The sequence below is a fragment of the Dipodomys merriami genome, unplaced genomic scaffold (assembly GCF_024711535.1).
Source record: "Dipodomys merriami isolate MVZ:Mamm:240054 unplaced genomic scaffold, mDipMer1.0.p SCAF_28, whole genome shotgun sequence".
Classification (NCBI taxonomy): Eukaryota; Metazoa; Chordata; class Mammalia; order Rodentia; family Heteromyidae; genus Dipodomys; species Dipodomys merriami.
Genome location: NW_027204270.1, coordinates 6,023,508 through 6,153,409, shown reverse-complemented (window position 1 = coordinate 6,153,409; position 129,902 = coordinate 6,023,508). Strand labels below are relative to the sequence as shown.

Below are 129,902 nucleotides of genomic sequence, written 5' to 3'. Positions count from 1 at the left end.
GCCCAGCTAGGTCCCAATGTTAACACGGCTGGTGGATGTGCCCTGTGCGCAGGTGTGTAACACTTTGCATAGCCAGCTTCACAAAGGTGAGTTAGCCCTGGCTGCCCTCAGCGGCCACCTCAATCCATCCTGACTCTGGCTCTCCACCTTTTTCACCGATGCCAGCCTTGCAGCTCTTGACAGCTCATCTGCAATGTGAGCTGGTTTTTCTAGAAATTCCTCTTTTTAAATCTATATTTATACTGTTTGCTCCCACAGTATAAATCTTTGGTACACATAGAGCTGGGGGCTGGGGAGACATGGTAGAGTGAGAACTCTAGAGGCCAACTAGCAGGTTAAAACCTAGATCAGCCGGGATTTGGGATGGATGACCTAACTTGGAGGAGGAGGAGGAGGAGGAGGAGGAGGAGGAGGAGGAGGAGGAGGAGGAGGAGGAGGAGGAGGAGGAGGAGGAGGAGGAGGAGGAGGAGAGCATCTGTTCCATATGGCGGTTATTGTAGAAGAAATAGGTAATAATATGATAAGCTTAGCAGAGTGACCTATACATAGTGGGTGGTCAGGACATATGGTCATCATTAAGTCACCGTGGTGAGTGTCCACCCCGCACCCACTCTGCTCGTAAGTCACTCAGAGCAAGGGCTTATCTGCAACACTTGGGGCAGAGCCTAGCTCAAGGTCCAACTAGTCACCTATTCCACGCTTTTCGATGAGGATGAAAGAGCTAAGATCATCCCTTGGTAGGAACCAAGGCCAAGCTGCCTCCTGCTCCCAACCCCCATGGCGCCCTGCCTCCTAAGAGGCTTTAGCTTTCTGTGGGAGAAGGGTGTTAATTGGAGCAATGATCCTCAGCCTTCCCCAAGCTTGAAGAGTGAAGAGGAGACCCCCAGATGGACTTGGTCATGGCTGGACAGGCAAACAGCTTGGAAATGGGAGACTTCCAGGGACTGTAATGCTCGCCTTGTGCTTCAAGTCCAAAACAGAATCACAGTCAAGCAAGGAAAAGAATAGAATGAAAGTCTTGATCATAATCAGGTGGCTAAACTAAATCATCACAACCAGAGGCTCCTTGCCACAGCAGCAGGCTCTGCTTCAAAGCAAGCTGCAGGAAGCCAGCCCTGAGTACCCAGCAGCCCCTCCCCCACCACTGCACACAGTCCACAGTGTGAGGAGGTGGAGGCTTGTTGAAGCTAGGCGCTCACCCCAAGAGTGGCTGCCTGGGGAAAAGGCCCACATTTAACCCAAGGAGACTGGTGGACCTGAGTTTGAATCCAGACTGCCCGTGCCTAGCTGTGGGTTGTGCGCAAGTCACTGAAGGTCTCTGAGCTTCTCTGTGCTTCCTCATCTGGAAAGTGAGAAAGGCAAGCCGGGCGCCGGTGGCTCATGCCTGTAATCCTAGCTACTTGGGAGGCTGAGAGGTGAGGATCACAGTTCAAAGCCAGCCCAAGCAGGAAAGTCCCTGAAACTCTTATCTCCAATAAACCACCAGAAGTGGTGCTGTGGGTGAAATGGTAGAGCGCTAGACTTGAGCTGAAGAGCTGAGGGACAGCGCCCAGGCCTAGAATTCAAGCCCCACAACCAACAAAGAAAAAAAGAAAGTGGGAAAGAATGGTGCCCACTTCATCGGTGCGCTGTCTGCATTCACCAGCTGTGGTGGGCCAGGATGGAAACATGGGGTGCAGGAGCAGCCTCCTGGGGTTCAGACAATAAGGGATGTGTTATGTGGTAGAGAATTTCAGAAACACAGGATGACTGGGTTCAAGTGGGCTGGGTAGGGAAACAGCTGGGGTGGGAAATAAAGACACATGGTTACCATGCCCTGGAGCGGGGAGGGATGCCCCTGGCCTGGGGATCTCTGTGCATTTCTCAGATGGGGGTGGAGGGGAGAGCTGGGTCTTTCCACTCTGGACGCTGGCCTGCCCAGTCCCACAGGAGACATGATTGGGAGCTGTTATAACGTGACAGGGCAGCATCTGCTGCGCCGGCCCAGAGGTCTGCGGGATCCTGGAGGCAGCTCTGGGGTGTACCTTGGCTGAGGAGTTAGGAAGCTGAGAGAAGAGACAATGGAGCCATAAAAATAGCCCTTTGTTTACCACGGGCCACACATCCTTGTGTGTCCTTGCTGTGAACGGAGCCAGGGCCGCGAGATGCAAGGTGGATGTAGGTGGAAGGAGCGCAGGTCCACCCAACCCTGCAGGTCCCTAAGCACGCTCCCAGGCTGCCTCGCCCGCTAAAACCTTGAGGACGCTGCTCCTCAGGGTTTCTGTCCAGAAGCTTCTACAGCTTCACTAGAGCCTGCAGCTCATACAGCTGTCTCCAGAGGTGAGCCTTGAACCCTCTGGCTGGTACCCAGGGCCCTTGTCCTGACTCTCAGGAAGTTAACTAGCTCAGCCTGAGCCAGCTGAGGGGAGGCCCAGCCCTGCCTTTGTGTTGCTGAGGTCACTGGAGGGAGGAGACTGCTTTGGAAAATTCCTCGTCATTCCAAGGAGGCCTGGCTGAATCTGGCAGAGCCAGACTCGCCTGCAGGAAAGGGAGCTGCTCCTTTGGCGGCCCTGCACCTGCCCTGGGGGCTGTCCTGGTCTTGTCACGTGACTCACTGGGGTGGGTTGGGGTGACAAGGATGCTTGTGGGTCCCCCTGAATGACTGGTTCCTGGCTCCTGCTGGTGGACCCCAGGAAGCTGCTTCAGCAGTGGAAAAACATGGTGGCTGATTTGTTGGGACAGGCCTGGGAGCTGGAGCCCAGCATTTGTTAGAGAGAGAGCCAGCCTGTTGGATTCCTGCTGATGCTGTGGCTGCTGTTAGAGGCCAGCTGCTAGGCTCCATCTTTTCCCCTCTCCAGGCTGTGTGGCCTATTCAAGACCCCAAACTTTTGTTTCAGGAGAGAGTCAGGGCACAAGGGTGTGTCCTAGTTTCCTGGGTGGACAGGGGAGGAGAAGGGGTTTGCCCTGCCCCTCCTCTCCTGAGATGCTAATGTTATGTGTGGGACAGAGAGGCTTAGGAGATTAAGCTGTGGAAGGTCATCCTGCTGACCAGGAGGCTGAGCTTGTGTGGAGTGGGCGGGGCAGTGGGAATACATTGGACCAATCCAGAGCCAGGAGCTGGCTCTGCAGGATACCCTGCCACACTTTGGGTAATTCCATTGGTGCCTCTCAATCAGAGGGTGCGGGAAGCCTTGTGGGAGTCATCCCTGCTTCTTCCCACCTTCCCCTTTGCATACATCTAGCAGGAGTATATTTTCCCACCTCCTCTTTAATTAAGAGTGGCCCTAACTTGGATTGGCCAATGAAATGTGAGCAGTAGTGATAGGTAGATAATTCCAGGTGGAAACTTTCTACACAAACTACTCTGGAATGTTCCCGAGATGTTTTGCCCTCCCCAGGCTTCTTCAGGTTCCATGAATAAGGAAGGAACCATGTTGTTTCAGGCCCAAAGACTTTGGGCTTGCTGGGCGCTGATGGCTCACGCCTGTAATCCTAGCTACTCAGGAGGCTGAGAGCTGAGGATTGTGGTTCAAAGGCAGCGTGGGCAGAAAAGTCCGTGAGACTCTTATCTCCAGTGAACCACTAGAAAACCGGAAGTGGTGCTGTGACTCAAGCGGTAGAGCACTTGCTTTGGGCTGAAGAGCTGAGGGATAGTGCCCAGGCCCAGAGTTCAAGCACTATGGCTGACCAAAAAAAAAAAAAAAAAAGCCTTTGGGCTTGTTCATTTCTTTCTTTTTTTCTTTTCTTTCTTTCTTTCTTTTCTTTTCTTTCTTTTTTTTTTTTTTTGTCAGTCTTGGAGCTTGAACTCTGGGCATGGGTGCTGCCCCTCAGCTCTTCAGCTCAAGGCAAGCTCTCTACCACTTGAGCCACAGCACCACTTCCAGTTTTCTAGTGCTTGGTTGGAGATAAATATCTCACGGATGTTCCTGCCCGAGCTGGCTTTGAACCTCGGTCCTCAGATCTCAGCCTTCTGAGTAGCTAGGATTACAGACGTGAGCCACTGGGGCCTGGCAATGGGTTTGTTCATTTCTGACCATTCCAGTTTCATCAGAAGGCTCTCAAGCTATTTAAGTTGCATGACAGGCAGTCTGGCGGTGTCAGAGTAATCCGCTCTGCTCCTAATCCAAGGGTTCCCTGAAAGGCTGAGTGAGAACCACTTTGGGGTGTGTGTGTGTGTGTGTGTGTGTGTGTGTGTGTGTGTGTGTGTGTGTGTGTGTGTGTGTGTGTGTGTGTGTGTGTGTGTGTGTGTGTGTGTGTGTGTGTGTGTGTGTGTGTGTGTGTGTGTGTGTGTGTATGCGCACACACACTCTTGTTCTGGGGCTTGAACTAAAGGCCTGGGCCCTGTCCCTGAGCTTGTTTGCTCAAGGCTAGCGCTCTACCACTTAAGCCACAGCTCTACTTTGGGCTTTTTTTTTTTTTTGCCGGTCATGGGGCCTGAACTCTGGGCCTGGGCGCTGTCCCTCAGCTCTTCAGCTCAAGGCTAGCGCTCTACCACTGGAGCCACAGCACCACTTCCGGCTTTTTCTGTTTATGTGGTGCTGAGGAATCGAACCCAGGGCCTCATGCTTGCAAGGCATGCACTCTACCACTGAGCTACCTTCCCAGCCCCTACTTTGGGCTTTTTGCTGGTTAATTGGACCTAAGAGTCTCATGGACTCGCCTTCCCTGGGCTGGCTTTGAACCTCGATCCTCAGATCTCAGGCTCATGAGTAGCTAGGATTACAGGCGTGAGCCACCAGCACCCAGCTCCACCTAGTTTTTCTCAGGTATATGAGGACACAAGTATGTTTCCAGGCTCCCACCCTGGTCCCCACGGGGCAGTGGCTGCCCACACCACTTAGGACTCTACGTCCCCTTCTTACCGAGCGCAGCCCAGGGACCGAGTGCTCCGCGCCTGCCCCCCATTCTTCCCTGCTTGTTCTCCCACCAGCCACTGGCCCCTGTCATCGGTCAGGCACACCCACGCGCTTCCACCTCAGGGATTCCGCAGGCTGTTCCTTCTGCCAGGAATGCTCTTCCCACACAGCTGAATGCCTCCGTCCATCCAGTGTCAGCTCCCATGTCAAACTCCACCCCCACCCCCCCCACCCCCAAGGGTCTTCACTGACCACCCTGTTCTGCTTTCTCTTCTCTGACAATCTAACCCATTGTTTGTTCTTTTTACATTTTTTTTCTTTTGCCAGTCCTGGGGTTTGAACTCGGCCTGAGCGCTGTCCCTGAGCTTCTTTTGCTCCAGGCGAGCTCTCTACCACTTGAGCCACAGCACCACTCTGGCTTTTCTGTATATGTGATCCTGAGGATGGACCCCAGGGCTTCATGTGTGCTAGGCAAGCACTCTACCGCTAAGCCACGTTCCCCACCTTTTTTTTTTTTTTTGGTCGGTCATGGGGCTTGAAATCTGGGCCTGGGCGCTGTCCCTCAGCTCTTCAGCTCAAGGCGAGCGCTCTACCACTTGAGCTACAGTGCCACTTCCGGTTTTTTCTGGTGGTTTATTGGAGATAGGAGTCTCACGGTCTTTCCTGCCCGGGCTGGCTTTGAACCGAGATCCTCAGATCTCAGCCTCCTGAGTAGCTAGGATTACAGGCGTGAGCCACCAGCGCCCGGCTCTGTTTTTTTTTTTTTTTTTTTTTTAAACTTTTTTACAATTATTTTTTTTGGCTGATCCTGGGACTTGAACTCAGGGCCTGGGTGCTGCCCCTAAGCTTGTTTGCTCAAGGCTAGCTCTCTACCACTTGAGCCATAACTCGATTTCTGACTTTTTGGAAGTGTATTGGAGATAAGAGTCTCATGGACCTTCCTGCCTGGCCTGGCTTCAAGCCACCATCCCTGATCTCAGCCTCCTGAGGAGCTGCAAATACAGGCATGGGCCACCAGCACCTGGATTGTTTTTAATTGGGAAATTTCTTTGCTTGTTTCTCTCTTTCTCCTCCCACTGGAAGGTAAGTTGTCTGGGAATAGGAACCCTGTCTACCTCCATTGATGGGTCCCCTGTACCTGGAATACTGTAGCTCTCCATAAAGCAGGGGGGGCGGAGATTGAGAGAGAGAGAGGGAAGGAGAGAGAGTTGGAGAGAGGAAAAAGAGAAAGAAGGAAAGAAAGAAAGAAAGAAAGAAAAAGAAAGAAAGAAAGAAAGAGAGAGAAAGGAAGGAAAGGAAGGAAGGAAGGAAGGAAGGAAGGAAGGAAGGAAGGAAGGAAGGAAGGAAGGAAGGAAGGCAGGCATTATTTGAAGTCTGAAATTGGAAATTGAGGTTTTGGCAGGATTGACTCCTTTTGAAGACATGAGGAAAGGATGTGTTCCAGGCCTGCCTTCTTTACCATCTCCAAACCTCTTCTATATTCCTGTTGTCTCTTTGTGTTTGTCCTAATCTCATAGTTCTCTCTCTCTCTCTCTCTCTCTCTCTCTCTCTCTCTCTCTCTCTCTCTCTCTCTCTCTCTCTCATATACTAAGCTAGTTGGGGTTTTTTGGTCGGTCATAGGACTTGAACTCTGGGCCTGGGCACTGTCCCTCAGCTCTTCAGCTCAAGGCAAGCGCTCTACCACTTGAGCCACAGCACCACTTCCAATTTTCTGGTGGTTTATTGGAGATAAGAATCTTATGGGCCAGGCACCGGTGGCTCATGCCTGTAATACTAGCTTCTCAGGAGGCTGAGATATGAGGATTGAGGTTCAAAGCCAGCCTGGGCAGGAAAGTCCATGAAACTCTTATCTCCAATAAACCACCAGAAAACTGGAAGTGGTGCTATGGCTCAAGTGGTAGAGTGCTAGCCTTGAGCTGAAGAGCTGAGGGACAGCGCTCAAGCCCAGAGTTCAAGCCCCAGGACCAACAACAACAACAAAAAAAGAATCATGGATTTTTTCTGCCCAGGCTGGCTTTGAACTGTGATCCTCAGATCTCAGCCTCCTGAATAGCTAAGATTACAGGTGTGAGCCACCAGTGCCCAGCTGGATAGTTGTGTGTGTGTGTGTGTGTGTGTGTGTGTGTGTGTATGTGTACTAGGGCTTGAACTCAGGGCCTCACACTCTCCCTGGACTTCTTTTTTTTTTCTTGGTCAGCCATGGGGCTTGAACTCAGGGCCTGGGCACTATCTCTCATCTCAGCTCTTCAGCTCAAGGCTAGCACTCTACCACTTGAACCACAGCACCCCTTCCGGCTTTTTCTGTTTATGTGGTGCTGAGGAATCGAACCCAGGGCCTCAGGCATGCAAGGCAAGCGCTCTACCACTGAGCCACCTTCCCAGCCCTCTCCCTTGACTTTTACCATTCAAGGCTGGTGCTCAACAACTTGAGCCATACTTCCACTTCTGGTTTTTTGGTTTTTTTTTTTCTAGTTAATTGGAGATAAGAGTCCCATGGACTTTTCTGCCTGGGCTGGCTTTGAAGCTTGCTCTTGATCTCAGCCTCCTGAGTAGCTAGGATTATAGGTGTGAACCACTGAGATTTGAACTCAGGTCCTCACACATGCCAGGCAAGCACTCTACCTCTTGAGCCATGTCCCTAATCCCTAATCTCTTCTTGTAAGGACACTGGTTCCTGTGACATTATTTTAATTTGATTACTTTCCTAAAGCCCCCGTTTCCACATAAGGTCACATTCTGAGATACTGGAGGTTAGGACTTCAATATACACATTTTGGGGGAACATAATTCACCCCCTAACAGTGGTCATTCTCTCCAATGGACAACCACCCCCCCTTCCATCTCACCAGTCCACTTCTTGGCCAAAAGCATGTGGTTTATGGCCTGCCGGAAAAGAAAAGCGAACCCCTAATTGTGTTAATTGCCACAATACCAGATCTGCAATTAATATGCCTGGGGAACAGAGAGTGAATGCACTAATAGCACATAATTGGACTTCAACTCCACCCTCAGCAGAGCTGTGCTGCTGAGCTCTGCTGTTTATGCTCCTTTTCAAATTAGCAAAGATGAGCAAATTAATATCCATTTCCCCTTCACCCTGCTCAGAGGGGCGTTGTGGGGCTGCCTCGGGCCTGGAGATGGCCTGTGGGCACCTTGGTTTTGTTCTGTGCAGAGCTAAGAACTCAGGCCTGGCCTTTGGGGGCATGGGCAAGAGGAAGCCTTTCAGCTTGATGCAGGGGTGAGGTTGCCAGAACTTTCTAAAAGTCCTGACACTGACACAACCTAACTGGGGCAGACACCTTGACAGACCCCTGACATGGGGAGACAGATTTGGGCAACTGAGGCAGAGGGAATTTTGTTCTCTGCAGCTTGTGGGGGACAGCTCATACATGTGGAGGCCATTGGGGCTCTAGGACAGATTTAGGTTGCATTGGGAACTTGCTGCCATGTCTCCATTCCAGGAGTATGGACAAAGTCCAAGGACAGATGGCTGACTGCTACAGTCCTGGGGCGGCAGGGAATGAACCTCAAGCTCCTGTCACTTAAAAAAAAAAAAAACTTTGTTTCTGGTGTGTGTGTGTGTTAGTGGAGATAAGAGTCTCACGGACTTTCCTGCCAGGGGTTGGCATTGAACCGTGATCCTCAGATCTCGGCCTCCTGAGATTTAGGATGACAGGTGTGAGTCACTGGTGACCAGCTTCTGTTTCATTTTTGAAACAGTCTCCCAATATAGCCAATACTGGTCTTCAACTAGAAATGCTTCTGCCTTGAGCTTCTGCGTCCTGGGATTACACACGTGTACCACCACTCCCAGCTTACTTGCTTGCTGCCTTCTTTTTTTTTTTTTTTTTTTTTTTGCCAGTCCTGGGGCTTGAACCCTGGGCCTGGGCACTGTCCCTGAGCTTCTTTTGCTTAAGGCTAACACTCTACCACTTGAGCGGCAGAACTACTTCCAGCTTTTTCTGAGTGGTTTATTGGACATAAGAGTCACATAATTTCCTGCCTGAGCTGGTTTTGAACTGTGATCCTTCTATCTCAGCCTCCTGAGTAGCTAGGAGTATAGACATGAGTCACCAGTGCCCAGCTTGACACCCAGCTTTTTTTAAATTATCAGTCCTGGGTCTTGAACTCAGGGCCTAGGCACTGTCCCTGAGCTCAAGGCTCAGGGCTCAAGGCTAGTGCTCTACCACTTGAGCCACAGCACCACTTCCGGCTTTTTCTGTGTATGTGGTGCTGAGGAATGAAACCCAGGGCTTCATGCATGCTAGGCAAGCACTCTACCACTCAGCCACATCCCCAACCCCTTGACGTCCGGCTTTCTATCCCTACTTCCTCTGCCCCTCTCAGCGTGGCTGGCTGCTTTGTATCTCCATGGCCACTGGGACAGGCTGTGTGGAGACCCGTGCTGCCCATGCTTCCTCCTCTCTGGGGAAGGCGCCCTGCTCGGGGCTGGAGGCTGGCATGAGCTTCAAGCCTGACACCCAACATCCCCCACATAGTGCTGAGACAGGCCGAGGCTTCCCACCCCCACCCTGTGCGGGGCTCCCAGCCTCCGCTTCCCATCTGCCTCTGCTCCGGCTCTCAGCCTCGCTCCAGCAGCCCACCCGGGGATGACTGGGCTGGCTGGGCCTCTGGCCTGCAGCTCAGGCTGCCTTCATTTGCCCATCCGTCATCATCGTGCCTCGCTGAGCCTGTTCCGCTCAGCCAGGAGTAGGATTCCAAAGCAGCACCTGCTTCCTCTTCCTTCCTGACCCTTAGCTTGTCCTTGTGCCCCCTGGCCCGGGGAGAGGGGGGAGGCCCTCCCCCCTTGCTGCACGGCTCCTCTGTCTTTCCCCAGCTTTTTTGGGCCTCCTCCCAGCGTCTGCTAAGCCAGCCTCAGAGAGGCTCATTGAGAATTCTGAGCCCCGCGGCTGACTGGCCAGGCTGTGGTCCTCAGACAGGAAGCCTTCTCATTTGCATCTCTTCAATCAGTGCTCTGGCTCACCAGAGCGCAGCCCTGCAAGAGAGCCCGAAATGCTGACAGCTCTTCCACCTGCTGCCCCAGAGGACCCAGGTGGAGGCCGAGGTGGAGTGAGTACAAGGGAGCAGGAGCAGAGACCCCTCCCCAGGCTAGTGCTCCCTTCTGCTGGTCCTCCTCACGGGCACTGTCTGGGCTACTCTGGGCCCAGGCTCTAGAACCTGAAGAGGGCAGGTCATCGGATCTGAGACTCTAGGAGAGAGGCACACTACTTGGCCTTCATAATACACTTGAGAAAGGATTCAGTTCAAAAGGACTTTCTGGTTGTGCACTACTGGGGTTTGAATTCAAGGCTTTGTGCTTGCACCTGAGCCATTTTTGCTTCTTTTTAGTTTCAAAATAAGAGCTTTTGATTTTGCCTGGGCTGGTTTTCGACCTTGATCTTCCTACCTCCACCTTCTGAGGAGCTAAGGTTATAGATATGCAACCCCACTCCTTGCATATTTGTGAGACTGGTCCCACTATTTGTTTGGGTTGGCCTGGAACCTTAATCTTCTTCCTATTCCATCTCCGGAGAAGTTGGGATGTCACAGGGACTCTTTTTTTTTTTTGTCGGTCCTGGGGCTTGAACTCTGGGCTTGGGCAAAGTCCCTCAGCTCTTCAGCACAAGGCAAGCGCTCTACTGCTTGAGCCACAGTGGATCCTATGCCCCGATAAGGATCCCCAAAGACCACCAAGGAGCCAATTCTGATGTAAGCACACAAGAGTCCTTTATTACAAGCTCGAGCCTGGACTCATAACCATCACCGACGCAGCGGGTCAGAATTGATCCTTCCTTCAGCAGGGTTTTTATAGGGTTTCGGGGGCATTCTATACACCATAGCATCACTTAGCAAATCGTATCACACCGCGGGAAATTCATAAAATAATTCTAAAAGATGATTAGTTTAACCAGTGGCTGGAACTGACCAGGGACTGGGGGCTGGCTGGTTCATGGGGCTGATGCTCTTATGATTGGCTAAAGCAGATGATCTGAGTTGCGGCCAAGTGGTCTTTATCTTGCAGGAACATTTGAAACTTAGCTGTAGTTAGTGGAATTCACCGTAAAGGGGGTTGTTCCTGGAATTTCGGCTCCAGGGAAGTTGCTGACACAGTTCCTGGAGTTTGTTATAGTGCCTTAACAGGATGGAAGCTAAGCCTAAAATGGCTACATTATATTTTGTTTGGGCTTCACACCACTTCCAGTTTTTGAGTGGTTTATTGGAGATAAGAGTCTCACGGACTTTCCTGCCTGGGCTGGCTTTGAACTGTGATCCTCAGATCTCAGCCTGCTGAGTAGCTAGGATGACAGGTGGTGAGCCACTGATGCCGGGTGTCACGAGGACTCTTAAAAAAAAAAAAAAAGCCAGCAGAGTAGCCAGGCACTGGTGGTTCGTGCCTGTAATCCTAGCTACTTAGGAGGCTGAGATCTGAGGATCGATGTTTGAAGCCAGCCTGGGCACGAAAGTCTGTGAGACTCTTATCTCTTATCTCCAATTTAGTACTCAGAAAGAGCTGGAAGAGGCACTGTGGCTTAACTGGTAGAGCAGTGGACTTGAGCAAAAGAAGCTCAGGGACAGTGCCCAGGCCCTAAGTTCAAGCCCCAGGACTGACACCAACAACAAACCAGGTAGAGGAAGAAGAAGGGTCAGGCAGCTATACCCGTCCATACTGGAAACTGGTGACCAAAACCATTTGTGGAGCACTTTCAATGGTCAGACAACAGTACCAAGAGCTTTTGGTGCATTATCTTAACACATACACCACCCTACAAACACACATCATTATAACCTCCAAATTGTACATGAGGAAATGGAAAGCAAAGGAAGCTAGGAAGTAGCAGAGTTGCGGGGTTCAATGAGTAGAGCCCCAAAAAACTTAGATAGTTCTCCATGAAAATAAGGGCTACACTAGGACCTGGTGGCTCACACCTGTAATCCTAGTTTTCCAGGAGTCTGAGATCTGAGGATTGTAGTCTGAAGCTAGCCCAGACAGGAAACTCCATGAGACATTTTTTTGGTAGTGGACCTTGAACTCAAGACCTGGGCATTGTTCTTGAGCATTTCTACTCAAGGCTAGCACTCTACCACTGAGCCACAATACCATATCCAGTTTTCTGGTGGTTAACTGGAGACAAGAGTCTCATGGACTTTTCTGCCCAGGCTGGCTTTGAACTATGACCCTCAGATCTCAGCCTCCTGGGTAGGATCACAGGTGTGGGCCACCAGCACCCTGCTGTAGGTGCTACCCTTATCTCTAAACACCAAAAATCCAGAAGTGAAGTTGTAGCTCAGGTTGAGAGAGTACCAGCCTTAAGCAGAAAAAGCTAAGCAAGAGCTTGAAGATACATTACTGAGTTCAAGCCACAGTACTGGCATACAAAGAAAGAGGGGCTATGTTTGCACAGATATGTAAGGGTGTGATCCTGCCTGGGATGGTCACCCATCCCAGGGGAGGGACACCCCTTGGCCTCCCACATCATGGCTCAGTCCTGGGCAACCATCACAATAGGAGCCTTCAGAGCTGGAGCCGGGAGGGAACAGACAGGCCAGGCCGACCTTTTGCCTTGGTGCCATCTGCCTTCCCATGGCTTTCCCATCAGTGTAGTAATGTGTGTGTGTGTGTGTGTGTGTGTGTGTGTGTGTGTGTGTGTGTGTGTGTGTGTGTTGGGGCTGGGGTGGGGGTGGGGGGTGAGGAGGGCACCTAGTAGCTTCAGTTCCATGGCCATAGAGATCTAAATTTGATTTGAACTTAGCTGTGTGATTTTGGGCAAAACACTTAACCTTTCTGAGCCCTGGTATCCTTGTCTGTAAAAGAAGGATAATAATTATATTCATTGCGTGGGATTGCAGTCAGCATGAAATCAGACAATGCAAGTAGCGTGCTTTGTGCAGAGCTGGCTCACAGCAAACAATGTGGGAGCTGAGCTTGTTATTTCTTGATCTCTGGGGGGGTGATTAATCCTGCTACCCAGATGAGGAAGGAGGGAAAGGAAATATCCTCAAGCAACAACAGGAGCCAGAAGCTTGGGAGAGCCAGAGTCTGGCTCATAATTTTTCCTTCCCTTTCCTTCCCTTTCCTCCCCTCCCCTCCCCTCCCCTCCCCTCCCCTCCCCTCCCCTCCCCTCCCCTCCCCTCCCCTCCCCTCCCCTCCCCTCCTCTCCCCTCCCTCTCCCCTCCCCTCCCTTCCCCTTCCTTTCTCCTATCCTTTCTTATTTATTTAAATTTAATTCATTTATTTTCTGTTTATGTGGTACTGAGGAATCGAACCCATGGCCTCATGAATGCTCGGTAAGCACTCTACCACTAAGCCACATTCCCAGCCCTCTCCTATCCTTTGCTTTCCCTTCCCTTCCTTTTTTTCCTTTCTATTTTCTTCTTCCTTTCCTTTCCTTTCTCCCTTCCTTCCTGCTCAGAATGGATAGCTCTTGATTTTTATTTTCTTTCTGTCAGTTGTGGGGCCTGTGGTACTAAGGAATGGAACCCAGGGTCTCATCATGCATGCAAGGCAACAGCTCTACCATTGAGCTACCTTCCCAGCTCCCAGTTCTTGATTTTTATTGGAGCTTTTGGCCCTGTGAGCTTCAAGACCAACAAAATCATATTGGATAAAAAAGGCAGAGAAGGGGCTGGGAAGGTAGCTCAGTGGTAGAGCGCTTGCCTTGCATGCCTGAGGCCCTGGGTTCGATTCCTCAGCACCACATAAGCAAAAAGAAAAAAGCCGGAAGTGGCGCTGTGGCTCAAGTGGTAGAGCGCTAGCCTTGAGCTGAAGAGCTGAGGGACAGCGCCCAGGCCCAGAGTTCAGGCCCACGACCAGACACCCCCCCCCCAAAAAAAAAAAAGGCAGAGAAGCCTCTGTGAGGTTGGGGTTGAATCCAGGGCCTTGAATACGCCAGGCAAATGCTCCACTCTGAGCTAACCCTCAGCTCTGCTGGATGGGCTTTAGGAGTCACCCTCTAAACCCCTGCCTCCATTACTTTAATGGAGATAGGGAAACACTTCTACCCAGGAGACCGCTGGAATCCCCAAGTGTGAGTAGATGCTGCACGAAAAGGACTGTACTGAACAAGCGTGAACTCCGCTGCTCTGTGAATGCAGTTGGGCATTTTGTTCTGTTTTGTTTTTGTTTGGGTACTGGATTGAACTCAGGGCTTTGTGCTTATTAGGCAAGTATTCTACCACATGAACCAGGCCTCCACCCCGTCTGCTTTTTTTGTTGGTCGTGGGGCCTGAACTCTGGGCGTGGGCGCTGTCCCTCAGCTCTTCAGCTGAAGGCAAGCCCTCTACTACTTGAGCCACAGCACCACTTCTGTTTTTCTGGTGGTTTATGGAGATAAGAGTCTCAGGGACTTTCCTACCCGGGCTGGCTTTGAACTGTGATCCTCAGATCTCAGCTTTCTGAGTAGCTAGAATTACAGGGGTGAGTCACCAGTGCCTGGCTTGTTGTTTTTGAACTATGGTCTCCCTCACCTTTGCCCACACTAACCTCTAACTCTCAAACTTTTGATCCTCCTGAGTTGCTGGGATTATAGGTGTGAGCACGAATGTGATTATTAGAGCCATCATCTCCTTGACTTGTCAAGGCATACCATGTGTATTATCGTCCTCACGAGAGCACTAGCTGTGAACTGGAAATCTTCCACAAGTCCTACAGCTAAACCCTACATATTGATCTTCCCGGAATCTCAGGGAAGCATTATTGTCATGCCCCTGCCTATTTTATAGATGAAGTCACTAAAGCTCAGAAAACTTACATTGTCTGATCTTTTTCTGTGAATTAGAGGAACCCAAGCTTGCCTCAATCAAAATCATTCATGAACCGGGCACTATACCAGGTGCTATGCAGGAGGCTGAGATCTGAGGACTGAAGTTCAAAGCCAGCCCTGGTGGGAAAGTCCACGAGACTCTTATCCACAATTAACCACCAACAAGCTGGAAATGAAGCTGTAGTTTAAGTGATAGAAAGTCTTTACACAAAAGCTATGGACAGGGCTGGGAAGGTGGCTCAGTGGTAGAGTGCTTGCCTTGCATGCATGAGGCCCTGGGTTCGATTCCTCAGAACCACATAAGCAGAAAAAGCTGGAAATGGAGCCATGGCTCAAGTGGTAGAGCACTAGCCTTGGGCTGAAGAGCTGAGGGACAGCGTGTAGGCCCAGAGGTCAAGCCCCATGACTGACTAAAAAAGAACAAAAAGTTATCTTTTGTATTGAAAAATTTTAAATCAACACATACCAATAATTTGTGATAATCCCATTATATGTACAGTGCACTTTAAACTAAACAAACTTACCCCCTTCATTATACATTATACATCTCCACCCTCTGCCTCCCACTTTATTTATTCTTGGAGATAGAGTCTTACTCTGTTGCTCAAGTTGGCCTTGAACTCTTGGGCTCAAGTGATCTTCCCACTTCAGCTTCCTGAGTAGCTGTGACTACAGGTTGGGCTACCGTACTATTTCATCTTCCAATCTCCCCCAGTGCCAGGAAGTCTGACAAAACTCCCGCTAAAACCCAGTGCCCTTTGTGTGGAGTTCAGAGAGCAGCTTCGCTTTCTCTTCTATATTGAGCAGGTACTCCCATTTCTGTCCTGATTTTTCCTTCCTCCCTACCTGTCCCTGGAGCCTCCAATCCTTCTCCCTGTGGGAGCCTGTGCAGCCTGCATTTGGTTTCTGCGTCCTCAGGGGGTGAGGACACACCTGCCCACGTGTCTGCTGTCCAGGACACGCAGTGTATAATTACTGCTGCAGAATCAATAGCCATTCCCCCCTCCACCACACACAGGGTGGTTCTTCTGCCTCCCCCAGCTGTCCATCTAAGAGGGGACAGAAAGAGGCCTTGCGCCAGCACTGGTTTGTGGTGGGAGGGAGGCAGCCGTGTAAGTAGAAACCTTTGTCCCTCTTTGAGGGCACAGAAGCGAGCTGCCTGCTCTCTGTGGGAAGGTGAGGTTTTCCTTGCTTGGTAATTTTGGCTAGCCAATGACAGCTGATGCTTCATGTGTGGGAAGTCTCTTCCCTCCTTCACAAATGCAGAGTCATAGAAAATGCTAGAAAGCCCGCAGCTCTCAACTTGATAGCCTAGAGACCGGTGGGGATCACAGGCTGCCCCTTCTGTATCAAGGCTTCTTGCCATCATTTGAATGTTTCCAAGCTCCCAGTCCCTGACACAATGAATAATGAACACAACAAATGTCTTCTCTTTTTTGGCACCAGTACTGGGGCCTGAACTCAGGGTCTGGGCACTGTCCCTTAGCATTTTCTCTTAAGGCTGGTGCTCTCCCACTTACACCACTTTTGGCTTTTGGTGGTTAATTGGAGATAAGACTCTCACAGACTTTTCTAGCCAAGGCTGGCTTTGAACTTTGATCCTCAGATCTCAGCTTCCTCAGTAGCTAGGATTACAGGAGTTAGCCACTATGCCTGGCTGATAACAGCAAGTGTCTAACGCTTGCTTCGGACTGCAGGCACCATGCTCTCTGCTTTGAGCTGTTGGATCATCTATGCCTCACAATACCCAGTGAGGAGTGTGCTAAGCGGTCCCCATTTTACATATGGAGATACTGAGATTATAGAGCTTAAGAACCTTACCCAAGGTCACAGAACTAAAATAAAAAGAATGGCCCAAATGCGCCCCCCCCAATCACTTTCTGTCAAAGCAAATTTTAGAAACAACCCTTCCACAAGGTAGAAATATTTTTCAGTATGAAGCACATTCTGTTGTGTCCCCACAATGGAGAACTACATAGCTATAAAAAAGAGTATTTAGCCAGGTGCCGGTGGCTCATGCCTGTAATCCTATCTACTAAGGAAGCTGAGATTGAGGATCACGGTTCAAAGCCAGCCCGGGCAGGAACATCCGTGAGACTCATCTCCAATAAACCACTAGAAAACCAGAAGTGGCACTGTGGCTTATGTGGTAGAATGCTCGCCTTGAGCTGAAGAGTGCCCAGACCCGGAGTTCAAGCCCCATGACTGACAAAAAATAAATAATAATAAAAAAAAAGTATTTGCTGAGCACCCTGTGACTCATGTCTGTATTCCTAGCTACTCAGGAGGCTGGGATCTGAGGAGTCAAGTTCAAAGCCAGCCTGGTCAGACAAGTCCATTAAGACTCTTTTTTTTTTTGGGTCCGGTCGTGGGGCCTGAACTCTGGGCCTGGGCACTGTCTCTCAGCTCTTCAGCTCAAGGCTAGCGCTCTACCACTTTGAGCCACAGCGCCACTTCCAGCTTTTTTTTCTTTTTGCTTATGTGGTGCTGAGGAATCGAACCCAGAGCCTCATGCATGCAAGGCAAGCGCTCTACCACTGAGCCACCTTCCCAGCCCACCATAAGACTCTTATCTCCAGTTAAGCTGCAGGACACCTGAAGTGGAAGTGTGGCTCAAGTGGTAGAGTTCAAACCTCACTACCAGCATGCGCGTGTGCACGCGTGCACACACACACACACACACACATACAGAAAGAGAGGGGGGAGGGAGGAATAATTAAGTCTATATACCATGATGGACCCATCTCTAAGATTCCATCCCCTCCTGTGTTAGGGAATGCAGCCAAGGCATCCTGCCTACTATGCAAGCCATCTACCACTGAGATATACCTTCAGGCCTAGTGCATATGTGTATATACGTATATACATATATATATATATATATTTAAGTGAAAAATCAAGATGTAGAACAGAAGGTGTGATATTCTTCCTTTTATCTCAGAAAGGGGAAAGAAATATCAAAAATTAAAAAAAAACCCTGTCTTTGAAAGTTAAGCCAACAAACCTACAGAAGGAAGAGGAGATAGGGAACAGGCAGGAGGATTGGATCTGGCTTTCTCTACACACCTTGCTTTCTAGATATAACTTTGGAACCCTATAAATATTTAATATAACTACAAAATTGAATTGCTCTGAAGTTTACAAAAAGGAAGTGGATAGAAATGGGTTTGAACCTGGGGCTGGGAATGTGGCTTAGTGGTAGAGTGCTTGCCTAGCATGCATGAATCCCTGGGTTTGATTCCTCAGTACCACATAAACAGAAAAAGCCAGAAGTGGCGCTGTGGCTCAAGTGGTAGAGCACTAGGCTTGAGCAAAAGAAGCTCAGGGACAGTGCTCAGACAATAAGTTCAAGCCCCAGGACTGGCAAAAAACAAAAACAAAAACAAAACAAAAAAACCCAAAAGGGCTGGGAAGTTGGCTCAGTGGTAGAGCGCTTGCCTTGCATGCATGAGGCCCTGGGTTCGATTCCTCAGCACCACATAAGCAGAAAAGAAAAAAGCTGAAAGTGGTGCTGTGGCTCAAGTGGTAAAGCGCTAGCCTTGAGCTGAAGAGCTGAGGGACAGCACCCAGGCCCAGAGTTCAGGCCCATGACCGGACCAAACAAACAAACAAACAAACAAACAAACAAAAAACCACCCAAAAAACAAACAAGCAAGCAAGCAAGAAAAAAGAAATTGGTTTGAACTCAAGTCTACTCAGCTAGAAATCTTGCTTCTAAGTACACCATCATTTTACCTGCCGCTGTCCCTTGTAGCTGGGCACGTCGCTCAGTGATAGAGCAATCTCCTAGCCTAGACAGGCCTTGGGTCTGTTCGTCAGCATTGTCAACCAAGAAAAGAAAAAGAGGGAAAGAGGGAAGGATGAAAGAAGGAAGGAAGGGAAGGAAAGACAGAAGGGAAGAGAGGAAATGGAAGGAGGGAGGAGAGGGAAAGAAGGGAGGGAAGGAGGATATGAGGGAGATAGTTAAACCTCTTCTAATGGCAATGAATTGAAATGGCCAGGCTGCCAGAAAACAGAGTCTGAGCAGGACCTGGCCCTTTCTGGGGTTTCTGGGGTCTGTGGTTGGTGGTGGTGGTTCAGGGGTGGAGACCTCAAGACTTCTAGAAGCAGTACTCAGTTGCTTTCATGGGATTTCTCCTAACCCTCCGTGGCAGCCCTGAGGTGGCTTTGTTCCCAACACAGCAGAAGGAGAGCGCCTATAATACTTACCTGCTTATGACTCCATTCCACAAACTTGCCCAGTGCAGTGTGCAACCCAGCAATGCCACGCCCACCTGGGAAGGGCTCTGCCTTGCTGACCAAGAACCTTCCTGCCTGCCAGCTCATTTCCTCCTTCTCAGCGGGACTCTGGACCTGGAGATGAACATCTCCAGAGGGGAGCCCAAGCCCAAGCTCAAGCTCCTGAGACCCCGTCAGAGCCAGAGGCCCCATCTCTCTGCATGGGGGGGGGGGGCTGATGGCTGGCTTCCAGTTAAGGAACCCAGTTTTGGTATCCATGGGGATAATTTCACAAATGGGCTAAGACATCATTTTGGGTTCAGAGAGAGAGAAAGGAAATTGAGTCCCAGGAGTCCTCATTTCTAGCATGTGCGCTGGAGCAAATTTGTTACTTTGCTCTTCAGTACGATGGGAACAATAGGAGAACTGTTGTATAGAGCTCTGCATGAGGGACTGAAGCCAATGTCCTTTGCAGGTAAAGACCTTGGTTCTGAGACTCCTTCTCAGCAAGAGTACTTTAGTAGGGGGCAGCATCATGGAAAAAAAAAAATCTTTATGTCCTCTCCACTTCTGCTTCTCATTCAGAAGTTCAAGCCTTCCTTGGCCAGCTTACAAAACACTTCTGATATCCTTGTCATGTTCCCCACTAAGGATGGGCCAGAGTGATGCCTCTTTCTTATGGCCTGGGATCCTGGACGCTGCAGCTGTTTGGTAGCTTGCTTTGCTTAGATCAGGGCCCTCTCTTTGCTAATCGTAAATCCAGATCCATCTCCATCTCAGGGCCCTTCTGAAGACTAACCATCACAAGCTTTGAAAAGTGCCAATATGGCTGAGGCTATTTATTGTCAGGCAGACCGGAAGTCAAGATTCCTGGCTTTTCTGGCTTCCAAATAAAACTCAATCTGAGCCTTGCAGCTGGACCAACTCTCACGTGGGCAGAATCTCAGCATGTGCAGGGTGCCCTGAGCTCACCAGCCGTCTGTCTGCCCCACCTGCTGTTGGACCTTTTTCATCTCTCGCTTTGTTTCTCTAAGGGACGGTGAGGGTGAGGAGATAAAGAGGTCAAGATTCTAAACACTGAAGAGCTCTTGTTTGTGTTTTTAATAGAACTGAATACATTACGTTTTCTTTCTCATCTCTGGACTCCAAACATGGTTCTGAGATTAGACCTTTCTGCTATTTTGTTCTGAAGATCTCAAAGATCCCCAGAAAATCTGTGGGGTACTTTCTTTCTTTCTTTTTTTAGATCCTCTGAGATGTGAGCTATGATGATAGCCAGGCTCTGGTGGGCTGTAATCCTATCTACTCAGGAGGCTGAGATCTGAGGATCTGTTAAAGCCCATAAGCCTCTGTCTCCAGTTACCCACCAAAAAGCAAGAAGTGGAGCTGTGGCTCAAGTGGTAGAACACTGGCCTTGAGTAAAAAGGCTCAGGGACGGCATGCAGGCCCTGAGTTCAAGCCCCAGGACCCCCCCCCTCCCCACTCCCACATGCCACAGGGGAGATTTCTTTGGTAAATTCAGAGGGCAGCACCCCTGTCCCCCCTCTCCCTGTCCCCCAGAGGGCTGGAACTCTGCCATACACACGTGCGTGTCACACCGCCCTGCACTAGCCAAGCCCGCTCGGCTGACCTCATCTCCTTCCACACCTTTCTCCAGCGCGAGCTCCTCACCATCACCCCCACTGGACACCGAGGTGCTGGAAGGGGACACCACTGGCTCCAAGGGAGCGGTGTCACTTTGGAGGTCACCGGGATCCGCACTCCACATGGGTGGTGGGGGAGGGCAAATCCTGCAGGTTCCAGGAGGGAGGCGCGGCCCCCAGGTACCGCCTGCTCGGGAGCGCGCGTGAGACCCTGGGGCGGTGTCCAGAGGGTGCAATCCCCCGGGGCCCCCGCGTTCGCTAAGGGAGCCGTCCCGGAACCCATCCTCGGACGCACCCCTGCAGGAGCGCGCGCGCGGGCTCAGCCTGCAGGCTCGGGAGCGCGCGCCCGCGGCCCCGCTCCCCCCCCGCGCGCCCCCGGCCCCTCCTGCCCCTGCGCCCGCGCGCGCTCCCGGCCCCGCCGCGTTCTCGCGCGCGCCGCGCGTCGCTCCCCTGCCCGCCCCTCCCATCACCACCCCGCCCCCGGCCGGGTACCCTGGTCGGACCCGAGAGAGAGCGCCGCCGCCATCTTAGTTGCTGCCGCTGCCTCCAGCGAAGCGGTTCTCTGAGGAGGGAGGGCGCCCGCGGCCGAGCGCGCGGCCCGGCGTCACGTCACGGCGGCCGCGGCGGCGGCGGCGGCTCCTCCTCAGACTCCGGCTCCGACTCCGGCTCCGGTGCCCGCTGCGCCGCCCAGCAGCCGGCCCCGGGCTGTGAGGACTCCGCTCGGCGTCCCGCGCGTCTCCCTGCCGCTCCCGCCGCGGGCCGGCCGCGGCGCCGGGAGCCCGAGCGATGCTGCGCCGCCCCGCGCCCGCGCTGGCCCCGGCCGCCGGGCTGCTGCTGGCCGGGCTGCTGTGCGGCGGCGGCGTCTGGGCCGCGCGAGGTAAGCCGGGGCCGCGTTCGCGCGCGGGGTTGAGGGTCCGAGGGCCGCGGTCAGGTCGGGGCCCTGGGTTCGAATCCCGGGTAGGAAGTCAGGTCGGGGAGTCGGGTTCGAGTCCCGAGCACGAGAGTTGGGGCACACGCAGGGCTTCCCCACGGGGTCCGATTGCAGGGGCCGGGGCCGGGGCTCGGGTCCCCGCGCGCCCCGCCGGCGCCCCGCTCCGGAGGACGTGGGCACGCGCTGCAGATGCCCCCGGGGAAGCCGGGCTCGCCGGCGGGCGGGGCCCCGCGCCCGGGCCGCCCCCTCTGCAGCCCCAGGTCGCTGCGCCGATGCGGGCCGGGCAGGGACGGGGACGTGGGACCGGCGGAGGGCCGCCAGCCCACCTTCCGAGCCGCACCCGCAGGCCGGGCACGCACCCCGGCGGGACGCGGGGTGCGCGGGTGCGGGGCCCGGAGGAGCCCAGCCCGGGGGCGCACGCACCGGCTTTGGCGTGTGCTTATGTAAGCGCCCACTCCCGCGCGGCCCTTCCGCGGCAGGCCGGTTCTCGGTTCCCGCGGAGCCGCGCGGGGGGCGCCGCGACGTCGCCTCGTCCTGCCGCCTCCCCCGAGCCCTTTCCCCGGAACCTCGTTCCCAAACCAGCCGAGGCTCAAACTTCTCGCTCTTCTCCCATTTCTTTTTTTCCTTTAAAACCCCAGTGGGAAATGGTGTGGAGGGTTGAGACCGCGTCTCTCCCCGGCCGGGGAACCTTCATCCCTGCCCTGCAGTTTTTCTGACGGTAATTTAGGTAGATCGCGCGAGGCGCCGATGATCTGAACAGAAACAAGAAAGCCCTTCGGGTCGGAGGACTGAGATTATTTTATAGTTAGGTGGCAAATAATATGTTTTAGCAAACTGATGTTTTTAAACCTTCCTCCACTTAACCTTTTAAACGTTACCTGCTTTCTGATGATGACTGATCTTACCAATGAAGAGCTTACGCATTGCAGATAGAGGCTTCTGAATGGATCTTGAAATCGTAAACATTTTCTTGGTCTTGGACCAAAGTAATCTAGGTGTAGTCTATAGGGTACTTGAATCTATTCCTGTGTGTGTACGTATGTATATATACGCATATATGTGTATATATGCAAATTTTTGGAGAGGAGGATTGAAATGGACGAATTGCAACTTAGCAAGCTTTAAAAATATTCTGGTCGCTTCCTGGGCATGACTTACGGAAAGAAAGAAGTATGGGGTTCACAGATTAAAGGGCAGGAGAGGCCAATGCATCTTTTGTTCCAATGTGCCTTTCGTCACATCAAGGATGATAAACTTTGAATACTTCCTTTATTTCATCTCTCACGTTCTGTCCACCCTTGTCAAATCCAGATCTTAGCCATTGTCTGGTTACCCTCGATTGGATTTTTAAAAGTTACATCAAGCCAAGTTTGAAATATTCTTTTCAGATGGAGAATAGAGGTCTTAAAGTCCAATATTCAAGGTGGGGAGGAGAGGGAAAGGTCAAATTTTTAATTCTCTTGGGCAAACCCCACACACTGTAAAAAGTCGGTGCTTGGATTTGGTTATTTGGGAGCAGCTCAAGTATATTTGGTTTAGTTAATGATAACATTTCTTGTTAAAATACATGTTTTAAAAATGTCCAGGTACCTGTATTTGGTATTCATTATTTAATTACCTTGGCTATTATAACAGTGGCATAGATTTAAACTCATAAATATTATGGTGGACTGACAAAAATCAAACGGGTTGAATGCTTAAGTCATTTGTAATCAATCTAGTTTTTTTTTTTTTTGCTGAGGTTTCCTTAGTGCAGTATTGGATTCTTAGTCTTCAAAATAAAAACATGTTAGCTGAACGCCGGTGGCTCATACCTGTAATCCTAGCTACTCAGGAGGTTGAGATCTGAGGATCCAGGTTCAAAGCCAGCCCCAGCAGGAAAGTCGGTGAGACTCTTATCTCCAATACACCACTAGAAAACCGGAAGTAGCGCTGTGGCTAGAGCTGTAGAGTGTTCGCCTTGAGCTGAGGAGTGCAGGGACAGCGCCCAAGCCCAGAGTTCAAGCCCCACGACATACCATAAATAAATACAAACAAAAAATTAAAAAAAACATGTTAAGCATCAGATATTTTTGTGCATTTGTTCTTTCAAGTTGAGGTTAGAAAATGTGTCATGGATATTACATGAAATGCTAATAAAATGATCTCATTATGAAATGCTATAGATGAATTTTTTTTTTTTTTTTGGTCGGTCATGGGGCTTGAACTCTGGGCCTGGGAGCTGTCCCTGTACTCTTCAGCTCAAGGCTAGAACTCTACCACTTAAGCCACATCCCACTTCTGTTTTTTTTGTTTTTTTTTTTGTTTTTTTTTTTTTCCTGGTGGTTAATTGGAGATAAGAGTCTCAAGGGCTTTCCTGCCTAGGCTGGCTTTGAACTGCAGTCCTCAGATCTCAGCCTCCTAAGTAGCTAGGATTATTGGTGTGAGCCACTGGGCCCGGCTTTATAGATGAATTTTATATGTCAATATGTAATTCATAGAGGTACTTTCTATGGGCTCATTGGAGAAGATGACTCCTCGAAGCCTCATTGGAATCTCCGATTCCTCTCCCTTTTAGGGCTGAGGATGGAACTCAGGACCTGAAACTTAGAATCTAATCTAGGCAGGAACCCTATCACCCTACTACACCTGTAGTCCATTATCTGAGCTTTTTATTGAGCAAGACAGAATGACATCTTAATACTACAGCTGCCTCCAATCATGATTAGTGCAATAAAGATCATATATAAACTTCTGGCAAGAATGGTAAATTTCCTCATATAAATTGCATTTGATTAGTTGTTTTGTAGAAAATCCAGAGTTTCACTTTTTTTTTTTTTTTTTTTTGGTCGGTCGTGGGGCTTGAACTCTGGGCCTGGGCGCTGTCCCTCAGCTCTTCAGCTCAAGGCGAGCGCTCTACCATTGAGCTACAGCGCCACTTCTGCTTTTCTGGTGGTTTATTGGAGATAGGAGTCTCACGGTCTTTCCTGCCCGGGCTGGCTTTGAACCGCGATCCTCAGATCTCAGCCTCCTGAGTAGCTAGGATTACAGGCGTGAGCCACCAGCGCCCGGCTCAGAGTTTCACTTTTAATTATAGCTCTAGGTCTCAAAAAAAAAGTAATGAAAGTATTAGGAGAAACAATCTTGGCATTCCCTATGTGACCATGTCTGCAGGATGCCTGCCTATTTTCTAATCATGGAAATCCAGAAATATGGCAGGAAATAGACATGAAGTAGAGGAAATAGAAAGCTATATGCATATTACAGAAAGATAAATGCAATTAATGTAGTGCATTTCAACGTTGACTAAATAATTTACTGTTCTTCCAGTTTTCACAGACTTGTCAGTATCTAAAATGGGAGTATTGTGCTTTTTTGGCTTAAAATTTGAACAGTGCCAGTATAGACAATGTGATATGAACATGAAGCCTTCCTCACTGTCCTGTTTGAACCATCTTCTTCCCCCGAACCTCTTTGCTTTCCCCTACTTCCTCACAGCACGTTACCTTCTAACAGTAGAACATATGTGTGGAGATGCAAATAGTAGAAACAAAATGTGTGTTGTGTGATTGAGTGAATGGATGGATAACTGTATTTCTTTTTAGATTGCATAGTATTTTTCCATCCTAATTTTTATATGACATATAAATGGAATAAGCTGAAAAAAAGCTTTACAGATGTACATTGTACATTAGCAACCTTGAAATCTGCAATACATATTTTGTCAAGCTTAAAAATGCTGACAGAATGGGCTGGGAAGGTGGCTCAGTGGTAGAGCACTTGCCTTGCATGCTCGAGGCCCTGGGTTCGATTCCTCAGCACCACACAAGCAAAAAGAAAAAAGCCGGAAGTGGCGCTGTGGCTCAAGTGGTAGAGCGCTAGCCTTGAACTGAAGAGCTGAGGGACAGCGCCCAGGCCCAGAGTTCAGTCCCACAACCGGACCCCCCCAAAAAAAAATGCTGACAGAAAATACTTTTGTCCTATAGTAGTTGTATCATTGTTGAAGAAATAACAAGATACTATTAATTCAGAGTGTATTCCAGTCCAGAAGCTGATTAACTTGACTAACTAGAGCTGGAAATTCATCCTTTGGCTGCATACTTTTAGAACAAGCTTAAAGGCAAGAAGTTTATAGGAATTCCTTTTTCAGAGGAAGGTTTCGAAATTTCTGTCATGTCTGTGTTCATATTACTTGGTTTTTCAGCAAAAAAGAGCATCTATTTTGATTTTAAGCTTTGAAGACTAGAACTAAAAACAGGATTTATTTATTTATTTTTTGGTTGGTCATGAGGCTTGAACTCTGGGCTTGAGTGCTACCCCTCAGCTCTTCAGCACAAGGTGAGCGCTCTACCACTTGAGCCACAGCACCACTTATGATTTTCTGGTGCTTTATTGGAGATAAGAGTCTCACAGACTTTCTTGCTCAGGCTGGTTTTGAACCATGAACTCACCCTCCTGAGAAGCTAGGATCACAAGCATGAGCCACCAGCACCTGGCTCAAGAATAGGAATTTTTATGAATGATAGCATTTTCACATTGAAATTAGAAAGTCTTGTGATTTCTTAACATTAGTTTTAATAGGACTTGGTTAAGCTTATTTTTAAAGAAGGCTGGAGGTCTAAAATGAAGAATTTGAGGTAGGTTAAAATTTTAGAATTAAAAAAAAAGAGATTGGACTGTTTTAATTGTTGCTTTCTAAAAAAGAAAAATGCCATTTTGGGCGGGTAGAGTTTTCCAGGCTCTAAATGAAGAGCCTGCTTCTAGAATTCTGGCTGAGGCTTCAACCATTTGAACCTACTTTTTTTTGGCAGGAACAGAGTCACTTCAAGAACTGTTGTGCTGTTGCATCTTGATAAAGGAACTCCCTTCCTCTGCTGAGATTTGAACTCAGGACTTCATGCTTGACTGGTGCTCTGTGGCTTGAGCCACACACCTCCAGCCCTAAATGAAACAAACCTTGAAATGTTGATTTGCGATAAAATGAGCATCAGGAATATGGTCTTGATGAGTGGAAATGATTTATGCAAAGTCATGTTCTTGCATTGTTTTTAAAAAAGAGAAAACTCCAGACGTTTCATTGATACCAGCAGAGGCTATAAAAAGGCCACAGATCTCAGCTCCTCACTCTATCCTTTCCTGTCAGTGTCAGTATCATGCTGCACTGAGTTGTCCCCAGTCTGGTAGATTGCTTTGTGTGTGAGTGCATGTATGTCTATTCTTTGTTTTGTTTTGTTTTGTTTTTTGTGGATCGTGGGGCTTGAACTCTGGGCTTGGGCGCTGTCCCTCAGCTCTTCAGCTCAAGGCAAGCGCTCTTCCACTTGAGCCACAGCGCCACTTCCATGTATGTCTATTCTTTTGCGCGTGCGTGAATGCGTGCGTGCGTGCGTGCGTGCATGCGTGTCTATTGGCGACATTAAAAAAAATTGAAGCCATGTCCGTGTACTAGGCAGGCATTCATTCTACCACTTGAGACATACTCCTCTATCACTCCCCTAGGCATATTTTTGCTACTTTTCTCATTTAGCTTTGGGGAGATATTAACATTTTTTCACAAGTTCTATTGCTAAGTATTTTTTTATTTTTAAAGGTTATTGGAAAAGATTGTTACTTCAAATTAGCTGAATTTAGTAGGGGAATGGCTCAATTGGTAGAGTGAAAGACCCTGAGTTCTGTTCCCGGTACCACAAAACAAACAACAATCTATTAAACACATCTAATGGTGCTGGGCACCTGTGGCCCACATCTGTAATCCTAGCTACTCAGGAGGCTGAGATATGAGAATTGTGGTTCAAAGGAAAGGCCATGAGACTCTTATCTCCAATTAACCACCTGAAAGCAGGAAGTGCCACTGTGGCTCAAGTGGTAGAGCACTCGCCTAGAGCTGAAGAGCCCAGGGACAGCTCCCAGGCCCAGAGTTCAAGCTCCAAGACTAACAAAAAAACAAAAACAAAAACCACATTTAAAGGTTATCTTTCTTTCATTCTAGAACCCCAGCAGGAAGTTCATGGTAGCATATACCATAAGAAGAATCCCTGTTTCCTTTTTACCTTTTATTCAGACATGAGTATTATAATTGTTTCAGCTCCCTGTTTGGGACCAGTTTGGTTCTCATGTTACAAGAACTGCTGTTGAATCTTACTTTTCAGGTCTACCTGATCTTTACTTTTTTTTTTTAGTAGATGCTGGATATTGAACCCAGGGCCTCATGAATGCTAGCAAGCACTCAACTCTTATCTCATGTTTTAGAATAAAGAAGGTTATCTTTTCTTATACTCACTTTTTACAAAAACAGCTTTATAGAGATATAATTCACATACTATAGAATTTGCCTTCCCCTTCCTCCCTCCCTCCCTCCTTCCTTCCCTCTTTCTTTCTCTCTCTCTCTTCTTTCTTTCTTTCTTTTTCTTTCTTTCCTTTTCCCTCCCTCCCTCCCTCTCTCCCTCCCTCCCTTCCTTTTTCTCTTTCTCTCTTTGTTTTCTTTCTCTCTTTCTCTCTCTTTCTCCCTCTTTCTCTCTTCTCTCTGTCTTTCTTTCTCTCTCCTTTCTTTCTTTCCCTCCCTTCCTCCCTCTTTCTTTCTTTCTTCCTCTTTCTTTCTTTCTTTCTTTCTTTCTTTCTTTCTTTCTTTCTCTCTCTCTTTCTTTCTTTTTTTCTTTCTCTCTCTCTCTTTCTTCCTTCCTTCCTTTCTTTCTTTCCTTTTTTCTCTCTTTCCCTCTTTCTTTCTTTCTTTCTTTCCCTCTTTCTTTCTTTCTTTCTTTCCCTCTTTCTTTCTTTCTTTCTTTCCCTCTTTCTTTCTTTCCCTCTTTCTTTCTTTCCCTCTTTCTTTCCCTCTTTCTTTCTTTCCTTCTTTCCTTCTTTCTTTTCTTTCTTTCTTTCTTTCTTTCTTTCTTTCTTTCTTTCTTTCTTTCTTTCTTTCTTTCTTTCTTTCTTTCTTTCTTTCTTTCTTTCTTTCTTTTCTTTCTTTCGTGGGGCTTGAACTCTAGGCCTGGGTGCTGTCCCTGAGCAAAGCAAGCACTCTACCAGACTTGAGCCACAGCACCACTTCCAGTTTTCTGGTGATTTATTGGAGATCAGAGTCTCATGGACTTTCCTTCCTGGGCTGGCTTTGACCTGTGAGCCTCACATCTATCTCAGCCTTCTAAGTAGCTAGGATTACAGGCATGAGGCCCTTGGCACCCTCCTTTTGATAGATGGTATTGCGGTTTGAACTCAGGCCTCACACTTACTTGGCTTACTTTCTCTCTTGGCTGGTGCTCTACCACTTGAGCCATATCTATAGCCCTGCTAGTTATTTTGGAAATGAAGTCTTAGCTTACTGGGAATCCTCAGTAGATAGGCTATTGAGCTTGTCTTTTTTCACTTATGGCTGTGTTGTACCACTTGCACAATAACTCTGCTTTGGCTTTTTTTTTTTTTTTTTTGCCAGACCTGAGGCTGGAACTCAGGGCCTGGGCACTGTTCCTGAGCTGTTTTTGCTCAAGGCTAGCACTCTACCACTTGAGCCACAGCACCACTTCTGGCTTTTCTGTTTATGTGGTTCTGGGGAATTGAACCCAGAGCTTCATGCATGCTAGGCAAGCACTCTACCATTAGGCCACCTTCTGGCTTCTTGCTAGTTATTTGGAGATGAGTCTTTTTGTTAGTCAGTTGAAGCTGGCTTTAAACCTCCGCCTCAAGTCTCAACCTCCTAAGCAGCTAGGATTTACAGGCAGGAGCTCCTGATGCCAGGCCAGGATGGCAATTCACTTTTTTGGTGTTGATACTGGGGTTTGAACTTAGGGCCTTGCACTCTTTTTTTTGTTTGTTTGTTTCAGTTTTGGGGCTTGAACTTGGGGCCCGGGCACTGTCTCTGAGCTTCTTTTGCTCAAGCCTAGCACGCTACCACTTGAACCACAGCAACACCATTTCTGGCTTTTTCTGTGTATGTGGTACTCAGGAATTGAACCCAGGGCTTCATACATGGCAAGCACTCTACCAGTTAGCCACATTCCCAGCCTTGGCCTTGTACTCTTTTTTATTTTGTTTTGTTCCAGTTTGGGGGCTTGAACTTGGGGCCTAGGCACTGTCCCTGAGCTCTTCACCTCAAGGCAAGCACTCTGCCATTTGAGCCACAGCACCACTTCCGGTTTTTGGTGGTTTATTGGAGATAAGAGTCTTACAGACTTTCCTGTCCTGACTGGCTTTGAACTGCGATCCTCAGATCTCAGCCTCCTGAGTAGTTAGGATTACAGGCATGAGCCATCCTCGCCAGGCTGGCCTTGTACTCTTACATGGCTTTTTTTCCACACAAGGCTGGTGCTCTATCACCTGAGCCACACTCTACTTCTGGCTTTTTGCTGGGTTATCTGGAGATGAGTGTCTCATGGGCTTTTCTGCCCCTACCAGCTTGTAACCAGGATTCTCAGCTCTCAGACTCCGGAGTAGCTAGGATTACAGGCATGAGCCACTAGGGCGTGGTTGATGTTTTTTTCCCCCTGCTGTGGAGATGAAGTGACATTGTATTCAGCTGGTTCCTTCCTTAGAGTTCTAGACCTTTACCACCCAGGACTTTGAAATATCTCTTTACTTCGGCAGCCTTTCCTAGGAACCAGATATTTCTTCCCTAGCCTGGATAGTTACCACTCAGCTTGTTTGTACTTCATTGATGCTAGGCACTAGCTTGCTTACAAAGCAGCCTTTTTCAAACAAAACAAAACTCTGCTGGAGACTCTTGTTTGTTTTCCTTAGGGTTGAATCTTATCACTCTTTCCTATCTGGGCCTTATCCAGGCTGCAGCTCTGTTGTTGCCACCTCTCACTGAGAGGCCACAGTCCAGCATCCTCAGGTCAGATGTCTGGGGTGACCTGAAAATGAGTTGGTTCACACAGTGTTGTGAGCTCAGGATGGGGAGTGTATACAGCTTTGGGCCTGGTCACACTTCATAAAAAGGACCTGAAAAAAACATCAGGATTCCTAAACAAGTGTAGAGTGTGACACTTCTTTCTGCCTTCCATCTTTATTGAAGAGTATGGTTTGTTAAGAACTATTTTGTCTGATCCTTTGATTTCATTCTTTTTGTTTGTTTGTTTGTTTTTTTGGTCATGGGGCCTGAACTCTGGGCCTGGGCACTGTCCCTTAGCTCTTCAGCTCAAGGCTAGCACTCTTGCCACTTGAGTGAGCCACAGTGCCACTTCCAGCTTTTTCTGCTGAGGAATCGAACCCAGGGCCTCATGCATGCAAGGCAGGCACTCTACCACTGAGCAACCTTCCCAGCCCTGATTTCATTCTTTAAATAGCTATTTCTTATTTACCCAATCTGTAGTCATAGTATGAAACACTTAGAAATGTGCCTTTAGATTCAAAATGCATTGTAAAACTCAGCAAAAATGAATGCCATCTTTGTTTAATACCTACTGAAAGTGAAACAAAGGCATTTATTCTAAACTCCTACTCACTAAGGATGCCCTACCGCCAAGCTGTACCCTGGGCCCTGTGGTGAAGTGTTAGAAACCAGAATGTGGGCTGCATCCTCAGGTTTTGCCAGAACCCTTGACCTCTGAATACCTTCTCAGGTGAACCAACAACCCCTTCAGCTGCACTTCCCAGCTGACACTCTGCCCCATGCTAAGTCTTCTGCCTTTTGAAAGTGTGTGCTGGTTCTAGGGCTTGAACTCAGGGCCTGCGCACTGTCTCTGAGCTTTTTTTTTTTTTTTTTTGTCGGTCATGGGGCTTGAACTCTGGGCATGAGTGCTGCCCCTCAGCTCTTCAGCTCAAGGCTAGCTCTCTACCACTTGAGCTACAAGCACTTGAGCTACAGTGCCAATTCTGGTTTTCTGGTGGTTTTTTGGAGATAAGAGTTTCACAGACTTCCTGCCTGGGGGCTTTGAACTCGATACTCAGATCTCAGCCTCCTGAATAGCTAGGATTACAGGCGAGAGCCACCGGCCTGCCTGCGTCTCTAAGCTTTTTTGCTTAAGGCTAGTTCCCTACCACTTGAGCCACAACTCTTTCTGGTGTTTTGGTAATTAATTGGAGATCAGAGTCTCACAGCCATGGTGCTGGTGGTTCACACTTGTAATACTAGCTAGGCTGAGATCTGAGGGTCACAGTTTGGAGCCAGCCCAGGCAGGAAAGTTCATGAGACTCCTGTCTTCAATTAACCACCAAAAACTGAAAGACAAGCTGTGGCTTGAAAGTGGTAGAGTGCTGGCCTGGAGTCGCACAGACTTTCCTGCCTGGGCTGGCTCCAGATCACAATCCTCAGCTCTCAGCTTCACGAGTGGCATGAGCCACTGGCACCCGGCTCTGTCTTTTATTTGATTTTTAATTTTATTTTAAGTTTAACACTTTATTTGAGCAAAGAATAATTCATGAATCAAGTATTACACATAACCAGAAAGTTAATGTAGCTCATGAACCTTAATCTTTGGCATTGAGCATGGTGAGAATTCAGGCGAGACACAAAAGTAGTGAAAGGGATTGGGAAGTAATTAGAAAAAGAACATACTTTCAATGGACTACAAGCGGCTCACCTCTACGATGAAAATGACCGACACCTTTTATTTTCTAGTAGTCTCAAGGTAAAGGCTGCCTACTCTTCTTTCTGCCCCCAGCACCTTCCAGGAGACAGATACAATAAGTACTCAAGAAACAATGAAAATAAATGGGAGATAATGATTTGGGGGATTGAAAGCAGGTTATGTTTAACTTGAAAATACCTTCATGAATATGTATCATACTCATAATTTGACATGTTGAATGGAAACCCCTTGGTACAACTACTTGAGGATCATAATAAAAACAAAATACCTTCATGAATTAATCGCCGTTACCTATTACTGGTAGAATTAGTGGCAAGGATAACAGAAACGAAAATTCTTGGAACTTTTTTCTTCCATTTATTTCAAACATTTGAAAGAAATAGGCAAAATGCACTCATTTGAATTTGATTTTCTCCTTACTTCCTTTGGACCAGGATTGCAGTCCGTGTGTGAGCCCTCAGGCATTAATGCGGTGTGGCTGGCAGGATGCCTTGACCACCTTGTCTGGAATAAAAGCCCCAGGTTGGCAAGATCCAATCCTACTTTGGAGGTTGCTTTTTTTTTTTTTTTTCTTTTTAATATCAGTATGTGACAAGTTTGACAAGAAATGTACTTACTACCTTACTTACGTAACTGTAACCCCTCTGTAATCACCTTGACAATAAAAAAAAGAAAAAAAAATCAGTATCTGCCTGTGTTCACAGCATTTTTACTTGGAACAGGTTTAAAAAGTTTATATTGAAGTGTACGAGAGCCTTCTTCTAGTTTAGGAGTAACTAATATGCATTTTATTTATTTATTTATTTATTTATTTAGTCAGTTGTGGGGCTTGAACTCTGGGCCCGGGCTATCCCTGAGCTCTTCAGCTAAAGACTACCACTCTACCACTTGAGCTACAGTACCACTTCCGGTTTTCTGGTGGTTAATTGGAGATAAAAGTCTCACAGACTTCCTGCCTAGGCTGGCTTTGAACTGTGATTTTCCTGTCAGCCTACTGAGTAGCTAGGATTACAGGCTTGAGCCACCAGCGCCCAGCTAATATATATCTTTTTAACCTTCAAAGCCTTAAGTAGAAAATAAATCTTGGGGCTAGCCCAGACTGGCCTCCAATTTGCGATCTTTCTCCTTCAGCTTTCTCAGAGTACAGGCCTGTGCCCCCATTGCTGTCTCTTTCAGAGAATACTTACTAAACGCATTATGTAAAGGAATGACTGGTCACGTGAACTGAATATTTTCATTAAAGAATTTAGTATAAGAAGTGTTAAATTGTGGGGCTGGGAAGGTGGCTCAGAGGTAGAGTGCTTGCCTTGCATTCATGAGGCCAGAAGTGAAGCTGTGGCTTGAGTGGTAGAGCGCTAGCCTTGAGCTGAAGAGCTAAGGGACAGTGCCCAGACCCACAGTTCAGGCCCCACGACTGACCAAACAAAAAACAAAGAAGTGTTATTTAAAACTGTCACTTTTTTGCTGAGGTGTTCTACTAAAGTAAGAGTGAAAAGTGTATTTATATACCTTACTCTTCTCCTCTGATTTTGAGAAAAAGTCTCCAGGACGGCCTGGAACCTCCTGCTCTTTAGAATCACAGGTGTGGGCTGGGAAGGTGGCTCAGTGGTAGAGAGCTTGCCTTGCATGCATGAGGCTCTGGGTTTGATACCTCAGCACCACATAAGCAAAAAGAAAAAAAAGCCGGAAGTGGCGCTGTGGCTCAAGTGGTAGAGCGCTAGCCTTGAGCTGAAGAGCTGAGGGACAGTGCCCAGGCCCAGAGTTCAGGCCCTAAGACCTGATCCAAAATAAATAAATAAATAAATAGAATCACAGGTGTGCACCACTGTGCCTGGCCACTCCCACTTATTGTTTGGACTTGAGCCCGTCCTTTACTAGGAGTCATCCATTGTAATTATGTGTGGGTAGATGACCTTAGTAACTGTTCCTCCGTGACAAAACTGTTTGCCTAAAGGAAAAAGACTTGGCATTGTCTGGTCTTTCTTTTGTGGAGGAAAGGCGTATTGTGCTCTAAAGAAAGATTATTTGGGACTCTGTTACATCGGGAAAGTGTGCCTCTCTTACTTAGTAATTTGACCCATCAAAATAAGGGACACATAAAATGTGATCTTCCCCAAAATTGTGATGTCAGCCTTGTGCCGTTAAATACTGCCAATATAGCTGTGGCCGCAGCTTTTGTTCTGCCTGTCCCTGTATTTGTAGTAAGTGTTCAGAAGGAAACTCAGCATGCTGGCTTGTGTTTTCAACAAGGTGACAAATGTCATGGCTGTAATTTTGGAGGAAATAAATAAGGAAATGAAGGAGTTAAGAATAGGAATTTTACAAAATCAAGCTGCTGTTAAGAAATCATTTAGGGGCTGGGAAGGTGGCCCAGTGGTAGAGTGCTTGCCTTGCATGCATGAGGCCCTGGGTTCGATTCCTCAGCACCGCATAAGCAAAAAGCCGGAAGTGGCACTGTGGCTCAAGTGGTAGAGCGCTAGCCTTGAGCTGAAGAGCTGAGGGACAGCGCCCAGGCCCAGAGTTCAGGCCACACAACTGGACCCAAAAAAAAAAAAAAAAAAAAAAAAAAAGAAATCATTTAGGATGTGAACAATTTGAAGGATTGTGCTGCTTTAATATAACTGACAATTCTCAGAATATTCAGAACCAGTTGGAGCTGTTGAGAAAAGAGTTGGGCAAATTAAAATACAGTCATAACTGGGGACTCCTGGAATGGCTTTCCTGGTTTTGGCCTCTTCTGGGCGCAATAGTTTCTATTCTGGGTATCATCCTATTGGCTCCCTGCCTTTTTTTTTTTTTTTTTTTTTTTTTAAATTTTTGTTTGCCAGTCTTGGGGCTTGATTTCAGGGCCTGGATGCCGTCCTTGAGCTTCTTTTGCTCAAGCTAGCACTCTACCACTTGAGCCACAGTGCCACTTCTGGCTTTTTTTGTTTATGTGATACTAAGGAATCGAACCCAGAGCTTCATGCATGCTAGGTAAACATTGTACCAAAAAGCCACATTCCCAGCCCCTCTCTGCCTATTTCAACGTATATCTTTTAGAACTTTGGGTGGAGGCATTGTCCCTCAGCTCTTCAGCTCAAGGCTAGTGCTACCACTTGAGCCACAGTGTCACTTCTGGTTTTCTGGTGGTTTATTGGAGAGAAGAGAAGACTTTCATGGATTTTCCTGCCCAGGCTGGCTTTGAACCATAATCCTCAGGTCTCAGCCTTCTGAATAGCTAGGATTATAGGTGTGAGCGCTCACCTGGCTTTTTTTTTTTTTTTTTTTTGGGTCGTGTGGCCTGAACTCTGGGCCTCTGAGCGCTGTCCTTCAGCTCTTCAGCTCACGGCTAGCATTCTACCGCTTGAGCCACAGCACCACTTCCGGCTTTTTCTGCTTATGTGGTACTGAGGAATTGAACCCAGAGCCTCATGCATGCAAGGCAAGCATTCTACCACTGAACCACCTTCCCAGCCTCAGCTTCCTCTTGAGATTATTCTGTGAGCTAACAGGTTGTTGGTAGTATTCCCTCCATGTGGTCAGGTATCAGTCTCTTGGTTGATGGTTAAACAAGTTTCCTTGCTGCAGGGCCTTTCAGAGGCCTTTTTGTGTGTGTGTGTGTGTGTGTCAGTCCTGGGGCTTGAACTCAGGGCCCAAGTGCTATCCCTGAGCATCTTTTTGCTCAAGGCTAGCACTCTACCACTTTGAGCCACAGTGCCACTTCTGGCTTTTTCTGAGTAGTTTATTGGAGATAAGAGTCTCATACACTTTCTTGCCCAAGCTGGCTGTGAACCATGATCCTCAGATCTCAGCCTCCTTAGGAGCTAGGATTACAGGCATGAGCCACTGGCACCCTGCTTTTAGAATCTTTAGTGTACTACTAAGTGCTGGTGAATTGCCAAACCAGGAGTATAATAAAATTTACTCAGTCATTTTGCCTCTGGACTCTTTTCCTGGAGAATCCCAAGGCCCCAGGGTTCTCCAACCCCCTTCCAGTAGGACAAGAGAATGCAGTTAGTAGAAACAGGGAAAAAGTTAAAAGACCTTCTTGAAATCATGAGTGTTAACATTTCCATACAAATCCTAGCAAAGTTTGTTTCCCTTTTTTAGGTAAAGTTTTAAACAAAATGTGATCATATAATAGAATTTTTTTTTTTTTGGGTCCAGTCGTGGGGCCTGAATTCTGGGCCTGGGTGCTGTCCCTCAGCTCTTTAGCTCAAGACTAGCGCTCTACCACTTGAGTCACAGCACCACTTCTGGCTTTTTTTCCTGCTTATGTGGTGCTGAGGATTCGAACCCAGGGCCTCATGCATGCAAAGCAAGCACTCTACCACTGAGCCACCTTTCCAACCCCCATATTATAGAATTTTTATTTTATTTTATTTTTGTTGGTCGTGGAGCCTGAACTCTGGGCCTGGGCACTGTCCTTCAGCTCAAGGCTAACGCCCTACACTTCTCGCTTTTTTTGCTTATGTTGTGCATGCAAGGCAAGCACTCTACCACTGAGCCTCCTTCCCAGCCCCAATAGAATATTTTATAGTGCTTTCTTTCTCTTTCTTTCTTTCTTTCTTTCTTTCTTTCTTTCTTTCTTTCTTTCTTTCTTTCTTTCTTTCTTTCTTTCTTTCTTTCTTTGCTTCTTTCTTTGCTTCTTTCTTTCTTTCTTTCTTTGCTTCTTTCTTTGCTTCTTTCTTTCTTTCTTTCTTTGCTTCTTTCTTTCTTTCTTTCTTTGCTTCTTTCTTTCTTTCTTTCTTTCTTTCTTTCTTTCTTTCTTTCTTTCTTTCTTTCTTTCTTTCTTTCTTTCTTTCTTGTCAGTGGTGTGGCTTGAAATCTGGGCTTGGGCACTGTCCTTCTGCTCTTCAGCTCAAAGCTAGCACTCTACTACTTGAGCCACAGCACCACTTCCAGTTTTCTGGTGGTTAATTGGAAATAAGAGTCTCATAGACTTTCCTGCCTGGGCTAACTTTGAACTGCACGACCCTCAGATCTCAGCCTTCTAAGTAGCTAGATTACAGGCATGAGCCACCAGTGCCTGGCTTTTTATAGCGTTTTCTAATGTCACTCATTCAACAAACATTTGTACAGATCTACATTGTGTGCAAGTCCTAGCACTACAGAGGTAAAGCTGGAGGATCACTTGAGCCTAGGAGTTTTAAACTAGCTTGGGCAATGTATCCAGACCTGAATCAACAAAACATTTGTATCCCTATAGTGTGTAAGGTGATCCTTTTGAGAAACCAACCCTTAAGGTTCCTACATTGTTTGGTCTTATTACCCTATGGTCAAAACTTGAAGACTTTAGCTGGGCGCTGTGGCTCATACCTGGCCTGTAATCCTAGCTACTTGGGCTGAGATATGAGGATCACTATTCAAAGCTAGCCTAAGCAGAAAAATCCATGAGACTCTTTTTTGTTTGTTTGTTTGTTTGTTTGTTTTTGGGTCCAGTCGTGGGGCCTGAACTCTGGGCCTGAGCACTGTCCCTCAGCTCTTCAGCTCAAGGCTAGCGCTCTACCACTTGAGCCACAGCGCCACTTCTGGCTTTTTTCTTTTTTTGCTTATGTGGTGGTGGGAATCGAACCCAGGGCCTCAGGCATGCAAGGCAAGTGCTCTTACCACTGAGCCACCTTCCCAGCCCCCATGAGACTCTTATCTCCAATTAATCACCAGAAAACTGGAAGTGGCGCTGTGGCTGAAGTAGTAGTGTGCTTGCCTTGAGCCGAAGTACTGAGGGACAGTGCTTAGGCCAGAGTTCAAGCTCCATGACTGACCAAAAAAAAAAAAAAAAGGAAAATCAACCAGGTTTTCTACAACAGAGAATGTAGCTCAGTGGTAGAGCAGACACTTGCCTAGCACACACAAAGCTCTTTGTTTTTTTTGCCAGAACTGAGAAAACTAATAATTTAGTTAGAAGATTGACTTTCTTGCTAATCTCTTTGATGTCCAGCTTGACATCAGCCAGATGCTTTAATTTGTTGTTGTCTCTTTGGTGGAAGTAGATGAAGAAAATTCAGCCTGGCAAGATACATAGTTGGAAAAGTCAGGTTTTTGTAGGCTCTTTGGGAGGGCCATCGGTACCCCCCCGGGGTCCCCGGATCTTACTCCGTACATCTGGGGATAAGTCATCTGTAATTTACTTCTAAATAATGGGTGAGGTTGCAAAGCAAAGCTTGCAAATGATGTACAGAAAGGAAATAAGAGTCAATTCATTTCTTCCTGTAATTATGCTCCTTCCTTGTTTATAGTTTATTGCTCTCTTGGGTGGGAAAGGGGCCCAAGTTATGGTCCTCAAATCTGGCCTGGGACTCTCAGCACATGCTGCCCTTGGTCCAGTAAGAGCATGTTTAATCAGAGTCTGGTGTGCCTGTACTTGATGACTGTGGTTTTCTTTTACTTTTATGCTGTGTTTTGGAAGTACTCTTGCTTGCTTGACTGGTACTCTACTGCTTGAGCCATGCCACTAGCCTTGCATTTTGCTGCTTATTTTAAACATGGAATCCAGTAAACTACCTGCTGAATTGGCCTTGGACTGCAGTCCTTCAGATCCTAGCCTCTTTGTGGTGTGTGGACTGCAGTCCTTCAGATCCTAGCCACTTTGTGGTGTGTATGTGTGTGTGTATGTGTGTGTGCGTGCATGTGTGTGTGTGTGTGTGTGTGTGTGTGTGTGTGTGCGTGTGTGCGCGCGTGCGCGCTTGAACTCAGGGCCTGGACACTGACCCTAAACTTCTTTGTGCTCAAGGCTTGTGCTCTACCACTTGAACCACAATGCCACTTCTGGTTTTTGAGTGGTTAATTAGAGATAAGAGTTTCATAGTGCTGGGTGCCAGTGGCTCATGCCTGTAATCCTAGCTACTCAGGAGGCTGAAATCTGAGGATCCAGGTTCAAAGCCAGATCAGGCAGGAAAAGACCATGAGATGTTTATCTCCAATGAACCACTCAGAAACCAGAAGTGACCCTGTGGTTCAAGTGGTAGAGCACTCACCTTGACCTTAAGAGCTTGAGGACAGTGCCCAGCCCAGAGTTCAGGCCCCACGACTGACCAAAAAAAAAAGTTTCATGGGGTCTTTTCTGCCTGGGTTGGCTTCGAACCAGATCTCAGCCTCCTGAGTGGTTAGGATTACAGGCGTGAGCCACGGATGGCCTGCTTCCTAGCCTCTTGAGTCGCTAGAATTAGAGGCATGAGCCACCAATGCTAGTCCTGGGTCTTGAATTCAGGGCCTAGGTGCCATCCCTGAGCTTTTGTGCCCAAGGCTAGTGTTCTACCACTTGAACCACAGCTCTGCTTCTGGCTTTTTGGTGGTTAATTAGAGATAAGAATCCCAGGGATTTTTCTGGCCTCCTTGGCTTTAAACCTGGATCCTCAAATCTCAGTCTCTGACTAGTTATGATTACAGGTATAAGCCATCACTGCCTTACCAGCTTTCTTTTTCATTTTTAAGGCTTACTTGTTAACTAAAAAATTACTTTTTCTGTTTATTTTCCCAGAGTGGCCTTTTAAAGATCTTTAAATGGTTGCTTTCATTGTCAAACACTTTTCAACTAATCCAATAAGCAGAGTTCGTGCTGCTGTTTGCTTTATTATTTTCCTGTGAAGTCAGTTGGGGTTGCTTTCCCCAGGAACACTTAGGCCTGGTGGGAGCCTGCACAGGGTGCCCGGTGGGAAAGGTTGCGAACTGCTGTTCTAGGGCAGTTTGTTTGTTTGCTTGCTTTGGCCTTATCCTTGATGTCCTTGCCTAGACTACATTCCACAAATCCAGTTTCCCCTTGAGAGGCCATCTAATCCTCTCTACCCTTTTATGTGTGAGGGAGTCCTTTACTTTGAAACCTGGCAATTTGCCTTCTCACTTAAATAGGCTCTGGTTACTTGTATGCTATTGCATTAGGATGTTAAGTACTTTTAACAACCTTAAGCTTAAAAAAAAAATCTGCTAATTTATCTAAAAACCTCAGCTTCTGAGTTATATGGCTAGAGTTCTAGAAATGGAAGGGACTTTGTAAATCATGTAGCTCAGCTCATTTCACTGAAGAGGAGACAAGAGAGATTGTTACCATTGTCAGTGTGATATTTTTCTGTGCCATGAAAAGCAGACATGAACAGTGAATCCAGTCTGGAGTTTAACCCTGTGGTTTTTTTTGTTTGTTTGTTTTGTAATAAAGAGTATTCAGAGAGGGGCTGGGAAGGTGGCTCAATGGTAGAGTGCTTGCCTTGCATGCATGAGGCCCTGGGTTCGATTCCTCAGCACCACATAAGCAAAAAAGAAAAAAGCGGGAAGTGGCGCTGTGGCTCAAGTGGTAGAGCGCTAGTCTTGAGCTGAAGAGCTGAGGGACAGCGCCCAGGCCCACAGTTCAGGCCCCACGACCGGACCAAAAAAAAAAAAAAAAAAAAAAGAATATTCAGAGAGCAAAAATTTGGAAGACTTGATAATGTACCTTACATGTAGAATTGAACTAGAAACGTTGGCTATAAAATCAGAGTGAAGTTTTAAGAAATTCTAGGTGAATCTGGGGTATAGCTCAGTGGTAGAGTACATTCTTAGCATGAGTTGGGTTTAATCCTGAGCACCCCCCAAAAATTCTGGATAAATAGTATATCTTAGTAGTAAAATCACAGCACTTTGCTGTGTAAACATCACAGAAATTTGCACATGAAGCTCTACACAATTTGATGTGACATTTCTCTCTAGTGTGAAGGAAACCAGTTTGGCAGCCCCTCGTGGGCCCCTTGTCATCAGGAAGCACACTCATTTCAGGGGCAGACTTCATTGTCAGAGCATCCTTCCTTGTGGTAGTTCTGCCTAAGAAATTTTGGCTCTTTAGGAGCCCCGTAGGACGGTAAGAGCAAAGACTTTGGAGCTGAACCGTTGGGATCCCAATCCTAGCTCTGTAATCTTGGATAGGTTATTTAATCCCATGGTGCCTCAGTTTCTTCATCTGTAAGATGAGGATAATAATCATAATACATAGGTCATAGGATTGTCAGAAGAATTAAGTACTTTGTTCTTCTTTTTGCTGGTCCTGGGGCTTGAACTCAGAGCCTGGGTGTTGTCCCTCAGCATTTATGCTCAAGGCTAGTAAGCTACCACTTGAGCCACAGCTCCACTTCTTTTCTTTCTTTTTAAAAAATATTATATTTTATTGTTGTTATTAAGATCTTGTACAGAGGTGTTAGCATTCTACAAGTCTGGTAATGAGTACCAGGGTAATTTCTTTTTTCAGTCAATGTCACCCCTTCTTTTGTTTTCCCTCAGTTTCCTCCTCCTATCCCTGCCCACAAGTTACATGGTTCATTTTCCACAGTCTACTGAATGGTGTGATCACGTTTGTTCACCCTTCCTCCTTCCCTTTTGGCGCCCTCCCCCTCAAAAGCAAAACCAAACAGCACTACCACCAAGAACAAACAGAAACCCATGTTCAAAAAACTATTATCTTGGGGGGTTGGGAAGGTGGCTCAGTGGTAGAGCGCTTGCCTTGCATGCCTGAGGCCCTGGGTTCGATTCCTCAGCACCACATAAGCAAAAAGAAAAAAGCCAGAAGTGGCGCTGTGGCTCAAGTGGTAGAGCGCTAGCCTTGAGCTGAAGAGCTGAGGGACAGTGCCCAGGCCCAGAGTTCAGGCCCCACGACTGGACCCCCCCCAAAAAAAAAAAAAAAGAAAAAAGAAAAAACTATTATCTTTAAATAGTTGTAAAGGGGGTTTCAATTCTGCATATCAGTTTATGTGTACAGTGTATCTTGATTCGTGTCATCCCTTCCATTACTCCCCTTCTCCTTTGTTTCTGATACTAGTAATTTGTGTAATCTTTCTTTTTCTTAGCCTGACTAGATGCTTGTCAGTTTTTTTATTTTTTTTATTTTTTGGTTATGGAGCTTGAACTCAGGGTCTGGGTGCTGTCCCTGGGCTCTTTGACTCAAGGCTAGTTGCTCTATCACTTTGAGGCGCAGCACCAGTTTGGGTTTTTTGGTGGTTATTTGGAGATAAAAGTCTCACAGACTTTCTTGCCCAGACTGGCTTTGGTCCTCACATTTCAGCCTCCTGAGTGGCTTAGCATGTTTTCAAGGTTCCCTATGCTGTAGCTGTCAGTACTTCATTCTTTTTGTGGTTCCACTGAATGGCTCTACCACATATTATTTTTCCACTTACCTCTACTGTTGCTCAGTTTCATTTACTGGCATTTTGAATAGTGAACATTCTTTTTTTTTTTTTTTTTTTTTGGTGGGGGTCCAGTTGTGGGGCCTGAACTCTGGGCCTGGGTGCTGTCCCTTAGCTCTTCAGCTCAAGTCTAGCGCTCTACCACTTGAGCCACAGCGCCACTTCCGGCTTTTTTTTCCTGCTTATGTGGTGCTGAGGATTCGAACCCAGGGCCTCATGCATGCAAGGCAAGCGCTCCACCACTGAGCCACCTTCCTAGCCCCGTGAATATTCTTATATAAATATTTGTCTAAACTACTTGTTTCCACTTCTTTTTTTTTTTTTTTTTTGCCGGTCCTGGGGCCTGAACTCTGGGCCTGGGTGCTGTCCCTCAGCTTTTCAGCTCAAGGCATGCGCTCTACCATTTGAGCCCACAGCGCCACTTCCGGCTTTTTCTGCTTATGTGGTGCTGAGGAATTGAACCAGGGCCTCCTGCATGCAAGGCAAGCACTCTACCACTGACCCACCTTCCCAGCCCCTTGTTTTCACTTCTTTTTGGTATATTCCTAAGATTGAAATTACTTATATGTTTAGTCTGTTTAGTTTATTGAGGAACCCAGGAGCCGGCCCCCAGAAACATTTTACATTCCTATCAGCAAAGTGAGTTAACTTGTTGTACTCTTCCCTCCCAGAGCTTTTCCCATTTCCAAGCTAGCCTTCCTCTGACCTTGAGCTGTTCTTCATGTGGCTTTGTTTCTAAGATCTCCAGCAGCCTCCAGAACGATTCCTCCATGTGTAGGAAGGGCTGAGGGGTTAGCAGAAGTTGTCCCACAAGAGCAGCACTGGAGGGTAGGCCTCCCTCACCCGATCTTCTCAGCTTGTCAGGCTGGCTTTTCTTTATCCAAGTCACACACTCATGTGTATGTAACAACACTTTTTATCTCTAAACTGCTGTTTTGTTCAATGAAAGCCTTTCCATTTTCTTCAGTACATTTCCTCTTACTGCCTTTGGCCCTCCACTTGATTTTGTTGATTAATTTCACATCCTCATTCCACATTCCATCTGTTCATTCTGGCTTGACGTCATTCTTGTTTGACATAATGGTTGAAGAGAGCCAAGCAAGTATGAAGCCATTGAAAGGTGGCCAGACTGTTCCTGGTTTCTAGGGGGTTATTGTTCATTGTTACCAGGGGTTGAACATGGAGCCTCCTGCTTACTTGGCCTGCTTGCTCAGCAGGTATTACAGCATTTGAGCCATGCCTCCATCCTTGTTCTTGCTCGTTATTTTGAAGCTGGGTGTGTGTGTATGGGGGGGGGGGGGGTCGGGGAATGTCTCAGACTTTTCTGGCTAGAATTGGAGTCTTTCAGATCTTTGCCTCCCCGAGTAGCTAGGATTACAGGCATGAGCCTCTGGGGCTCAGATTGTTCAGTCCTTTTAAGGTGGTAACAACCCCTTTCTTTGTCCAGTTTCTCTCGTACTATCCTGTCACAGCACATGAGAAGATGCCTTGTCAAATGCCTGCCACAGGGAAGACCCTGTCCGGAGACACAAATGAGTTGTGTGAGTGAAGTGTATGCTTGGGACTAAGTAAATTATAGCTGACGTTGTTTGTCTTGCTCTCCCTTGACTCTCCCAATAGAAGCAAAAGTGTTTGGATAACTCATCATGTGAATCATGTCACTGGCTCTTGCCATTTCCTGACCTTCTCCAGAGGCACAAAAACCAACCTAGACCTTCACTACTCTTTGTCAAATGTATTGCATGTCCATCTCCTTCTCATTTTGCAAATTCAAGTCTGTGTGCTTCACACGTTCCTTGAGGGTGAACTGTAGTGTAGGTTGGCAGTGCTATCTATAGGCTTTCTTGGTGTCCTGGCATTTGGAACACCCAAAATAACTTAGCAAAGTGCATCTTTTTCTCTTTGCTTCATGTTCTTCGCAATCTTAGATTCTAATTCTCTCACTGTCATGTAGATTCTGCTCTGTCTTATAAAAATAAATGTGCTTCCTGAAAGACTCAGTGGTAAAGTATGATTGAGTGATTTCATTTTCTGTTTTTGTCATAAAAATCTTACATTTCTTTTATAGCATTAATCTTGATAACCTTAGTATTGTAGGAACATAAATAACAAAAGAGAAAAAAAAAGAGGGTCAGAATCCTAATTTTCTGACTCACTTTTATAAATGTGTATCAGGCAATCATGGTTATGATGGCTCTTTGAGTAAGCAGTTAGTAAAAATAATCAATGTCAGCAGGTCTTAAATACCATGTAGCCTTTTTTGAACTATTTTTGATAAAGTTTTCCATTGTATATGAAGGTCAGGAGACAAAACTTTTCATATGAGACTTGGAATTACTACTAGGCTATTATGTTATAATTTAAATTTAAGACAAACGTGTTAATGACAAAGAGGGAAAAAAAAGGTCAATCCAGGCCTGTATTTTCTGATAACATTGAAAAATTGTAAGTTTAAGGAAATCATGGCTTGTGCTTTCTTTCTTTCTTTTTTTTTTTTTTGTTGGTCATGGGGCTTGAACTCTTGGCCTGGGCGCTGTCCCTGAGCTCTTCAGCTCAAGACTACTACTCTATCACTTGAGCCACAGCACCACTTCCAGTTTTCTGGTGGTTAGTTGGAGAGGAGTCTCACAGATTTTCCTGCCTGGATTGGCTTTGAACTGAGATCCTCAGATATCAACCTCCTGAGTAATAAGGATTACAGGCATAAGCCACCAGTGCCTGGCTAGCATGTGTTTTCTTTCTTTCTTTTTTTTTGAAGAATATAGCTTTATTTCTTACAGTTCTGAGGCTAAGAATTCTAACATCATAGAACTCACATATAGAAAGTACCTTTCATACCGTATCATCTCATGGAAGAAGGTGGAAGGGTAAGATGCACATACCTATAGCATGTGCTTTCTTAACTGACTAGATTTCTGATTGGTATTGTAGGAGTTTATTCGTAAGTGAATGTGTATATATCAGTACTTTGCTTAATCTATTATCATTAGCACCCAACTCAATTAGTGTCTGAGACTAGCTGGCCAGTGTTAGCAAGACAGTAGAAAATAGAAAGTTAAGCAGGTTAAATTTTGCTTTGACTCTAAGGAAGTAGTCAGGAGGATCTGGAAGCATGCACTAACTGATAAAAGGAGGAGTCTATGATGGAAATTGTGGCTTGCCTCTAGGCACCTGGGAGCAGCATGACCAGCAGGGCAGTGGGTGACACTGAAGGTGACTTGCACAGATGTGCTTTGCCCAGCCTGTGGGAAATGGTTTACCTCATCATTCAGATGCTTAATTCACACATGAGATGATTTTGCTTAAGGCAGACTCTCATGCTAAAGCAAAAGCAAGGAGCCCATAGCCATAGCTGAAGAAATGACTGGTATCAAGAAGAGCAAGGGCTGGGAAGGTGGCTCAGCGGTAGAGTGCATGCCTTGCAAGCATGAGGCCCTGGGTTCGATTCCTCAGCACCACATAAACAGAAAAAGCCGGAAGTGGCACTGTGGCTCCAGTGGTAGAATGCTAGCATTGAGCTGAAGAGCTGAGGGACAGCGCCCAGACCCAGAGTTCAGGCCCCATGACTGGCAAAAAAAAAAAAAAGAGCAAATCCCCACCCCCACCCCTACCCCCACCCCCAGCAAGAGGGAATGTTTTGGAGAACACACCAGGCATTTAAGAGAGTAAAAGTGAGAATGGCCCAGGAATTCTGAGAAACATCACTTCTCTTATATAAGCGCCCGATGGCCTCTGCTTCTGAGCCTTCTGTGACACAGTGATTCTGTTAGTGCGTCACAGACTCCTAGAGAATGTTCTGTCCAAACCTTTCAGCATGGGTCAGGCCAGCTACTTCAGCCTCGGGGTAGGGATGTGTGGGGGGGGGGAGGTATAGGGGTGGGTGGGAGAAGGGGGAGGCGGCCCAGGAGGTACAGGTAGTCAGCATTTTCTAGTTTCCCACCTCTGCTAATTCCCCTTAGAGACACCTGGGACAGTTTTTCCATCTCTCCCATCCTCATTACGTGACCCCAAAATACCACTACTCAACCTTCCTTTATGTCAGTGGCCACTGCCAGAGGCTGCAGAGCTTGGAAAAATTTTATAGGAATTCTACTCTCACTCTGCTGCTCACCCACCTTGGTCAAACACCAAGCACTGTCTGCATATCACTCTGTTCCCAGTGATACTGTAGCTAAGGCTGTGGCTTCTGTGTCTCTGTGGATCTGTGCTCTGATCAGGGGACCAGCACAGCTGTAGGGCATTGATTACCAAGACCCAAAGGAATTCTGTGACCCTAGGAGCACCTTCACTTGGTTCCATTTCTACAGCTGAATTTATTAGTAAGATCTTGTTCCTGAACATTCAAGGATGACCTTTCCTGGGTGCTTTGCCTTTTAATATTAAGTCTGGGGATTTTGAGGAGACTGTGCAAGAGCTTTTTTATTTGTTTTTATTTCATTATTCTGGTACTAGAGATGGAACCCAGAGTCTGCAGTGTGCTAGGCAAGTGCTGCCCACTGTGCAACAGACACTCCTAGTCTGGGCAAGAGCTTTTGCCAGTAGAAATCTTACTGCTATAGTTGGACTTAAGGCTTCTGTGCTGCAGTGGCTGCTATGTCACATTTGTGACATTAAAGATAGACCTCAGCACACGCAATAGTTGTATGTGACGCCCAGGAGAAGAGTAAATATGGGATACAGACATTACCGTCATTCTTGCTTATTGCATTCTGTGTTGGTGCCTGCTAATTATATTGGGCAAATTTTTTTGTTTAGTTTTGTTTTGTTTTTGGGTCCGGTCATGGGGCCTGAACTCTGGGCCTGGGCGCTGTCCCTCAGCTCTTCAGCTCAAGGCTAGCGCTCTACCACTTGAGCCACAGCCCCACTTCTGGCTTTTTTTTCTTTTTGCTTATGTGGTGCTGGGGAATCGAACCCAGGGCCTCAGGCATGCAAGGCAAGTGCTCTTACCACTGAGCCACCTTCCCAGCCCCTGGGCGAATCTTATTATTGAGGAAAAAATTGATTAGAAAAGAAATTAATGTTTGTGCTTACTATCACTCTTACATGCTTTTGGAAAAGTTTGTGGAAACTGTATTAATGTGCCTTAGAAAATTAAATGTTAACCTTTTATGGATACCTGAGTGATTAGAATGAACTGAAGAATAGCCCCTTTCAGTGTAAACTGCTCTGTCACTGACCTGCATCCCTAGCACAATGTAAACATTAAAAGACACAAGTATTTCTTGGAGACTCCTTTCGCATATTTCCTGATAAAAGTGAATAAAATGCTAGCCATTCTGACTGCTCAGGAGCAGTGCTTTAGATGGTGAATGTGCTTCCTCTGTACGAGGTACCTGACACTGTTCAGAGAAGGAAATCCTTGCTGGCTATGGTGCTGGCTGCGTGTTGCCCCAGTCATTCCAGGTGGCCAAGCCAGGAGGATCACTGCAGCCCAGGAGTTTCAGACCAGCCTGGGAAATAAAATGAGACCCCATCTCAAAAACAAGACCAAGAAACCTTTGTCATTTCTCATTCATCCATCCTACCTGCCCATCTCAAAAACAAGAACAAGAAACCTTTTGTCATTTCTCATTCATCCATCCTACCTGCCCATCTTTCTAGCTGCCTTTTCATCTTTCTCAGGACAGTGAAACGAGAGTGTTTATAGTGTTGGTGTAACAAGATGCTCAGCCATGCTGAGCAGGGAAGTGATACAGGAATGTCACGTGTCTTTTCTCCTATTCAAGCTAAGTTCCTTCAGAAGAACTTCTTTGTTACTGTCAACCTTTCTATGCCACTAGTCAAACCCTCTGAAAAGTGCAGCTACAGGCCTTTCTTATTTATATTTCTTCCTGGTTTCTTTCCTGGGATAATTCAAGGAGGCTCTGAATTTCATCACAAACAACAATAAAAAGTTTACAGACAGGGGCTGTTCTTCATTAACCTCTTACGTTAGGTTTTCATAAAAGGTAACATTTAATTTTCCAAAGTACCATAATGCCATTTTCTTTTTTCTTTTTTTTTTTCCTGTTAGTTGTAGGTCTTGAACTCTGGGCTGGGCACTTTCCCTGTGCTCTTCAGCTCAAGGTTAGCGCTCTACTACTTGAGCCACAGCGCCACTTCTGGCTTTCTGGTGTTAATTGGAGATGAGAATTTCACAGATGTTCCTGCCCGAGTTGGCGAGTTGGCTTTGAACCATGATGCTCAGATCTCAGCCTCCTGAGTAGCTGGGATTACAGGTGTGAACCACTAGCACCTGGTGATCATGCCATTTTCATTAAATACAAATTTTAGAGCATTTATTTTCTTCTTATTTTGTAGTTGGATTTTCAGGTACACGGAGGTACAAGATAAAGATGCCGGGCTGGGAAGGTGGCTCAGTGGTAGAGCGCTTGTCTTGCATGCATGAGGCCCTGGGTTCGATTCCTCAGCACCACATAAGCAGAAAAAGCCGGAAGTGGCGCTGTGGCGCAAGTGGTAGAGTGCTAGCCTTGAGCTGAAGAGCTGAGGGACAGTGCCCAGGCCCAGAGTTCAGGCCCCACAACCGACAAAAAAACAAAAACAAACAACAGCAACAAGATAAAGATGTCATTTTCTTAGATCACTTAGTAGCTTTCACTGTACATTTTAGAATTTTTTTTCCCACCAGGCCTGGCTTTTGCAGGGATCAGAAGCCTCATAAACAGTTTCGTGTGCTTGCATTTCATGTGGAGGCTGGCAATGTTGGTAGCTTTTTTAGTTTTTTTTTCAAGAGAAAAGTTTACATGAACTTGACTTTAAGAGGTCCTGATGCTTTAACGCTGAACTTTGTTACTGCATTTGTGTTTTAGGTTTGGGGATGTGACATTGAAACCTGTTTTAATAGCAGAAATACTAACGGCCCTTGACTTCTTTTTATATTCATTTTGTGTGTGTGTGTGCTGATTCTGGGACTTGAACTCAGGGCCTGGGTGCAGTCCCTAAGCTGCTTTTGCTCAAGGCTGGTGCCCTACCAATTGAGCTGCAGCTCCACTTCTGGCTGTTTTTGGTAGTTTAGTGGCGATAGTCTCACAGACTTTCCTGCCTGGGCTGGCCTCGAATTACGATTTCAGTTTTCTGAATAGCTGGTATTACAGACGTGATCACTGGTGTCAGCTTTTATCTTAATTTTTAAAAGCATATTTGTGATCAACATACCCTATTTTTCAGAAATAACATGGTTACTTTTGCTCTCTCTTTCCTAGAAATGTAGTTAATTTTTTGGAAAATCAGTCAATGGTGAGTACCTGATATTCACTTGGTCTATACTCCATAAATATGTGTCATGTTTGATGTAAAACATATAAAGCTAGATGGATGTAGTTAAGCCAGTAGAATTTTCAAATAAAAACAAGAGGAATGAAATATATTGACAAAAATACATTGACAAAAAAAACTCACTATGGCTGGGAATGTGGCTTAGTGATAGAGTGCTTGCCTAGTATGCATGAAACCCTGAGTTCAATTCTTCAGTACCACATAAACAGAGAAAGCTGAAAGTGGCACTGTGGCTCATGTGATAGAGTGCTAGCCTTGAGCAAAAGAAGCTCAGGGACAGTGCCTAGGTCCTGAGTTCAAGCCTTAGGACTGGCCAAAAAAACAAAACAAAACACAAAACAACTCACAAAAGCTGTTAAAAAGGGTTGTCAACAAAATATTAACAAATGAAAGTCCATATTGTTCAAAAGTGTTATATCATTACACAAAAGATTTATTCCACCATTTCATGATTCAAAAAATTAGTTATGCCACGACCAACAAAAAAGAAAATCTCTCTAGAGCTGTATGTTGAAGTACTGAGGGGATAAAGTTATGTGATGTTTGGATTTGTTTAAGAATAATTAGAGCCAGGCTTCGGTGGCTCACGCCTGTCATCCTAGCTACTCAGGAGGCTAAGATCTGAGGATCGTGGTTCAAAGCCAGCCCAGGCAGGAAAGTCCGTGAGACTTTTATCTCCAATTAACCACCAGAAAACCAGAAGTGGCACTGTGGCTCAAGTGGTAGAGCACTAGTCTTGAGTTGAAGAGCACAGGGACAGCGCCCAAGCCCAGAGTTCAAGCCCCGCAACCAACCAAAAAAAAAAAAAGAATAATTAGGGAGTTTGAGATGTAGCCAGTGTCATACCTGAGGCCCTGGGTTCAAACCTCCACCGTTAAAAAAAAAAAAAGTAGAGCCTAAGAGACTATATTATAGTGGTTGAGTGTTGGGTTCATGGCGTTCTTAGTTTACTTTGTCTACTTTTGAATCTGTTGTACTTTTTACATAATATTTTTATATTACGTGATAAAATGATGGGATGACTTGTTATAAAACTTACTTGGTCACCATTAGGATGACTATAACCAAAAACAAAAGGGGTATTGTTAGGGATGTGAAGACACTGAAACACTTGTGCACCCTGTTGGGGAGAATATAAAATGGTTCAGTCATTATGGGAACCAGTGTGGCAGTTCATAAAAAATTAAGACTGAAAAGCCTGGACATGGTGAGTCATGCCTATAATCCAACACTTGGTAGACAGAGGCAGAGGAATTTGAGGTCAGCCTGGACTACATAATTAGACTTTGTCTTAAAAATCTAGAAATATAGCTTCTCTGTCTTTTGGCTAAGATCAGATAAGGGACGGTTTCTGTTCTTATTGCTTTAGTATCTGTTATGTCCTCTATCCGAGAACAGTATATTAATAAGTGGATTTTTGGATCAAAGAAATAGAATGGGATTGTCTCTGTCCATTATACTCATTGTAGTACCTTCAAGAATGATGCATCCTTCCTATCCCCCCCACCAAAAAAAAAAAGTAGGCAAATAAAGCAAATTAAAATTAAAGTTAGAATTACTATTTAATCCAGCAATTCCAGATTTGGTGAGTAAATATACAAAAGAATTGAAGCCAGGGTAGGGTCTTGAGAAGCTATTTGTATACCCATATTCATAGCAGCATCACTCACAGTCACTAAAAGGTTGACACATCTGGTGCCTATCCATGAATGACTGGATAATTAGAATGGAATATTATACAGCTTAAAAAGGAAATTCAAACCAGAGCCGGTGGCTCATGCCTGTAATCCTAGCTATTCAGGAGGCTGAGAGCTGAGGATCTCAGTTCAAAGCCAGCCTGGGCAGGAAAGTCTGTGAAACTCTTACCTTCAATAAACCACCAGAAAACTGGAAGTGGCTCTGTGGCTCAAGTGGTAGAGTGCTTGCCTTGAGCTGAAGAGCTTAGGGATAGCACCTAGGCCCAGAGTTCAAGCCCCATGACCAACAACCACAACAACAAAAGGAAAAACATTCTGACATGATAAATCTGTGTTGATGAAATAAACCCAGTCACAATAGGATAAATATGTAAAAGTATAATTCCATTTATATGAGGTACCCAAAGCAGTCTGATTTATAGAGACAGAAAGTTGAATGTGGGCCTGTAATCCCAGCAATCAAGAGTCTGAGGCAGGAGGATTACAGGTTGAAGGCTAGCCTGGGCTATGTAATATATAGCAAATTTGAAAACAGTCTGGGTTCAGATTAAGACCCATACTTTAAACCAGCCAAACTAAACAAAAATATACTATCAAAAGAACAAAGTTGCTAAGGGTTGGAAGAATAAGAAATTCTTAATCGATACAGAATTTCAGGTTTTTTGTTCTTGAGTGGTACTAGCATTTGAACTCAGAGCCTCAAGTGCTCCACGACTTGAACCATTACCCCAGCCCCAGAATTTTGGTTTTGCAAGATGAAAAGAGTTCTGGAGATGGTGATGATCCCACAATAATGTACTTAATATCATTGAACTATACCCTTAAAAATGATGAAGATGCTAAAATTAGAAGACTTACCTAAGAAAGTATGATTTTACTTCCTAAGAATTATTTCACAGTATGTGGTTCAAGTTGATATCTTTCTTAGCAGTGGAAGGGTAGGAGTAGGATGTTGGGAATCAAATCCAAGGCATGCAAAGCTCAGCCCCAAATTGGAATTTTAATTCAACATAACATATAACACAACATGATCTATGAGGGCCAGAGCTGTTTCACTCACCTGTGTTTCCTTAGTACCTAGAAGACTATCTGGGACTCCGTAATGGAGGATAGGTAGGTAAACTGTTAGATGAAAGGCTTGCTAGAAGAGAGGTGGTAGGAAGAAATTCTTTTGTCTTAGTCTGATTCCAGTTGCTGTAACAACAGTATAAACTGAGTCACGTGTAAACACAGACATACATGGAAGCTGAAAAGTTTGGCATCAAGGTGCTAATATGTGGTGAGGACTTTTTTTTTTGCTGGTTCTGGGGCTTGAACTCTGGGTCTGGGTGCTGTCCCTGAGCTGCTTTTTTTGCTCAAGGTCAGCACTTTTCCAGTTGAGCCACAGGACACTTCTGGCTTTTTTGAGTAGTTTTGAAGAGCTTCACGGGCTTTCTTCCTGCCCAGGCTGGTTTTGAACCATGATCTCAGATCTCACCTCCTGAGTAGCTAGGACTACAGGCGTGAGCCACTGCTGCCTGGCAGTGAGGGCCTTCTTGGTGCATGGTGGAGGGCATGACATGGGCAGCAGAGCAAGCCTGCTTTTTCTTACACAGCCACTAACGCCTACAGGGGGACCCCACCCTCGTTCCTTCTAAAGTGCTACTTCCAGCTTCCATCAATATGTACATGTGGGGATCAGATTTCTAACATAGGAACTTTTGGGGGGAACATGTTAGAACCGCAGCAGCCTGTCCTTTTCTTCTCCTTAGCTTTGTCATCTTGACTTTAAGTCTGTTCAGTCAGGTTCCCATCAGCTGTGCAGTAGAGACCCACACAGCACACTGAAGTCTTAGCTCCTCGCTGTTCCTCATGTTCCCCTGTGGTGTTTCTTTTGCTCTGTCTGATTCCTACTTTCTGACCCCTGCCATTCTATTCGGTCTTGAAGAGATGGCCAAGGAAGGAACAGTCTTCTCTCAAGGTCAGGCTGCGTGGGACCCTTCCTTTCTTCCTCTCGCCTTCCTTTGATGTCTGGATGAAATTGCTTAGGGAGAAGCAGGGCTTCCACTTCATCTCATCTTCTGCCTCTCCTTATGGACATGGGGGACCTGTGCTACTTCCCAGGGTCAGTGAGCTGGCTGGCTGGGTGGACCGTTGTTCAGAATGCGGGATCTAGGTCTGGCCTGCTTGAAACTTCCTCACCTCATAGAAAATGAGATGCTTAACATCTACTGTCACATGTACTGTGATAGATCATCTGTGCTGGTGCTTGTCAAGGGCAAGGTGAACACATACAAGAAGAAAATTTTCACTTTTTACTAAAAACATCAGTGCTTATTCACGTCATTTAAGGATTTTTACACTGATTTTTTTTTTTTTTTTTTTGGCCAATCCTGGGGCTTGAACTCAGGGCATTGTCCCTGAGCGAGCCTCTTTTGCTCAAGGCTAGCACTCTACCATTTGAGCCACAGTGCCACTTGTGGCTTTTTATGTGTATGTGGTACTGAGGAATTGAACCCAGGGCTTCATGCATGCTAGGCAAGCATTCTACATTCTCAGCCTTGAATATATATATATTTTTAATTATAAAAATTAGGGGCTGGGAAGGTGGCTCAGTGGTAGAGTGCTTGTCTTGCATGTATGAGGCCCTGGGTTCAATTCCTCAGCCACACATAAGCAGAAAAAGCTGGAAGTGGCACTGTGGCTCAAGTGGTAGAGCACTCAACTTGAGCTGAAGAGGTGAGGGACAGCGCCCCAGGCCCAGGGTTCAGGACCCACGACCGAACAAAAAACAAACAAACAAAAACCCTTCACATTGATGTAATACACATTAAGTTGACTTTTTTTGTTAGTACTGGTCCTGGAGCTTGAACTCTGGGCCTTGGTGCCATCCCTAAGCTTTTGAGTTCAAGGTTAGTGCTCTACCACTGGAGCCACAGCTCTGCTTCCAGTTTTTTTGTTACTTAATTGGGAAGAAGAGTCTCATAGACTTTCCTGCCTGGGCTGGTTTCAAACTGTAATCTTCAGATCTCAGCCTCCTAAGTAGCTAAGATTACAGGCATAAGCCACCAGCACTCGGCAAGGTTGGCAGTTTTAAAGTGCAACAGTGATTTTAATGTGGAAAACATTGGAGTTTCTTAATGATGTGGATCCAGGTCTGTGAGTCTCAAGGGAAATTATAGGTAATGTCGGGAGACAACTGTGGTTGTCCTTGCTGGAGGAGGGCCCTGCTGGAGGGCCCTGCTGGGAAGAGGTGCTAGGTGTCTAGTGGTTGGAAGCCAAAGGTGCTGTGAAGCCTCCCATAGGGCATGGGATGGCCTCACACCAGAAGTGAACTGTCCCAAAAGGTGGTCATGGTGAGGCAGAGAAACCTGATCTTATGGGTCGGATGCATACTGCCTCTCAGATCAGGTGCCATGCCATCCAGACCTTCGGAAGTGTTCCACTGAATAAAGGGATTAGCTCAGGGTAGTTAATATCCGTTGTCTAGCAAACCTATCATTGAGAGTACTCTCAGCTGAAAAAGTATTCTGTATGTAAGTTCACCTGCCCTTGAAGTGAAACTGCTTGATTGAAAAGTTTCCTCTTGTTACAAGTGCCAAATTTTTGTTTATACTTGGCAGTGTCACTGTAAATCCTGTTTCTCTCTCTTCCTTTGCTGAGTAAAGAGGATAAAGTAAGACCCCTGTAGGCTTTAGCCTGGAGATTCTCCTGTGCTGTTACTTGTTTTGAAAATAGGAATTGGGAGATAATCGTGGGAACTCATGGTCTTTCTCCCTTCACAGTTATTTCTAAAACATAGCTCTTACTTGCAACGAACTTATTAAGAGATGCTTGTTGAATAGCTGGCTGTGTTATAGGCACCTGGGGTCTTATTCATAGTCTTCACAGCAAGGCTTCCCAAGAAAGTTGGTGCCAGTTCTGGGCTTGAACTCAGGGCCTAGATGCTGTCCTTGAGCTTTTTTTTGTTCAAGGCTAGCTATCTACTCCTTGAGTCACAGTTCTGCTTCTGGCATTTTTGGTAGTTAATTGGAGATAAAAATCTCATAGACTTTCTTTTCTGACTTTGAACCAGCCTCCTGAGTAGCTTGGATTACAGGTTTGAGCCACCAGTGCCTGGCTCATTCCTGGTATTTTGGTCATTACCTAGGTTTATGGCAGTTAAATAATCTGCTCCAGTCAGGCACTGGTGGCTCACATGTATATCCTTGCGGCTCAGGAGATTGAGATCTAAGAATGGTGGTTCAAAGCCAGCCCAGGCAGACAAATCTGAGACTTTTAGTCTTCAATTAACAAGCAAAAAAAAAAAAAAAAAAAAAAAAAAAAAAAAGAAAGAAAGAAAAAGAAAAAAATCAGAAGTGGAGGCGTGATTTAGTGATAGAGCACCAGCTGGAAGCCAAGAAGAGATATAGAGAACAAGCCCTAGTACTGGTTTCTGAATGAATGGATGAATGATTGAATCTCCACCCCATACTTGCCTACAGCCCCTGGGGCTTAGGGGTAAGAAGTTGGGAACTCAGTCACAGAGTAAAGCAGAAGCAGAATTTGCACAGTAGCCATGTTCTGTCTGATTCTAAGGTTCCTGTCTTTTCTTTTTGTCACTGTTTAAAACTGAATAGCTGCTGTTGTCTGCAGAATTAAGAGATCACATCAATGTGGCATAGGAGAGGGGTGTTCACAGTATTTTCCTAAATGGTAAGTTCTGTCACCCCTTTGTACAGTCTTAGAACCAGACATTTGTCATGATCTTGCTTGTTCCAGAATGAGCCATATACTCTTGGCCTTTGTGCCTCATCTGTACTTTTATGTGGCCTATTTTCAGATATTATTGTTACACTTCAATGGTCCTTTTGAAGACATTTTCAGAGGTCTGCTTATACTTTTGTTTGACCCTACATCCTACAGAACTGTACTTCCCCTCCATTTGGACTTTGGGTGCAGCCTCCTGACTGCTTCTGGCCCTAAAGTTCTGAGTAGCAGTGATTTGTAAGCCTCTGGGAGGAAGATGTAGCTCCTCTTCTGGCATGGAGTAGGCATGGTGGTCCCAGTGTGACTGTGATGTGCCAGCTCCCCCCTGGTGGGGTCCACACCCTGCGTGAATTGCTCTATCACTTTGTTCTCTACCACCCTCCATTTGTTCTTCCATTTTAATCATGGCTATTTATGGATGGTGCTGCCTGTTGACATGTCTGTTTTCTCAGGCTCCTGAGCCTTCCTTACCTACAGAGGTATTTAGGAAACACTGAGAAGTTAAGGGCCTTGTCCATTAAGATGATTAGGACCAGGGATGGTGTGATGCTTATAGAAGAACTTATTTGTGTTTCATTTTGAAGCTGTATGAATATTCTGTTAGCTTCCCATTGTTATAAAATAAAACAACCTGAGGGCTGGGAAGGTGGCTCAGTGGTAGAGCACTTGCCTTGCATGCATGAGGCCCTGGGTTCGATTCCTCAGCACCACATAAGCAGAAAAGGCCAGAAGTGGTGCTGTGGCTCAAGTGGTAGAGCACTAGCCTTGAGCTGAAGAGCTGAGGGACAGCACCCAGGCCCAGAGTTCAGGCCCCATGACCACCACCACCAACAACAACAAAACCTGAGAGAAATAAAAGAGGAAAGTTTATTTTGGCTCTCGATCCCCATGGTTGATTTGCTCATTGTTTCTGGGCCTGTGGTGGCACAGTACATCGTGGCAGGGGCACTCGGTGAAAGCTGCTCACCTCGTGAAGGCAGGGAAGCAAGAGATCTGAAGAAGCCCAGGCCATAATAGCCCCTTTCAGGGCATACCCACAGTGATCTAACTTTCTTTCTCTAGGGCTCATCTCCAAATACCTCCTGCAAGCGCCACAGGTTAGCAACCGAGACTTCAGCCTAGGGGCTCTTACAGGCATTTCAATCCAACCTCTACCACCTGTCTATTCCTTTTTCTTTTTCTTTTGTTAGTCATGGGGCTTGAACACTGGGCCTGGGTGCTGTTCCTCAGCTCTTCAGCTCAAGACAAGTGCTGTACCACTTGAGCCACAGTACCACTTCCTGTTTTCTGGTGGTTAATTGGAGATAAGAATCTCATGGACAGGGGTTGGGAAGGTGGCTCAGTGTCAGAGCACTTGCCTTGCATGCCTGAGGCCCTGGGTTCGATTCCTCAGCACCACATAAACAAAAAAAGAAAAAAGCTGGAAGTGGCGTTGTGGCTCAAGTGGTAGAATGCTAGCCTTGAGCTGAAGAGCTGAGGGACAGCGCCCAAGCCCAGAGTTCAGGCCCCACGACCGGATCAAAAAAAAAAAAAAAAGAATCTCATGGACTTTCTTGCCCAGGCTGGCTTTGAACTGAGATCCTCATATCTCAGCCTCCTGAGTAACTAGGATTACAGGTGTGAGCCACCGGCACCTGGCTTGCCTGCCTGCCTGCCTGCCTGCCTGCCTTCTTTCCTTCCTTCTTTCCTTCCTTCTTTCCTTCCTTCTTTCCTTCCCTCCTTCCTTCCTTCCTTCCTTCCTTCCTTCCTTCCTTCCTTCCTTCCTTCCTTCCTTCCTTCCTTCCTTCCTTCCTTCCAGAAAAAGACATCTTCAATTGGATTCACTGGATTTTTTTTTTTTTTTCAGGGTAGGGGGTGTCAGTCCTGGCTTCAAACTGAGATTCTCAGATTTTAGCCTCCTAAATAGATAGGATTACAGGTGTGAGCCACCAGGGCCCAATCAGTCACTGGATTTAAACATAGCTTAAGACACATTTATGTTAATATTGCCTTAACAGAGGGCCTGTTAACACTCCTTTAGTAACTATAGGATTAAAAAAAAAAAGCATGAGCCAGGTGCTTGGTGCCAGCCTGGGCATGAAAGTGTGAAACTCTTATCCAAGTAAACACTAAAAAGCTGGAAGTGGAGCTGTGGCTCAAGTGGTAGAATGGTAACCTTGAGCAAAAAAGCTCAGTGCCTAGGCTCTGAGTTCAAGCCCCAGGATTGGTGAACACCTCCCCACCCCCCACTATATATATAAAGTCAATCCAATAATTAGGGTAATTTGGAACCTGCAAGCAAAGGCATCTATTGCCACCTGGTGGCAGTATCTCTAATTGCAAATTATTCTGGTGGATCAGGGTTAAAAGTTTTGTTTTTGTTTGTGTTTGTGCATTTTGCCAGCCCTGGGGCTTTAATTCAGAGCTTGCATTGTGTCTCTGAGCCTCTTCTGCACTCAAGGCTAGCATTCTACCACTTGAGCCACAGTGCCAATTCTAGCTTTTTCAGAGTAGTTTGTTGGAGATAAGAGTCTCATGGACTGTCTTGCCCTGGATGACTTTGAACCTTGATCCACAGATCTCAGTGATCCTCAGAGCTCAGTGTCTTGAGTAGCTAGGATTGTAAGTATGAGCCACCTGCACCACAGCTCCACTTGAGCCACAGCTCCACTTCTGGCTTTTTTGGTAGTTTGGTAGAGATAAGAGTTTCACAGACTTTCCTGCCCAAGCTGGTTTTGAACCTCTATCCTCAGATCTCAGCCTCATGAGTAGCTAGGATTACAGGCATAAGCCACTGGCATCAGTCTGTCTTGATTTTTTTTTTTTTTTTTTTTGTCGGTCATGGAGCTTGAACTCCAGGCCTGGGCGCTGTCCCTCAGCTCTTCAGCTCAAGGCGAGCGCTCTACCACTTGAGCTACAGCGCCACTTCCGGTTTTTCTGGTGGTTTATTGGAGATAGGAGTCTCACGGTCTCTCCTGCCCGGGCTGGCTTTGAACCGCGATCCTCAGATCTCAGCCTCCTGAGTAGCTAGGATTACAGGCGTGAGCCACCAGTGCCCGGCTTCTGTCTTGATTTTTAAAATGACAATTTCTAAAGATAAAAATCTCCCACAGGCACCAGAAAACCAACCATTTTCTAAAGTAATACCACTGTGTACCCGAGGTATACCTTATACTTCAGCTTTGCTCATCCGTTTATTTTTTTGTTTTTTTTTTGGGTCCGGTTGTGGGTCCTGAACGCTGGGCCTGGGCACTGTCCCTCAGCTCTTCAGCTCAAGGCTAGTGCTCTACCACCTGAGCCACAACGCCACTTCCAGCTTTTTTCTTTTTGCTTATGTGGTGCTGAGGAATCGAACCCAGGGCCTCAGGCTTGCAAGGCAAGCATTCTACCACTGAGCCACCTTCCCAGCCCCTCATCCGTTATTTTTGAATTAGTGTTTTATCATTTAAAATGTAGTTGTTCTTGGGACTGGGAAGGTGGCTCAGTGGTAGAGTGCTTGCCTTGCATGCATGAGGTCCTGGGTTCAATTCCTCAGCACCACATAAGCAAAAAGAAAAAAGCCGGAAGTGGCACTGTGGCTCAGGTGGTAGAGTGCTAGCTTTGAGCTGAAGAGCTGAGGGACAGCGCCCAGGCCCAGCGTTCAGGCCGCACAACCGGACCCCCCCCAAAAAAAATAAATAAAAAATAAAATGTAGTTGTTCTTAATGGCCAAGGATGTGATGGTGAATCTGGGACAGACTTGCAACACAGGTGATAAATTCCTAGACTTATGGTCTGTAGTTTCTTATATTGGTGATTTGGGGGGGAGGGGGAATGATTACAGAAACAGTCACTTATGTCTATTAATGTTTTATAATGCAAATTGAATGTGATAAAATATTAAAAATATCATTCATTAAATATTGAAAAGTTCAGTATCTGGAACTTGCCAAGCCCTTTCATTCTACTGTCTGCTTCAAGGAGCAATTTAGAAACTTTGAATTATAAATTTAGAATACTAGGGAATGGGTTAAGATTGCAGAATAGAGCTATGAAGTTATTTTCTCCCTGGAATCATTAACCATTTCCAGCCTTAGCCATTCCAGTAAGGTGGCAAATTGCACATTGTGTTTGCTTCAGTTTGCTTTGCCCAGTGTTTTTATATTTCTTTTTTTTTTGGGGGGGGGGGGTCCGGTCGTGGGGCCTGAACTCTGGGCCTGGGAGCTGTCCCTCAGCTGTTCAGCTCAAGGCTAGCACTCTACCACTTGAGCCACAGCGCCACTTCCGGCTTTTTTCTTTTTGCTGTGGTGCTGAGGAATCGAACCCAGGGCCTCAGGCATGCAAGGCAAGCACTCTACCACTGAGCCACCTTCCCAGCCCCGTTTTTATATTTCTTACAGGTTAAATCAAAGCAGTGGATTCATTTAGTTAAAGCCATGAGTTTTATGGCTTCACATAGTGAAATAATCTGCAGTTTTAATACTTATTATACTTGGAATTTTATTAATAAAACCTTAAGCTATGAAAGTAGATTAAAGCCAAATATTTCTATTAAGGTAAATCAGGGAAATAGTTTGTGTTTTGAAACTAGAGATTGGCTCTTTCTGCCTTGGGAGGCTAGCATGAGAAGGCAGTTACGTACAAGTAAAGAAGAGAGAGCTCACCAGAGCTGACATTCTGGCCCTCTGAGCTGAGACTTAACCTCCAGTCTGAGAACTAAAGCTTCTGTTGTTTAATTTTAAAAGATGAGAACCAGCAGCATCTTGAGAGAGTGTGTGTATTAAAGTAGCCTATTAATCGCACCTTGCTCACTCTGCCTGAGGAGGCTGCTGGGCCCGCAGTTGGGTGAGATGCCCTGCTCCTCACAGGGTAGAGTTGTCTCTATTCCATACCAATGCTGCTTGTTAGGCTTTCAAAAATAGTGCCACCAGCAGCACCCTTTCAAGGTCTGTCCTTGGGGCAACTGTGGCTGATCTCTTCTTGGGCCTCCCATAATCCAACCATATCCTTTTCTAGACAAGCTAGCAGTCTCTTCTGGCCCGTTCTGCATATTGCCTCTGGCGTTTCCACTTTCCTTGTTTGGAACATGCACTGGCCAGAAGCACACTCCACAGTGGCTAAAACCCAAACCATCCCAGTGCCCAGCTCCAGAGCGAACTTCCCCATTAGAGGAATACAGACCAGACTTGGCTCCTTATATATGCATCCAGTTGCTGAGTAGATCCTAAAGAGTTCAGTGGTTAACACAGTGCTGGCTCCTTGGGATTAGTTAGGAACAGAGATCCTTGGAGTCTGGTGGTGAGAGCTCTATCAGCCCAGCACCTGAGTGTTGGGAGTGCTGTGCCTCTTATGGCCTGCCAGGTCGGTGCTGTCTTCTTTTTTTCTTTGGTTTTCTTTTTCTTTTTTTTTGGTCATGGGGCTTGAACTCTGGGCCTGGGCACTGTCCCTTTGCTTGTCAGCTCAAGGTGAGCGCTCTACCACTTGAGCCACGGCACCATTTCTGGTTTTCTTGTGGTTTATTGGAGATAAGAGTCTCATGGACTTTCCTGCCCGGGCTGGCTTTGAACCTTGGTCCTCAGATCTCAGCCTCCTGAGTAGCTAGGATGACAGGCATGAGCCACCAGCACCGGCTTATCTTCTTTTTTTGTTGTTTTTTTTGTTTTTTTGTTTTTTTTTTTTCCGGTTGTGGAGCCTGAACTCTGGGCCTGGGAGCTGTCCCTCAGCTCTTCAGCTCAAGGCTAGCACTCTACCACTTGAGCCACAGCGCCACTTTCGGCTTTTTTCGTTTTGCTTATGTGGTGCTGAGGAATCGAACCCAGGGCCTCTGGCATGCAAGGCAAGCGCTCTACCACTGAGCCACCTTCCCAGCCCTGGCTTATCTTCTTTTACAGATAAGGAAACTGAGGTTGATATGAGAACCCAAGCAGTGTTCATCACACAGACTTGAGGGTCCTAACCTCTCTTCATGTTGCACTGAAAGAGGGAGGGAGAGGGCATGCTGATGAGCAGCTGAACAAGAGCCAGGTGCCATGCCCCATGCTTGTAATCTTAGCCATTAGGGAGAGCTAAGATGGGGGAATTGAGGTTTGAGGCCAGCCCCAGCAGAAAAGTTAGCACACCTCTTCTCAAATCAGTAGCTAGGTACAGGCATGAGCCTGTCCTTCTAAGCTGAGATTGGGAGAATGAGAGTTTTGAGCTAGCCCAGGCAAAAAGTCCTTGAGATTCTTAATCAAGAAAGCGGGACACAGCCGGGCCCTGGTGGCTCATGCCTGTAATCCTAGCCACTCAGGGGGCTGAGATCTGAAGATCGTGGTTCAAAGCCAGCCCAGGCAGGAAGATCCTTGAGACTATCTCCAATAAACAACCAGAAAACTGGAAGTGGCTCTGTGGCTCAAGTATTAGAGTGCTTGCCTTGAGCTGAAGAGCTGAGGGATAGCGGCCAGGCCCAGAGTTCAAGCCCCACAACTGACCAAAAAAAAAAAAAAAAAAGAAAGAACAAGAAAAAAAAAAAAAAGAGGGACTGGGAAGGTGGCTCAGTGGTAGAGTGCTTGCCTTGCATGCCTGAGGCCCTGGGTTCGATTCCTCAGTCCACATAAACAGAAAAAGCCAGAAGTGGTGCTGTGGGTCAAGTGGTAGAGTGTTAGCCTTGAGCTGAAGAGCTGAGGGACAGAGCCCAGATCCAGAGTTCAGGCCCCACAATAAAGAAAGAGAGAGAGAGAGAGAGAGAGAGAGAGAGAGAGAGAGAGAGAGAGAGAGAGAGAGAGAGAGAGAGAGAGAGAGAGAAACAGGACACAGTATTGCATACCTGTAATTGAGGGGTGATGATGAAAAATTTAAAATGGGCTGGGTGCTGGTGGTTCACGCCTGTAATCCTAGCTCCTCAGGAGGCTGAGATCTGAGGATCACAGTTCAAAACTAGCCTAGGCAGGCTGGGAAGATGGCTCAGCAGTAGAGCGCTTGCCTTGCATGCCTGAGGCCCTGGGTTCGATTCCTCAGTACCACATAGGCAAAAGATAAAAAAGCCGGAAGTGGCGCTGTGGCTCAAGTGGTAGAGCGCTAGTCTTGAGCTGAAGAGCTGAGGGACAGCGCCCAGGCCCAGAGTTCAGGCCCCGCGACCGGACCCAAAATAAAAAATTAAAAAAAAAAAAAACAAAAAACAAACTCATCTCCAAAAATCCACCAGATATCTGGAAGTAGTGCTGTGGCTCAAGTGGTAGAGGGCTTACCTTGAACTAAAGAGCTGAGGGACAGCGCCAAGGTCCAGAAGAGTTGAGCCACATGACTGACCTACCCCCCCCCCCAAAAAAAAAAAAATAAAGTAGACAGATTGCCGCTCAGGCACACATCTGGGCATGAAGGCCATGAAGGGAGATCCTATCCTAAAAATAACCGTTGAAGCTCAGGGTTAGCAGTATGGCTGCAGAGGTAGAGTACTAGCTTGGCAAGTGTAAGGCCTTGAGGTCAAACCCCAGTATTGCCCAAAAATGAGAGGGAGGAAAGACAGTAGGAAGAGGTCCTTTTAGGAAGAAATCTTGAACAAGATCCAGCATGAGCTTCCAAGACTGAGAGGCTAGAGGTCAGAACAATTTTGATACATTTAAGATGGTATTTGCCTTTCCCAGTTCTCTGGAAAGTGTCTCCCCAGGGTACAGTGGAAATTTCCAGACTGACAGGTTGACCATGCAGTGTATGGCCTGGAGGGGATAGAGAGGAGGCCTACTGTGAGGCCAGACAGCAAAGGATGTGCAGAAGTCTAAGACAACGACACATTTCTTTTTTTTTGTTTTTTTGTTTTTGGTGGTTGTGGAGCTTGAACTCTGGGCCTGGGAGGTATCGCTCAGCTCTTCAGCTCAAAAGTAGCACTCTACCACTTGACCCACAGCACTACTTCCGGTTTTCTGGTGGTTTATGAGAGATGAGTCTTCATATCTCAGCCTCCTGAGTAGCTAGGATTACAGGCGTTGAGCCACTGGTGCCCGGCTTTGCCACATTTCTTAAACACTGCTTCAAAGAATGTTTTTCCATAAGAAATATTTTTATGCTACAGTGTATATACTGTAGCATGTATGTATATATACACTGTACATATACATGTACATATATATAATACACTACAGTATATATATACGTGTGTATATATAGTATATATATATGTATGTATGTGTGTATGTATGTATGTATATATACTGTAGTGTAAATGTGAGTCAGTGCCTCATCTTTGCTAGAATGATGTTCTACCACTTGAAGCACTGTTCTTTCCTGGTCATTTTGTGGATGGAATCTGGTGAACTTTTCTGCTTGGACTGGTTTCAAACTGATTCTTCAGATCTCAGCTTTCTAAGTAGCTGAAATTGACTGGTGCCATGCTTTTTCAGTGATTATTTTTTGAGATTTGGTTTTGTCTAGATACACGCCTGGCCTGTGATGCACCTAACATATACCATCATGTCTCGTTTCTTTTGTTGACATGGAGTCTCATGGACTTCCCTGCCAGGACTAGCCTAGAACGTCTACTTCCGATCTCATCCTCCCTTGTAGCTAGGATAACAGGCAGGAGCCATTAGTGTCTGGTGGTATGATTTTTTTTTTTTTTTTTTGCTTTTTAAAAAAATGTACTAAATGGTCTGGCTTTCCTTTTTGGTACAGTGAAACATGATTGATAGATTCATGTAAGCAAATGCTACTGGAAACCTCAGTAACTCAGTAACCTCAGTAACCTCCGTGGTCACTGCCATGTGGAGGAGAGAGAATAGAGCAGAAGGTTTATTGCTGAGCTACTGTGACAGTCCAGGAGCATGGAATGATGAGAAATGGCTTCTGGCATTGTGTGTGTATGTGTTTTGTTTTTGCTGGGGATTGATCCCAGAAGAAAACCAGCTTTGGGATTTTTGTTTAAATTGTAACAAAAACAGTTCTGAAATTTCCTACCTTTCCCAGCTTTTGAGCTAACAATTCATACTGCTAAACATATTCCCTAGCCACCAGAACTCATCATATTGCAAATGCAAACTCTATGCCCATTAAACATAGCTCCCCAGTATCTGGATTTATGATGATAGTGAAGGCAAAGGGATTTGCTATTGTTTGGGTGTGGTGTGCTAGATTCCTTGGAAAAGGCAGGTGAGGCCTAGGCTTGCTCCTACCTTGTTCTTCTGTTATCACATCCTGTCACCCAGTGACTGGGACAGGTTCTGAGTTGCTGCTCCATCAGATGCTGTGAACATCAGAGCAGACTTACACAAATGACTTTATAATCATATCATCCAGCGACCTAAGGCACATATGTGGCCTGTTGAAACATTATTAATACAGCATATGACTAATATCCCATGGCAATACTGTTGGTTTTGGGGGGGAGGGTAGGATGTTTTGGGGTGCAGGGACACCTTCAGCCTTTGTGTATATAATGCAGACGCTTTGTCACTGAGCTACAGCCCTCACCCTGAAGATACTTCTGGATTGCACCTGCAGGAAAAAACAAAACATGTAGTTCACTTAGCAGGTGGAAATAAAGTCTTCCTGTTTCTTCTCATCTTTCACATGGTTTAATTGGGTTGTTGCATGGCTGATACGGGTCCTGGGGTTAGAGGGTGCGAGTTAACATTAATAAAGTGAAAAGAAAAGGAATGTGAGGGCTGGGAATGTAGCTTAGCGGTAGAGTGCTTGCCTAGTATGCATGAAGCCCTGGGTTCGATTCCTCAGTACCACATAAACAGACAAAGCCAGAAGTGGCACTGTGGCTCAAGTGGTAGAGCGCTAGCCTTGAGCTAAAGAGCTCAGGGACAGCGCCCAGACCCCCCCTCCCCCTGCAAAAAAAAAAAAAAAAATGAAGAGTGCTGGGGATTGAACCGAGGCCTCACAAAAGCTAGTCAAGCACTCTACCAGTCACACTTCCAGCCCTGTAATGTTAATGTAGTAAATAAAATGATGCAACCAGCCGGGCGCTGGTGGCTCACGCCTGTAATCCTAGCTACTCAGGAGGCTGAGATCTGAGGATCGCGGTTCAAAGCCAGCCCGGGCAGGAGAGACCGTGAGACTCCTATCTCCAATAAACCACCAGAAAACCGGAAGTGGCACTGTAGCTCAAGTGGTAGAGCGCTCGCCTTGAGCTGAAGAGCTGAGGGACAGCGCCCAGGCCCAGAGTTCAAGCCCCACGACCGACCAAAAAAAAAAAAAAAATGATGCAACCATTTTTTCTTTGTAAACTTTCTGCTTCTGAAAACAGGTAGTTTGAGTTTATTTATAACCCTCCTCTTTCTCTTTATTTCTAGGGTAACTTATTTCTTATTTTCTATTACATTATAGATTTAGATAGTTTCTAATGTCTACTCTAGAATTTAAAATTTTATCCCATTTGGGTCTAGATATCTAACGTGACCACAAAAATAGGAATGTCATTTTTCTAGACTGATGAGGACTTGTTTATTTTACTCATAGTTTGTGGGATGTGGCTAGGTAGTAAGAATGCCTAGCCTTCCTCAGGCTCTGGGTTCCAATCCCAGCAGGCCTTAAACAGTTTACATATGTATCTCCAAAGTAGTGGAGTTTGAAACAGCAATTCTGTGTTTTTTTTTCTTACGCAGTTAACAAGCACAAGCCATGGCTTGAACCGACCTATCATGGAATCGTTACCGAGAATGACAACACGGTGCTGCTTGATCCTCCCCTCATCGCCCTGGATAAAGATGCCCCTCTGCGTTTTGCAGGTATGGTGCTGGTTTCATTGCTTCTTGGCAAGTGTGGACTGCATAGGAAGGTGTTACATACCTTGGATTGCTCTTGAGTCTGGTGGAAAGCACAGAGGATTTCTTGTACCTCCTGGCTACTGTGTTCTCCTCCAGATAGCTGGCTAAAACTCATTCTGACTGTTGAGAAGGCAACTGTTTAACTTAATTATATCATTACAAATCTTGCTTTGATGAAGTTCAATAGATACTATCTAGACCAGTAGGGCTTAAAGTTCATCATGTTCTCCAAGGACTGTGTTCAATGTAGACATGGTGTGGTTGGACCATGGGAACCTGGGCTCGGCCTGATTTACCTGCTCCCACGTACCATGGAAGGTTTTTGGCTCCAGAGCTTCCTTGCTTCTAGGTTTCTGTCAAAAATTTGAGCAGTCTATAGAGAAATACTTTTGGTATAAGTTTATTTCATGAGATTATAACATACATTTTTTTTTTTTTTTGGTCAGCTGTGGGGCTTGAACTCTGGGCCTGGGCGCTGTCCCTCAGCTCTTCAGCTCAAGGCGAGCGCTCTACCACTTGAGCCACAGCGCCACTTCCGGCTTTCTGGTGGTTTTATTGGAGATAGGAGTCTCACGGTTTCTCCTGCCCGGGCTGGCTTTGAACCGCGATCCTCAGATCTCAGCCTCCTGAGTAGCTAGGATTACAGGCGTGAGCCACCAGCGCCCAGCTATAACATACATTTTTATCAAGACAAATCTCTAGGGTAGATTTAGGGACTTTGGGAGATGAATAAAAGTTTTCCACATTGCTGAGATTTACTGATCCTTCCCAAATCAGCTGTTCTTGCCCAATAAGATCAACCATGGTAATGTCTGTAACTGGTCGAGGGATGTGCTGTGTCATTTGTTGTCACCCTCAGAATCAGAGTAGATATTGAAAAATGAGTTTTTCAGTGGTGGTAAGAGTTTGAGTTTTTAATTCAGGGCCTTGTGTTTTCTGGGTATGTGCTCTACCACTTGAGCTTCTATGCAAAGCTAATTGAAACATTTTCTTGTGTACTTATACTGGGCCTTGAACTCAGGGCTTAGGGTCTGTTCCTTGCCTTTTTTGCTCAAAGCTGGTGTTTTACCACTTGAACCACAACTCTACTTCTGGCTTTTTTTGGTAGTTAGACATGAGTCTCATGGGCTTTCCTACCTTGGGCTGACTTTGAACCATTATCCTTAGATCTCAGCCTCAGGAGTAGCTAGGATTAGAGGTATGAGCTACCAGTGCCTGACTTGAAAACATTAATTTTTATTTTTTGTTGGTTGTGAGGCATGAAGTCACTGTTTCTTTTTACTCAAGGCTAGCACTCTGCCACTTTGAGCTGTAGCCCCACTTCAGGTTTTAAGTGGTTAATTTAAGAATCTCACAGGGACTTTTCTGCCCTGGCTGACTTTGAACTGCAATTCTCAGATCTCATCCTCTTGAGTAGCTAGGATTACAGGCACGAGCCACCAGTGTCTGGCACAAAAATTAATTTTTTTTTTTTTGGTCTGGTCGTGGGGCCTGAACTCTGGGCCTGGGCGCTGTCCCTCAGCTCTTCAGCTCAAGGCTAGTGTACTACCCCATGAGCCACAGTGCCACTTCTGGCTTTTTTCTTTTTGCTTATGTGGTGCTGAGGAATCGAACCCAGGGCCTCATGCATGCAAGGCAAGTGCTCTACCATTGAGCCACCTTCCCAGCCCCACAAAAATTAATTTTTTGGGGGGGGGGTCCGGTCATGGGGCCTGAACTCCGGGCCTGGGCGCTGTCCCTCAGCTCTTCAGCTCAAGGCTAGCACTCTACCACTTGCCACCTTCCCAGCCCCACAAAAATTAATTTTTAAGGAGCAGTTTTCACATGATTCATTTTCCCCAGATCAAAACTTCTTTTATTAAAAAGTTTATTTATTGAGGAATAAAAAAGAATGATTGGATTATACATTATTAATTTTATAATACATTCTCATATATTAACTGTATAACACATTAATTTTTCTACAGGAAATTGAGGGAAATGAGTGGGGTTGTTTCTGAAAACCTATTTAAAGAATAAATTTGTAGTATGTTCTGTTCAAGTGCTGTGCCTTATTTCAGAAGCATTACATGAAGACCTGCTTATGCTGGTGAGCCGGTGGTGGGCACAGAGCCTCTCAATGTTTTTCCACTTAGAGTTTTTAAAATATTCTGTGAGAAATACTTGACTATCTTTTTACAGAAAGTCTTGAGAATGTTCTGTTTTCTCACAGTTTCTTAGAATAAATTCTGTATGAGGCTGAGGCCAGATCTGGAGATGTGGAGCCTTATTTTGTGCAATGGTGTAGAGTTCATGGTAACTCTGTGAAGAGGATGGTTGAGCGGCGACAGCAGCTTGCACTTGACTGATGGGGCTGCTGTATAGCTCCCCAGGCCATTTCACCTGATTCTTTCTAGCAGAGAGAGAGAGAGAGAGAGAGAGAGAGAGAGAGAGAGAGAGAGAGAGAGAGAGAGAGAGAGAGAGAGTGAGTGTGTGTGTGTGTGTGTGTGTGTGTGTGATGCTCTCGCTGTTCCCATTTCCTGGATGAGGACACTGGCTCACAGCATGTCTGCCGGTCACATGACAGCAGAGACTACATTGTGGTTTTCTCCCTAGTACCTAAGATAAGGCTCCTAAGTATTAAGTTTTTTGAGCCAGGCAGTCTAATTGCAGTCTGGGTTTTGAGGGTTACTATGTAGCTTTTGCGATGTTATCTTTGGAAGTTATAAACACTCGGGTGTGGGGTAACCACTGAGTTGGCTTGTCAGCTCTGAAGCTCATGTGTGTGGTATAGGAGGCCATGTCAGAGCTCTGAAACTTGTGTGTGTGGTGTAGGATGCCTTGTCACCATCACCGCTGATGTGGTACACACAGTAGAGTCCAGACCATTTTCTTGAGGTACTAAGGAACAAGTTGTCTTAATATTTAGGACATATTTTAAGAAATTTAAGTGACTCACTGTCTTATTTTGTCCTTTTCCTTAATCGGTTAAAGGCCTGGGTAGTTGTAGGGTAACACATTTCATGATTGAGTGGAGAGTGAAGGCGTGAACTACATTTACAAGCCATAGTGTTCTGTCGTCAGACCTGTCTCAGACCTGGGGACAGTCTGTGTCCTTCTCTCCTGTGAGCTCTTCCTTTGGCAGCTCAGACTATTCCAGCATTCTCTGTCTTGCCTTCCCTGGCTGACAAGATTGGTTGAACAGCCCTTATATCAATAGAATCCAAAAGAAGGAATGAAAGTCATGCTCTCCTTGATATCCATTAGAGTGGTTTGAGAAAATCTGATGTTTTCTCTCCACATTCTCGGTAATTTATGGGACTTGTTGCTTGAAAACCATAGATAAGGCCAACTGTAGCCCTACTTATAACTATGGGATGGTCTAGCGTTGCTTTTTCAGCACACACAGCTGGGCTGGCACTGTTGACTGCAGTGAATTCAGTTAGGTTGATCCATGAGAAATTGCCATTTTGTATGTTGAAAATACAAAAATAGTAGAAATTTGACATGGCAAAACCTAATCAAAGGGGAAAATATTGAGTAGCTGCTTTTCTAAGTATCTAGTGTTAGGAGTGGAAGATTGGAGGCCACTGCTCAACTCCGTGTGTACACATTCTATGCTGGGCTTAACAGAGCAGGTGGAGTGTCAGCACACACATGTATGTAGCAACACTGTGTCCACATTACGTGGTGTAAATATGGCTTCCTGTGTCCCATTTGATGGCCCAGTCTGTGCCTCCAGTGCTGGAGCGTGAGGATCAGTCCAGCCGCTGGCTTTGGGAACCTCGCATAGGCTGTTCTTCCTAGCCTGCAGACACTGCGCCAGAGCCATCTGGCAGCATTCATTAAAAATAGCTATTACTGGATCTTCCCCCAGAACTGCTAAGTCAGAATATCTGGGGATAAGGTTTAGAAAACCACAGTTTAAACAAGCTTTCCAGACAGTTCTTGGCTCACTCAGATTTAAAGAACGGCTATAATGATGAAATGGAGAAGAACACAGCCCTGACTCTGTGTGTGTGTGTATTTATTGTTAACTATATATTTAAGGTACTTCAGCAGAGCTGGATTGGTAGCACATGCCAGTAATCCCAATACTCAGGAGTTGGAAGTAGGAGAATCACCATCCTGGTGACAATGGGACTCCATTTCAAAACAAGGGCTTAGGGTGTGGCTTAGTGGTACAGCACTTTTGTAGTATGTGCAAGGCCCTCGCTTCAATCCCCAGCACCTAAATAAATAAATGAACTTTGATAATGTGCTGATGAGAATCACAAATAAGGCAGTCCCGGAAACTAGCCTGGACCAGTGAACAAGAAAGCAAAGTCACCAAAACCAAGCTCAGCCTGGGTCCCTAGTTAGTGAGTTTGGACACCTAGTAGAGCACAGGGAAGTGGGTTAGGAAAGTAGTTGGATTAGTAGTGACATTGTGAAGGATGCCTTGCTGCAGGTGTCTGTTCTCCCTTTTTAATGACCCCTGTTCTTGTGCCCAGGGTGCAGAGCAACCACAGTGTGTGACCCACCTCCCCCTAATGTGTCTGTAAATTCCATAGTGAGCAAAGATGTTAGAATAGTGTGGTTCCATTCCATCCATCCAGGTTGCTTTGTCTTGGGGCTCTTATGGTCCGTACTTCTGAATTGCTTTGGTTTCTGACATTGCAATTCCTGACCTACAGTCAATTTATGAGTTCTCACTGGCATTCTAGTAAGTTCCATTTTGCTTAAATTAGCTAGAATGAATCTGTTCTCTGAATCTATTCTCTGAAGTCTGGGAACTGTTGACTATCTAGTGACTTATCATGAGGAGCGAAGGAACATTTGCCATGAAGGGAAAGAGTCCCCAAAGCCGGAGACCATGAGTGAGGCTTTGGAGAAACCCTGCACTTTCTGGGAAGAGAGTGAAGTTGGAGGCCATCCTCAGAATGGAAGCGGTGGGGAGAACAGCAGGGCCAGCCTGTGGCTGGGACTTCTGGAAGCAGCAGTTGAGGAAAGTAGAGGAAGGTCAAGAAACTGTCTCCTGAGAACCCTAGATAGGACTTTGTATATTGGGAAGTCAAATCTAGCCTTGAGTTCGTCTATTTTGTATGTTTTTATATTTTACTTTTTCTTTATTGTTATGTTACATTGTTGTGTGTTTTGTTGTTAGAGGACCAGGCTGACCTCTTAACTGCTGGTGTGTACTGTTCTCACACACAGTTTGAACTGATCTTGGTGTTTCAGCCTTCCTTTGCACTCTGCCAATTGGGAGTACCCCTCTGCTCTCTCTCCTGGACCCTTCAGACATACCCTTCTTGCTTCCCATAGCCCAGACACTTATTTCTCTCACCGCCTTTCTGTCTTGCAGCATTCTTGTTCACTGTCCCACCATCATTACTTTCCTGGTTTCTAAAGGATTTATTTGTTTAGACAGGCGCTTGTTATTTATTTATGTAGACAGGCTCTTGCTATGTATTCCAAGCTGAGCTGGACTTCAAGACCCTCTTGTGTCATTTTCTTCAGTGCTTTTATCATTATGTATGTCACCATGCCTGACCCAATATTTACTTTTGAAAAAAATGGTTTTTTTTTGTTTTCTTAATTTTACTAGGGATTGAACTCAGGGCCTTGTAGGTACCACTGAGCTACATCACTAACCCCTTGAAGAAGTCTTAGCAAACTTCCTTTGGACAGTTTTGAAGGAGGAAAGAGATTGAAAAAGATTCGGTTCATTCCTATTTTGTATGCTTTTAGGGAAATGGGAGAGGGAATAGATTGAGAAAGATTTAATCTACTCCTAATTGGATGGTCTTAAAGAATGGTGGGCCAGTGGGGAGGGGAGACTGGAGAAGGTTTCATCCACTCCCAGATTGTCACAGCCTGGAAACCTGATCATTGTTACCTGGATGAGAGCAGGGTTTTAGTGTTTCAGTTGATTTTAGTGTAGAGTCTGAGTTGAGTGGGTGGTAGCAGGGCAGAAAGGAATCACAGGTAAGAGGTGATAGGAAGAGATCCTTTCTTGCGCCATATAGAAGAAGGACCTCTCCCAAGAAGAATCTAATCTGTGTAGAAGAAGGAAGCTGAGGGGCTGGGAAGGTGGCTCAGAGGTAGAACGCTTGCCTTGCATGCATGAGGCCTTGGGTTCGATTCCTCAGCACCACATAAGCAAAAAGAAAAAAGCCAGAAGTGGTACTGTGGCTCAAGTGGTAGAGTGCTAGCCTTGAGCTGAAGAGCTGAGGGACAGCGCCCAGGCCCAGAGTTCAGGCCCCACGACTGGACCCAAAAAAATAAATTAAATTAAAAAAATAAAATAAAAAAGAAGAAGGAAGCTGAGTTGAGGATAGCCAAGGGGATGGAGTTGTATGTATAGTTACGGGATGTGACTCCATATAATACTAAGCCAATCAGGACTGGAATTTTCCCATGTATGTCTCCTAGGTAGCTAGGTAATAGGTATCAATTATCTCATCAATTTTTTTTTCAATAATTGTTTGAGATGGGGTCTTGTTAACTCTTTGCTAGGGCTAGTCTCAAACTTCCATCCTCCTTTCTGTCTTCTGAATAGCTAACGATTATTTGCTTGAGCTGCTAGCTGGCTGATAGAGCCATTTGAAAGAGCTATTCTTAAGCCAGACACCCACAGCTTATGCCTGTGTTTCTAACTACTGGTTCATAGCCAGCCTGGGCAGGAATGTTTGTGAGACTCTCCAGTTATTCAGCAAAAAGCCAGGAGTAGACTTGTGGCTCAGGTGGTAGAGCACTAGCCTTGAGTGAAATAGCTCAGGAACAGCTCCCAGGTCTGGATTGTAAGCTCCAGGACCAGAAAACAAAACAAAAAATCCTTCTTACATATGTGGATCTTTAAAATGGACAGGCCAACTTTGGCCTCAGAAACCATCATGTGTAGAGCCCTGTTCCAGAGCAGCGGTAGAATGAACCTGCTGTGCTGATGAGGCCTGCTTTCTCCCATGTCAGCGGCCTCAGGTGGTGGTGGCACTCACACTGTGTCCTGTATGCCTGAGGAACTAGATGTGTAACATTATTTCATTTTAATGTGAACTTGCTTTCATTTGAAGCAGCTAGTGGGTACCATGTGCAGCACAGATCTGCAGAAGTCTTGTGCTTGTGCACAGGAGGCATGGACAGAAATATTTATCACAGCATTGTTCATTAACAGAAAAGAATCTACACAACAGGAAATGATTACAGTAATAGCCAAGCTTGTTGAGTATGTTCTTTATGCCAGGCAATGTTTTAAGCACTCAACAGTGTAGTAGTAAAAATGAGTAAGCCATACCTATATAGATCAGGAAGGGTGAATAAACCTTAGAAACAAGGAAAAGGCAAGTCACAAAAGTTGCATATCAGCTGGGTATCAGTGGCTCACGCCTGTAGTTCTAGCTACTCAGGGCTGCAATATGAGGATCATGGTTCAAAGCCAGCCTGGGCAGGGAAGTCTGACCCTCTAATCTCCAATTAACCACCAGGAAACCAAAGTGGTAGAGCACTGGCCTTGAACAAAAGAGCTCAGGGAGAGTGCCCAGGCCATGAGTTCAGGCCCTATGACTGACCATAAAGAAAAAAGAAAAAGAAAAAAAAAACACTTGCATGTCATGAGATGCTGCTTTTTAAATCTTGAAAACAAGCAAAATGAAACTCTTGTCCAAAAGAGATGCCTGGTAAAAGGAAGGGAATTCAAGCACTGCCATCTTTGGGGGAGAGGAGGTGGCATGAATGTGTCTCTGAAGGGCCAGGAGACTTGATATGTTGTCTCTCCTCTGTGGCAGTCGCCAGGTGCCCAGTAGGATTTCCGTTGAGTTCGTAGAATAGTGTTTCACAGAGAAAAGCAGTGGCCATTGGCGCATCACTGCAGATAGTTTTGACCTGGTTTCTGTTCATGTTTAAGCCAATGTTTTGGTTAAGAGCGATTTATAATTTTTGCCCTGGTTGGGTATTTTAGATTAGAAAACATTGTTATTAATAAGAACCAAGTATTAAAACCTTTCCCTCCAAACTTTTGTTTCATTAACTCTAATGATGAGTTGAGTATTAACACAATCTAGCCAAGAGAACTTCATTTGAAAATAAAAAGACATTAGTTTACTTATTGACATCAAAGTATTCATTAAAGGGAAAATCTTTTTTTTTTTTTTTGGCGGGGGTGGGGGGGGGGGTGGAGGTCTGGTCATGGGTCCTGAACTCTGGGCCTGGGCGCTGTCCCTCAGCTCTTCAGCTCAAGGCAAGGGCTCTACCACTTGAGCCACAGCACCACTTCCGGCTTTTTTTCCTTTTGCTTATGTGGTGCTGAGGAATTGAACCCAGGGCCTCATGCATTCAAGGCAAGTGCTCTACCACTGAGCCACCTTCCCAGCCCAAAGGGAAAATCTTATAGGAGTTAGGAAACCTAATAGCAGTCACAATGTACCCCTAGTTAATAAAATTCTAAGTTGAGAGTAGCTCATGGGGAGCAGGATTCAGTCACTATGCACCTGACTCAGTTACAGCAGTTCTAATAGCTGGTTGCTGAGTGTGGGGTTAAATTATGTCAAGCTGTTCTATGTAATATGCGCGTCTTTGACTTTATTTCCTTGTTGTTCCATCTTCACTCTTTCCTGAATTACTGACATGGGTTTGTTTATCTTTTCTCCCTTTAGAGAGTTTTGAGGTGACAGTCACCAAAGAAGGTGATCAAGGGTTCTTTGTCTCCCTCTTATGAGTATTAACCCACTAACTTGTTTATAAAATTGGGAATCAGCCCCTAAACAGAAGCAACTGTCATGCTCTTTTACCCTCATTTATTCTCCTACTTTGTTTCTGGTTTTTAAAAATGTATTGATGGAAATTGTATGTAACCAGACCCCTTGGTTAGAAATATCTAGAAATCAGACATCCATTTGAACCACATTGACAATACCATACATTTTTGTTTAATTGAACTTTAGAGATTTGCATTGTTTTAATTTCTTATTCATTAGAATCGTTGAAGAGTTTAGTCAATTTAAATTTTGTAAAGTTTCATATATGCAGCAAAATATTTGTGCTTGTTGTCCCTTGGGCAAGAATAGAAACATAGATTTTTTTTTTTTTAGCTTCTATTTAAGCTTCTGTGATTATCTAGCTATAGTGAAGTGTCTCTCAGGTTTGATAAAGCCCAAAACTAAGGGAAGACTAGAAAATCTCTCCCATACCAGACACTGGATGGCAGTTGTTGAAATGGATGCCTGAAAAGTTGGTATTTCTACCTTTCTCATTTAGCAGTTTGTTTTGATTCCCTAATTTTAGCCAGGCTCATTGCACAGGAAGACTTGATTCTTTTGATTTTTTTTTTTTCTTGACAGAATTTCTGTAATTACGGTGCTGGTCCTATATCTCACGCTTCTTCCTCTCTCAACACTTAACTGCGTTTTATCTTCTCTCTGATCCAAACCCAAAGAACTGCCCGGCCCTCTGGTGGCCAGGGCAGCCTGGTGTGCTCAGGCCTTGGCTGTTTGCTAATGAGACTCCTTTTACCCTCAAGCGATCCTAAGTGCTCCTGTGGAATGCCTGTCTATGTCTTCTCTCTCTTTCTGTCTTTTGTGTTCCTGCATGAATGGATGCAAAGTAAACAAGTTGCTTGGAAAGCCAGAATCTGCTTCTTTTTACTAAAGTCCCAGAACTCACCCATGTGAAAGCACAGTGCCCCTGCTTTGTCCACGGACCCTCTAAACCCCTGGCTGCCAAATTGTTGTTGTTTATTTTCTTTGGGAGGGGGGGTTATGTGGTGACTTTAGACAGTAGTCATTGTAACCTGTTGTGCTTTGACTCCCCAGGTGAGATCTGTGGCTTTAAAATTCATGGGCAGAATGTCCCTTTTGATGCAGTGGTAGTGGATAAGTCCACGGGTGAGGGGATAATTCGTTCAAAAGAGAAACTGGATTGTGAGCTGCAGAAAGACTACACATTCACCATCCAGGCCTATGACTGCGGGAAGGGACCGGATGGCACCGGCATGAAGAAATCTCACAAGTAAGCAAGCTGGGCAGAGAGCAAAAGGAGCTCCTCAGTAAACACATTTGCATGTGAAGGAAATGGCAGTGACCATTCCCATCCTTCACACTGCATTTTGATTGTTTGGTTGGTTTTTTTGGGGTCTGGTTGTGGGGCCTGAACTTTGGGCCTGGGCGCTGTCCCTCAGCTCTTCAGCTCAAGGCTAGCGCTCTACCACTTGAGTTACAGCGCCACTTCGGCTTTATTCTTTTTGCTTATGTGGTGCTGAGGAATCGAACCCAGGGCCTCAAGCATGCAAGGCAAGCACTCTACCACTGAGCCACCTTCCCAGCCCTCACACTGCATTTTGAAATTGGAGGCAGAGATGTTCTTTTCTCAAGGGCCCACAGTTGTGGTCTTTCAGGGCAGGAACTCAGTGGGTGTGGCTCCCAGTAAAGACCTGGCTTGTGGTAGGTTTTGAACAAAAATAAGTGAATAATTTTGTCTCACAGAATACTCTGGTAAATAAACTATACCCTACTGTGACCATTCAGAAAGCCCATTTGCCCTGAGGAAGGGTTTGTTGTTGTATTTCTCTTCCTGTTAATCCTGAGGCATAGGATTAGGGAGCGCTGGAAGAAGGGAGCCCCTGTGCTTCTGTGGCCCTGCGTATGTCTGTGTACCTCCCACCATCTGGAGCACACGGTAACAGAGAGGGCTCTGGACCAAGGCACTTTTAGAATGCTAGTCTTTCTCGTTTACTAGTCCATTGACATTAGGCCTCAGTTTCTCCTTACTACATCTAAGGAAAGAGAGGGGTATGTATGGTCTTGTTTGAGATGAGGTGAACAGTGTGGGGAACTATGTGCCAGTGAATTACTCCTTACTTTTTGTACAATGTGATACTGCTTTTTCCTAAGGGGAAAAACAAAAAAAGATTTGCTAGGGCTGGGATGTAGCTCAGTGGCAAAGTGCTTGCCTTGAAGGGCAACATCCTCGGGTTTGATACCAAAAAAGAAAAAAAAGTACAGTCAAAACCAGTAAACCCAAGCTGGGCACTGGTGGCTCACACCTGTAATCCTAGCTACTCAGGAGGCTGAAATCTCAGGATTGAGGTTCAAAGCTAGCCCTGGTAGGAAAGTCAGTGAGATTCTGATCTCCATTTAACTACTAGAAAACCAGAAATGGAGCTGTGGCTCAAAGTGGTAGAGTGCTAGCCTTGAGCAAAAGAACTTAAGGACAGTGTCCAGCCCCTGGGTTTGAGCCCCACAACCTACAAACGCCTCCCCTCACCCCTTCCCCCCAAAAAATGAAAAAAGATTTGCTAAACAAGCTATCTACTATTGAATGCTCTCTGTCTCTCTCTCTGTCTCCCTTTTCTTCCTTCTCCCCTCCCTTCTTACAGTCTGGGCCACCAGGCCTGATCCTATTTTAACTTTCTGTTGTCTCTCATACCAAATTAAAAATAATGAAGTTTGGTTTTATTTCTTGTCCCTATCCTAAGTGTTTCAGGAGACAATGTACCAGAAAAAGGAAATTTAGAAATAGGACAGAATTGTCGTTTGGGTAAAAAGCTAAAACAAAATCCCCAAAACAGTTTTTTCCCCTTCGTCCAGAGCAACTGTCCATATCCAGGTGAATGATGTGAATGAGTATGCGCCGGTGTTTAAGGAGAAGTCCTACAAAGCGACTGTTGTGGAGGGGAAGCAGTATGGCAGCATCCTGAGGGTGGAGGCTGTGGATGCAGACTGTTCCCCTCAGTTCAGCCAGATCTGCAGCTATGAGATCATCACTCCGGACGTGCCGTTTACTGTGGACAAAGACGGTAAGGCCATCTCCTAGCAATCTGACTCCTCAAACCCCCTGTCAGCTTTGAACCCTAGTTTATCAGTTTTCTCAGTAGCAGTGAGGTTTACTGGTTGGCTGGAGACCTGCCTGGGTGTGTGCATTTCACGTTTGAGTCTTCACCCTGACCTGACGTGATTGCTTCTCTGGAACCCAGAGTTCGGAGTCCTCTTGAGCTCCTACCCAAATCAGACACCTTCACCCAGCATGCTTCCTCGCCGTCTTCTCACTTCCCCTCTACGTGCATCTGAATGAGGTGGACCTGTAGTCTTGTTTCCTTTCTTCAACTAGAATCTCTTGCCTCTTTCACTTCTTCAGTTCTAAGACAACAAAAGTTAAGTCAGTTCTTATTGTTGGTTTTCCTCCTCTTCCAGGTTATATAAAAAACACAGAGAAGCTAAACTATGGGAAAGAGCATCAGTACAAGCTGACAGTCACTGCATATGACTGTGGGAAGAAGAGAGCCACAGAAGATGTCCTGGTGAAGATCAGCATCAAGCCCACCTGCACTCCTGGGTGGCAAGGTGAGTTGCAGTGTCTCTTTAGCTCTCATATCTGTTCTGAAACTTTAGTGTTTCTGAAATCTTAGTGTTCTAAAACCTTAGTGTGCGTTTTCCTTTTCCCTCCATGCTAACCTGTGGGCCAACACAGGCTGGAGCAATAGGATTGAGTATGAGCCTGGCACAGGAGCTTTGGCTGTCTTCCCAAACATCCACCTGGAGACATGTGATGAGCCAGTTGCTTCAGTTCAGGCCACAGTGGAATTGGAGACCAGCCACATAGGGAAAGGCTGTGACCGAGATACCTACTCTGAGAAATCCCTTCACCGGCTCTGTGGTAAGTTTAGCTGGCTTTCCTCAGCCTGTAAAGTCTTCAGGGGAGGGAAGGGAGACTGTCAGAGCCAGAAGCGTGTATGTTTTTTGTGTGCGTTTCTTCATGTGCATCATAAACCGAAGGGACATCCTCATTCTGACGCTTTTGTGCCTTACTGGCTGCTTACCTTGAATGGGCTTCAGGGAGTTCATAAACCTCTGAAATCAATTGCAAGTGGTATCTGAATGAAGAAATGTTAATGATAAAAATCACTACGTACAACTTAATATCAGTGGAAAATTAAATGCTACAATGAAATAACATATAAAATACTTTGTGAAAAAGCTTTGTAAAGTGTGAAGTAATAAATAATACAAATTTTTAAAAAATTAATCCAGCTGGGTGCCTGTGGCTCATGTCTGTAATCCTAGCTACTAAAGGAGGCTGAGATCTGAGGATCCTGATTCAAAGCCAGCCCAAGCAGAAAAGTCCCCCTGAGACTCTTATCTCCCATTAGCCATTCAAAAACCAGAAGTGGCACTGTGGCTTTAAGTGGTAAAATGCTAGCCTTGAGCAAAAGAAGCTCAGGGACAGCGCCCAGACCCTGAGTTCAAGCCCCACAACTGAATAAAATAGAATTAGTCCCTAGCTGGGTGTGGTAGATCAAGCCTATAATCCAGCCATACAATATCAGGTCATGTAAGGCTTATGAAATCATTTGGTGTATGACAAGACAGACTCACGTTTGTCAGCTGTCTATAGTCTGCCTGTCTGCATTTGATACTTTTTTGTATAAGTGTTCTGGTCTTGGAGCTTGAATTTAGGGCCTGAGCTTGTTTGTTTGTTTGTTTGTTTGTTTGTTTTTGTTCAAATCTAGCACTTTACCACTTGAGCCACAGCACCACTTCCAGCTTTTTCTGTATGTGTGGTACTAAGGAATTGAACCCAGGGCTTCATGCATGCTAGGCAAGCACTTTATCACTAAGCCACATTCCTAGCCCATGTATATTATTTTATGTACATATGAAGAGATGTTTAGGCATTATACCTTTATGATTCTTTCCTAAGACTATCCTCTTTTGGTGTCACTATATGTGAGTATCTAGAATCCTGTGTAATTTGTCGTATCCCACTGCATTTTAGATCTGATTTCTACATATCAGAGAGAACACGAGCCATTTGTCTCTCTGATCTTGGCTTATCTAACTTGATTTGTTATAGGTCTATTCATTTCCCTGCAAATGACATTATTTTATTCTTTCTAATGGCTGTGTAAAATTCCATTGTAAAATAAGTATCACATTTTTTGGATCTACTCATCTGTTGTGGGACATTTGGGTTGTTTCCATATCTTGGCTATTATACAGGAATGAACATGGATATGCAGGTGTCCTTATCCTGGCTCAGGGTAGATGCCCAGGAGTGGTATGTCTGGGTCATAGGGAAGGTCTATGTTTAGGGTTTTTTTGTTTTGTTTTGTTTTGTCAGTTGTGGGGCTTGAACGCTGTCCCTCAGCTCTAGGCAAACACTCTACCACTTGAGCCACAGCACCACTACCAGTTTTCTGATGGTTAATTGGAGATAAGAGTCTTACAGACTTTCCTGGACTGGCTTTGAACTGCAATCCTCAGATCTCAGCCTCCTGAGTAGCTAGGGTTACAGGAGTAAGCCACCAGCACCTGGCTTAATTCCCTTATTTTTGAGGAAAAGGTAATTTGAAATAGTAAAGAGTAGCGCTGTGATAGTATGGTAATACCCATCCTTTCATGTGGTTTTGAACCACTCCTCCATTGGGCATTGCTGTGGTTTCAGGGGCTGCTGCTGGCACGGCCGAGCTGCTTCCCTCTCCCAGCAGCTCTTTGAACTGGACCATTGGACTCCCTACCGACAACGGCCACGATAGCGACCAGGTATTCGAGTTCAATGGCACTCAGGCAGTGAGGATCCCAGACGGCATTGTGTCTCTCAACCCCAAAGAGCCCTTTACAATTTCCGTGTGGATGCGGCATGGGCCTTTTGGCCGGAAGAAGGAGACAATTCTCTGCAGTTCAGACAAAACAGGTGGGTTATGTTTGTTTCTGTACACGATGTCATTTTTCAGTGTCCACAGGATAGTGGCGGAAGCAGGTGCCTTCAGCTTCCCAAAAGCCTCCTGTTGGTCTTTATTTTTTACTAGAGACTCAATGTCCTAAGAGACATGGCATTCAGGAATTGATTAGTTTTATGCAGCAGTTATCGTGGGCCAAACTTGCCAGCTAAACCCAAGTGGGTTTGTTCTTAAACCCTGCCTTGTCCCAGCTGGAGGGTTCATTTATGCAGATAAAATTATGTCCTTAAGATCCATTAAGGAAATAGTTCTTATGCCTCCCTTGGGTCTTAAGTTGGCAATTTACCCATAGAAACTATCTTTGCAGATATGAACCGACACCATTATTCGCTCTATGTCCACGGGTGCAGGCTTATTTTCCTCCTCCGCCAGGATCCTTCTGAAGAAAAGAAATACAAACCTGCAGAATTCCACTGGAAGCTGAATCAGGTGAGCAGGTGCACCTTTGGCTCTTCAGGCTCTGTGGCCTTCTGTGGATGATATATCATGGTGCCTGTCTGTGAGTCATAAGCCAACACATTCAATTTGCTGATGTCCTTCCACTGATAGTCTTTTTTTCCATGTGGGTATTTTATACATAAAGTACAGATTAAAAATTAGGTATCTTGGGGCTGGGAAGGTGGCTCAGTGGTAGAGTGCTTGCCTTGCATGCATGAAGTCCTGGGTTCGATTCCTCAGCAACCACGTAAGCAAAAAGAAAAAAGCCGGAAGTGGTGCTGTGGCTCAAGTGGTAGAGTGCTAGCCTTGAGCTGAAGAGCTGAGGGACAGCGCCCAGGCCCAGAGTTCAGGCCCCACGACCGGACCCCCCCCCCCAAAAAAAAATTATGTATCTTAAATTCTAAATACTATTGCTTATTGCAGTAAGGACCATTTGCTTAAATATTAATTTATTCATTATTTATGCCTCTGGCCTTGGGCGGAGTACTGCTGGAGTGACTCTGCAGTTAAGGACCGAGTGTTTGGGGTGGGGGAAAAAAAAAAAGGACAGAGTGTTTTAAAACTTCAAGGAACCAGTAATTTTGACATCCTAGAAACATCACACAAAGTAGTTTATGGTTTTTTGTTTTTGTTTTTGTTTTGTCAGTTGTGGGACTTGAACTCTGGGGTGGGGCACTGTCCCTGAGCTCTTCAGTTCAAGGCGAACGCTGTACCACTTAAACCACAGTGCCACTTCCAGTTTTCTGGTGGTTAATTGGAGATAAGACTCTCAAGGACTTTCCTGCCCAGGCTGGCTTTGAACCACAATCCTCAGATCTCAGCCAGCCATTGCAGGCGTGAGTCACTGACACCCAGGCTAGTTTATGGTTTTGACCTGAGATCACATTACATTTTTTTTTTTTAATGATGGCATGTCTTTGCAAAGCTAATTTTCCTATAATTGTCATAAGCACTGCCCAAGGCTGGGCAGATACCACATGAACAAAATGCATGGATTACAGGACATGCAGGGATAGGGGTGCCATAAACTAAGAGCCTTGTTAGAATCAGATCATTTCTTCTTTTAGGATTTTGACAAGAATGGGATCTTTGGCATTAGCTTAATTTATTTGGTTCTGGAGTGAGTGAACAAAAGGCATATTGTTGAGATGTGCCTATGTTGGCTAAAATATAACATTGTCTAAAGCAATTGCAAGATAGATTAAAAACCCAAGCTAATGAATGCGAAGAGTATGTGATTGTAGTGAGGTGGAGAATCCAAAATTGGTTGTATTATCTCTTAGTGATGTGACTTTTTTTTTTAAGTTTTAGCAAGGATTTATTTTTACTATAGCAGGGCTAAAGTAGGGAAGATTAGAAAAAAGAAACATTTCCTGTTCCTCATGCAGGAAATTAGAGTGAAAGAGCCTTTTTTGGGGCCAGGCAGTGGCTTAATCCTAGCTACTGAGGAGGCTGAGATCTCAGGATCATGGTTCAAAGCCATCCAGAACAGCAAAGACTATGAGACTGTTACTTCCAATTAACTATCACAAAAACAAAAACAGCAGAAGCAGAACTATGGCTCAGAGATAGAGTGCTAGCCTTGAGTGAAAAAGCTCAAAAACAGCAGTTAGGGCTGCTTGCTTTTGATAGCCTTTTTTTGGGGGGGGGAGTGACGGGGGGGTCCATGGGGTTTGAACTCAGGGCCTCAGCAATTCAGCTCAAGGCAAGCACTCTACCACTTGACACAGCACCACTTCTGGTTTTCTGGTATTTAATTGAAGACAAGAATCTTGTGGACTTTTCTGCCTGGGCTGTCTTTGAACCACAGTCCTCACAGCTCAGCCCCCTGAGTAGCGAGGATAACAGATATGAGCCTTCAGTGACCGGCTTCGTTAAATGTTTCTGTGTCTTCAGTTTCTTTGCTTGAATCAGGATCCAAATACAGATCGTACATGGTTGATAGATTATTCATGATACCCATTCACCACCGGGAAGGAATGCAGTATAATTTGAACTACAGTCTGACCTATGGGTTCTGACTTTTTTATGTGTGTATTATGTATTATGTATGTAGGTAACATATGTCCTGGGGATCCATCCAAGGGCCTTCCTTGTACATGTCACTGAGCTACTATGAGTTCCCCAGTAAATTCCTATTTATATTATCAACTTGAGGAAGAAATTGACAAATTGTGCACCTTATGTTGAGATCAGAGTTGCTTTTAATTTTGATTCAGAAGAAGAGTGTCTAGGTTATAATCCTAGCTACTCAGGAGGCTGAGATCGGAGGATCAAAGCCAGCTTAGGCAGGAAAGTCCATGAGACTCTTATCTCCAATAAACCACCAGAAAACTGGAAGTGGTGCTGTGGGTCAAGTGGTAGAGTGCTATCCTTAAGCTGAAGAGCTAAGGGACAGCCTCCAGGCCCAGAGTTCAAGCCCCATGACAAAAAGAGAAAAAAAAAAAGAATGTCTAGGTAGAAGCCTAAGTCAGCTGTTAGAAGTGAGTACCCAGCCTTCTGATTGAGGAACTTCCTATGTCACACTGTTGGTGAAAAAGGACCGCTTCCTGGGGTCCTGTCCTGTGACAAGTGAGTGATGAATGCTGCCTGGTTTGAGATGTCCCTGTAACGATGGTGTTGATTTGTCCCTTTTTGGTGAGTTATGTTTGCAGAATACTCTGTTGTTATATTTACTTTAAAATCTTGTTTTTAGGAAAGAGATGTGCATTATGAGTAACTTGTTTCCCATTGTATTGTTCTCAGTGTTATGTCTTTGGAAGGAAAGGCAGCTTGACTTTTCCTGCTTCTCTGCCTGGGTAGGTCTGTGATGAGGAATGGCACCACTTTGTCCTCAATGTGGAATTCCCGAGTGTGACTCTCTATGTGGATGGGGTTCCCCATGAGCCCTTCTCTGTGACTGAAGATTACCCACTTCACCCAACCAAGATAGAAACTCAGCTTGTAGTTGGTGCTTGCTGGCAAGGTAAGTCATTGGCCACTGTTTGCCGTTAAATAGTGTGTCTGTTATTAGACTCTCACATAATTTACCTTCATTTTATTGATCCTTTTTCTGTGCATAGCCTTTTTAGGACACTCATAGTGTCATATATGGATGTAAGTCCATCTATGGGCATTGAGTAAAGGTGTGTTATGGAGTAGAACATACGACCACCTTTGACCTTTGAACCTGGGAAGGAGGGAGTGCTGCACGCAGGCAGCATGTAATTGAGGGAACTCATTTGTAAATACATCTGTGCACTGAAGTTTACAAAGGTAAGCAAGTCAGCAATCCTCCCAAAGGCTTCAGAGCTAGACAGCTTATTAGGAACTGTCATACTTTTAGCACACTACAGAAAGACAAGTGGGGAATATGATCCCCACCACCAAAGCAAAGCACTGTTCCTTAGGGCTCTGCTACTAAATGGCAGGCTGTGTGATGCTATTCACTTCATATACATTATTTCCAGAAATCCTTAGAGTCCTGTGTGTAGCCAAAGAAACGGAACTCAGAAATAGCGAGTCTATGGTCACTCGGATGATGAATCACAAAGCTGGGACTAGAAACTGAAAAGCCAGTGCAGCCAGGATCCCCGCAGGATCCTACCAGACCAGCGGTTTGAACATTCCCTGTAGAATAGATTCTTGTCATTGATACCAAGAATCCATTCTGGTTACCTGTGAAATCAAATCCATGGTGCTCTGTGAACAAGACAGGAACAGGCTTTATGGCAATGGTTGAGACCCGTACGCTGTCAGGGTGTGATATAAAGTATCAGTGTGTTTGTACTGGTGACGGTTACTGCAAACACTGCCATGGTTTGTCATCTACATTTATGGCCAAAGGAGATGCTAAATATCTGAAGCTAGTGGAAGTAAGTATTAATTGTTCTTATCTAAGAGAACAGTGGAGTCCTCAGAATACCTTGAGGCTCATCATGTTCCTTATTTTGACCCTTGCACTTTACTCCATCTTCTGTCATTTCAAGGTGTCACCATCGCTACCTGCACTTATTCAGCAGTCCTTTTGAATATTATTTTCTCCCTCTGGAAACATGTTGCTTTAACTTAGATTAAAAAATTATGAAGACTGAGACTTGGTGCCTCATGTAGGTAATCCCAGCTACCCAGGAGGTGGAGTTCATTCTTTGAGACCAGCTTAGGCAAACAGTTACTGTGACCCTATCTCAACAACTGGGTATGGTGGTCTCTGCCTGCGTCATAGGTAGAAGAGTTTTATGGTCTGAGATTGGCTGGCTGTGCGCAAAAATGCCCTATCTGAAAAACAACTGAACCAAAAAGCATGACTCAAGTGATAAAGCACCAAAGATAGTAAAGCAAGAAGAGCTGTGGGCATGGCTCAAATGGTAGAATACTTCCCAGTGAAGGGGAGGGAAGAGGAGAGAGTAAAAGAAGGAAGATAGGGAGGGTGGAAGAAAGGAAGGGTTTTTTTTGCACATGAGAAGTATATTGGGTGAATCTTTTCAACAGATGCACAGATGTAGTTTTGGTTGGTGACACCTAACCATGAAAAAATGGGATGTGGAATCCAGCCATAAGAACTCAAGAAGGATATAGAAATTTTTTAGTTGCTATTCTTAAATTTTTTAATTCAGATTTACTGCCTAGAGTAAATAATTTCTGAATAGTATTTTTAAAATAAGAATAAGCTGGGTGCCGGTAGCTTATGCCTGTAATCCTAGCTACTTAGGCGCTGAGATCTGAGGATCGTGGTTCAAAGCCGGCCCAGGCAAGAAAGTCTGAGATTCTGATCTCCAGTTAACCACCGGAAAGCTGGAAGTGGCGGTCACCTTGAGCTGAAGAGCTGAGGGACAGGGCTCAGGTCCAGAATTCAAGCCCACAACCAACCAAAAAAAAAAAAAAAAAAAAAAAAGGTACAAGTGTCAGCCTAAACAAACCTTTATATATGGAGCTTCATGTTTTGGTTAAAATCAGCTGTCATGTTCCACCCTGCCACTTTGGTTCCTGTTTATTCAGTGTTCTGCCATCAAATGGCAATTACTGTTCCTCTTCTCTCATCTCCTTTCACCTCAGCCAGAAAAATTGGCCTAAATTCCTAGACCAAATAAATACAAATTCATTCAACTTTGGTTAGCATGGAGGAAGGCGCCCTTTCCCTTCAGCGGATATGAGCCTCTTCCTAGCTAGTTCTCTTGGTTAAGCTAGGCTATGGGCAGCAGCTGGGTTTCCATGGATGCAGTGTCAGCAGTAACCGTGTGCTAAGAAGGAATGACAGTGGGTGTGGAAGTGGCACACCACTTTGCCTGGACACAGGTCTGACCTTGCCCAGCGTGCGTCCTACACTTACTGCACAGAAGGTCTGAGCAGACTGTACAGCCATCACTGGGTAGCCACAAGAGGGGAGGATTTCCCCTACAGCATGGTCCAGAACTTGTTGATGATGTTGCCCAACAGTAGGGCTTCAGACTCAGCCTGATCTGCAGCTTCTACAGGTGAGGGGCGTGGGTCCACACTGAGATGTATTAATCTAGGTGAATTCCTTGACTGGTCAGTCTGCTCAGAGAAAGAACTTTAAAATGCTTTCATTTTTCTGTTCCTTAAAGCTCAGACAGGCAAACTTGTTTTGAGTTTCCAAAATATGCAGATTCGCTGGGTGCTTGGGCTCACACTTGTAATCCTAGGTGCTCAGGAGATAGTGAGGATCATGGTTTGCAGCTGGCCCTGGCAGAAAAGTCTGTGTGAAACTCTATCTCCAAAAATCTCCAAAACACTACCCAGAAAAAGCCTGAAGTGGTGCAGTGGCTTAAGTGGTAGAATGCTAGCCTTGAGTAAAAAGAGGCTCAGGGACAGTGCCCAGGCCCTGAGTTCAAGCTCCAGGACAGACCAGGGGTGGGGGGAGGGAGGGAGGGACAGGCAGAATATATATATGTATGTATGCATATATATATATATGTATGTATGTATGCATATATTTATATATATATGCAGACTTGTATGTCTTCCTGTCGCTAGGTGCTAGTGGCTCATGCCTGTAATCCTAACTTAACTCAGGAGGCTGAAATCCAGAGGATTGCAGTCAGTATGGGTTCAAAAAGTCCATGAGACTCATCATACAAAATAACCAGCAAAAACAAGGACTAGAGATGTGGCTCAAGTGGTAGAACACCAGCCAAGCAAGAATAAGGCCCTCAATTCATACTCTAGTCCCACCAAAAAAAATTGTTTGAAGGCAATGTTAGTCCAGATTTTGTATCTGGTCCAGTGCTGCAGTTAAAGTTAAACCTTTCTTCCAGTGTCCTGCTTTGATAGCCTAGATCATTGGAGTCAGTATGCATGCTTTTATTCACTTTATTTTGAAGCTACTTTATGTTCTGAAAGAGCATAAGAGGAGACAGAATAAAAAATACAAAAGAAGGGGCTGGGAAGGTGGCTCAGTGGTAGAGCGCTTGCCTTGCATGCCTGAGGCCCTGAGTTTGATTCCCCAGCACCACATAAGCAAAAAGAAAAAAAAGCCAGAAGTGGTGCTGTGGCTCAAGTGGTAGAGTGCTAGCCTTCAGCTGAAGAGCTGAGGGACAGCGCCCAGGCCCAGAGTTCAGGCCCCATGACCAGACCCAAAAAAAAAAAAAAATACAAAAGAAGCATGAGGTTTTAGATGCCCCTCTGGGGAAAGGTGATTGAGTGCGAGTTTGCATCCACATGGAACATGTCCCCAAGGACAACAAAAAAAGGGAATTTCTTTGAAAAATATTTGGGTTTCGAATTTGGTTGCTTTAAAACTCATCTTTGCAGTCCAGTTTGAAGACCCTAACCTGTTGGTCCTTTTCTGTTGTCTTTGTCTTGCTTCTCCACAGAGTATTCAGGAGTTGAAAGTGACAATGAAACTGAGCCTGTGACTATGGCCTCTGCAGGTTGCTGAATTTTTCCCCCTATAGTTCACTACCGTGTTTCATTTAAAGATGAGACATCAATTCATTCCACATGTTGCATGGAATGCACGAGTTGCATTTTGGCCCTGGTACCCTCAGCTGCTTCCCTGCATTGTGCTTCCCCATCACCTCATGGGACTTCCTTTTCTGCCATTCTGAGCCTGCTGAAACAGGACAGAGGACTCATCATCCCATGTGCACGTTGGGCCCTTAGTTCCTCACCGAGTCTCTCCCTGATCCCACAGAACCCTCCCTGGCTCCTTGTGCCCCTCATGCAGCCGAGCCACAAGACAGGGAAAGACTGGCTTGTAGATTTTCTGTTCTAATTGATACTTAGTTCTACACTGGCATTTCCTAGACATTTCCATCCCTAGCAAAGACCATGTCCTATGCCCTTATCCGAATGAAGCATGTTCAGTTTTGGGCTCTTCCTTGTAGCCTGAAGGGCCATCCTCTGGGTATTTGTTTTCCTTATGGCATCTTCCCTTCTGTGAGAGAGATGATGGGCCTTGGAGAAGCAGTGGCTCCCTGGACATAGCGTGGAACAGGCTTTAGTTCAGTTGGTGACTTCACATCCCTGTGTTCCTGCCATGCTTGCATGGCTTCACCCGCGGGTGTGTGTTTCCAGAGTTAGGGAAAGCAGCCCACAGTGTGTGTGATCAGCCCACCAGTGGCAGAGGTTGAAGAGGCTAGTGTTGGTAGGAAACATTGCTGGAGTGATCTGTTCAGGGGAGTCCTCCATTGCCAGGGACTCTGATAGGATCTCTGAGCTCCTGGGCTTTAGGTAAAGATCCCAGCTCCTCTTCTCCAGGCCATGTGCATGTTCATAAACGATTTAATTTCTTCATTGCGCTTCCATGTAGAGTACAGGGCTAACGGGACTTGGTTTGAACTAACCTGCATGTCCATCCATTGAGCTGCCACCACCAGTAACACTGCCTTGACGATGCGGGAGCATCTGCGCTGCGTGCCTCACTCCTCGCTTCTCCCTCTCTTCCGAAGGTGGCGACCTACACATGACACAGTTTTTCCGAGGCAACCTTGCTGGTCTAACAGTCCGTTCTGGGAAGCTGGCAGATAAGAAGGTGATTGACTGTCTGTATACCTGCAAGGAGGGGCTAGACCTCCAGGTCCCTGACGATGGTGGCCGAGGCGTGCAGGTAACACAGCATTCACCTACACAGCATGCACATGCCCTGCTGAGACACACGTGGGGAGATACTGGGGTGAGAGGGTCATTGAGCTGGGTGTGTTTGCATCTTGGATGTTACCCTTGTGTAAGAGGGGCTCGTCTCACCTGCACTTTGCTTTCTCACATTAATTCAAATTGCCACATGGGTGACATCAGCTCTGCAGCTGGAACCTTGTTCTCTTCCCTTTTCCCCTCATTGGGCATGATTTCAGATCCAAGCAAGCCCCAGTCAGTCAGTGTTGACCTTGGAGGGAGACGACATTGGAGAGTTGGACAAGGCCATGCAGCATGTGTCCTACCTTAACTCCAGGCAGTTCCCCACGCCTGGCATCCGAAGGCTCAGAATCACCAGCACTGTCAAGTATGTCTCCTTTTATGCACGTTTTCACTCAGTGACCCTTGAGAAGAAAATGTGCGTACTAGCTGGGTGCCTGTGGCTCACGACTATAATCCTAGCTACACAGGAGGCTGAGATCTGAGGATAGCAGTTCAAAGCCAGCTTGGGCAGGAAAAGCCGTGAAACTTACCTCCAGTGAACCACCAGAAAACTGGAAGTGGCGCTGTGGCTCAAGAGGTAGAGCGCTGACCTTGAGCTGAAGAGCTGAGGGACAGTGCCCAGGCCCTGAGTTCAATCCCCATGACTGACGAAAAAAAAAAAATGCACTTAGGCTTTGGGGGAAGGGGGGTTGTTTGTTTTTTGGCAGTACCGAAGTTTGAACTCAGGGTCTCAGTTCTTGCTAGGCAAGTACCCTACTACTTGAGGCATAGCCCCAGCCCATCATTCAGACAGCAACTTGCACTTTTTGCCTCTGACCATGATCCTGTGTGATCCTGCCTCACACTTAGGTTTTAAAGCATCCTTACTTCCTTTCTATAAGGAAGGGCAAGCTATCACTTGCTCCTGGGGGATTGAAAAAGGCCTATGGTCAGATTGAGAAATGCATTCCTGGAGGGGAGGGGCCGCTGTCTGTCCCCTCCAGGTGCTGTGGAAGCCTGTGGTCCCGCCTCCACAGACCCTTGCAGTTGCAGGTTGCAAAGTGCTGCCCCAGCCCTGACGGTCACCTCCCCTTCCCTCCTGCTTTTGGCTGGCAGGTGTTTTAACGAGGCCGCTTGCATTGAGGTCCCCCCAGTCGAAGGCTACGTGATGGTTTTGCAGCCTGAGGAACCCAAGATCAGCCTGAGTGGCATTCATCATTTTGCCCGAGCAGCTTCGGAGTTTGAGAGCTCAGAAGGGGTTTTCCTCTTCCCTGAGCTTCGGATCATCAGCACCATCACAAGAGAAGTGGAGCCCGAGGGGGATGGGGCCGAGGACCCCACAGGTGAGCGGGCTCTGCCTGGCCACGCCTGGCCCCAGCCAGAAACCCATTTGCTGCCACTTACATATGGAGCTCTTTTTCTCTGGGTTTTGGGGGGATTTTAATGTCTCAGTGCTGTGCCATGGATCTGTGTTCTAGAACCTGCTGGTGATTGGAGTCCTTATGATGTTTGCAAACCTCCCTGTGGATCCTTTCAACTTTTTCTGGGTGACATCAGGCTCTGAGGCCAGCTCAGATGGACATGATCCCCACTGTTCTTGCTTGGGACTCATCAAGTACCCCATTACTTACCAGTGCTAGGGATGACACCCAAGGGCTTTGTGTGTGCTAAGTACATAATCTACTGAGCTGCACCCCCAGCCACTGGGTTCTTAGAAAGGCTTTGTAAGATTGTGCATGGGCCAGCTGTCCATTGTGTCCCGTGGCCTCTGAAAGTTTTGGTTGGACCTTTTTGAAACAGTTCAAGAGTCCCTGGTGTCTGAGGAAATCGTGCATGACCTGGATACCTGCGAAGTCACAGTGGAGGGGGAGGAGCTGAACCCCGAGCAGGAGAGCCTGGAGGTGGACGTGGCCCGGCTGCAGCAGAAGGGCATTGAAGTGAGCCGCTCGGGCCTGGGTGTGGTCTTCACAGGTGAGACGCGGGTGTGGGCCAGAGTCCAGGAGCAGAAGGTAGAGGCTGCTGACCACTCACCCCTTCGGGACAGGGAGGGGAAGTAGGTACTGCTCTCCCAGGGTGGGGCTGAGGCACAGGGTGGCATTCCCTAGGCAGAGAAATGCCCTCAGGGGCTTGCCCTTTTTTCCCCACTCAGCCACAAATGTGTTCCTACCATGGCTGATCAAGATGTCAGACTTTGGCTGTCTGGGCCTTTGGGTCTGTAAATATAAGCTACTCGGCACGGTTCTCCCTTCTGCCCCATAGGTGTGGACACCATGGCCAGCTATGAGGAGCTCCTGCACCTCCTGCGCTATCGGAACTGGCATACCCGGTCCTTGCTTGACCGGAAGTTCAAGCTCATTTGCTCTGAGCTAAATGGCCGCTACCTCAGCAATGAGTTTAAGGTGGAGGTGAGTGCAGGGATCTCAGCGGGGGTCGGCACTGAATGTGCTGTGCTAGGCCCCGTGTTTGCTAACTCCAGGTTTTTATCGTTGTTTGCTGGTACTGAGGACCTTGCACTCTTGCTCAGCCTTCTTGTGCTCATTGTGCTCTACCACTTGAGTCACACCTCCAGCCCAGCTTTTTTGCTGGTTATTGGAGATGGAATCGCAAAGACTTTCCTGCCCAGGCTGACTTCAAGCCAAGATCCTCTGACCTCTTGAGGCCTCCTGAGTGGCTAGATTATTAATGCCAGGTTTTAGTGTGTTTGCAGTGGCTCTGCTACAGTTCAGGCCTGTGTTGCTGGCTTCAAGTGGTGGTTTCTTGGGATTTCATGTGAGAGAAAGACATGGGGGCACCATTCCAGAAAGAACATCCTCCAGGGAGCCAAGGGGTGTTAGCCTTGTTGAGAGTCGAAGCAGGTCCCTGGCGGGATGAGGTGCTGATGCAGGCTCTGACAGCAGGCTGGTCTGATCCTCCAAGGCTGGCATTCACTCTGGCTGCTCTGTCACCAGACTCTACCACAGCGTCTCCCTTGCTCACACCTCTGTGGTTTGGTGAATAGACTCAAAAGTTGTTCTTAGTGATGGACCATCTCTACTGTGACCTCAGTGGCAGCAAGGCTGAATTCCCAAGGCTGATGAGCATTTGATTTGAGCCAAGGGGTGATGGGTTCAGAAGGCAACAGGTAGTTGTGATTTGCGGTCTCTCATGTGGCCTGGCCTTTAGGGTAAAGGAAAAAGATGTTCTACTGGCAGTGTTTCCTCAGTGTCCTAGCATAGGACCTGCTTTGCTCACTGTGCTGTATGCAGTCAATGGATAAGACATGCTGGCCGCGCATGCGTAGGACAGCGACGTCCTCTCAGGGATGTCATGCATCTCAGTATGACAGTGGTTTCTTATTTTTCTTCCCTTTTTTTTTTGGACGGTCATGGGGCTTGGGTGCTGTCCCTGCGCCCTTCAGCTCAAGGCGAGAACTCTGCCACTTCCGGTTTTCGAGTGGTTTATTGGAGATAAGAGTCTCATGACGGACTTTCCTGCCCGGGCTGGCTTTAAACCGAGATCCTCAGATCTCAGCCTCCTGAGTAGCTAGGATTACAGGCGTGAGCCACTGGCGCCCAGCTTTGACAGTGGTTTCTAAGCGCAGCTGTGTGGCTTGAATTCTGGGCCTCATGCTTGCTAGGCAAGCATTCTACCACTTGAGCCACACCTCCAGCCCTTATGCCTAATTTTGGCCTTGGGTTCCACATGTCTGTCCAGGCTAGCCTAGATCCCTATCCTATTGCCTCTTCTTGTGTGACTTGGCTGGCAGGCATGAGCTAGTGCACTGGCCTCCGGTGCTTCACCCCCCACCCCCGTTGTTGTTGTTTTCTGGTCACAGATGGTAGTTGGTCTGTTCCCATCATGGTCCAGGGACCATGCAGTGCAGCTTGCCAGCTGCTGACTCATGTTCATCCCTGGGACACACTGGGGGGCGATGCTGGTCTCATCAGCAGTGACTCCCTTTCTCTCCACCGCAGGTGAATGTGATCCACACGGCCAACCCTATGGAACACGCCAACCACATGGCTGCACAGCCGCAGTTCGTTCACCCTGAACATCGCTCCTTCGTGGACCTGTCAGGCCACAACCTGGCTAATCCTCACCCGTTCGCAGGTAGGATAGTAGGGGAAGCTCTAGGAGCCCAAACACTGGCATCCACAGAGCGTCCAGGCAGACGCCTCATCTCTGTGTCCTTGTTACTGTCACACAAGGACACAAAGCTCACCCGTGGCCACAGAGCAGATGTGAGAGTTGCGCCTTCTCTTGTATTCCGTCCCAGACGCTGAAGGTCGGGCGAGGCATTCCCTCCGGCCCATTTGACTTACCCCAGCTGCCAGGGTTGCTTCACCTTCCGATCTCTTCACAGTTGTCCCCAGTACTGCCACGGTGGTGATTGTGGTGTGTGTCAGCTTCCTGGTTTTCATGATTATCCTGGGAGTGTTTCGGATCCGGGCCGCACATCAGCGCACCATGCGGGACCAGGACACGGGGAAGGAGAACGAGATGGACTGGGACGACTCCGCCTTGACTATCACTGTGAACCCCATGGAGGTAGGAGCGGACGGGCTGACGGCGAGGCCTAGCCACGGCCCCTTTACGTCCATGTGCGCGTGCCACATAGTCTGAGTGGCAGCTCTGCAAAGTTGGGGTACTCCTCTTCACATGGGTGGCCCAAGGCTCGGTGGCCTGTAACAGGCCTCGCGGCCTGGCCTGGCAAGCGCAGACACGCTCACACTGGGCTCATGGCTCACTGCTGCTTTATCTGCTGAAACAGTTCCCAGCAGGGAGCAGGGGACCGTCCCAGTGGAAGCGCTCCCCTGAAGCACAGCCCCCCCCCAGCCCGGTTCACTGGAGAGTGCCTGGGTGCATTTCCCTTCCCTCATGGCGAGGAAGCCGTGAGCTGGACTTAACAGTGCTGTTTGCTCTCCAGACATATGAGGACCAGCACAGCAGTGAGGAGGAAGAAGAGGAAGAGGAAGAGGAAGAGAGTGAGGACGGTGAGGAGGAAGAGGATATCACCAGTGCTGAGTCGGAGAGCAGCGAGGAGGAGGAGGGTGGCCCGGGAGATGGCCAGAACGCCACTCGGCAGCAGCAGCTGGAATGGGACGACTCCACACTCAGCTACTAGTGCCGCGCCGGCCCCTGCCCTCCGCTTCCGCCCGTCCTCCCTTCTCCAGACTCCGCCAGCCGCCCCCGCCCAGCGGGTCCACGGTGTACAAAGTTACTTCGGCCAGCAGGTCTGCAGACCCTCCCCGCCGCTCGTCGTCCGCGTGCTTGGTGTGTAGGACCTTAGACTCCTGCCCTCTGCCTGCCCTCCGCCAGCTCTGCCAGGAGCTGGAGCCTCCTCCCTGGCCGCACCTCGCTGCCACGGGGGTCCCCGCAATGCAGCAGCCCCACGTGTGGCCAGAGCCCCCCGTGTGCTGGCGCCAAGCCACCAGCCCCTTCATCTCCAAGAAGCAGCAGTGACTTGGTGACAGGGTTAGACGTGCTCGCTCTCACCAGGTACCATCTGTTCTGTTCTTTTTTTTTTTTTTTTAAGAAAATTTTTATTTTTTCCAAACTAGTGCATGTACAAAATGGCAGAATGGGGGTTAATATGTAGATGACCAACTGACTTTTTAATATTTTGTAAATAAATAGGGATTCTATGTGTCCTTCGTGCTAGTGTAGTCCAGGATGTAACGCTCAGAAAGCCAGGCGCAAGGGGTCCCAGGGTCCCAGTCCCGCGCCAAGCCAGGCTGGAGAGGCCTGCCCACCGCCCCTCGCCCAGGCTCCTGGTGTGGTCAGGGTCACAGGCTTGGGGTGCTGCTCAGGGGACTGGGGTCCCTCTTTGGAAGCTGGAGGTGGCCAGGGCCTTGGAATTCTACCTGTTCCTGGCTTGGTGTTGGGGGAGAGAGTGGCGCAGATCCTTGGCTTGTTACACACGCCTCCCTTGCCCGGCGCCCTCTGCATAGTAGTGTGGACGTGGTGTGCACAGCTGGTAGATGATGCTTTCCCCGCTGGCGCAGGTGTGCGTAGAGCTCGGAGCACCACATGTGTGCACGCGCTCCCTGGTCTGTAGGAGTCAGAGCTGGCCTGAGAGATGTGCGTTCTTCCAAAACGAGAGCCCGAGGCCGAAGGCGGCGTGCTGGGGTCCCCACACAGCCCCGCCTGTTCCCCTCCTCCCCGGGCCGTATGCGATGCCCTACCACCCATCCAAACGGTGGGGAAATCTACCCTGGTAGCCAGGAGCTTTGGGCTCAGTAGTAAGGTAAAAAGAGAGAAAGCAGTCAGATGTAAACCCATGCGCGCCTTGCACCGCCACAAGCGGGAGTCATTGTTGCACACCATCTGGGCCCCTCGTGCCTAGTTTTGAGGACGCGGACAGCTGTGCTGTGTTGTGTGTGGCCGCTCTTCTGTGTCCTGTCCTTGTAGCTGCTGTAGACGATGGAAAGATGCTGACGCAGAGCGGGATGTGCTCATGTGTCCCCTTTCAGATGTGTATATTGATGCTAGGTGGGAAAGTGTACACACTACAATAAAACTTCGGTTCTAACTCCAGCCTCACGGGCTGCTTTCTGTCTTGCTTCTATTTTAACCCTGTGTTCCCTTGTTGCTGGTGGAGCCAAGAACATAAGAACATAAAAGGCTTTTATTTCTTTTCACCTGCCTTTACCACATTCGAGGTTTTACAGGCCCATTTGAGCCCACAGTATACATACAGAACTTGCCTTCCCCATACAGAAACATGACATGACATGACATGACTTAAAAAAATAGAAAATATTCTTCTCAGCAGGCGCACAGACTGCATACCCAACCCAGAAATGCCAGGGGTGTGCAGAATCTGCAGGCCGCATCAGGGAGCACCCAAACTTGAATAAATAACACGTACACGTACACGAGGCTTTTCCTGTCTCAAAGCAAGTGAGGTGTTCTGGGGAGATGCAGCACTGAGTTGGGGATCCGAGTACGGCCGCTGTGGACAAAGCAGGTACTCTGCAGTGATCCTGCTGGTACTCTGCTGGATCCCTGGCTCATCAAAATGGAGCTAGCTCAAGCTGTGCGCCTGCGCCGAAGGGCAGGTGCTCTGAGCCCAGCAGTAAGCCAACAGGTCCTGAGTCAACTGCCAGTGCACCAGGAGCCCCACCGACCCATGTGTTTTGTCGGTAGTAGCACTGAGATGGAACCCAAGGCCTCGTGCCTGTTAAGCATGCTTTGGACTGGTGAACTGTGTTCTCAGCCCACTCTGGGCTTTTGGGATCCTAGGTTCAGGGCCTGTCAACAAGAGTGCACTTTGGAAGATTGAGAAGCCCAGCATCTGACCTTGTAAAGTGGCTGTGATCCAGCCCTTTGGGAAGCCCAAAGCTAGCCCTGAGCTGTGTTGAACTGAGCACTTTGAGCGGAAATGATTCCACTCACCCTCAGGCCACCCTGCCGCTATCTGATGACGCCCAGCAGGGCCTCCGGTGCAGTCTGCAGGGGCTCACTTCTCAGTGCTCTGACTGGGGACACAGGACAGTGTCCCTGCCCTGCACAAGCATGCCTTTCTATTTATGGCTGTTTGTTCCTTAAAGGTTCTCAAAAGGTAGTAAATAGTGTAGAGAGATCCGGTTCTGTCCAGCCCCTCACTAAAGGCTGCCCGAGAGGCCATCGCCCGGCAGCCATCGCACAAAGGACTCCACTGTGGCTTCCATTTACCTTGGTTTGTGACCAGGTGAGCGAAGTCCACCTCCAGGCTTGTCGGCAGGGCTGGCATGTATTATTACACTTGGTGGGAGCTTCATTGTCCCCAGCTGCAGAGGTTCTGCGAGAAGTTTGGCTGTTTCCTTACCCGCAAATAAAGGAGAATCATGTCATTTCTGCTGTGAAGAGCAGGTGTCCCTGAGTCTAGAGGGCACCCCGCTTCCTCGGGAGCTGCCCAGAGCTTGGTCAGTGGGGGACACTGAGTGGTCCACACAAAGGTGGCTGCAGATGCGGTGTCCTGTCGGGATAGGAGGTACCGTGCGAGCGCCAAGGTCCAGGCCGTCCGCTGGGAGCCTGGGAAGGCTTCTCCCAGGAAGAGCGATCATGGCCGGGCTAAGATCTGGAAGACATGGGGTGACCGTCCTCATCTAGAGGAAGGTACATCTTGAGGCGCCAACTCACTGCCCCGCTTGAAGGTGGAGGCAGTGCCCCTTCCCTGCACAGGGTGCGTGTCCGTTTATGGCTGTTGGTTCCTTAAACATTTGGAGTCAAATAAATAACCAGTGTAAACAAAAGGCAGTTGTGAGGTTCTTTCCTATGAGGTGCAATTCGGGCTTTTAGGCCCCTTTTAGATGACTGGGGTTCCTCTCTCAAGTCCAGAACTAGAGTGGCCCAGCATGCGGCGGCCGGGATGGGGCCGCTATTGCCTGTTATCTTTGGACACGTTGTGCGCCATCCAGTTCACTTTGGTCTTCCAGCTCTCCCGCAGCGCTTCGTTGAACTTCACCCGGAAGTGCTTCAGTGCCTCCTCTTCCGTTTTCCCCAGGGCCAGAGAGTCCTGAGAGGAGTCATCCCAGCATCAGTGTCCCCACTCTGATTCACAGCCCCATCTGCCTGCCTGCTTTTCCCCTAGGGGATGGGGGATTGGCTGAAGGGGGAGGGGAGAGCCCCCGGCTGACTCATCTCTACACTGCCCTGGCTGAGTGACTGCCATAGGGTCTTGTCCTGACGTTGAGGGGGGGGCAGGAGGAGGGGGGGGGGCTTGGCCCATCCCAGCACTCTAAAACTCAGACCCAGCTGGAAAGGAGCCATCTTGCAGATGCCAATGGAAACTTAGCCATGCAGCCCTGTGTACACCCAAAGGCACGCTGACCAAGGAAGGTCACAAGGCGGCTCATCTAACTGCAGCTCTCGGTCCAGCTCGCTTGACGGCGCTGGCACTGAGCAGACTCTGCTGCTGGAACGCGGAACAGCACGAGGACCCCGCTAGCAGGAATACCCTCTGGGATCCTTCAGTCTCCAGAGGGCTCAGGCGTGGGGAACCCCTGCAAGGCTGTCCCTGTTCTCTTGCCAGTCTGGTGCAGCCCTGCCCGGCCCACCTTGAGATACTGGATGTCTTTGGAGCAGCTGAGCTCGGGCAGGCCTGCCGCCCGCATCAGAGCGAAGAGGTGGAGGAAGAGGAGCCCGTGGCGCCGCAGGATGCTGTAGGCTTTTTCACAGTAGCCCCGGAACCTGCGGCGGTGGAGGCAGCGCGGTGAGGCCTTGCCTCCTCCCTGCTGCTCCCGCCCTGGGCTGGCACCTTGCCATGCAGCTGTCCTTACCCTGGTGCGCAGAGCCCTTGGCTCCTCCCGCTAAGCCCAGCCTGCTCCCCCCATGGCCCCAGGGGCCACCCTTGGCCCCAAGAGGGCATCCAGGGCTGAGGTTCCTCTGAGAACAAGAGGGATACCCAGCGACCCACCAGTAATGAAGAGCCAGGGCCCGGCGTGGAACTGAGGCTGAGACCTGTTACTGTCCTTTGCCCAGAAGCCTCTGTGCCCTCCCCCCGGGGCCCCGGCCACCCTCACCTTTCAAATTTCTCACTGTTGTTCGTTCTCCCCTGCTGAATCACGTGGACAAAGTCATAGGTGAGGATGAACGGCACTCGCTCGCGGTTGATTCCAAACTTGGTCTTGAAATTCCCCAGAAAGTGGCCAAAATCTATGTGGAACAACTGAGGGAAAGCAAGAGAAAGGCGCTGAAGAGGCATGGGGGGGGGGGGAGGGGGAGAGGGGGGGAATGGCAGAACAAGGACAGTGCCTCTGTCCAGATAGTCCCCGGGGAGAAGGGGAGCCGGCCGTGCTCTGGGACACCTTCCGGGAAGCTGTGTGTCCTGACCCGGCACAGGCTACGGGCCGGAGGACAGGCCCGCAGGGCAGCTGCCCGCCCCGCCCCTACCTGCCCGCTCCGCCCCCTACCTGCCCGCTCCGCCCCTACCTGCCCCCTCCTCCCCCTACCTGCCCGCTCCGCCCCCTACCTGCCCGCTCCGCCCCCACCTGCCGGCTCCGCGCCCTACCTGCCCGCTCCGCCCCTACCTGCCCGCTCCGCCCCTACCTGCCCGCCCCGCCCCCTACCTGCCCGCTCCGCCCCTACCTGCCCGCTCCGCCCCTACCTGCCTGCTCCGCCCCCTACCTGCCCGCTCCGCCCCTACCTGCCTGCCCCGCCCCCTACCTGCCCGCTCCGCCCCCTACCTGCCTGCCTGCTCCGCCCCCTACCTGCCTGCTCCGCCCCTACCTGCCCGCTCCGCCCCTACCTGCCCGCTCTCTCGGATCATGATGTTGTCACTGTGCCGGTCACCGATGCCCAACACGTAGGTGGCCACGCAGTAGCCAGCACAGGAGAGGGTGAACTCCTCGATGGCTCGATCCAGGGCCTCCCTGTGAGAAGATTGAAAGCTGTGGCCACCCCATTGTGCAGCCCTGTCAGAGGACGAGTCTTTCTCCCCCTTGTGATGCTTTTAATCAGGAGCACGTGGTGGGCACTATGCCAGAGCTGTGAGCCTGGGGATAGCTTGCAGATCTTGGACCCCCCCCCTCCCCCCCGCCCATGGCCACCGTGTAGAGAAACTGAGGCTTGTGTACTCAATGGAAAGAGGCCACATAGGCAAAGCTGACAGGCATCTGACTGGTGCCCTCTTAGACCTCCAGGCTTGGGCAAAGTCCTGGGTGATAGCAGTTGTGTGATGCCATTCCTGGCAAGGCCAGCAGAACCGTTCAGCTGAGCTCAGTGGGAAGCAATGGTTGTTGTAAGGCCCTAAGCTTTGAATAGAATTGCACGGCCATCACTAGCTGACCTGCCCCAACCCAGACAGGTTAGATCCTGCTTCAGCCTAGTAGCATGGAGATAGTACAAGGCCAGCCCTTCCCACAGCACACCTCTCAGGAAAGACGGACCTACCCAGGGTTCTTGGACTTGAGCCAGTTGAGCAGGGCATCCTTGTTGAAGGCAGCCGTGGCTGCCATATTGCTTTTGTTCAGCTGGATGTTGGCTATGGTGTCCGAGTGGAGCACTACCTCGATGAGGCCAGTACGGTCGCCGGTGGGGAGGCAGCCGTAGGGGGTCATCCTACACGAGTGGGGGTGGGGAGAGCGCCAAGGCCATGAGCTCTCCAGGGGCTCCTGCACCCCAGTGTGTGAGGCATACACAGAAAAATAATCAGTGCTGGACGCCAGTGCTCATGCCTGTAATCCTAGCTGCTCTGAGGACTGGTTCAAAGCCAGCCCAGGCAGGAAAGTCCGTGAAATTGTTATCTCCAGTTAACCACCAGAAAACCGGAAGTGGCGCTGTGGCTCAAGTGGTAGAGCACTCGCCTTGATTGAGCTGAAGAACTCAGGGACAGTGCTCAGGCCCAGAGTTTGAGCCCCAAAACTGACAATAATAATAATTAACAGGGAAGCTGGGCACTGGTGGCTCATGCCTGTAACCCCAACTACTTGGGAGGCTGAAGTCTAAGGAACATGGTTTAAAGCCAACCCAGGCAAGAAAGTCTGTGAGACTCTCATCTTGAATTAACTATTAAAAGGCCGGAGCTATGGCTCAAAGCTCAGGGACAGTGCCCAGGCCCTGAGTTCTAGCCCCAGGACCATGCACACACACATGCGTGCACACACACACACACACACACACACACACACACACACGAATAAATCACAGAGGGCACTGCTGCTCAAGCTGCTGAGAGGAAAAGCACCAGGCTCCTTACTTCTGAGAGGCAGCAGAACCTGCATCCAACATACACAACTCATCCCGCTGAGCCTGTGTTGGGTCTGAAGCTAGGGGCTCGGAAGAAGAGGCTGCTGCCTCCCAAAGCAGTGGGGAAGCCCGGCAACACAGGAGGGAGGGAGGGAGGGAGGGAGGGAGGGAGACTGCCACTCAGAAGCAGGAATGCCTCGGCCGCCGCCTCCGGCTGCCCTCCCAGACTCCCCTCTCCCAGCCAATGCCACGTGCCAACTCTGGCCAGCTGCAGGGTGCCTACCTCAGGTCCAGGCCCTCCTGCTTCCACAGGACATCCATGAGCTGGATCATCTGCAGGGTCAGCATGTCCTGGCGGAGGTCTGCAGGGGCCAAAAGAGGAAGAACACGAGTTTCTGGTGGGTTCTCCACTCCTGCGGTGCCTAGGCTCGAGTTCAGCTCCTTCCCCAGGGCCCCCAAGGGACAGGACGGGACAGAGGAAGGAGATGGGCTTGCCAAGATCTCAGCCGGTCTCCTGACCCATCTGACTCACCATCCCCATTCTTAAAGATGATGCCCACGTTGCCCGCGCTGCCCGCCTCCTCGTTGCTGTACATGATCCACAGGGGCTTCATCTTGGAGTCCATGAAGGTGCACTGCTCCACACTGCGGCCAGACACGGGACAGTTGGCAGGGCCTCACCCACAGGTCCCAGAGGCCCAGGTAGGGGGGCTTCTCCGTGGGAAGAGAGGGGCCTGGGGCTTACCAGACTTCCTCTAGCAGGGTGCTGGGGTCCAGCGGGGACTGCAGGTGGGAGAGGGCCTCCATGTAGGCGTCCTGGCGCATGCACAGGTGCATCAGCTCCTTGGCCTGGGGCTTGGTGGTCTTCTGCGAGCTCACCTTCACAAAGTCATTGAGCGCCTTCAGCTTGCTCAGTGCTTCCGCCTAGTGGGGACAGTGGAGACAGCTTTGGCAGCTGGTTCTAGAGAGTGAAGCCCGCTGGGGCTGCGAGAGCGGAAGCCTCACCTGTTTCATCAGCACCTTCATGTGGTGGGTGCAGCCCCTGCAGTAGGCCTCCATGATGAGGCCGAAGCGCAGGGCCACCGATGGCACGTGCATCTCAGAGCTGGAGGAAAGGAAAACGGCTGAGTCTCACCAGGCAGAGCCACACAGCCCCTCCCCAGCCCAGAGGAGACCCGGGGTGGGGTGGGAGGAGCCCTGGACGCCCAGGCCCAGGCCTGCTGGACACACAAGGTCCACAGGGCCTTCCTGGGAGGGTCCCAAGGAGCCAGCCAGAGTCTGTCCAGCTACCGAAGGTGCCAGAAGAGGAAGTGGCCAATCTTGCGGTTGGACAGGGCCCGGTCTAGCAGGAATTTGGTGAGTTCGCAGTCTAGGTAGGACTCATACTTGAGCACCTGTACCAGCTGCAGCAGGTAGTGGGAAAGCTCGTCATCCCTGCAGGGGAGGAAGGCCGGAGGTCTGCAGCCGGAGGGCGAAGCCGGCCTGGACGGGAGCAAGGCCAGGTCCACCCCCACGCAGCACCCACGTCCAGCCGGCACTCACGTGAGTTTCCGGAGAGACTTGATGGCAAAGGAACCCACGTGGCAGTCGGGGAAGCTGAAGTCCAGCAGCTCCAGGGCGCTCAGGACGGGCAGCTCGGGCCAGGAGCACAGCAGGTAGAGCATCTGGGGGGTGCAGGTGCTTGTGGTCAGGTGGTGGCCGGGTGGACACTGCCCGTCCATCCCCAGCTCTTCCCTCGGGCACGCCTGTCTGCCCACCTGGGCCACGTCTTCATGTTTGTTCCACTTGGTGACCAGCAGCAGGCGGGCCAGCGCCTCCGGGAAGCGCTCCAGGACTTCGTGCCTCAGTTTCCACACCAGGTCTTTCTCATGCTCGTACAGCTCCCCGGACCCCCGGCGCTCCAGGATTTCCCGCAACTGCAGCTGCTGAAAGAGCAAAGGCCATGAGGGGTCCAGCTGCCCCATCGCCACCTCCTGCCAGGACTCGCACTCACCTCCTCCTCGGTGGCACGCATCCGCTCCCCAGGGCGTCCCAGCTCCAGGATCTGCAACAAACCACGCAGCTCTCAGCTCCTGGGCCCCCAGCACTGGGCACCTGCACCCTGGCGCTGGGGCCCACCGTTCTGCCTTGGTAGCAGCCCTCGCCTCTACCTCGGACGAGTCAGAAGCCCCTCTCCATGAACTGTGACAACCCACGTGTCACTGGGCGGGACTCCGTGTTCCCCGTTAGGTGAAAGGCCCCGGATGGGCAGCGGCCACACATCCCGGCGTGGCTGGCGTCCGCTCCCTGCCAGCCTCTCACCTTCTCCAGGGCAGGGTAGTACACAGGGTGGGGCGACACCTCGGGCAAGCAGATGAGCAGCGTGGCGGCGCTCTCGGTGTTGGGGTTGCTGCGCACGGTGCCCACGGGGTTGAGCAGCTCTCCTTTCTCATCTGAGCGTGTGGACACATGGAGTTGTACCGGGCAGTGCTAGGCTCTCCGCGGCCCGCCCGCCCTCCAGCCTCCCGCCGCCCGGCTCGGGGCCCACCTGGGACAGACGGCCACATGTAGAGACAGTGCTCGCCGGTCTTGAGCTGGTTCTTGTAGTCAAACAGCATGAGGTTGGCCCAGGCGATGGGGCAGTCCTGAAGGAGGACACCCAGAGGTCGGGTTGGCCCTGTGAGCCAACTCAGCTCAGCCGGGGGGGAGCAGCCTCGAGGCCAAACAGCAGCGAAGACCCCATCCTCCGGGGTCCCTACTGAGCCCCCAGGGAGAGGGACGACCCACTGACTCCCTCCCTCCCTCCCTCCCTCCCCCCTTCCTTCCTTTTTTTATGCCAGTACAAAGGTTTGAACTCAAGGCCTAGGCACTGTCCCTCATTTGTTTATTCTTTCATGCAAGGCTGGCACCGTAGCATTTGAATCACACTTCCACTTCTGAGTTTGTGCTGATTAATTAAAGCTAAGAGTCTCACGGCCTTTCCTGTCCAGGCTGGCTTGGAACTGGGAGCCCCATATATATTATTTTAAAAAATATTTTTTGTGGGTCATTGGACTTGAACTCTGGGCCTGGGCGCTGTCCTTCAGCTCTTCAGCTCAAGACTGGCACTCTACCACTTGAACCACAGTGCCACCTGCGGTTTTCTGGCCGTTAATTTTCACAGACTTTCCTACCCGGGCTGGCTTTGAACCATGATCCTTAAGTCTCAGCCTCCTGAAAGGATTATAGGCATGAGCCACCAGGCCCAGCTTGAGATCCTCATGTTAGCCTGCTGAGCAGCTGGGATTACAGGCATGAGCCACCAGTATAGTTCTGGCTTTGATTCCTCTTTCTTGTTGTGGTCCCAATGATGAAGCCAGCAAGGCCCCTTCAGCAATTGCCTGCTTTCCTGCTCCTGGCTGCTAGAGAAGGTCCTGAACCAGCTCCCCCAGCCGCTGTGTTGGCGCAGCTCACTTGGCATGAGTCACAAGGGCCAAGGGGCCAGGCATGCCCTGGGCCTGATGACTCAAGATTCAGCCACAGCCCAGCGGCAGGGGCTCACGCCTGTCATTCTAGCTACTCAGGAGGCTGAGATCTGAGGATCGCGGTGTAAAGGCAGCTGAGGCAGGAAAGTCCGTGAGACTCTTATCTCCAATAAACCACCAGAAAACCGGAAGTGGTGCTATAGCTCAAGTGGTAGAACAGTAGTCTTGAGCTGAAGAGCTGAGGGACAGCGCCCAGGCCCAGAGTTCAAGCCTCATGACCGACCAAAAAAAAGAAAAAAAAAAAAACCATTCAGCCACAGTTTCCATAGATGGCCACTCGCTGAGGCCCAACTGCCCTGAAGACACCGGAAGCTGTTCTGGGACACCACAGGCCCCGCCCTGGGTCAGCCTGCTCAGGACTTACTATTCAAGCAGAGCAAGACAGCAGGTTGCAGATGGGCAGGGGTGCTGGGGGGGGGGGGCGGTGGAGGCTGTCCTGGCGGAAGCCCTGTCCTGGGGCCGCGGGTGTGAGGCGTAGCCCCTTCCCGGCCAGCCCTACCTACCGCCTTCTTGGACTTCTTCTTGGTGGAGCGAGCCTTCTTGGTCTTCTCCACCACGGCGTAGAGCGCGAAGCAGAGGCGGGCCATGCGGGGCAGGTCACACACGCTGATGTCAAACTCCAGCCGCTGCTGCCACACGGGCTCCGAGCACACGCTCACCTCGGAGCTCGACACCGTTTTGCACAACATCTCGTTGCCGTGGAAGAGCCCCGCCTGAACCACCAGCTGGGGGCGGGGGTTGGGGGGAGACGAGGCGATGGGGCCGAGGCCCTGGGCCCCTCTCCTCTCAGGTCCCACCCATGAGTGAATCCCTTCCTCAAATAGCCTCATACTATTGGGGGGGGGGGATGGACGGGTTTGAATTCAGAGCCTTGCACTTGTTAGGCAGATGCTCTACCACTTGAGCCATGCCTCTCGCCCTTCAAATGCCCTTGTTCTCACAGGGGTCTGGATCCCAAATTCCTACATGGAAGAAGGTGGTCCAGCAAAGCCCATGGGCTGTGGATGAGAGCTGGCCAGGTGTCAAAGCGGGGAGCCACTGTAGTGGAATGCGGGTAACCCCATCTCAGACCTGCGATCGCTTTCCTCATTCAGGTTGGGTGACTGTAGGCGCCCTTCTGGCTCAAACCCCCTCCAGCTCCCTCTTCTTGGGGTCTCCCCGCACCCAGCATGGGTAAGGAGGGTTTTCGCTGCCCTGCCCAGCCGCAGCAGCGCCTCTTCCACCCGACCCATGTCTCCCAGGCCTGCCCAGCCCTGGCCAGCTTGTAACATCATCCCAACCCGAAGTGACCAGGCTGGGCCCAGATGGCCCAGGTTGAGATCTGAGGATTGTAGTTTGAAGCCAGTCTGGGCAGGAAAGTCTGTGAGACTCTTGTCTCCATTCAACTACTGAATGTAGAGCTGTGGCTTAAGTGGTAGAACACTGGCCTCAATCAAAAGAAGCTCAGAGACAGCGCCTAGATCCTGAGTTCAGGTCTAAGAACGTGACCAGGCAAGAGCTTGACTGTCTGTGGACCCAGACAGCACATCTATACAGCAAGACAGCAAGTCTATACACGTAGCAGCCAGGTGTTAGTGGCTCACATTTGTAATCCTAGCTACTCAGGAGGCTGAGATCTGAGGATCAAGGTTCATAGCCAGCCTAGGCAGGAAAGTCCCTGAGACTTTTTTTTTTTTTGCTGGACGTGGGGCCTGAACTCTGGGCCTGGGCTCTGTCCCTCAACTCTTCAGCTGAAGGCTAGTGCTCTACCACTTGAGCCACAGCGTCACTTCTGGCTTTTTCTGCTTATGTGGTGCTGAGGAATCGAACCCAGGGCCTCATGCATGCAAGGCAAGTGCTCTACCACTGAGCCAGCCCTCCCTGAGACTCTTATCTCCCTTTGGAGAACCACCAAAAAGCCAGAAATGGAGCTGTGGCTCAAAGTGGCTCAAAGAGCCAGCCTTGAGTGCAAAAGCTCAGAGACAGCACCCAGGACCTGAGTATAAGCCCCAAAACTGGTGTGTACACACACACACACACACACACACACACACACACTCCACCCCTGCCAGGTAGTTGTGCCCTGGGGTATATGGAAGTGCAACAGTGTTATAAGCTGCCAGATTGTCCTCACAACCCAGAGGGGGCTCTGCCCCCACCCCACCCCCGCCCCGGGGACAGGCCATGCATCCCCTCCAGCTGCAAGCATTTTTGGGTGTCTGCTGAGAACACCCTGGCCTGGCTGGAGCATCCCCTCCTCGTGTCTCATACCTCCTTCACCCCCACAACCTCCACCAAAGTCAAATACTCAGAAATCAACTCATCCTGGTTTCCACGAATCAGCCTGGGCAGGCCGGGCCGCTCCCCTCCCCTCTTCCTGTTTTGCAGCGGCTCACAGCCGCTCCACGCGGGGGACACTGGGTAATGTGGTCAGGTGGCTTTCTTCGTGGGACACCTTCTCCCTCTTGCTCCCCTGCCTGCCCCTCCAGCCTACAAACACATTGTTTATGCAGAAAACCACGGGCCCCGCCCGGCCCACAGCTCCTACCTACCTTCATCCTCTCGTCTGCATTCACTTTGCTGCCCTGGACCAGCTCCACGCAGAACGCCTGCTCCAGCGACCACAGCGACACCGAGGAAGGCTGGGGGCAGGAGCAGGGCTTGTGACGTGACCCCAACACTTGTCCCCAACAGCATCCTCCTCCAGATAACCTGCCCTGCACGTGCCCAGGGCCCCCTACGCCCCAGAATCTGCGGAGAACGTCCAGTGACGAGGCTGCAGACAGGGCCTGGCACCCGCGCATCTGCGAAGATGGCCACCCTTCCCAAAGCGCCGCGTCTCTACACGGACTGACCAAGGGCCCCTGGACTTGGGGCCGTCCTGGAGCGCTGCCCAGTAGCAGCAAGACCCCAGGAGGGGAGGGCCGGGGAGGGGAACACCTGTCTCACCTTCTTCGCGGGAATGGGGGGCGGCTTGGTGCGTGGTTTCTGAACCTGGGGGGTGGGGTTGCTTTGCTCATCCCGCATGGCGAGGATGGTGGAGGAGTGGACCATGGTCAGGTGGGGGGTCCGTCCACTGTGCAGGCAGCTGCAGACGTACTGGAGGGGGTGCAGGGTGAGCTGCCCATGCGGCGGGACTTCCTATCCGGGGCCTTGCGAGGAGCCCCGACCTCTCCTACCCGCACACCCAGCAAGAGGACTGTGTGTGTGTGTGTGTGTGTGTATGTGTGTGTGTGTGTGTGTGTGTGTGTGCGCGCTGGTCCTAGGGCTTGAACTCAGGGCCTGGGCACTGTCCCTGAGCTTTGTTTGGCTCAAGGCAGGTGCTCTACCACTGAGCCATAGCGCCACTTCTGGCTTTTTGATGTTTAATTAGAGATAAGCGTCTTACAGGTTTTCCTGCCTGAGCTGGTAGTGAGCCAGGATCTTCCTCTCAGCCCCCTGAGTAGCTCGGATTGTAGACAGGAGCCACCACTGGTGCCTGACTCGCTCTTCACAGTGATCCCCAAGACCTGGCTGGTCAGACTCAAGAGAGCCCCAAAAGACAGCTCCACCCCCTCCCCCTCCTCGCTGTGTCCAGGTGGAGGATGGAGTGGAGGATGGAGGGGGCCAGGCCCGCCTCACCTGGAACTGGCAGAGGGCGTAGCTGCCGTACAGGTACTCGTGCTTCCCGTTCACCCGCAGCGCGTAGTCCTCGGGCCGCTCCGCCAGGCGCTGCCGGAACACCGTGGCCTTCTTCCGGAGCGCACAGGCCATCAGCGCCACGGGCTTGTCTTTGCTGGACACCTGGAAGGTGAAGCTTTCCTGGGGAGAGAGGGAGGGTCAGTCCTGTGCCCCGCAGGCCTCCTCAGCACCTGGGGCGCAGCCCGCCCTGAACCCCAGCTGCATGGGGGAAGCACCAGCTGGCGCCGGAGACTCATAGCCCACACCTAAATGCTGGTCCTGCGACCTCATGGACCAATGGTGGAGGGCACTGCGCCCATCTGCCTTGTCAAACTCGCCCTGTGGGACATTTGGCTTCGCCCTCTGCAGGCCTGGGGAGGGCAGATGCCATCGGATGCTCCTGACAAGAAGGCAGGTTTGGGCTGGGGAGGTGGCTTAGTGGTAGAGCGCTTGCCTAGCATGCATGAAGCCGTAGGTTCGATTCCTCAGTACCACATGCACAGAAAAAAGCCAGAGGTGGCGCTGTGGCTTAAGTGGTAGAGCACTAGCCTTCAGCAAAAGAAGCTCAGAGACAGTGCCCAGGTCCTGAGTTCAAGCCCCAAGACTGGCAAAAAAAAAAAAAAAGTAGATTTGCTGGGCACCAGTGACTCATGCTTGTAGTCCTAGCTACTCAGGAGGCTGAGGTATGAAGATCGTGGTTCAAAGCCAGCCTAGGCAAAAAAAAGTCCATGAGACTCTTGTTTGGGTGGTTTTTGTCGGTCTTGGGCCTGAACTCTGGGCCTGGGCGCTGTCCCTCAGCTCTTCAGCTCAAGGCTAGCACTCTACCACTTGAGCGCTCTTAAGCACTCTACCACAGCACCACTTCCAGCTTTTCCTGTGTGTGTGGTGGTGAGGAATTGAATCCAGGGCCTCATGAATGCAAGGCAAGCGCTCTACCACTGAGCCACCTTCCCAGCCCCTCCACGAGACTCTTATCTCCAATAAGTAGCACTGGAATTGGCTGTGGCTCAAGAGGCAGAGTGCTAGGCTTGAGCAAAAGAAGCTAATGGGCATGGTCTAGGGCACAGCAGCCGGGACCGGAGCCCAGGCTCACCTCACTGCCCTCGAACTTGACATTAACCAGCAGGGTCCGGTTGGGGGTCCTTGGGGAGCCAGCCCCCCAGCTCCTGGACGAGGGCTCCAGCTGCAGGGGGAAGCTGTACTGCAGCCAGGCCTCCCAGCCCAGCTGCTGGCGGTGCACCGCCGCCTCCTCGCAGAACTGGCGCATCTTCACCCGGAAGTCGTTCACCTCTGGGTCCCGCAGGGAGTCAAACTCGTGGAGGCCTGCAGGATGAGGCCGAGGGGTGAGCACAGAGGCCGGCGGGGGGGGGGGCTGCACAGCGGGGCGGGCTGCGGGGTACCTTTGCCGATGAGCAGGCTGATCTGCGAGTTGATGAGCTTCTTCACACGGTTGCCCTCCCGCGCCACCAGGCGCAGCACGGGCAGGAAGGGCTGCACGTCGCACAGCCGCCGCTGCTCGTCCTCCAGCTCCTGCTGCTCCGCCGTCTGGTTGACGCAGGTGAACACGTAGGCCTCGGGGTCGCTGAGCATGTGGAAGAACGGCTCATACTGGGCATGGTGCCACAGCACCTGGCGGGGACAGGCCGGGTCAGTGCCGCCGGCCCCAGTGCCCGGGCGCAGGGGGCGAGCCAGGCCCCGAGGGTGCGGCCTCGCGGTCAGCAGGCTTCCTGCCCGGGCCCTGCATGTGCTGAGATCCGAACCTGTGTCCTACACAGAGCAGGGGCACGGATGCCAGGTGTCCCCCCAACGGATTCTCAGGGGTGCATCTATCTTTTGTGCCAGTCCTGGGACTTGAACTCAGGGTCTGGGTGCTGTCCTTGCTTTTCTTCTCTTTTTTTTCTTTTCTCTTTCTTTCTTTCTTTCTCTTTCTTTCTTTCTTTCTTTCTTTCTTTCTTTCTTTCTTTCTTTCTTTCTTTCTTTCTTTCTTTCTTTCTTTCTTTTTCTTTTTCTCAAACCTAGTACTCTACTACCTGAGCCAAAACTCCACTTTTGGTTTTCTGGTGATTAATTGGAGATGAGAGTCTCCCAGACTTTTAAGAGTCTCATGGCCAGGCTGGGAATGTGGCTCAGTGGTCGAGTGCTTGCCTAGCATGCTTGAAGCCCCAAGTTCGATTCCTCAGTACCACATACACAGAAAAAGCCAGAAGGGGAGCTGTGGCTCAAGTGGTAGAGTGCTAGCCCTGAAAAGAGCAGTTCAGGGACAGTGCCCACACTCTGAGTTCAAGTCCCAGGACTGGCAAAAGAAAAAAAAAAAAAGTCTATGGACTTTGCTGCCTCAGCTGGCTTTGAACCTCGATCCTCAGGTCTCAGCCTCCTGAGTAGCTAGGATGACAGGTATGAGCCGCTGGAGCCTGGCTCATGGTGACATTTCTAAAGCAAAGGACTGCACGGCTCATCAGTGGCCATGGAAGGACTGCGCAGTGGTGGGTGAGAGCCACCCTCTCTACTACCATCTTGTCCAGTAGCCAGTACGGTAGCCATCCAGCGGGAGGGAATGCACACTGTTAAAGTGGAAGCTGAAGCCGGGCGCCGCTGGCTTCCACCTGTCATCCTAGCTACTCAGGAGGCTGAGATCTGAGGATCTCGGTTCAAAGCCAGTCTAGGCAGGAAAGTCTGTAAGACTCTTATCTACCATAAACCACCAGAAAACCAGAAGTGGTGCTGTGGCTCAAGTGGTAGAGCACTTGCCTTGAGCCAAAGAGCACAGGGTCAGCGCCCAGGCCCAAAGTTAAGCCCCCCAACTGACCAAAAAAAAAAAAAAAAAATAGTGGAAGCTGAATTCAGAAGAACTTGTGGAGCTTAACCAAGTTGAAAAATGATTCTTCTTGGGTACTTTACAGATTCTAAAATTCGCATCGAAGCCAGGCTCCAGTGGCTCACGCCTGTCATCCCAGCTACTCAGGAGGCTGAGACCTGAGGATCACAGTCTGAAGTCAGGCCAAGCAGAAAAGTCCATGAGCCTCATCTCCAATTAACCACCGAAATGCCAGAAGTAGAGCTGTGGCTCCAGTGGCAAGAGTTCTAGCTAACTTTGAGTGAAAAAGCTAAGGGACAGATCTTAGGCCCTGAGTTCAAGCCCCAGAACCAGCACCCCCACACACACAAATTCCCATGTAAGAACTCGCAGGTCTGAGAAATGATGTCTGTCTGTCTTTTCTCTGAACTCCAGACTTGGGTAGAGGCCATACCTGCTTGATGGTGCTGAGGTTGGCATTGCGGGACACTGGGAAGTTCAGGTAGACCCCGGTGGGCAGCAGGAAGTCCACCACCACGCTCTGATTCTCCTCCTTGGTCCAGAATTCCATGGGACAGTCAACCCCAGGAGACATCCTGCCCCGTCACTCCTCACAGGCCGGCTGTCCTGAAGAAGGGGGGAGGCACGGGGCGGGGGAGGGGGGAGAGTGAGCTGGAATCTATGTCTCTGCATCCGGGCCTCCTCCTGCCCAGGTAGCTTGTGGCTCCTACCACACCCGGCTACTGTGTGGTTCCGACTGCCTCTCACCAGAGGCAGAGACACCCTAGGAACAGATGGGCACACGGGAGAGAATACATCCCAGCCACCAGCAGGAGCAGACCAGAGAAGGCAAGGAGGCCGTGCGGACCAACGCTGCAGAGCGTCCAAAGTTTCTAATCAGGAATCCATGGGTTTGACAATGGCTTTGACCAGGTAACAATTGGGTGAATATCTGACTCATTCCCACTTCCCATCAGCCTCCTGACCCCACAGTAAGCCACAGAAACACTACCAAAGTGATTCAAAGAGTGTGGCACCCCATCCTCCAGCCACCACACCCCCCTCACCTCCCACTTCCCCTTCTTGTCACCATCTGGAATCTGCTTGTTTATACTCCTATGCATGTTTTCTTGTAGGGCTTGAACTCTGGGCCTGGGCGCTGTCCCTCAGCTCTTCAGCTCAAGGCAAGTGCTCTACCACTTGAGCCACAGCGCCACTTCTGGTTTTCTGGTGGTTTATGGAAGATAAGAGTCTCATGGACTTTCTTGCCTGGGCTGGCTTTGAACCAAGATCCTCAGATCTCAGCCTCCTGAGTAGGATTACAGGTGTGAGCCACTGGCGCCCAGCATCTATGCATGTTTTCTATACTTTTATTATGCTAATTATTTACACATGAACAATTTGTAATTTTTTTTCATGCCACTACTAAGGCTTGAACTCAGGGCCAGACACTGTCCCTTAGCTTTTCTGCTCAACGCTGGTGCTCTACTACCAGAGCCACACCTCCACTCCCACATTTTTGGTGGTTTAATTGGAGATGAAAGTCTCATGGGGGCTGGGAAATGTGGCTCAGTGGTAGAGTGCTTGCCTTGTATGCATGAGGCCCTGGGTTCGATTCCTCAGCACCACATAAGCAGAAAAATGCTGGAAGTGGTGCTGTGGCTCAAGTGGTAAGGCGCTATCCTTGAGCTGAATCGCTGAGGGACAGCGTACAGGCCCCGAGTTCAAGCCCCATGACCTATAGAAAGAAAGAAAGACAGACAGAAAGAAAGAAAGTCTGCTGGGCTTTCCTGACCTATCGGAGGGGGAGGATGGCAAACTTGGGCCTGCCATCCTAGCTTCCTGGGAGGTCAACAAAGGAACCAGCCTGGGCAAAAATCTCAAGATAACTACATCTCGACCAGCATAAAAGAAAATCTGGGCATGGTGGTGTGTGCCTGCCATCCCAGCCAGCTGGGAAGCTGGGAAGTGTAAATAGGAGGATCACAATCCAGACTAGAGGCATGATTCAACTGGTAGAGCTCCAGTTATGCCAACACAATCCCCAGTATTACCAAAACCAAACAAAAGCAAACCAGGGAAAAGCAGCAGGCAAAGTGAAATGTTGGTATCTTTTGCTAACTCAATATGCCCAAAAGATGGTCGTTCTCATGTGCAATGAATGGGAAAATTAGTAATGAGATACTTTATTTACTCCTTTTGATATTGATTGTGAATTCGGGTGTGGACTACATTGCATTTTCGTTGGTAGCTTTTCAGTTTGATTTAGAAGCATAGGTAATAAGCAGGTTCTCAGACTCTGGCTGTTTCAACACTCTTCTAGTAATCATGTATCAATTTTGAAGTTTAAAATAATAATAAATTGAATTTCCTTTTGCAGTACTAGTGTTTGAACTCAGGGCCTGTGCTTGTCTGGCTATAGCTCTACCAGCTAAGCCATACCTCTGACCTGGCTTTTTGCTGATTATTTGAGAGATGGAGTGTAAAGAACTTTTCTGCCTGGGCTGGCCTCCAACCAGGATCCTCCAGGCCTCAGCCTCCTGAATAGCTAAAATTATAGGTATGAGCTGCCAACACCCAACTAAATTAATGTAAATTAAATATTGTTTTAATATTCCATTCCTTAAAATAAATTCCTCAATTACAGTTACCCATGTTTTGTTTTGTTTTTTTAAATCACATGGGTATAATCGGACTGGTACAACCACATCATCTGCTTTACTAACTAGCATTAAATTGTTCTTCACACAGTGGAGCCCCTAACGATCACACCCTGCTAACCAGGCTCCATCTCTCCTTCCTCAGCCAGCGACACGCTCACGCTTACTCTTTTGTTTCCAATTTGGCTGATATTTTCATTTGCATTTCCATGAGTATCTGCCAAACAGTAAGCCTCGGCAAATAGCCCGTTTGTGGCCTTGGCCCATTTTCTGATGAGGGATTTATCTTTCTCTTCCACACCCCATCCCTCCGTGGGTTAAAATCTGGGAATGCCCTTTCTTTGTCTGCCCCATCTTTTCACTCTTGTTTATGGGTTTTTTCTGGTAAACTAAAGTTTTTTTAATGTTGATGCAGCCAACAAACTTGTCCCTTTCATTTCCTTCTCTTCCCTTCCCCTTCCCCTTCCTCTTCCCTCTCTCCTTCCCTTCCTCCCTCCTTCCTTCCCTCCCTCCCTTCCTTCTTTGTGGTCCTGGAGTTCAAGCTCAGGGCCTCACGCTTGCGAAGCAGCACTCTGTTACTGCTGAGGTACACCCCCAGCCCCATTTTTTCTGGTTATTTTAAAAATAGGGTCTTGCTTCCTGTCCAGCACATGCCTGGACTGTGGTCTGCTCCGCTGGGCTTCCTGTCACTGCTGGGATAGAAGGCATACCCCACTGCATCCATGCTCCCTTCACAGGGACAGTCTCTCAAACTTTGCTACCTGGGAAAACCTGGGACGATGCACCTCCCCATCTGAGTCTCCCGTGTAGCGTGTAACTTAGTATAACAAGTGTGTACCATCGTGCCCAGGCTCTTGTGAACTCTTCTGCCTGAGCTGGCCTCAAACTGCTACCCTCCTATTCTCAGCCTCCCAAGTAGCTAGGATTACAGGCATGAGCCACCGTGCTTGACCACAGTATTTTTTTTTAAGTGCCGGTACTAGGGCCTGAACTCAGGAACTCTTGGCTTTTCTGCTCAAGGCTGGAGCTTATCACTAGAGCCAGTTCTACTTCTGGCTTTTTGGTGGTTACGTGGAGAGAAAAGTCTCACATACTTCCTGCCCAGGCTGGCTTCTAACTTTGATCCTCAGATCTACAGCCTCCTGAGTAGCGAGGATCTATAGGCTTGAGCCCGAGCACCTGGCTCTTTTTTTTTTTTTTTAAGGTATGTCTCATGTAGTCTTTGCTGGCCTTGATTTGATAACCTCCTACCTCTGTCTCCCAAGTACTGGAATTACAGGCATGCATCACTACAACTGGCTTTTTCTTTCATTTTCATGCTTTGCTAGCCATGCGGAACACACACCCGGGCTGGGGTGTCAGTGGCAGAGCACATGTTTACCAGGCATGAGCAACATGCGTGCTATAAACCTAGCACAAAATAAAAATAAAAGCTTTTGTACTTAATGGAAGGTCGCATTCTGCTGAGCCCAAGTGTCTTGTCATAGTCATAAGAATGCACTTCCACTGAGAGGTGTCCTCTGGGTGCCCTGGCAACAGGCCGGGCCCGCCCTCACCGGCTGCTGCTCTGAACAGCAGAATCTGAGCCTCACTGTGCACCACCGAGCCTCACTGTGCACCACCAAGCCTCACCATACACCACCGAGCCTCACTGTGCATTACTGTGCATCACCGAGCCTCACCATACACCACCGAGCCTCACTGTGCATTACTGTGCATCACCGAGCCTCACCATACACCACCGAGCCTCACTGTGCATTACTGTGCATCACCGAGCCTCACCATCCAACTGGGCATCACCGAGCCTCAATGTGCATCACTGCGCATCACTATGCACCTCTGGGCATCATCGAGCGGCACCAGGCATCTCTGGGCATCGTCGAGCGTCCCCGTGCATCCCCGAGCCTCACGGCGTTTCACCCAGCCTCCTGTGCACGAGCACGCCGAGCCGAGCATCACCCTGAGTCACCCTGTGTCACCCCGCGTCGCCTCGCCCACCCAGGCCACGGCAGCTTCAGCCACTTCCTCAGAGTGTAAAACCACATCCTCCGTGGAGCCCTCTTTCCGAGAAGGGCGGGGCCAAACCTTGCTGACTGCTGGGGGCGGCGCCTGAGCGGCCACTTGCGGGGCTGGACATGGCTGAGGAGGCCGCGCATCACCGATGCAAAGGGACAGGAGGGAGGGGCTCCTGCCCTCTTTCTGGCCCCCCACTTACAGCGCATGCACTGTGCCTTGTCCTTAGGGAAGCGGACATCCAGCACCTTCCAGTAGGACCGGACTTCCATTTTGTCTCAGAAATGCAAATTGGAAAGCAAAGGAAGGGTTGTCATTGGCCAAAAAAAGAAATGCACTCATTACCAGGCTTATGAAATGGTAAGCCCTCTGTACAATACCCTAATCATAACAATGAAATTACACACACACACACAGGCTGGGAAGGTGGCTCAGTGGTAGAATGCTTGCTAGCATGCATAAAGCCCTGGGTTTGATTCCTCAGCATCACACACACAGAAAAAGCTGGAAGTGGCACTGTAACTCAAGTGGTAGTGCTAGCCTTGAGCAAAAAACAGCTCAGAGACAGTGCTCAGGCCCTGAGTTCAAGCCCCAGGACTGGCAAAACAATACACACACACACACACACACACACACACACACACACACACACACACACACACACACACACACACACACACACACACACACACACACACACACACACACACACACGCAAATTGGGCCAGGATCTCTAACCCTAGCTATTCAGGAGGCTGAGGTTAGAGGAGCTCAGTTTGAAACCAGGTTGGGTAGGAAAGTCCATGAGACTCTTAGCTCCAATTAACTAGTAAAAGAGCCAGAAATGGAGCTGTGCTCAAGTGATAGAGTACCAGCCTTGAATGAAAAAAACTTAGGGACAGCATCTAGACCCTAAGTTCAAGCACAGGAAGAAAAAAAAAGAATGCAAATTGGTCCATGCAATCTATAAGATATACTATACTAATTCACTCCTGTGCCCTGGTACCAGCAAATCTCTCCAGGCATGGAGCATAGACATGGACTAAAACACAATTGGGAAAGGGTTTATAGAAGCACCATTCACAACAGCCCCAGATTGGAACCTTCTCTAGTGTATATCAGCATAGGATGGAAAATTAAATTGTTTTCCATTCCCAGTGAAACGTTGGAATGCAACATGGTGCATAATCTACAAATCCATATAACCATATAAATAAGTCTCATAGAACCAGTCACTGGTGGCTCATGCTTATAATATTAGTTACTCAAGAGGCTGAGATCTGGTGGATCTCAGTTGGGAAGGCAGCTAAAAGTCCACTAGACTCCATTTCCAAATAACCAGCATAATGCTGGACTGGAGGTGTGGCTCAAGTGGTAGAGCACCAGCCAAGAGCAAGAAAGCCAACTGACAGTATAAGGCCCTGAGATCAGATACATAAATAGATAGATGATAGAGAGATAGAGAGATAGATAAATGGATCTCACAAGCATAAAATTTGGAACAAAAAAAACATGCTCATGCCTGTGCCAGTGGTTCATGCCTGAAATCCTAGCTACTCAGAAGGCTGAGATCTGAGGATCGCGTTCAAAGCCAGCCTGGGCCCAGAGTTCAAGCCCCACAATTGTCCCCCCCCCCAAATGCTCATGATTTCAAACACAGGACAAACCTATAGTCCTTCTTCATTTTTGAGACAGCATTTCTCTCTCTCTCTAGTCCTTCTTTGTTTTGGGGACAGCATTTCTCTCTCTATAGTCTATGCTGACTTTGAACTCAGGATCCACCTGCCCAGTCTCATGAGTGCTGGGGTCACCATGTCCAGCTTCAAAACAGTTTGATGATTTTTTTTTGCCAGTCCTGGGGTTTGAACTTAGGACCTGGGCACTGAGCCACCTTCCCAGCCCTTGATGATTTTCTTTTGGGGTGGGGGGAGTGTCAGTCATGGAGCTTGAACTCTGGGTCTGGGTGCTGTCCCTCAGCTCTTCAGCTCAAGGCTAGCGTTCTACCACTTGAGCCACAGCGCCACTTCCGGCTTTTTCTGCTTATGTGGTGCTGAGGAATCGAACCCAGGGCCTCATGCATGCCAGGCAAGTGCTCTACCACTGAGCCACCTTCCCAGCCCTGATGATTTTTTTTTGACATGTGACTTCTTTCTGGGTACCAGAAAAGACAGATGCTCTACCCAGTAGCTGCCAGAACCATTTTCTGCTTGTAGGGACAGAACTCAAGAACAGAGAAATGAATAGGAAAACAGCTCAACTACGTGGTGAGTGCAAGCCTGGGTGCTGCATATGGATGTGGTTAGTTCCTGTGATCCGCTGGGTGGGAGGGGGCCCCACTGGCTGTGAAGGCCTCGCTTCTGCCCCCTCACCTACCCCCACACCACAGATTGTAGACCCTCTGGCCCAAGCTTGGAAATCTGAGTGAACCAGATGATCAGATTGTACAAGGGTTCAGGGCACCAAGTCCCTGCTTCAGAATCTAACGCAAGAGCTTGTGGTGTGGTATGGTGACGTCATCAAGAGTGACTCGATTTGATTGTTTAAACACATCATTCATTCTGAGCTATCTGTTCACTCCACTGATATTTATGGAGCCCAGCTAGGTGCTAGGACTTGCAGGGGGTGCTGGGAATGGAGTGGAAACTGTCCCGAAGGAGCTCACAGCCCACAGGGGAGACCGGCCCAACAGAGACTAAGCCAGAAAAGGCCCCACCTGCGGGGAGTGGGGGGTTAAGGGCCGGGAGACCTGTGAGGAGGGGGACTCCAGGGTGAGAGCCAGAGGGGCTACAGAGCTGGGCAGGAGGGGTCACCACTCTAGAAGCCACCAGCGATGGCCACTGCTGCTGGGACAGAGGGGACACGGTGTGAAGGTCGGTGGGGTGAGCAGGGACTTTAGAACAGCGAGGGCCAGGCTGGGTGGCGGCCGGACAGCGGCTGAGTGTGCGAGCTAAGCTCACTCCAAGCACCCAGTCCAACCCCGGAAACCAAGTTCACACTTTCATTATTGCCAGGTGCTGCCGGCTCACACCTGTAATCCATCAGGAGGCTGAGATCTAAGCGCCATCGTTCATACAGGCAGCCTGAGCAGACAAAGCTGAGACTCCTAGCTCTAATTAACCAGCAAAAAGCTGGAAGTGGGGGTGTGGCTCAAGTGGTAGAATGACAGCCTTGAGCATAAAAAGGGTAAGGGCTGGTGCCAGACAAGATGAAGAAGGAAGAAGAAGAAGAAGAGGAGGTAGAAGAGAAGGAGAAAAAGGAGAGGAAAAGGAGGAAGAGGAGAAGGAGAAGGAGAAAAAGAAGAGGAAGAAAAGGAGCAAGAGGGAAAGGAGGAGGAGGAGGCAAAGGAAGAGGAGGAGGGGGAAAAGAAGGAAGAGGAGGAAGAAGAGGAAGAGGAGGAGAAGGAGGAGGAAAAGAAGAAATAAAGAGGAAGACCACAGCAAGCGTGAATCCAGTTGCCAAGGCCCTGGAAGCCGGGGTGAGACAGCGGAAGGTCAGCAGGCAAGAGTAGAGGCGGGGACAGAGAGCCGGGCAGAGGTCAGTGAGGCCGTCCTGAAGGGAGTATGAACAAGTCCTGGGCTCCCAGGCTTCTAGAACCTAGAGACTCAGCTTGTCTGTCAGTGCTGAAGTCAGTCACACAAAGAGTCTCTAAAAAGGCAGGTGCTGTGGCTCAGGCCTGTCATTCTAACTACTCAGGAGGCTGAGATCTGAGGATCGTGGTTCAAAGCCAGGCTAGGCAGGAAAGTCCGTGAGACTCTTATCTCCAATAAACCTCCCGAAAACCAAAAATGGCGCTGTGGCTCAAGTGGCAGAGCACTAGCCTTGAGCTAAAGAGCTCAGGGATGGGCTGGGAAGGTGGCTCAGTGGTAAAGCACTTGCCTTGCATGCATGAGGTCCTGAGTTCAATTCCTCAGCACCACATAAGCAGGAAAAAAAAGCCAGAAGTAGTGCTATGGCTCAAGTGGTAGAACGCTAGCCTTGAGCTGAAGAGCTGAGGGACAGCGCCCAGGCCCAGAGTTCAGGCCTCACGAGTTCAGGCCCCACGACTGGACCCCCAAAAAAGAAAAAAAGAGCTCAGGGACAGCGTTCAGGCTCAGAGTTCAAGACCCATGACCAACACACACACACACACACACACACACACACACACACACACACAAAGCAAAACACTGAAAGTGGAGGTGGAGATGGCTCAAGCAGTAGAGCACTGGCCTTGAGCAAAATATACCAGAGAAGCAGCAACACAGGATGGGGCTCAGGCCCCTCGGCCCCCACCGGCTGGCCATACAAGCCACGGAATGGCTGTGTAACAGCTTGGGGTCTCTGCTGGGACCCCTCATCTCCCTTTACAGGGGGTGTTCCCAGCTGGCGATTGTTGCTCACACCCAGATGGAGAACAGCTCCTCTGGCTGGTGATGGAGTTTCTTCAAAGACTGACAAACACACCAGAGTGCCAAGACCAGCCTTCCTGCCAGCATGCAGCGCGCTTCTGAGGCTGGCTAACAGGCTTGTCCTCCTGGCTGGGACTGAGGCACTGTACTGATATGTGAGATTTATCCATTTATCTATTTATTTTTGTGCCAGGATTTGAACTCAGAGCCTGGGTGTTGTCCCTGAGCTTTTTTGCTCAAGGCCACTTAAACCACAGCTTGACTCCTGACTTGTTGCTCCTAGCTTCTTAGAGAAGAGTCTCATGGACTTTCCTGCCCAGGCTGGCTTTGAACTGTGATTCTTAAATCTTAATCTCCTGAGTAGCTAGGATATACATGCATGAGCCACTGGCACCCAATACAACTCTTCTAGGATAATAAAAAATAACTTTAAAAATAATAATACCTGTACATACCACACAACACTACAATGAACACTAGGTGAGATAAAAATGTGTTTAGAGGCTGGGGATGTGGCTTAGTGGTAGAGTGTTTGCCCAGCATGCATGAAGCCCTGGGTTCGATTCCTCAGTACCACATACACAGAAAAAGCCAGAATTGGGGCTGTGGCTCAAGTGGTAGGGTGCTAGCCTTGAGTAAAAATAAACTATGGGACAGTGCCCAGGACTCAGGACTAGCAAAAAAAAAAAAAAAATGTGCTTAGAGGGCTAACATAAAAAAAAAAGAAGTGTACTTATCACCCAATTTATGTAATGGTAACCCCTCTATATACCATCTTTATAGTGATAATAAAAATGTGCTTACAATGATTGGGACATGCTTACATCAGAAAGCATAGGAAAAAAACAAAAAAGTTATATTATTGATGAATATGAATGTAATAACTTTAAATTTACTTTCTATGTAAATTATGCAGGCATATTATTTAACAAATCAATTAAATCTAAAGTTTAGTGGACATGGTGGTAATCACATCTGTCCTCAGCAAGTTGGGAAGCAGAGGAGGGGAGAGTATACATTTGAAGCCAGCCTAGGAAAGATATTAAGGCTGGAAGCCTGGCTCAGCGGTTAGAATACTTGCCTAGATAGAAAAAAAAAAAGAATACTTGCCTAGAAAGTTTGAGGCCCTGAGTTCAACCCTCATTCCCACAAAACAAAACAAAACAAACAATATTAAAACTCATAGAAAATAGCAGCCTCCAGACTTCCCTTCTATACATACAACTTGTAGTAAATTTCTGTTATTTCTGAGTATCTTTACATATCTAAATAACAGAATAATGCTGATATTTCCTGATTTGCAACTTGTTTTTTCCATGTGGGGCTTGAATTCTGAGCTGTCCTTCAGCTCAAGGCGGGCGCTCTACCACTTGAGCCACAACACCACTTCCGGTTTTCTGGTGATTTATTGGAGATAAGAGTCTCATGGGACTTTCCTGCCCTGGCTGACTTTGAACTGTGATTCTCAGACCTCAGCCTCCTGAGTAGCTAAGATTACAGATGTGAGCCACCAGTGCTAGCATGATTTGCAACTTTTAATGTCTTAGGAAATGAACTTGTAGAGTCTGGAGATGTAACTCAGTGGCAGATAAAGCAACTGGCTAGCATGAGCAAGGGCCTGGGTTCCATTTTCAGAAACAAAGCAAGGATACCCACTCTCTCCACTCCTCTTCTATATGGTTCTGGAATTCCTAGCCAGAGCAGTAGGCAAGAAAAAGATATAAAAGGGACTCACGTAGGGGAAAAAGGAAGTCATTTATATCCCTATTTGCAGGTGACATGATCTTATATCTAAAGGATCCAAGAGACTCCATTCCCAAGCTTTGAGATAACTTTGGCAATGTAGCAGGATACAAAATCAATCCACAAAAATCAGTAGCATTTCTGCACACAAACACCATGCAAGCAGAGAGGGAAAACAGGAAAACAACGCCATTTGCAATAGCCTCAAAAAAAAATCTAGGAATAAACTTAACCAAAGAAGCAAAAGACCTTTATAGTGACAACTGTAAAAGTTGGAGAAAGAAATCAAAGGTGACATCAGGAAATGGGAAGACTTTCCACATTCACAGACAAGTATAATTAACAGTGTAAAAATGGCCATAACTGCCAAAAATTATCTACAAACTTAATGCAATCCAAATCAAAATCCCAATGAAGTTCTTATTGAAATAGAAAAAACAATCCAAAAATTCATATAGAACAATAAAAGACTTAGAATAGCCAAAGCAATTCTGGGGAGGTGGGGGAAAGCAGTGCTGGTGATATCACAATCCCAGACCTCAAGCTCTACAACAGAGCCATGATAACAAAAACAGCTTGGTTTGGCCCCAAAATAGACCATGGGACCAATGGAACAGGCTAGACTAAGACCCAGAAATAAAACCATATATTTACAGTTATCTGATATTTATAAGGGAGCCAAAGATACACAATGGGGAACAAAAAAAGGTAGCTTCTTCCATAATTGGTATTGGGAAAACTGGATATCCATATGAAGAAAACTAAAAGTGGATCCCTGTTTATCACCATGTACTAATCTCAACTCAAAAACCTCAACATCAGACCCCAATCTTTTTTTTTTTTTTTTTGGTCGGTCGTGGGGCTTGAACTCTGGGCCTGGGCGCTGTCCCTCAGCTCTTCAGCTCAAGGCGAGCGCTCTACCACTTGAGCTACAGTGTCACTTCCGGTTTTCTGGTGGTTTATTGGAGATAGCAGTCTCACGGTCTCTCCTGCCCGGGCTGGCTTTGAACCGCGATCCTCAGATCTCAGCCTCCTGAGTAGCTAGGATTACAGGCGTGAGCCACCAGCGCCCGGCTAGACCCCAATCTTTAAAATTACTGCAAGAGGGAGTAGGAGAAACACTGGAACTCATAGGCATAGGCAGAAACTTTTTGAAGAGTCCTAGGGGCATAGCAGTTGGGAGAAAGACTTGACAAATGGAATTCCATTTAGTTACTAAATTTTACATCTAGTTACTAAACTAAAAAGAGAGCCATGCCAGGCACCAGTGGCTCACACCTGTAATCCTAGCTACTCAGGAAGCTGAGATCTGAGGATCATGTTCAAAGCCAGCCCAGGCAGGAAAGATCGTGAGACTCTTACCTCCAATAAACCACTAGAAAACTGGAAGTGGTGCTGTGGCTCACGCGGTAGAGTGCTTGCCTTGAGCTGAAGAGTGCAGGGACAGCGCCCAGGCTGAGTTCAAGCCCCACAACCAACACAACAACAACAACAAAAAGACAGCTACCAGACTGGGAGATCTTTACTGGCAATGTATACAACAAAGGCCTAATATTCAATATATACAAGGAGCTTAAGAAACTAACCCTGGGGCTGGGAAGGTGGCTTAGCGGTAGAGTGCTTGCCTTACATGCATGAGGCCCTGGGTTGGATTCCTCAGTACCACATAAGCAGAAAAAGCCAGAACGGTGCTGTGGCTCAAGTGGTAGAGCACTAGCCTTGAGCTGAAGAGCTGAGGGACAGCGCCCAGGCCCATGACCTGGCCTATGACTACCACTACCAACAACGACACCAAAACAAACAAACAAACAAAAAAACCCAAGAAACTAATCCCTCCCCAAGCTAATAAAGCAATCACTAAATGGGCAAGGGAGCTAAGGGGAGACCTCTCAGAAGAAGAGGTGAGAACGGCAAAGAAACACAGGAGGAAATGCTCATCATCCCTAGCCATAAAGGAAATGCAGAGCAAAACAACTCAGATTCCATCTCACCCAGCTAGATTGGCCAACATCATGGATTAGGATAACAAATGTTGGCAGGGATATTATGTCATTAGTAGGGAACGGATGGGCCTAGAACAAATCATGTTAAGTGAAGCAAACCAAGCTCAGAGAGACAAACAATGCATGTTTTCTCTCATATGCAGAAGCTAGATCTAAAATGCACTGGGTCATGAAGAATTACACAGGACTCTAGGCATCCACACGCAGTGAGACCAAAGGAGGATGCGCTTAGGGAGGAACCCAGAGGTGCAATGCTATGTGCATCTGATCATATGAAATGATATCGATCTAAATGAACTCCAGGAAACAGAAACAAGAGGGTGTTTTTTTCCCTTTGTTACTATTTCCTTTCTTTTTGTCTTCTTTGTTTGTTTCTCTGGCTTTGGGAGGGTGAGAGGAGGCAGAGTGAAGCGCGAACAAATGCAGCAGTGCTACTAACTGTACAACTTGTAGGTGGGGACAGGAGGGAAAAACTGGGAGGGAGGGAGGGAAAGGACGACACCGTCCAGAAAGAAATGTGCTCTTGTTGAGCGCTGGTGGCTCACACCTGTAATCCCAGCTACTCAGGAGGCTGAGATCTGAGGATCATGGTTCAAAGCCAGCCTGGGCAGTAAAGTCCATGAGACCACCAGAAAACTGGAAGTGGCGCTGTGGCTCAAGTGGTAGAGCACTCTCCTTGAGCTGAGGAGCTCAGGGACAGCACCCAGGCCCAGGGTTCAAGCACCATGACCGACAGAAAGAAAGAAAAAGAAATGTATGGGCTGGGAAGGTGGCTCAGTGGTAGAGCGCTTGCCTTGCATGCCTGAGGCCCTGGGTTTGATTCCTCAGCACCACATAAGCAAAAAGAAAAAAGCCGGAAGTGGCGCTGTGGCTCAAGTGGTAGAGCGCTAGCCTTGAGCTGAAGAGCTGAGGGACAGTGCCCAGGCCCAAAGTTCAGACTACGACTGGACCCCAGAAAAAAAAGAAAAAGAAAAAGAAATGTACTTTTTACTTGACTTATGTAACTGTCGCCCTTCTGTCCATCCCTTTATAATAACCATTAAAACAAAAAACAAAAAAACAATGCAGGCTGGGATGTGGCTTAGTGGTAGAGTGCTTACCTAGCATGCATGAGGCCCTGGGTCCAATTCTTCAGTACCACATGCACAAAAAAAGCCGGAAATGGCACTGTGGCTCAAGTGGTATAGCACTAACCTTGAGCAAAAGAAGCTCAGGGACAGTGCCCAGACCTTGAGTTCAAGCCACAGGACTGGCAAAATTTTTTTTTTAAAAATCTCAGTGACAGTGCCCAGGCTCTGAACTGAAGCTGCAGGACCAGCAAAAACAGAACAAAAGCACTTGACTTTCACTAATGAAGCGAAAAAGGAGCGCATAGATTATTGACACACTCACTGCTTACCAAGCCCTGCCGGCCAGCCATTGGAGGCTCATCTCACATCTGTAATGCCAGAGCCATCTCCTCTTCCCCAGAGAGCAGCCGCCCTCGGGAGGCTGGCTGAGCTCTGGTTGACTTCCTTGTTGGTCTCTCGTAGCACGAATGTGCTGATTCTCATTTTCTCAGTATCTCTTTCTCTGGAGCTGGGGAGGGAAGCCAGGGCCTGGTGCCTGCTACTTTAGAGCTCGGCACTGAGCCGTATCCTCTGCCCCCATTCTCTTCCTCCAGCCTTCCTAGCTCTCTGGAGAAGTCCTCTTTGGGCCAGAGTTGGAAACTGTGGGTTTTCTCCAGATTCTTAACCTAGCAGCAAAGCATTCTTTCTTCTCCCCTCCCTAATACTACTCCCTCCTCCAACCTACCTCTCTGGGATGGGCCACGGGAGGCAGCCAGCAAAAGCCACTCTGGCCGGCAGATTAATGTGCTCTGGCATCAGTGAGCTGCATCCCACCCTTTCCTGACTCTGAGTTCCTGATGTGTCTGAAGTAAAAGAAAGAGAAGAAAAATGTTTTAGAAAACAAGAAAGTTTCAGAAACTGTGTGTTCTCTTACATGGTGTTAACACAACAGTGACAGCTAGGAGTTCAAAGCATGACTCAATTGGTCGAGTGCCAGCTAATGAGCGAAAGCGTCAGGGACTTAAAGTTTGAGTCCTGGTCTCTGACAAAAAAAGGGAAGGAAGGAAGGAAGGAAGGAAGGAAGGAAGGAAGGAAGGAAGGAAGGAAGGAAGGAAGGAAGGAAGGAAGGAAAGAAGGAAGGAAGGAAAGAAAGCAGGCAGGCAGGCAGGCAGGCAGAAAAGTGACAGCTGGCTGGGCACAGTGGCTCACACCTGTAATTCTAGCTACTTAAGAGGTATACACAAGAAGATCATAGTTGGAAGCCCCACTTAAAAAGATAGTGTGGGGGCTGGGAAGGTGGCTCAGTGGTAGAGTGCTTGCCTTGCATGCATGAGGCTTTGGGTTCGATTCCTCAGAACCACATAAGCAAAAAAGAAAAAAACTGGAAGTGGCACTGTGGCTCGAGCACTAGCCTTGAGTTGAAGAGCTGAGGGAGAGCATCCAGGCCCAGAGTTCAGGCCCCATGACCGCACCAAGAAAAAAAAAAAAAAAAGTGTGGGCCGGGCACCAGTGGCTCACACCTGTAATCCTAGCTACTCAGGAGACTGAGATCTGAGGATCGGGGTTCAAAGCCATCCTGGGCAGGAACATCCATGAGACTCATTTCCAATAAACCACCAGAAAACTGGACATGGCACTATGGCTCAAGTGGTAGAGCACTTGCCTTGAGCTGAAGAGCTCAGGGACAGTGCACAGGCCCAGAGTTAAAGCCCCTCAACCAGCCAAAACAATAAAAAATTAAAAAAGAACACAAAAGGACACAAACTGTAAGGCCCTGAGTTCAAACACCAGGTGGCTCACATCTGTAATTCTAGCTACTCAGGAGGCTGAGATCTGAATATCACGTTCAAACCAGCAGGAAAGTCTGTGAGACTCTTATCTCCAATTAACCACCAGAAAACTAGATGTGGCACTGTGGCTCAAGTGGTAGAACACTGAAGAGCTGAAGAGCTCAGGGACAGTGCCTGGGCCCAGAGTTCAAGACCCATGACTGACAAAAAAAAAAAAAAAAAAAAAAAGGGAAAGAAAAAGAAAAAGTAACTGGTTGATAGTGGTTCCTACACCTGTAATCCTAACACTCAAAAGGCTGAGATCTGAAGATCCTGGTTTGAAGACAGGAATGTCTGTGAGACTCGTATCTCCAATTAGCCAGCAAAACCAATATGTTGTCAGGTGTCAGTGGCTCACACCTGTTATCCTAGCTACTCAGGAAGCTGAGATCTGAGGATTACAGTTCAAAGCCAGCCCAGGCAGGAAAGTCCATAAGACTCTTATCTCCAGTGAACCAGCAGAAAACCAGACGTGGTGCTGTGGCTTGAGCTGAAGAGCTGAGGGATAGTGCCCAGGCCCAGAGTTCAAACCCCATGCCAAAAAAAAAAATCCATATATAGAGCTGTGGCTCAAGTGGTAGAGTACCAACCCTGAGTGTAAAAAAGGGACAGCACCTGAGTTCAAGTCCTAGTAATGATATATACACAAAAAAGTGGCAGCCTCAGGCTTGTTTCTCTTGCTATAGAATCCAATCCGCAGTGTTTTCTTGGGCCCTCCTAACCACCTTCGTCAGTGCCACCCTCAGCTCTCTTTGGTGGCACTAAAGTAAACTTCCAGAGCCTGCAACAGGGTCGCACAGTGGAGTTTTAGAGCTGCTTGTTGGTTTTGTTTGGCTTTTTGCTCTCCACCATGCCTGGGTTCGAATTCTATTCAATGGCTACAGAGAGGAACTTCATGAAGTTAGCTTGATCCCCTGTGCGGCTCTGGAGATGAACAGCAAAGGACAGCGGGTGGGAGGCCCTGCTGGGGGCAGCAGAGCTTTCCTCCCCGACCTCCCTGCGCTCCGAAAACCAAAATGACCCTGAGGAAAGGGGAGAAAAGACAGCAGAGCTCCAGGCCGGACAGACAGCTCCGCCACCAGCTCCACTCCCACCCCTGACCTCCACACTGGGTGGGGCCTGGAAGCCCCTACGTGAGCTCTTGAGAAGCAGAAACCCTAAACTACCGGCTTCTCCACGAGACAAGACAACACCAGAAACAGCCGGCCTCGCACGCACTGCGAATGCATTGCTACCGGAGCACATCTCCCAGGACCCACGCGCGGGCCGGGGCCGCGGGCTCCGGGAAGATGCTCGCGGTCCCCGCCCGGGCCACAGGAGGCGGCACGGGCCAGGGCTTCCCGGGGCACTGCCGGCCGGAGGACCAAGAGATAACTTCCCCTGCCCACTAGCGAGCGCGAGCAAAGCGGGGTGGACGGGGATGAGAACAAACAGGAAGATGCCGGGACCGCGTAATGGAGCCCCGAGGAGGGAGCGCGGGGCGGGGCGGCGCGGGGCGGCCCGGGCCGGGAGAAGTCACCGCCGGGGGCGGGCGGCGGAGGCGCCGGCCGGCACCGGTGTGGGCGGCCTCCTCCGCGCCCGGTTCCCGGGCAGAGCCTGGGAGGCGGCGCTCGGGCGGGGCGCGGGGTGGGAATCGGGGCGCGCGGGGCGGGAGGGCGCGCGGGGCGGCTCGGGCTCTCACAGGCACGCGGCGGAGCCCCGGGGCCGCTCCGTCCCGCCAAGGGCGGCACCCCGGCACCCCGGCACCCCGACTCCGCCTTCCGGAAAGCACAAAAGGATGCGGGCCGGCAGGGAGCGGCTGCGCCCCACAGCCCCCGCCGGACACTCCCCGGCGGGCTCCCCAGCCTCGCCCTCGGCGCGTGTGCGCGTGTGCGCGCGTGTGTGCGCGTGCTGTCGGCTCGGGACCTGCCCCTCCCTGGACCCCGCGCGCCCCGACCCCCAATGGCCGCCCACCCCGGCCCCGGGCTGACAAAGCCCAGCGCGGGGCGGTGCCGGGCGTCTGCGCGCGGTGGGGGGCGCCCCGCACTGGGACCCCGCAGACGCCCGCGCAGGTGGGCTGCGTACCCGGTGTCGGTGCCAGGGGCGGGGCTCGGTCTCCCTGGAGACGGTTGCCCAGGGGACGCGGCGGGCGGGTCCTGGAGTGACCGGAGGACGCCCGCCGCTGCACGGGAGCCGGCCGGGCGAGGACAGGCAGCCGGAGGTGTGGGCCGGCGGGCAGGCGAGGGGCGCGGCCGGGGCGGAGCGCAACATCTGGGGCGCGGGCGGGCCTGGGGGCGGGGCGTCGCGGAGGGGCGGGGCGTCGCGGGGGGCGGGGCGTCGCGGAGGGGCGGGGCCAGGGCCCAGAGCGCAGCGGCACCATCTGCAAATTCTCACACCCCCAGCTCGGGACGTGCCCACGAAGAACCCTCCGGCGGGGTCCCCTCTTGTTCCCCACGCAGGCAGAGCCCCAGAGCAGCTGCTGGCCCTGCCCCTGGCCCGCCGCGGAGGGAGCGGTTCGCTGGTCTGTTTGCTCACGCCGGCTGCCAGGTCCCTGCACTTAGAAGCGGGTCACGCAACTATTCAGCCAGCCTTAACTCGGGGTCCAGTCCAGGCTGCTGGCTACTCCCCAGCCCCCGGCCCGTCCATCAAGGGTTCCCCGACAAGTCGGACTTAGAAAATAACTGGGTTTGTCACCTCCCCCCCCCCCCCATGGGCTGCGTGCTGGCAGGTGGCGGGCGAGGCTGGCGGGGGGCTTGGCCGCCAGCCCGCGGGGCTGCTCCCCCGGCGTGGCCACCGCGGGAAGCCGGCTGGGGCGGGCCAGGCCAGGCCTCCGCTCCCGGCCTCCTGTGAGGAACGAGCGCTAGGACCAGAGTGGCGTGGGCCGAACCCACGAACTTGCCTGGCTGCGGCAGGGACCTCAGACCCGGACTCAGGCCTGAGCCTGGGTGTGACGCCAGAACCGCCCCGCGGCCGGGTTCGGGGGCGCCGGGTGGGCGTGAGGGGCCCGCCCCAGCCAGGGAGCTGGAGTAACCGCTCCAGCGAGCCAGGCTACGGGGAAACACG

At 48.5% G+C, this 129,902-nt stretch overlaps 2 protein-coding genes and 1 non-coding gene across 10 annotated transcripts; 2 read left to right on the top strand and 1 right to left on the bottom strand.

Moving 5' to 3' along the window:
* Nucleotides 1-21,159: 21,159 nt before the first annotated feature.
* On the top strand, nt 21,160-96,106 carry Clstn1 (calsyntenin 1). Of its 4 annotated transcripts, XM_070037304.1 has the most exons (19): nt 21,164-21,334; nt 66,250-66,372; nt 75,021-75,050; nt 76,176-76,371; nt 77,949-78,157; nt 78,552-78,701; nt 78,829-79,014; nt 80,803-81,051; nt 81,405-81,526; nt 84,338-84,500; nt 88,348-88,404; nt 89,425-89,582; nt 89,827-89,975; nt 90,707-90,933; nt 91,391-91,561; nt 91,850-91,995; nt 93,544-93,679; nt 93,933-94,117; nt 94,497-96,106. In XM_070037304.1, the coding sequence occupies exons 1-19, from the start codon at nt 21,244-21,246 to the stop codon at nt 94,692-94,694; spliced, it is 2,946 nt and encodes a 981-aa protein (XP_069893405.1). In that variant the 5' UTR covers nt 21,164-21,243; the 3' UTR covers nt 94,695-96,106. The 4 variants fall into 4 exon arrangements, with proteins under 4 accessions (XP_069893407.1, XP_069893408.1, XP_069893405.1 ...); XM_070037306.1 differs by lacking the exon at nt 88,348-88,404 and having other exon boundaries at nt 21,160-21,334; XM_070037305.1 differs by lacking the exon at nt 75,021-75,050 and having other exon boundaries at nt 21,167-21,334.
* LOC138838471 (U2 spliceosomal RNA) lies at nt 50,591-50,777 on the top strand. Its single transcript, XR_011375610.1, has one exon. It is a non-coding gene; the product is annotated as a U2 spliceosomal RNA (small nuclear RNA).
* On the bottom strand, nt 95,079-128,958 carry Pik3cd (phosphatidylinositol-4,5-bisphosphate 3-kinase catalytic subunit delta). Of its 5 annotated transcripts, XM_070037301.1 has the most exons (24): nt 128,925-128,958; nt 125,777-125,894; nt 111,630-111,802; nt 109,782-110,010; nt 109,475-109,704; nt 108,343-108,522; nt 107,671-107,820; nt 107,274-107,363; nt 105,246-105,467; nt 103,767-103,863; nt 103,541-103,671; nt 103,233-103,283; nt 102,997-103,164; nt 102,782-102,903; nt 102,530-102,673; nt 102,245-102,344; nt 101,985-102,163; nt 101,772-101,884; nt 101,523-101,601; nt 100,445-100,612; nt 99,801-99,924; nt 99,076-99,221; nt 98,611-98,743; nt 95,079-98,069 (listed from the first exon to the last, which is right to left on the bottom strand). In XM_070037301.1, exons 3-24 carry the CDS (start codon nt 111,768-111,770, stop codon nt 97,932-97,934), a joined length of 3,135 nt encoding a protein of 1,044 aa, XP_069893402.1. In that variant the 5' UTR covers nt 111,771-111,802; nt 125,777-125,894; nt 128,925-128,958; the 3' UTR covers nt 95,079-97,931. The 5 variants fall into 5 exon arrangements, with proteins under 5 accessions (XP_069893402.1, XP_069893400.1, XP_069893401.1 ...); XM_070037299.1 differs by lacking the exon at nt 125,777-125,894 and having other exon boundaries at nt 107,671-107,841; nt 128,925-128,953; XM_070037300.1 differs by lacking the exons at nt 125,777-125,894; nt 128,925-128,958 and adding an exon at nt 125,382-125,504 and having other exon boundaries at nt 107,671-107,841.
* Between the last annotated feature and the right edge of the window lie 944 nt (nt 128,959-129,902).

Excerpts from the sequence above, each read along its gene's own strand:
- Clstn1 (XM_070037304.1), top strand. The coding sequence starts at position 21,244 with ATGCTGCGCCGCCCCGCGCCCGCGCTGGCCCCGGCCGCCGGGCTGCTG. Across the intron at positions 79,015-80,802 it reads ATCCCTTCACCGGCTCTGTG|GGGCTGCTGCTGGCACGGCC; the intron begins GTAAGTTTAGCT and ends CTGTGGTTTCAG. Across the intron at positions 81,527-84,337 it reads TCCACTGGAAGCTGAATCAG|GTCTGTGATGAGGAATGGCA; the intron begins GTGAGCAGGTGC and ends CTGCCTGGGTAG.
- Pik3cd (XM_070037299.1), bottom strand. The coding sequence starts at position 111,770 with ATGTCTCCTGGGGTTGACTGTCCCATGGAATTCTGGACCAAGGAGGAG. Across the intron at positions 105,468-107,273 it reads ATGCAGACGAGAGGATGAAG|CTGGTGGTTCAGGCGGGGCT; the intron begins GTAGGTAGGAGC and ends CCCCGCCCCCAG. Across the intron at positions 101,602-101,771 it reads CATCTTTAAGAATGGGGATG|ACCTCCGCCAGGACATGCTG; the intron begins GTGAGTCAGATG and ends TGGCCCCTGCAG.